Source organism: Theropithecus gelada, chromosome X, assembly GCF_003255815.1.
Source record: "Theropithecus gelada isolate Dixy chromosome X, Tgel_1.0, whole genome shotgun sequence".
NCBI lineage: Eukaryota > Metazoa > Chordata > Mammalia > Primates > Cercopithecidae > Theropithecus > Theropithecus gelada.
The window spans coordinates 44,170,284-44,314,462 of record NC_037689.1 but is presented as its reverse complement, the minus strand read 5'-3'; the positions used below and the strand labels follow the sequence as shown (position 1 = coordinate 44,314,462).

General features: G+C 37.0%; 1 long non-coding RNA gene and 1 pseudogene across 1 annotated transcript; both read right to left on the bottom strand.

The window, feature by feature from the left end:
- Positions 1–27,977: 27,977 nt before the first annotated feature.
- On the bottom strand, positions 27,978–88,170 carry LOC112616326. The gene is made up of 3 exons (XR_003117612.1): positions 87,940–88,170; positions 32,839–32,895; positions 27,978–28,074 (listed from the first exon to the last, which is right to left on the bottom strand). It is a non-coding gene; the product is annotated as an uncharacterized LOC112616326 (long non-coding RNA).
- LOC112616325 lies at positions 79,560–80,777 on the bottom strand (annotated as a pseudogene).
- Positions 88,171–144,179: the final 56,009 nt, after the last annotated feature.

Genomic DNA, 144,179 nt, shown 5'->3' with positions numbered 1-144,179 from the left:
TCTAGATCCCAGTAGGTCTATACAGAGAGATAGGTTCAAAAAGGTGGAAAATCTGCTTCACAGAGAGAAGTAACGTGTCGAATTTTCATTTAAAACTCTACCATTTCAAATTCAAAATACAGGTAAAATAGATGTACTAACCATGGTAGGGTGTGTGTATATGCAGGAGTATGTGTGTGTGTATATGCAGAACTCTGCTCATATCCTTTTGGCATTCATAGTTCCAACAACCACAACTCTTTGTCTCAGGGAATTCTTTGCCCAATGCAGTATGCATGCCCAAAGCCCAGGGCTGCTTGGAAGTGTCAGGAAGTTACCATTGGTTAACCCATTAATCAATGACAAAGTAGAAGTGGTAGATGAATACTCAACCCTCCTTGCCCTTCGGGTAGAACAATGATGAGGCATGTTCTACCAAGTTTCCCAGAGGTTCTCAATAGGATTCAGTCCTACTTGCCCACAGTGGTAACCAATCATTAATATACTCCATATTGACTGCTTTTGCTTTTCTTTCTTATTTCTCCACTCCCTGCTGGTAATTAACTTCTAAATGTGGGCTAAAACCTTAGTCTGAAGTTTTGGTTCTGGAGAACCTAGGCAGATATTCTCTTTACAGAAGAAAACTCTGTATAGGCATCGTCATCTAGAGATAGACACTGCTCTTGGAGACAATGTCGTCTCAGTTTTTCATGCTGGTACTTGGCAACTTTGTTTACAACTATGTGTACTATCTTTATAGATGCTTCCTTTTTCCTCCTGTCCCTGTCATCAGCACCCAGATTTTTGTTTTCTTTACTTTTGTTTGTTTTTAATTTTCTCTTATTGTTATATTCTAAACACAGAAACACTCTGCTTAGTGGGGTGAGGCTCTGGGCATGCAATAGTAAGATAGGCATTAATCTTTTTTCTCCTCTGTAATTTACTATTATAATCAACTCAGTCCCAAAATTGATTCTTCTCTCACCCTCATCTCTGTTAATATTGCTACGTTCTATCAATTAGTCCACACAAACATCTCCTAAACTTAGCCCCCTACCCTCATAGACACACTGCCAGCTGCAGACCTTATTGTTCTTGAAAACCTCAGTTTCTACACCAGTCCTTCAGATCTCTACCTACCCTCACCCTCTTTACATTTCAGTCTGTCATCTACCCTACTTCCAAAGTATTTTTCAAGATTATAAATTTTACTGTGTTATACTCTTGTCTTAAAACCCTTCAGAGGTGCCATATTACCTTGATAACTGTTCCAGTTCCTTCACATGGAACACAACATCCTTCATTATCCGGCTCCTGATCACCTCTGCAGACATGTCATTGTTCGCACACTCAACTAAGCACTACTATCCAGCCCCGGTGAGCCATTTTCAGTTTCCTGAACACATCATGACTTTTCAAAGGGCCTTCCAGGTATGCCTGAGTCTAAAGCCTGTTCTCTTTCACCTATACCACGGCACCTCCCATGTGCTATTTTACAAATGCAGCTTTAAGCAGAAATTTCCTGGGAGCGAGAATGAGAAGGAAGGGAATATTGTTTCAAGACTTTTACAAAATACCTGTAGACATTTCACTTGGGAATTTCTAAGTGCAATAGAAATCTGAGTGAGTAGGTAAAATAGCTACATAAATAAAATGCACACCTTTTAGGTCACATGGGGAGATTGCCTTGAGGTTTAAATGGCTGAGATCATTTCCACATTCCTCACAGCTAGCCATCTATAATTAAACAGCGATGCAAGTCGGCACACATTCATCATCTCCAAAGAAAAGGAAAGTCACCTCCATAAATCTCAAAATATGGGATATTAAAAGTTTGTTTTTATAATAGCTGGTACAAAATGATTTGTGCAAACAACAATCAAAAGTAACTTCTACTTTAGCTGAATCCATGTCCCAAGATTCAGAATTTACTCATGTAATAAAATCTGCTACTATTATTTTCCTTGCTAAAAGCAAATTATGAATAGACTCTAGTAATTTAAATGATTTTTAAACAAAAAGGTTTGGGTTTGATTGGCATTAGTAAAGTCACTATTTAATATATTGGGTACCAATCAGCTTCTTACAAACACTTCTAGAATGTTATGCCCTAGTTCACACCTTCACCTCATGCAATTCTTCCTCTCATTACCTTGATTGACTGTGGAAGAACAAAGCTTCTAAATATAACTCCCCTTATGAAATGCTCTTGGAATTTCTTCTATCTACCTCCTATTTTCTTTACCAAAAAACACTCACTCTCCCTCAAATAACAACAGGACCCAAGATGTAAAATTTCTAGAAAGAAGCAGAGGACAACACACTCTGTATTGCTTGTTTCTTAGTCATTTTTCAGGGACTAACTAGATATAATTAATTGTCTAGGCCTATGGTTGGTAAATTTTTTTCTGTAAATGATCAGATAGTAAATATTTTAAGCTTTTCAGGCTGTACATTTCTGTTACAACCACCCAACTCTGCCACTGTAGTGCAAACACAGACCTAGACAATGCATAAATGAGCATGGCTGTGTTCCAATAAAACTTTATTTACAAATATAGGCAGCAAGTAGATTTGGCCCATGGAGCATAGCTTGCTGACTGCTGATCCAGGCCACTTAAATCCTCTCTAACATTCCTTGCACCAACAATGAAAGGTCATTCAAATTATTATTATTATTTTTTTATTATTATTATACTTTAAGTTTGTTGAGCAAAGCTTATGACAATTGCCATCTTTCTTTGAGGACTTCTGATCTCAAGGTAGATATAATAATGATAGGTACATCCACAACATATGAAATGATTAGAAACAAGACAATAGAGAGATTGAAGTATACACTATCAATTGCAGGTCAAAGGGAACATATGATTAGAGACAGAGCAGAGACTGGGAAAATTCATTCTGGCTATTCCCTGACAAGACCGAATGGGGATATGTTAATCCAATCAATCAATTTGTAAGAGTAGAAACGGATGAGATTAGGTTACAAGGCTAGCTGGCTTCCAGTTACCAATAGCCATCAGAATTTGAAAAAGTTGTAGCATCTCTCAGATCTCCATTTTTCCTTCTGTAAAATAGAGATTATACCTGCCTGGATGTCTTTATCAAGGCTGCTGGAAGATTATATATGTGAAAACACTCTTTAAATAGTAATTGTCAACTACAAATGCTAGCTTTACAAAGTCATTCAAGTGTGAAGGAATCTATAAATCTGATGATTCTTTTGAAGACTTTTACTTGATTCCAATACACTGTGGAAGCCCCCTGATCATTTCGGGTGCTACTCTTTTGAACTTTTCCGTCTTTTTTACATCTTCCTCCAGGAACAATGACCAGAACTAAATTACATAATACAAATGGACTTCCTATTCCAAATAGAAAAACCTTTTAGGGGTTATGGTTTTTTTTAAAAAAGTGGTGGTGCCCTAACTCGATTTGTAGTCATTCCTGCTAAATAAGAAAAGAGAAATGGAGTCACCTTAAAGCTAATACCCAGACAGCTCCTTCTACATAAAGGAGAGCAAGAGAAAGGCAAGACTATGAAATTGAACCTATGCTCTTCCTCAGCTCTCATTTTAAACCTTATTGGCCAAACCTTATTAATTAAAACTAATTTATTTATCTATAGAAAGGTCAGTTACTGGCATGTAATAGTTCCTCAGACCGACAAGGAGAAGATATGTGAGTCAACCAAAATACACAAATCATTAGTGGGGATGTTAGGGCTTCAACGAAGCTCAGTTGAAAGTGTGGTTAAGTCAACCATTCCTTGATGCCTCACAACATCTACCTTGGTAAAACCTTAAAAATATTTCAGCAAATTTCTCTGCTACTTCTTTTTAAATCCTGAGTACCTCTTGCTCGATGATTATCTCTGCATATCATTGAAAACATTACATTATTGGTTTTAAGAGGCTCTTGAAGTTATTTTTTTGGGCTTGTCTAATTTCTAATTTGCTCACACCTGCAACCATTTCTGAACTTCCATATTCCTCACTTGAGGAAATCTTTAAAAATAAAAAAGTTAATCTTCAGCTCAAAACAAGGTTCTGATGTTTCACTCTTGTATCTGTTAAATAGGCAATCTCTTTAGTACAAGGCACTCAACTCAAACCAGAGGGGAGGTCTTAGAGAAAACTTCACTAGCGCCCTAGGACCATCTATATCTAGAAAAGGTAGGTTTAGTTAATAGAAATGGAAGACTACCAAAGTCCCTTTAACAAGAGAGTTGATTTTAGGCTTGTAAATTATATTTCCCTCCTATTTTATCATGCACATGAGTATTGTAAGAAAAGCCTAGGCAGTCTCTCTTAAAATATGCTAAATAAATCTAAGATAGATATATTTTAGGTATGCCAGCCTTCATACCTTATAGTAAAAGGCAAGTCCATCTTAAATTCACTCCAGGGGCTTAATTACTGAAGTCCTAAAATGACATGGCTATGAAACAATACCATGTGTGAAACTGTAGCTTGAAATCTGAGGAAAAAGACAAGCTGAATTTCAATTTCTCACTTTCAGTAGGTTTGCATTTTCTCTCTTTGACATTTCACTGTGTAGCCATGTTTTGTCTCACTGAATTAGAGATTCTCCTTACTGCTCTTACTCAAATATTCTTGCTAACCATCTTTTGTTTCTCTTGGGGGCTGAAAGACCAACAATCTAAAAGTGCATCTTCTTCACATCTGTTCATCATTCTGTGACAGCTGCAGCATAACCTGGGTGGCATACGTATATACATCATATCCATGCTGATTGCAATGTGTTTCAGTAGTTTAAAAGCACATTAAAATTGATCTTTGTCAACCCCCAGAAATTGTGCTGCTCACCAAGGAATACTTTACCAGTGACGAAAGACTCTTATTTTGCTCTTCCCCTCGTGATACACTGGGGAGTTTTTTCTTGTAAGCTGAGTGAACGAGCTGCCAGACATAGCTCCTGGAAATGCCTGGAAGAGACATGAGCTAAGAGGAAAACAGCAAACTTTGAAAGAGAGATCTGCCAGCCTACATCACATCAACCACCCCAACCTGGGCTCCTCTCACACTGACTCAGTAAGTTCAGTCTCCTGGCAAATCATACACCATAATTAACTGTCCTTAATTCAAATGAACATTTTATGGGCCCACAGGGTCTAGAGAGAAAATCATTAGCTTCACTCACTAATTTTCAGTTAATCAGCAACAGTTCACTCAACAGAACACTAATAGGGCAGCCTTGATTAGAAGTATAGGGATATGATATTAATTGGCTTCTTCTAACAGGGATGAGGATGCTAAATGGCAAAGACCATCTGTAGCTCTGGAAAGGAAACACTTGAAAAGCACTTTTTGAAGGTAAATGATAAGACAGGAATGCTTTTTAATTTGTAGCTCAGTCTACAAAATATTTTATGTTTCTTTAGTAATTATTTTGATTCTTCCCTTCAGAGGCAAAAACTTCTTTTGAAACCTATGATTTTAAGTGACATGTAAATGCTGAAGCCAGTTGCTATTTGACTAAATATTTTAGATTTTGACTTGGGGGCACATTTTAAGATTATTGAATATATGTATAAAGTTTATGCATATATAAACATATGCATGTATATATACACATACTTACATATATATGTATGTGTGTGTGTATATCCTAGCAGAACACCAGATACACAGAATTTCTTGAACAGAATCACTTGCTAAAAACATGAAGCAAAGGCATTCTTCATAGCTGCTTTTTATTAGATATGTCTTTGAAAAATTAAAAACAGGTGCTAAATAGTATTTATACCAAGCTTTGAATGAAAGCACAAGGAGAAATTTCCTATTCAGTAAAAATCCAGTCAGAATTTTATTTACTGCAGTAAAATCTCAATTATCCAAAGTACTTTGAGAATGGAGGATTTGGTTAATTTAATTTTCCTACTAATTAAAATTTAAATCTAGTCTCCCCTTACTCTAATTTTAATTGTTAGATATTTTCTTAGCTTAGTAAGTTGAGCAAAGGGAATGTAATTGAATCATTGATCATTTAGGATTTTCACTAGGGTCATTAGGAAGATCGATTTTCATACTAGAATACAACAGAGGTAGGTAAAACCAGCAGATTTAAATGAGTTGTAACTTTCTTTTGACCCTAGGACTATTAGGTGAGCACATTCCCTCTGTCTCTCTGTGTCTGTCTCGTGCTGTCTCGGTGCCCCTCTCCCTCTCCTCCTCTCCTAACTAAGTCTCTGAAATAAGCTTGCCGTGTTCTCCTTCCCCTTTGGTTTTTTCTAATGGATTAAAAACATATTATTATTTGAAAATGTCTTTATCGTATTTTAAAATTAATAAAAATAGTAATTTTGTAGTTCCTAAGGAAAATATCTCTTTGTCTCAATATCTTGCGTAAAAATAAGCCAAAGAGCCAAGGTTCGAATCTATTATTCATTTGAGGGGAGCAGTACTTTAACACAGAGAAATTAGAAGATAACTGGAAATTGGAGAATCTATAAGATCCTTTCCAACCGTAACAACGAGAGTCTAGGACCAAGTGTTAACCTCTCTCTTTTTACCTAATAGAATGTGTGATTTCTAAGGATTATTGAGATCTTCATTTCTGTATCTTTTGAAAGGATAAACGATCTTGTTCAGATTTGGTAACATGGCATTAAAAACTAAAAACACAGAAATTCTGAATAGAATGTGAAGCAAAATAAATCTAAAATCATATCAGAATATTTAACATAACTATTAGAAATGAACAGATGAAAAACAAAATGAATAAACATATGGAATATTTAAATAAAAATTTCAAACTTGATCTAACATATATGAATATGTGTATATGTATATGCATATACATGTATACATATATGTACATACATGTGTATGTGTATACATGTGCATGTATATATATGCGTATGTATGTGTATGTGTGTGTATGTACATATGTGTGTACATGTGTATACATGTACATATATGTGTGTGTATATATGTGTGTATATATGTATATATAACCCTGCATCCACTCTAAAGGGCTATAAATTGTTTCTAAAACACATTAAACATCTGAAGACAAATCTTAAGAAGTCCTCCCCCAAATTATATAACACAAACAAAATTCTCTGACTACAAGTCACTTAAATTTAATAAGAAAATGGTAGTTACACAAAAGAGTTACACATTTGGAAACTGAAATAGGCACTTTTAAGTAATATGTGAATTAAGAATGAATCCGAATTTTAAAAAAACTGCAAGTATACACAAAGACAGTGAAAATCCTCCATAGTAACACTTGTGAAAGGCAAACAAAACAATACTCAGAGGTAAATTTATAGCTTTACATGTGGTTATATATTTTTTTATCATACGTTAGGTTGTGGGATACATATGCAGAACGTGCAGGTTTGTTACATAGGTATACACGTGCCATGGTGGTTTGCTGCACCCATCAACCCATCATCTAGGTTTGAAGCCCTGCATGCATTAGGTATTTGTCCTAATGCTTTCCCTCCCCTTGTCCCCCACCCCCCGACAGTCCCCAGTGTGTGATGTTCCCCTCCTTGTGTCCATGTGTTCTCATTGCTCACCTCCCACTTATGAGTGGGAACATGCGGTGTTTGGTTTTTGGTTCCTGTGTTAGTTTGCTGAGAATGATGGTTTCCAGCTTCATCCATGTCCCTGCAAAGGACATGAACTCATTCTTTTTTATGGCTGATTTTTTACATTTTTAAAAATAAGAATTCAAACTTAAGAGAGAAATATGTAGCAAGCTTAAAGGAAGAAATAGGAAGGAAATGATGACAACAAAAGCAAAATATATATTTCAAATAGAATAGGGATAGAAAGAGAAATAATATAACCCAGACTTGGTACTTTTAAAAACTGGATGAAATGAACAAGCCGATAGCAAGCTCATTCAATAAAAAAAAAGACTGAAATTTTTAAAAAGTAAGAAAGAATTTTTACAGATTCTTATAGGGGGATACAACTGTAGTTCGAGTGGGGATTTTAAAAATAAGAGAATCATAAACAATTTTATGCCAATACATTTTTAAACTTAGAACAAAATAATTTTCTTAAAAAGCACATTACAAAATTGGTTAATGAAGACAAAACCTAATCAAATCAACAATTAATTTTTTTAAATTAAGAAATAAAAACTATTCCTCATCCCCACCCAAGGTATCAGTTGCAGTTTCACAGGAAAAGATACCCATCTTATGCAAGCACTTGCAAAAATATAAAATGAGGTAAATATATTCAATTATTTTTATGTAGCTAATAAAATATACTAAACCAGAAAATTTCAGTGCAATTTAAGGATATTATAAGCACATATAACTAAAGATAGATACAAAAATACAGATAATTTATTACAAAATGTAATTCAACTATGTATTAAAATAAATAATGAACAAGTAGTGTGTATTCCCCAAATTCAAGAATAGCTCAGATTTTAAAATCTTGAATATAATGAAATATAATCTTTTAATAAAGGATTAAAGCAGAAAAGACAATCATCCCAATAAATGTAGGGGAAAATAATTCAATAATGTTCAAAATCCTTTGCTGTAAATTTTATCTAAGTCTTATAGTAAATATTACAGTTAACATTAAAATTTTAGCATTATTGTAACTGTTTTTACTCTGATCCTTAACACTTATCATTGTAATGAAGATCCTAGCCAATTCAGTTACTCTAGAAGAGGGATAAACTGAAAATCAAAAGGCAAAATTGTTTATCATAAATTATATTATTGGCTACATGAAAATTTAAGACATTTCTAAACTCTTAATACCAACAGCAAGGCTTCTGTATATAAGATTAACCACAAAATACTATGGCATCCCTACAGTTCATTAAAATAGAAAATATCAGAATAAATATTTCATCCATGATAACAATTACATTTTTAAAAAGACAAGAAGTAGCTCCACCACATTTTGTATAATAATATTTCTAGAGTCTTTAAAATCTAATTCAACAATATAAAGCATGATATGATTGAATGGAAACCCATACCATGTTTTATGGTGGTAAAATTCGATATTGAATAGATGTTTTTTTGCCTCAGAGTAATCTATAAATTCAGTGTAATTTTAACAAAGTCCTGAGAATTTGGCAAGTTAGCTGAAATTCATATGGAAAAGGAAAGGACCCAAAATAAAAATAATTTGGAAAAATAAAAGAGTAAGAATAAGGTCAGATTTCTTCCTCCCTTGCCATGTATCAAGGCTGATTACATAAACATCTATTAATCAAAACTTGATGATAGTGACAAAGTGCTAGACAAAGGTTAACGGAATAGAATAAAAGGCTTACACACACACACACACACACACACACACACACACACAGAGGTTAGTGTTTTACATAGATAGCTTTCAAAGAAATGCTTACATAGAGTATGCTTTCATAAAAATCAAGTCACTGTAACTCCCATCATAAAATGTTTTCCAGTTGGATTCAAGCCCTAAACAAGAAAGGCAAAACGTTATAACATGGTAATGAAGAATTACTTAAGATACAGAATCCTATATTATATATCCTATAAATTTAAAAAAGTGGATAAAGTCCATGTTAAAATTTGTAAAATGACAAAAGTCATAAACAACATTTAAAGCCAGGAGATATTTGCAGCACGTATGACCAATAAATAAATACTTTCAAGAATATCTTTTTAAAATTCCTAACATCATTGCAGAATAAGTTAAAAACCTAGTAGAGAATTGGACAGAAAATTCACAAGTGAGAAGATCTGTATGACCCTTTAATATGTGAAAAGATACGTAGCCTCACTGACCATCAGCGGAATTCCAAATCAAACAAAAATGAGATATAACTCCCTAATTACCAGATGAGCAATTATAAAGAATAATCAAATAATACAGGGCATCTGAAATGTGGAGAATAGAAACTTTCATATACTTGTGGGGAAAGCGTAAGTTGGTATAAACACCTTGGAGGATAATATGGCAGTAGCTAGTGAACTAGAGGAGACTATCGTGTGTTAGCAATTATACATCTGTTTATATACCTTTTGTATATTTAATCTACTTTGGAAAAGGCCAATTTCAACCTACTCCAAAGAATTCACATAAAGTTCCAAAGAAAAAAGAACTCACAGTTAAAATAATTTACAAAATCCGTGAGGAAACAAGGCATAATGGATGAGAACCAACAAAACCCAAGCAATAGAAACAGATCTAAAAAACTTTCACATATCGAAATTATCAATACAGAATATAGAAGAGCAATATTTAATCTTATTAAAGAAAAAAGCACAGAAATATGAGCAATATACAAACTATGAAAAAAAAAATTAAGCAGTCAGGCACAGTGGCTCATGCCTGTAATCCCAGCACTTCGGGAGGCCAAGCCTGGAGGATCACTTGTACTTGGAGTTTGAGACCAGCCTGGGCAACATGGTGAGACCCTACCTCTACTAAAAATGTTTAAAATAAGCCTGGCATGGTGGCATGCACCTGTGGTCCCAGATACTTAGGAGGCTGAGGTGGGAGGATCGCTTGAATCTGGGAGGTCGAGGCTGCAGTGAGCTATGATCATGCCACTGCACTCCAGCCTGGATAACAGAGCAAGACCTTGTTTTTTGTTTTTTGTTTTTTAAGCAAATTTGGCCAAGATTCAAATAGAACATTTTAAGTAAAATAATTAAAAATTGAAGTCAATATTTTGATAAACAACAGATATGAACTAAATGAAAATAAAAGATATCGAATAAAAACTGAAGTATAGCCATTGTGGTAAACAGCATGGAGTTTTGTCAAAAAAACTCAAAATAGAACTACCATATGATCCAGCAATCCCACTGCTGGGTATATATGAAAAGAAAGGAAATCAGTATATCGAGGAAATATCTGTACTCCCATGTTTATTGCAACACTACACAATGGCCAAGATGTGGAATCAACCTAAATGCCCCCATCTACAGATGAGTGGATGAAGAAAATGTGTGTATACATAGTGGAATATTATTGAGCCATAAAAATGAAGTCCTGACATTTGCAGCAACATGGATGGAACAGGAGGGCATTAATTTAAGTGAAACCAGTCACAGAAAGACAAATATCACATGGATATCACATGTTCTCACATGTGGGTGCTAAAAGAGTGAATCTCAAGGAAGTACAGAATAGAATGGTAGTTGCCAAAGGCTTTGAAGGGAAAGGGGGAGAAAAGGATGAAGAGAAGTTAAGGGGTGCAAAAATACAGCTAGATAGAAGAACTAAGTTATAGTATTAAATAGTACAGTAGGAAAATTATGGTTAACAGTAATTTGTTGTATATTTCAAAATATCTAGAAGGTTTATGTTCCCAACACAAAAGACAAATATTTGACGTGATGCATATCCCAATCACCCTGATTTGATCATTAGACAGTGTATACAGCAATCAAAATATCACATGTACCCCCAAAATATATACAACTATTATATATCACTAAAATATAAATAATATATGGATCTAAGCAAATGGCACAAAATGTGGCCTAAAATGATCAAAGTTGGAAAATGTAACAGGTTAAAATACACGAGAGAGTGAAAGTTTGAATAAGAGATCTAATTGGTAATCCAGAAGGCAATAGTAGAAAGTAGAAAAGGCAATATTCAAAAACACAATGGCTGAAAATGTTTAAAATGTGCTTAATAAGAGAACACCAATTCTCTGATCTAGAAAGCCCAGTGAAGCTCTACAGAATATGCAAAATTAAACGTATATCGAGACACATCGTAGTGAAGCTGTAGAACACCATGAAAGGGGGGAAATCTTAAAATCAACCAGACAAGGAAGACAGATAACCTACAAAGCAAGAGTAATTACACAGATATCTACCACCTGAGTAGCAACAATGTAAGCTAGAAGACACTGAAATAAGATTGTCAGTCTGCTAAGTGAAGAAACAACTATACCAAACAAATATATATTTCGGGAGCAACAACCAAATGAAAATATTTTCACACAGGACTGAGAGAGTTTACTTCAAAAAGATCCTATCTAAAATAAAATTCAAAGCATATATTTTAGACAAATGGAAATGGTCCCATATTCAAGGTCCAAGATTGGGGATGGTATAACTGTAACATCCAATTTATGTTTGTGTGAGGAAATAGGTAAAACCAGAACACTTGACAGAAATAATATATACCTTAGGAAGGATAATCACATTAAAGTTTTTTAAGGTCCTTGTCTTGTTTCAAAAGGATAAATATTGATTGCCTCTGTATTTTCTTAAGAAAGAGTGTTAAGGTCAGGTGCAGTGGCTCACGCCTGCCATCCCAGCACTTTGGGAGGCTGAGGCAGATAGATCGCAAGGTTAGGAGTTCGAGACCAGCCTGATCAACATGGTGAAACCCCAGCTCTACTAAAAATGCAAAAAAAAAAAAAAAAAAAAAAATTAGCTCGGCTTTGTCTCAGGCACCTGTAATCCCAGCTACTCAGGAGGCTGAGGCAGGAGAATCGCTTGAACCCAGGAGGCGGAGGTTGCAGTCAGCTGACATCGCGCTGCTGCATTCCAGCCTAGGGGACAGAATGAGACTCAGTCTCAAGAATAAAAAAGAGAATGTTAAAATAATTGGGATAATAATTTTTTTTAAAATTTAGCTTATTGTCTCCAAAAGATAGGGACACTGCAATGAGTAAAAAGGTACAAGAAGGTATGAAATAAAAAAAAAAAGTTAGAACAAAGTAAATAATTTAATTTACTTAATTTACTTAATAAATATAAATATATCAGTAATGATAAATGTTGTTAAATGTTTCAGTTAAGAAACACTGCCAAATGGATTAAAAACACATACGTTTATAAAACTCTGCTCTATACTATTGACAAGAAACACACCGAAAGGAAAAGACGTACCAAGCAAATAGTAAGTAAAAGAAAGCTGATTTCATTGTACTCACAAAAGGTGGGGTGAAAGAACAATAGGCCTTGTGGTAATGACAGAAAGGTCCATTTACTAGAAAATATAACAGTTTGAAACTTGTACATACCTAAGAATGCCGTCTCCAAATGACCGCAGCAAAAATGACCAAGCCTCAAGATAAATTGATAAAACTACCATTGTAGCAGTTTATCTAAACACTTCTCTATCAGCAATTGATAAATGAATGGGAAACAAACAAAAATAGGGCCAACAGAAGCTTTCATTTACTTTTAGTGGAAATGTAAGTTGGTGTAAATATTCTAGAAACCAATTTTCTGCATTATGTGCACATATCCTGTGACTCAGCTATTCTATATTTGGTTATATGTCCTAGAAAAAAATTTGTACATATAACCAGGTGATATATACAAATATGTTTATAGCTACATTGTACACAATAGCAAAAACCTGTGGGAAAACAAATGTGCACAGAAGTAGAATGGACGGATATATGATGATATATTCATGCATTGGGATAACATAGGGCAATGAATTACTGCCACCCATCAGCATCTGTAAATCTCAGAAACATAATGAGAGCAAAGGAAGCAAGTCACAGAAGAATAAAATACTGTACAATCACATTTATATAAGGTTCAATACCAGGTAAACAAAATCATGTGTATTTTAGCTATGTGTATATACAAAAATAGAAAAAGGAAGAGAGTAATCCTCGTAAGCCTCAAATTTAGGATACCTGTTACCCCTGTTGAAAGTGACAGGAGAGGCAAATACAATTGGTGAGAGGCACAGTGGAAGCATTTAAGATACTATAAATTATTTTAACTTTAATAATAAGTACAGTGCTGTCTATTCTTATTCTTTAAATTACATGGATTTTTAATCTAAAATATTTAATTGAAATATGACATACAGAAAAGTATTCAAACCGTAAGTGTACAATATGGTGATTTTTCATACAGTGAACAAATTTATACATGCATATGTACAAAAATGTACAAAAAGACCTGCAAGATACATTTTATGCATTCTTTTCAGGTATAATGTATTTCAAAATGTTTTAAAGGGCAATGTTGTGCAAAGATATGGACACACACATAGGTAATTATAATAAGCATTGACTGAAAAAAATTAATAATGATTAATTTGAGACATGGTTAAAACAAAATGACAGGCTAGCTAGCCTGTAAGTACAATAGTACAAGCAAGCAAAACTAGGAAAAAAACAAACAGTGCATTAAGTTCTGTTTAAAGGTATTAGAGAGCTGCCAAGGCAGAAAGAAATGAGAAATCAATAACCAAGAGAGAAAAGAAGCCAATAAAGAGAGAAGTCTTATAATTGGTGCCACTTTTCTTCTTGAGGTGTTTTCCAATTCTAAACTTGGACAGACTGAGAAGCTATGCATAACTACTGTTATCTCATGAAGATGGGGAGGGAAAAACCGAGTTCGAAGCCCACCAAGGTAAAGATGCCCTGGTAAATACGCAAGAATTTAGTTGAGGTTCTCAAAGGGTATAACCTAGGATTGAGGAAAAATGAAAATTAGAGGAGCTCTAACAACTGTACAAATTCAGCCTTGAATCAGCTCAACTCCTAATTGCAGTAATGTGATCTGTTGCTGCCTAACTTACATGCTGGAGGGAGAAAAAGCGTATCCTTTTTGATAGACAATAGCATCATCCCAAAAGTCAAATTATATCTACAGTTATTCGTATACAATACCTCCATATTTAATCAAAGCCAACTAGCCTGCAGAAGACCAGAATTCACCAAAAATCAAGGGAAAACATGAACAATAAAAACAGACTAATCTGAGACCTGGCTAAGTTACTTAACACAAACTTTACCATTAATTTGATAACTATATTCAAAAAAATTAAATGCAAATAAAATGTGAACAGACAACTAGTAGGTCTTAAAATAATTTAAGATTCTAAAATTTAAAAATACAATAACCAAAATAAAAACTTGCTGGTTAGGCGTATTAGGAGATTAGACACAACTGAAGAGAGCATTTGTTAACTGTATGTAATACAGAGCAAGAGTAAATACCCAGACTGGATCACAAAGAGACAAAGGATGGAAAATAGAAAAATAGCATGATACTGGAATAGTGTAAAGGTGGTACATGCATTCAACTGGAATCCCAGGAGAGGAAAGAGCCAAATATGGAAAAGTCCATGCTTAAAGACACAAAGGCACAGAATTTTCCAAAATTGATTAAAGCTATGAAGTCACATTCAAAACAAGCGTTACAAACTCCAAGCAAGTTATATGCAAAGATAACCATATTATTATTTAGAAATAAAACACCATCTGAGCACATCAGAAAACTGCTAAAAATGAAACTAGAAAAGAAAATCTTAAATCTGAAGCAACCATAGAAGGAAATTAGATGTGCTTCCTTCAAAGAGCAAAAGTAAGACTGAGAGTTGACTGTGTAACAAAATAAAATATTTCCTCAAAGTGCCAAAGAAAAATAATTACCAGCCTAGAAATCAGTATCTAATCAAGATGTTCTTTATTTATTTATTTATTTATTTATTTATTTATTTATTTTTCACCTGTAGCTTATTTATTTGAACGCAGAAAAAATTTACTGGGGAGATTCAAAATGATAAATTTGTCTATATGGAATTCAGTAAGCAAGATGCTGAAATAGAGTCTAAATCTTCCATCATCACTAAAGCTGTTTGATAAGAAATTTATCTCCTCTTGTCTGCTTTAGCTTAATCTAAGTACTAATGAATCAGGACCCATTCTGTATTCATTTGTTCTCACGTTTTACTTGCTGTGGCAAGGATTCAGAAGTGATTGATTAATATCAAATAAGTTTTGCTCTCTATTGGAAGTCTTGACACAGTAACACATGCTTTTTTTGTTTTAAATTCATATACGGCAACTTTCTCTATGGTAGGTACTGTAGAAGACTAGAAGTTTCTATTATAACACATTCATCATTTTGAAAAGTGAAGGTGGCTGGCTGCAGTGTCTCATGCCTGTAATCCCAGCACTTTGGGAGGCTGAGGCGGGTGGATCACCTGAGGTCAGGAGTTCGAGACCAGCCTGGCCAACATGGTGAAATCCCGTCTCTACAAAAAAAACAAAATTAGCCGGGTGTGGTGGTGGGTCCTGTAATCCCAGCTACTCGGGAGGCTGAGGCAAGAGAATTACTTGCACCCAGGAGGCAGAGGTTGCAGTGAGTCGAGATCATACCACTGCACTCTAGCCTGGACAACAGAACGAGTGACTCCATCTCAAAAAAAAAAAAAAAAAAAAAGTGTGAGGCTATCTGAAGATTGACTCAATTGACCTGATGAAATGAGGAAGTCCACTAGAGGATTTCAGCAACAGGCCAAGTTTTCAGTGGAATCTTTTTTTTTTTTTTTTAATGAAAGTATTTTATCAATTGGTCTTTTCAATTTGTTATTTGTACCTCAATCTGTTTAAATTGTGTAACAATTATTAATCACAATAATTATTGTCAACTTAAGGTTTATAAAGCATTATGAGCCTTAGATAAATATACTGGAAAATTATTTGAACTATAGAACTCCAAGTTAAAAGACTTTGAAATGCAAGGGATCACCAATAACACACAGTACCTTTCTGTATTTATTTGTCATTCTACTTGCTATACATTAATTTGGTTATTTTAAACTTTTCCTACCATTAACATTTTCTTTTTTTTTTTTATTATACTTTAAGTTCTAGGGTACATGTGGATAACGTGCAGGTTTGTTACATATGTATACTTGTGCCATGTTGGCGTTCACAGTAAAACTAAATGCAGATATACACTATAGAAACTACAAAAGGAAAATCTTCAAAGAGAAGATAAATAAATCCCACAAAGAGGGATAGAGATGCAATAAGGAATGAAAAACAGTGGAAAGAGTAAGTATATGGGTAAACCTAAATAAATCTGACTGCATAACACAATAGTAATATCTTTGACAGTTTTGAATATAAACAATTAAAATTCAAAAAAGGACAGCATAAAAGCAGGAGAGAAGTAAAAGGAGTTAAAGTTTTATAAGATCCTTCCATTATTCAGGAAGCTATAAAATTACTAAATTATTTTAAAGTTTGAAAAGTTATGGATGCAGGTTATAATTCCTGGAGTAAATTGTGAAGTGATAGTAAAAGAAAGCATACTAATAAACTAGCAGAAGGTAAAAAATGAAATATTTAAAAAAAAGCATGAGAGAAGAGCAAAGGGGACATACAACAATGGCAAATAGAATAAAATAGTAGATTTGATACTAAACATGAGTAATCACATTATGTTACATGTAACAAATACTTCAATTATGTATGAAATACTTCAGTTGAAAGAAAACAATCACTAAGCTACTTACAAGAGATAGAGTTTAAATTGAAAGATACAGATAGATTGAACATAAAAGAGTGTGAGGGAACATTTTAAACACTAACCAAAAGAAAAGTGAAATAATTTTACTAATATAACCAGAGTAAAGGAAGAACAATTCATAGTGATAAAATATTTACCATGAGGATTTAATAATTTCATATTTGTGTGCATCTAACATATTTTTTAAAAAGCACTGAGATAAACACTAGGAACAATATACAAATCTACAATCATGGCAGATAATTTAAACACATATCTGTTAGTAACTGATAAACCAAAAGAAAAATTGGGTAACATGGAAAATTAAAACTTATGATTCACAACTTGACTTAATTGACACATAGAGAATTTAGCACTCAACAATTACAGAATACACATTCTTTTCATGTGCAACACTAACCATATACTTGGGCATAAAGTAAGTCTCAACAAATCTCAAATGGCTGAAATGGTACAGAGTATATTCTCTGAACCTAATATAATTAAGCTAGAAATCTGTAACAGAAAGTATAACCAAAAAAGGACTCATATGTTTGGAAGTTAAGCAATATAATTTTAAATAACACATGGATCATTGAAGGAATTACAATGGATATTATAAAATTGTTTGAACTGAAAGATAATGAAAATACTACATATAAAACTAAAGCCATATATAGAGTAAAATGTATAGCCCATAAAGACATCATTAGAAAAGAAGCAAAACTGCCAATCAACAATATAAGCATTCTTCTCCAGGTATTAGTAAGAATAAACATCAGATTAAATTCAAAGGAAGTAAATAACAAAAAGCAGAAAGTACTGAAATCAAAGTAAATGTTCAGTAATGAAGAAAAAATGTGTAAGGTGGTTCTTTGAAAAGACAAATGACATAGATAAACCCCTGGCAAAGTGAATGAAGAAAAAAGTGTGAAATAATAAATATAACAAATATACAAAGGGACATGACTACAGAAATTTCAGATAATGAGAGGATATTTTGAACAACTTTTTGGCAATAAGTAGAAAATCTAAATAAATATATGTTAACAATTGAATTGCAATTTAAAACCTTCCCAAAAAGAAAATTCCAGGCCGAAGTGATCTGTTCAAAGATTTAAGGAATCAGTGTAATAGCATGTCTTCCAGAGGATAAGGACAGAAAGATATTTCTCAACTAGTTTTATGAGACCAGCATAACCTTGTTACCAAAATCTGCCAAAGAAATTTCAAGAAAGAAAAGTTGCCCTAATTCTGTGTTGTAAATATGTATATAAAAATCTTAAATAAGATATTGACATATCAGATTATGTGATATATCAAGTGAATATCATAACCAAGTAGAGTTTCTTCTTTGAATGCAAGGTTGGCTAACATTAATCAGTCAATTCATTCACTAATGTAGCAGAATAAAGGAGAAGAAAAATTCACGATTATCACAATAGATGCAGAAAAAAATTATCTTTAAATTTTAATTTAAAAAATCATTCGGAAACTAGGAATAAAAAATAATCTCCTTAATCTGATAAAGGGTATCTACAAGAAACCTACAGTAAACCTAATACTTTTTAAGCCTGGGTGTAATGGCCCATGCCTATAACCCCAGCACTTTGGGAGGCCGAGGTGGGAGGATCACTTGAGGCCAGGAGTTTGAGATCAGCCTGGGCAACATAGCGAGATTCCCATTCTACAAAAAATAAAAACTAAAAACTTAGCCAGGTATGGTGGCACATGCCTGTCATCCCAGTTCCTAGGGAGGCTGCGGTGGGAGGATTGCTTGACCTCAGGATTTCAAGGCTGCAAGGAGCCATGAGTGTACCACTGCACTCCAGCCTTGGCAACAGAATGAGACCTCATCTCTGCTTAAATAAATAAATACTGGATAATAAACTAGTGAAAGCTTTCCTTTTGAGATTAGGAAAGATGAGCAGTCTGCTACCACCTCTTCTATTCACCATTTTACTAGAGGCTGTAGCATGTGCAATAAGGCAAAAAATATTTGGAAAGAAAAATAAGGTGTTATTATTTTTAGGTGACATAATTGTGTAAGTAGAAAATACAAAAACAATAATAAGTATCCTATTCACGAATTTAGAAAAGTCACAGGATTAAAAAAATCAATCATATTCCTATGTACTAGCAACAATCAATTAGAAAATGAAACTTAAAAAGGATAGACTACAATAGCACCAACAAACATGAAATATCTAGGAATAAACTTAAGAAATGATATGAAAGAATTCTACACACAAAACTATAAAATATTATTGAAATTGAAGACCTCAATAAATAGAGTATATCATACCATGCTCATGGTTGATGTAAAGATATTAATTGTCCCCTAATTAATGTAATTAAATGCCATCATAATCAAAATCCCAGGAAGAGGTGTGTGTATGTGTAAATTGCCAAGCAAATTCTAAAATGTATAATGGAAAAATCCAATATGTGATATGCAAAATGAATAACCTATCATAACCAAGTAGGGTTTTTTCTATGAATGCAAGGTTGGCTAACATTAGAGAAATCAATTCATTCACTAATTTGGCAGAATAAAGGAGAAGAAAAGTTCATGATTATCACAATAGATGCAGAAAAAATTGAAGACCTGATAAAAGTCAAGAAAATCTTGTATGAGAGAAACAAAATTAGAAGCTTGTCACCAGTAGTAATCAGACTTACTGTAAAACTACGTTAAGACAGTGTAGTATCTCTGCAAGGATAGACAAATAGACCAATAGAAAATAATAGAGTGAGAAATCAACTGACAAATATATGGACATTTGATTTACAATAAAGGTTGTAATATAGCAGTATGAGAAAAAGTCTAGTCCTTTGAATAAATGGAAAAAAAAAATCATCTTAATCACCTTATACCACACACCAATATCAATTCCAGGAGGACTGTAGATCTAATGATGAAAAGCTAAATAAATCATCCAGAAAAAAAATAGAATAGCTTCATGATATTGTAATAGACATGAAATTGTAATGATTTCTTAAACAAGACACAAAAACATTTACCAGAAAGAGAAAAGTGATAGTCATTTTTTTAGAGATGGGATCTCGCTATGTTGCCCAGGCTGGACTGGAACTCCTGGGTTCAAGGATTCCCCCACTTCAGCTTCCTGAGTACCTGGGACTACAGGGGTGTGCCACCACACCAGGAAATATTTTTAAAGTAGTAATTTCATCACAAGAACCATTAAGACAGTAAAAGTGCAAGCCACAGATTGTTAGAAGATACTTGGAATACATATAAGTATCAGAGGGCTTGTTTGTAAAATTCAGAAAGAACTCCTACACATCAATTAGAACAAGGCAGACAACTCAGAAAAAAAATGCAAAAGTCTTGAACAGGCATTTAACTAACAAGAATAGCCAAATAGCCTATAAGCATATATAAAGATGCTTAATTTCATTAGACCTCAGGGAAATGCAAAGTAAAATCACAGTGATTTCAGACCATCCAGAATAAGTAGAATTAAAACCATAGTACCGAATGTCAGTGAGAATGTGGAGTAACTGGAAGCCTCACACACTGTTGGGAGTGTAAATTGATACACTTTGTTTCTTGGAGGACTGCTTGGCAGAATCTACTAAAGCTGAACATCTGCATGTTGTATGGCCCATCAATTCCATTCCTAGCAACAAACCCAACAAAAACGCATACATTTGTGATGCACAAAATATGTACAATGTTCATTACATGATTGTTCACAATAGTAAGAAAAAGCAAGACAAAATGAAAATCCTGGGAACAATCCAAAGATCCATTAATACTAGAACAATTAAACAAGTTGAAGTAAATTCATTCAAGGGAATGAGAATGAAAAAATGAGGGTTACATACAATATCATGTGTTTTATATGAAACTCACAAAGGCAACGTTGAGAAAGGGAAGGCAGACCCAATGAGTACACACAATAAGATTTACAGTTAACTCAGGAACAGGCAAATTAATCTATGGTGTTAGAAATTGGGAGAGTGCTTACCTTTGGGGAACTGAGGTTAGTGATTAGAAGGGAGCATGAAGATTTTATGGGGGTACTGCCAATTTTGTATCTAGTTACATGAATGTGTTTACTTAGAGAAAATTCGTTACACTTACCTGTGCTCTTTTGGGTATGTACACTATTTCCAGAAATGTTAACAGAATGAAAATAAGAGATAATAACAGGGATTATACACCAGAGAATGAACCTTGGGTAGAAATATTGACTATAGCGTTTTCAGGTCAATTATACATGTTTTAACATATATAAAAGCAACAATCAATAATCTCCCTACTTAGGAAGCCTGAAGCAAATATATTTCCTATCTCTTTCTCTCTGTCTCACTTGCTCTTTTACTCTGTTATGGTGCTTGTTTCTACTTTGTTTTTAGAAAGAGTTGAAATCAACACAAAGAGCTTATTCTTGTCATAAAAATAAATACAGCAAATAAGCAGAACCCCTTCCCAAACCCTTCCCTCCACATAGACACACCAAACTTTCCTATAAAGAAACTTTCCACGTGGAACTAATGAAGTTCATAACTATAATGGTTTCAGAAAACCAAATTAATTTTCTTTCAAAACGTACAGATTTTCTTTGTGGCTCTTCAAGTCTATCTAATACCTCCCAGAGAAAATTCTCATAATCCAGACACTAAATTTCTGGTTTGGCAGGATGGCTGATTTGCTTCTCTTTGTAGTGTCTTCTATGCATACACAACACTGTGTCATGTGTCATGATCTCTTTGATTCCTTTGTGAAGGAATCTAGAACAGTAAGCAAATCCTCATGTTGGACTTTAGTTTTGGGAAGTGTTAGAATCACTTTTTCATTTTTCAGACAACTTCAGGGGTAAGAAACTACAAATGTAGGAGGTGTTTCAGACAATGGAAGTCACACTAACCTTTTTTTTTTTTTTCTTTTTGATTTTATATACAGTCGGCCTTCTGCATCTGTGGATTCAACCAACCATGGTTAAAAAATAGTTGGAAAAAAAAGCAATAAAAATAACAATACAGGCCAGGTGTGATGGCTCATGCCTATAATCCCAGCACTTTCGGAGGCCAAGGCGGGTGGATCACCTGAGGTCAGGAATTGCAGAATATCCTGGCCAACATGGTGAAACCCCATCTCTACTAAAAATACAGAAAATTAGCTGGGTGTGGTGGCGCGTGCCTGTCGTCCCAGCTACTTGGAAGGCTGAGGCAGGAGCATTGCTTGAACCTGGGAGGCAGAGGTTGCAGTGAGCCGAGATCGTGCCACTGCACTCCAGACTGGGTGACAGAGTGAGACTCCGTCTCAAATAAATAAGTAATAACAGTACCACAATTTAAAAATACAAATTTAAAAATCAACACAGCATAGCAACTATTCAACTATTTACATGCAATTTACATTGTATTAGGTATTATAAGCAATCTAGAGATGCTTTAAAGTATACCGGAGGATATGTGTAGGTTATATACAAGTATTACACCATTTTATATAAGGGACTTGAGAATCCTTAGATTTTGACATCCACTAGGGTGGGTTGGTGGTAAGGCGGCTGTCCTGGAGCCCACTTCCCACAGATACCAAGGGACAACTGTAGTACATATTTATGGGGCACAGTGTGATGTTTTGTCATATGTCTACACTGTGGAAAACAGTAACCTTTTTAGAGAGTTATTGGAATGAAGAATTCAGGTTGGGGCAGAAAAAAATCCTAAAATATAAGCAATATGTTTGTCTTAGGTTTTAATACAACCAATGTTTTTAAAAAGCAATTAATGACTTATTAACTATCACTGTTTTCCACATTAACCATATTTTATGACATTCCTAAATTATTTAAAACTTTTTCTCACCAACCATGATGCCTACACAATGATGCCTGTTTGAAGGTCAGATGGGTAAGACAGGTTCTCATTGCAAAACAGTTTGACAGTGAGAGGATCTCTTTACAAATAAAAGAAGAAAAGCTCAACAAAGAAGTTTGTGAATTAAGGCAGATAGCAGAGTACACCGTAGTCTTCAGACATTTGCTTCATCCTGATTAGTTACCTTTTCAAAGCAACTTCTTAGTTTACCAGATTATAAATTCACCATTCTTAGCATCACAGTCGAAGTTATTTGCAGACCCCATCTGAATAATTGAGGCTCTGTATTTTAAGTCAAAGTGATTAGCTTTATTTTCTTCTCTAATTAAAACTGATTCTTTTATTAAAGAGAGACATTTCTATTTTCATATTTTTGTTTTCTTAAAAGGGACATTTCCACATGCCCTTCTCCACACACACACACCTCTTGGCTTTTGAATACCCTCTTGCTTTGAATTTGATTCTGCAGTGAACCCGCAGATAATTAAACCATGAATACTTTCTGCACTATTTGAAATGTATGCATATTTTTTTTCAATTAAAAAAAAGAAGGTACTTCTTTTTTAGAGCCCTGAATATTAAGGGCACACACCCAATATTTAAAATCGTTTGTATAATGAATACTGAGTAGAAAAAGGTATATCATTTTGATCTTAGTTAATCATTCTTTGACATTTACCTCCAATCCAGAATGACAAAATCTTGTACCTTAGAATTGAAAGGTAGTAATTATATTAGCAAATCCAGGGAGATCAACATAGTAACTTGTGGTAATTTTTTAGGTTTAATTACTTTAGTGGTTATTATTCCCTCTCCTCTCTCCTCTGTCTCTCTCCTCTCTTTCCTCTTTCTCCTTCTCAGCAGAAGACACTTAATTGTAGTGTATGCTTTAAAGTTAACCCTTGATTTTGTTCTTTTTTTTTTTTTTAATTATTATTATACTTTAAGTTCTAGGGTACATGTGCATAACGTGCAAGTTTGTTACATATGTATACTTGTGCCATGTTGGCGTGCTGCACCCATCAACTCGTCATTTACATCATGTATAACTCCCAATGCAATCCCTCCCCCTCCCCCCTCCCCATGATAGGCCCCGGTGTGTGATGTTCCCCTTCCCGAGTCCAAGTGATCTCATTGTTCAGTTCCCACCTATGAGTGAGAACATGCGGTGTTTGGTTTTCTGTTCTTGTGACAGTTTGCTAAGAATGATGGTTTCCAGCTGCATCCATGTCCCTACAAAGGACACAAACTCATCTTGTTCTTAAAGTGGTCCAGGTCAAATCTTATTTGCGACATCAGTGCCTTCCAGCCAAAGACCATCAGAGACCATAGTTATGGTTGAACAAAGTTGGGCTTACTGGCCCATTGTAATGAGGAAGACAGTGCCTGATAGGAAACCATGAGGCAGCTCAGTAAGAGGGTGTGAGAAGAGTGTTGTTATAGGATATGGGCTTTTTGGTGATTTTGTGGGGGGATTCAAGGCAGCATAGTTTTCCTGAGAGTTGGTTGTTCTCAAAAGGCAAGGAAAAGTCTATGATTATAATCTTAATTTTTATCTACAAGGTGAGAATTCTAAAGAGCAAATTTTAGGCTAGTAGAAAATACATACAATTTATTTTTATGGTTATAAGGTGATACATGAAACTAAGAGTTAGAAGCTCTTAGTGAGTGCAGCAGACATCTCACAGGGGGAAATGAAGATTCAGGGCCGAAAGCATGAGACCTTGTCATTTGGTGAGTGGTTAGAAGGACTTAGTATGGTCCCATCCAGTGCTATTGAAGTGATGTCCTTTCTGCTGAATTTTGAAATATTAATATATCCAGTCCCTAGGCTGTAGCCCAATAACATCTATTTTTGCAGCCAGTAATTGAATGCCTTGTTGCAGGCCATTAATATTTGTAATAGTATCCAAAATATGATCTAATCTATGAACATTTTCCACACAGATGGCCATTGCATTGCAGCAGAAAATCTTATGATGATACCTATTAGTATTTCTCTATTGATCATAGATCTCATGCTCAGAAATACTGTTGACTACAATTATTTTCTTTTCATGATCCAGTGCCACAGTTTGACCCCTGGGAGCCCATTTAGGTTGGTTCCCTTTGATACTACTCCAGAGCTTTTGAAAGCATCCTTGCATTTGTATAACAAAATAATCAAGATGTAGCTTTGTTCTTTCTAGTAGATTGCTAGAGTCTACTAAAGATTTTCATTTGCACTCTAGAAATGGGGCTGCCACATGTGATTCTAACTATATATGTAGTTGGAATTTCACCAGATTCCAGAAAGGGCAATTTGTAATCAGTGAGTTTATCATCAGTGCTGTCTTCATTTGATTGTGGTGTTTAATTACTCTAATCCTTGAATTTTAATTATAAATGCTGCCAATTTCGCTTCATCATTATTAATTTCGCTTGGGAATGGTTGTTTGTTCACCTTACAGTGAGTAGGGATACATATTTGCATCAACAATATTTTTTATATATAATTTTCCAATAACTAGAAGTTAAGATGTATATGCATTGAAGTTCAAATATGAATTCATTGTTCCTTCATTTTTTGGGAAGTTGGATTCCTAAACTTCAAAAATGTACAAGGACTCTCAGAATCTTATTTAAAAACTCATATTTCTGAGAGTTCATAATGAGATTCATATACATTGCCAACAAAAAATTTTTACTACAAGTTGTTTATTTGGCGTCTCTATAATTCTTGCTAATCATAGAATTCTTTTTCATTGTGGACAGTGGGATTTCACAGTAAAGATGGGCCATAGACTGAAAAAGTTGAAAAGACTGCTTTTAGTGAAATCTTTCTCCACTGGAACCTCATAAGTACCAGAGTATGTTGGGTGATTTTATTTTATAAAATATGCATATGACTTCCCACCAGCAATGCTGATACGATAGGCATGTATATTATAAAAACTTTCTCCCTTTATTACTCTTTCCAACCTCATCTTCTTTTCCTACTTACCTAACCTTGAGAGTCACCACTGTTCTTAGTGTCTAGTCCCTAAAGGTTTTGAATAGCTGTTAAGAATAGTGCTCAATAGAAGCAAGGATCAGCAGTATGTGATATCTTTACAAAGGAGGGAGAGCCCACTGGCTGTTTAGGCACCTTCAGGCCATAGGATATTTTGGAATAACATTCCTGGAACCACAGATCAACCTTATGACTGTAAAGTTCTCTCTACCTTCTCCCTCTGACTCAATGTCCTTTTTAACAAGTACTGTGCTACAGATCAGTTACCATGGAGGAAAGAAATATACCTGTGGCTCAGTGTTACTTGAAATTGTGTGACCAGGACACCCTTCCACACCTCTCTTTCTTTAGAGTATACTTCTTGATGGTTGTGCTCCATCTTGAACCAACTCATTTTACATAAAATACTATCATCAAGGTCTTATTAAAGTATTTTTCTTTTGAAGAAAACTTTTCAAAAAAAAATTAAAAATTATTTCCTAGCTTTGACTCTTGGGTCTGAACAATACCTCTAAAATGAAACCAAACATAAAACAGGCCTCTCAGAGCTACTGAAAAAGTCGCTGGGTCTTTGAGCTCAACATAGCTCACATTTTACTATGAAGGAAATACTGATTTTCTGTGTTCCCCACCATGACCTTGCATTTGTGGTAATCATGGCAACTACCCAAATTGTGAGTTCTTTGTAAAGCCAACATGGCAAATTTATATTAAATTAGTTGGAGGAAACAGACAAGGGGGGGATATAGTCAGCATAACCATTTATGTCCTCTGACCATCCAGCACTTAATAATTCAAAGTTTTCCTTTATATCTTCCTCTGGTCCAGATATTCTCAACCTTGGCTGCACATTAGAATCCCCTGGGAAACTTCCCCCCCCGCCCCGGGAAACTTATAAAATACCAATGCCAAAGGCCCATGTATACAGATGCCGCTTTTACTAGGTTTGAGAGGAGACCCAGACATCAGTATTTTTTTTAATCCCTCTTATGGTTCTAATGCACAGCCAAGATTGAGAACTACTGCTCTGACCTAATATATACCACCACCTTATTTGCGATATTCTAGGTAGAGACAGTCTACCCAAAGGTAAATATAACAATCTCCTCAAGTGGCTAATCAGTACAAATGCATCATACAACCTAAGAAAATTTTGAAGTAGACTCCACAGGGAAAGCAAAACTGGTATTGTATAAGGAAGAGTAGGACCAATAGGAAACATGTCTAGATAAAGGTAGGTTGCAGTGTACTGTTCTAGAAGAATTAGAGTAGAATCATACCTTTTACTGTGGCCTTAGCTCAGGAACAAATAACTAACTACATGAGCTTGGGCCAGTCCTGCCCTTCTCTGGACCACATTTGCCTCATCTGCAAAATAGGAGGAGTTGATTCATTGATTTCTAATTCCCCTCCTCTTCTAAAATCCTGTGATGTCTAAAATACAAAAATCTTAAAGCATGCTATTCCAGGGCTCCTCCTCAAACCAAATAAACTAGAATCTCCAAGAGTAGAATGTGGATGTCAGTAGTTTTTAAATGTTCCCAGGTGATTCTAATATGCAACCAGAGTTGCTAACATTTAGACTTTAGGAAACTGCCATGGTATGATTGTACATGGTATGGGAAAGAAGGAAAGAATAAAGAGTAAAGTCTTTCAAGAAAAATGAATGGGATAAAAATCAGTAACATTTTTATAGTTTAATTAAAATCTCATATTTTTCCATCTTTCTTTTGCTGCTTTTGTTTTTACCATATTCTTGGATACTGGTTCAGTATTTGTTTTCCCTCTTCTCTCTTAAACCTGCCTTACTAAGACATTTCACTACCAATGAATATGTCATGTGAAGAACTGAGAAAGTGATCAAAAGCGGTATTGCTTGGGAGATACAGCTTACAAGATCTATTAGAAGAGATGTCACCAATATTGTAATGGAATACATTTTATTTTAATTTTCAGCTGTGAAGATGTGTGCTTTCAGTAAGTGTATATTAAATGTAACTCACTGCAAAAAGGCCAGCATCTATAAAAGAGAGAGAGAGAGAGAGAAACACAGGTCAACAGACTGAATTTAGTCAGAAGGTAAAGGCATCTGTTTTATTACATAAGGTTGTTGAAAGCATGGTAGCTTAGTCCAACAAAATACTGGGCATGTGGCCTGTTGTCTGGTGGGCAAAAAACAACAAAAAATAACTTTTCCAGGTGCACTACATGAACTTCCACCATCTTCCTAATGTCTTCCTCATTTTTCCCGTTCACCCTGTTTCAGGAGACAGTTCTAAGAGTTTGCCCCCAAAAATTACATCTCCCAAAAGTCCTATCTAGAGCTGATACCCCAAACAGTAGCCACTAGCCCCATGTGCCTACATAAATTTAAATTTTAATCAACTGCAATTAGAAATGTTCTTCTGTCACACTGGCGCCATTGCACATTCTCAATAACCACACAGAGTTATTAGCTATTAGCTATCTTTGATGTCACAGACCGTATCCATCATCATAGAAAGTTCTATTGGACAGGGCTTCTCTAGGGTCTCAGCAGTACAAAAGCCAAGCTTACTTGCTAACCAGAGGTAATTCAGTGCTTTTTGGAGAGGTTGAGAATTGAGATTAATTCTCTGTGTCTCAGTTTTCTGCTCCAAAAAATGGATATAAGAATAATGATCAGTTCCAAAGGAAGGGTTATCAAATTATATTTAAGTTTCCTAAGTAGCATAACTCTGAATAAAAACATTTATGCATGGAAAGCAACTATGTTTATAACTCATAATCTGGGAAAAACTAAAGCATAATATATAGAAGGCTTGCCAGTGTTTCTCAAAATATAGTCCATGTGCCACTTCCTTTGGTCTCCCCTGCATTGCTTGTTAAAAATATACATTTCTATGCCTTATCCCAGCGTTGCTGAATCCGAAAATCCAGAGTGGAACCGATGACTGGGCATTTTAACGAATCCACTGACTATGCTTATGCATACTATTGTTTTTAAAAAATGCCGTTTTGGAAAAATAATCATTTCTAGCCCATGCCAGAGCCTTGTACTTTGTGAGTACATCTTAATTTGACTAATTGAATGTATCACTCTTGGTCAGTTGGTGTTTTGCAAACACATTTGGGAAGTAAGCAGTTTCTCCAACAGTGAGATTACAACCATGATCCTGCAGGGAGAGTTAAATTGCAGTGTATTTTACACTCACTTCTGTGACTGGGCAGTACCACTGAATTTCGGTAATATTATTTAGCGTCGCTGTCATAAATTGGTCATTTGGGGCTAGCCAAATGATTACCTAGGAAATAGTTCACACAGTTTCTCAAAGAAGCTTTTGCAATTGGAAACAGCAGGAAAACACAGCCATTAAAAGAGAAAAAATGGCTATGTTTTTACAACAAAATAATTAGAAGCCATTACTGGCGCTGTTTAGATTTCAGTACCCCATCTATCTTACTTTCAATTAGAAACAGTGTGCCCAAATAGGAAAAGTCTGGCTAAACATGAGTGCATTTTGACTGCACTGGTTAATAAAGTGTGACCCCCATTGATAACAAAGTCTGTTGAAATGTTCTTTTAAGTACAACTTTTTTTAGATAGGACTAGTTTTTGAGGTAGAGAGCTAGGTAGCAAATTCACTAATTTATATCCCTTTATCTCTCATGATGATAGAATCTCAAAGATGGAATTTTTGAGTTTGTTAGACCCAGCTTCTACTCAATGTCTGAATCTCTCTCATAGTTTTCCCAGTGAATCGTGGCCCCCATCCCCATTTGAACACTTCCAAAAATGAGACAATCATTTGTCGCAGAGGAAGCCATTTCCACTTTGGGATAGTCTTTGCTAATCCAAAACCAAAATCATTTGGTTTTAGTTCTGCCCTCTTGGATCATATAGCATAAACCAAATGCTTCTTTACATGACCAATTTTCCAGTAGTGGAAAATTACTAAGGTATTCCCCCTTGTCAACTCCATTGTGTGTTCAGGAATATTTTCTTTTAACTAACATATTCCAGCTTTCAGCTAATGGTGATGAAAATAGAACAAATCATTATACGTTTCTTCTACTTCAGAACACTTTCATATATTACACGTCTTAATTTAGACAAGACTTGACAATTCATAGCTGCTAATTCAAAAAGACTTAACCAAGGGCAGAGATTGTCTTGACTAATGGATAGTCTTAAGAAAAAACATCCATCTCATCTAAACTCTAGTAGTCTATTGAATCTGGCAAAATCTCAATTTTTATTTATTAATTTAGCATATTTATCAAATGCCCAACTGCTACATGTAGGGACTCAACCATGAACCAGGAGCTTAAAATTTAGGGAAACAAACATTTAGATGCCTGGATAATATAAGACTTAAGAATTTTCTCTTTCGTTTATTAGCACTTACTTGGAAGGAGTGGAAGGAAGGCAGTCAAAACAGCAGAAAGGGTGCTAGACCAGTTGTCAGGGAAATCTAATTTTGTCACACTACCTCTGCCTTATAAATATACCAAGTAGTCTTCAGCAAGTCACATAGCCTGACTTGTCTGCATTTTCTGTATTTTGCTTACCTCGTGAATTTGTGTACATTTTGTTTTGTTTTAATTAGTTGAGACGGTTCTTGTCAAATGGCTTTCTTATTAAAGAGGATGAAGCATAGTACGCTTATATATATATATATATATATATATATATATATATATATGCTGTCAGTTTACAAAGTTCTTCTCAAACATTAGTCCTTAAATATTTTAAAAGATTTGTGAATTAATATGCCATTCATGAGGTAAACTGCAACTAAGATGAGATAGGCATTCAATTTAAAAATTACAATGAATTTTATCATTATCTTTTATGTAATCATTTCCAGGTTGTTAATGTCTGAAAAAAAATCTTTCTGGCTCAAAGTCCATTGTCTACTTTGTAGATACTAAAGCTAATTTGATTATAATATCGAAGAGGAAACTCTTTAACACCTTTAATTTTTTTTACAATAGTAAGCTGTTGTCAATTTCCATGGCCTTTGCCAAAGTGATCAGGTAAGTAATTTTATGGGTCGTCTCATGAAACTTGTTTCCAATTTGACATTTTGCCTCCTACCATTTTAAAAATAGCTGCTGAAATACAAATATCAGAAAGAAAGAAAAAAAAAAAAAACCTCTTGAATTAGCAGTTTGATCCCCTTCTTTGCTAGTTCCCTTTTCCTAGAGATATACTTTGTAATGTTTTAGTTGAGTTTTAAGTGTCTCAAATGGTGGTAGATCTGGCACTTCCTTGGTAGCATAGTTCACAGTCTAATAATCTTAATAGCTTTAATACCTTGAAATGTGTTAAATCCAGTGTTATTTGTTTGTGTAGTTTAAAATTTTCCATAGGCATCTCATCACCCCAGCAAAAACAACTTTGTAATGGTCTCAACACTTTTTAATTGCTCAAATGTTACCTTTTGTTTTTAGTGTTTAAAAAGTTTGAAATGGGCATTTTAGTTTGTCCCACAAAGACCTTCAGTGGTTATATCCAGTATCACTGTCAGCATGTTTGGCTCAACTTAATTTTACAGCTTTCTTCTCTTGTCTCTTCTGAGAAAAATTAAGTTGATTCTATGTATTCTTATTGAAGTTAAATAATGAAACTAATACTCTTGTTTACTACATACCAGGTAACGGCTATGCACTTCACAAGGGTTCTCCCAACCTTGATAAGGGGCTGTCCTATGCATTGTAGAATGCTTAGTATAATATTATAGCATCCCTGGCCTCTACTCACTAGATACCAGTAGTACTTACACCACAACCCCACCCCATTGCAGCAACAACAACAAAAATGTCTTCAGACATTGCCAAATGTCCCCTAGGGGAAAAAAAATCACCCATTTGAGAACCACTGACTTACATTAGCTCATTTAACCCTTACAACATCCTGTGAAACAAATGTTATTATCTCAGTTTCATACGTAAAGAAAAGGCTAAAATAATATATATCATTAATCTACAATTATGCAACTAGAAAATGGAGGAACCGAGATTTGAATCCCTCTTCTGACTTTAAAGTTAGTGATTTTTCTACTATCTAAACAACCCTCATTCAATAATAATATGTTCACAAAGTTTCACTTTAATATATTTTAACACATTCAAGTTGAATAACATTATAGAATTTTTTGCACATTTATTTTTTATTCTATCTCAGTTTTTAAAATCCCTTTACATAGAGGAAAACAGTTTTACTTTCTTCAGCTTTATCAATTTCTCTATGAGGAGTCTTTGTATTATTTATTATTCAGTATTTTATCATTGTCTTCTTTGAAGCCAGAATGGCTTGTCTGATTTATCAGGACTTCATTTTGTCTCAATTCTGACTTCTAAAATATTTGGGATCTCTCTTAGCTTTGCCTAACATACAAATTTCATTAGTCTTTTCTCTGTTACATCAATAAAATATTTAGTATTCCAAATGGCATACTCTTATTGCATGTCTCTTTCCAAAATATCTTTCTATTTGGATTCTTGCTGGTATATAACACATTCATTCCATCTAATTCGTAGAATCCCAATTTTCCAGGAAGGTAGGAGCAGGTGCTGAGGAGAATCAGAGGAAAAGGATAAAGAACAGGTACACAGTGTGACAGTATCAGCAGTGGTCATAGAAAGAGCCTGGGTTCCCTTATTTCCTAGAAGCACAAGCCTTAGAAGAAGTCAGAATACCACAAAATGCAATTTGAATTCAATTTTAGTCAACATAAATGAAGAATATGAAAGCCATGGTTTATACCAAGGCTTGAGGTACTTGTTTATACTTACTTACCTATTAGCTGCAGTGATTATCTGATTTAGATTTCAGAAGTCCGGCAATGGTCATATGCTTTCAGGAGAAAAGAAGGGCAAAATTTGTTCTCTTTCTCGTTTTTCTTTTCTTAGTCCATCTTTTTAAAAAAAATTATTATTATACTTTAAGTTCTGGGATACATGTGCAGAACATGCAGGTTTGTTACATAGGTATACATGTGCCATGGTGGTTTGCTGCACCCATCAACCCTTTGTCTACATTAGGTATTTCTCCTAATGCTATCCCTCCCCTAGCCCCCCACCCCCTAACAGGCCCCAGTGTGTGATGTTCCCCTCCCTCTGTCCATGTGTTCTCTTTGTTCAACTCCCACTTATGAGTGAGAACATGTGGTGTTTGGTTTTCTGTTCTTGTGTTAGTTTGCTGAGAATGATGGTTTCCAGCTTCATCCATGTCCCTGCAAAGGCCATGAACTCATCCTTTTTTATGGCTGCATAGTATTCCATGGTGTATATGTGCCACATTTTCTTTATTCAGTCTAGCATTGATGGGCATTTGGGTTGTTTCCAAGTCTTTGCTATTGTGAACAGTGCCGCAATAAACATATGTGTGCATGTGTCTTTATAGTAGAATGATTTATAACCCTTTGAGTATATACCCAGTAATGGGATTGCTGGGTCAAATGATATTTCTGGTTCTAGATCCTTGAGGAATGGCCACACTGTCTTCCACAATGGTTGAACTAATTTACACTCCCACCAACAGTGTAAAAGCGTTCCTATTTCTTCATATCCTCTCCAGCATCTGTTGCTTCCTGACTTTTTAATGATCACCATTCTAACTGGTGTGAGATGGTACTTAGTCCATCTTTTAAAATCTGGTATTCTAAGCAACCCAGAAAAAGCCAAACAGACAACAAAATAATTGGACTCACTCTCAGCTTTCCCCGTGGTAGCCATAGTCAATCTTTCTGAGGTAAACACTCAAATTTGTAGCAGAATGACAGTCAAAGGGTTTTGGAGAACGTTAAAAAAAGCAAGAGAACAAAACTACAACTGTGGACCACAAACTACTGAGGGACATCTACTAAATTACTTCAGGATTATAAGGGTTTTCTTAAGGGTGATGAAAATAATGCACTTGTGTTTGGCTAAATTGTGAAATCTGCAACTATAATACGGAACAAAATTCATTGAAATATTGGGAGGCTGTCTGTGGCATAAGTTTCATCAGCCCTTTTCTCTGACCAGCTGCAACTATTTAACAACTGGGTTAATATTTTGTAAATAACCTGTGAGTTTATTGAATTCGGTTTGTTTTCTTTATCTGGTTTGCATGTGTAGTCACATTCAAAGTAACCTCAACAATTGAATGGTTTGGGCTAAAAGGGTACATGTCCTTGTAGTGTCCAGATAATCAGGACAAATTTGGGGAATGAGAGAGAGAGCTTGATTTGTGCTGTTAAAAGCTTCTGTTTTCTACTTAATTATGCTTGTCAATAGAATATATGTGTGTTTAAAAGACTCAGGAGGGTTGAGGAAAGAGCCTTGTAGGCATTGTTTAATAACAATACAAAGCCCAATATTGGAAAAGGCATGGCAAACACCTAGTTGAAAGCAGAAAAAAAAGTGGTAATTCCTCTAAATAGTTAAATATAGAGTATGCATTATTTGAAGTGAATATTCTAAATGTTTTACATTCAGATTTTCCATTTTCAACTGAAATATGTCATGGAGAGGAGACAATGACTTATTCTCTGTTTAGTATTCAATGAACTAATCATGTTTCCAGTTTATAGGTGTCTAACCTAAATTCCTAGATATCCTTGTGACTGTATGACAATATCACAAGTGATATGAAATGCTTGGAAGTAAGTTCTTTTAAAATTTGATTTGTTTGCCAAAATCCCATGAACATTTATTAATGTTTTGGTGTCAGATATGTGATAATCCTGTGTATTGTTTAGGTGTTGCCAAGCTTTGCATATTTTACTGGGGCTCCTTTTTCTGTGTTGTAATTAAGGAAGTTAAGGAGATAAATAAAATGAGAAGTGATTTATTTGGATCCGTACAAACTAGAGTATCTCTATAGCTCTATCTTAGCAATAGCACTTGTCTTGAGTTGCATTCTTGCAAAGGAGATCCTGAATCAAGGATTTGAGCACACGTAGCTTGTTTGGTAGGTGATCCCAGCAATTACTGAAAGGAAAATGAGGAAAAAGGACATGAAAGGGAAGGAAGCCAGTAGAAGTTGCATAATAGGTGGTTACCACCTGAGGGTTACTGGAGTACAGTCCCACTGGGAACTTCTGTGAGACAGTGGAGGGAACATCTCAGACCCGTTCTACCTATGAACCAAGGAGGCTTGTGGTATTCCTGTTGCCATTTACGGATGGCTGCTCCAGGAAGCCTAATTCCCCAGAATGGGCCTGCCCTATGCACAACTTGAGCAATGGCTGGAGACTGACCTCTGGTAGAGAGTGCTTTGTAGTAAGATGCCCTTGGTTCATGAATGGGATAGTGACAGTAGCTGTGATGGCACTAATATTCCCCAAAACACCAGAAGCCCCCTTTATGAAAAATTTAAATGGCAGCTCAGAACTTTGGTCCACAAATGTGAAATCCAACTTCCATTAACTGCCCTTAAAATATATATATACATATTTTCCCACTGTTCCTCAAAACAGGTTATCCTACAAGCAAATCTAAAGAGCTCTTGTAAACAGATTCCCTCACCATTTTATTTTCCAGCTGAGGCTGCTGTATGTTAACTCAGTTAAAAAAAAAAAAAAAAAAAAAAAAAAAGCCTCAGGGGTTGTGACTTGCTTTTCTGAATTTGCAGATGCCTGGGGTGCTTCATTTACACATGCACTTTATAACTGAAAGAGTAGTCCTTGGAGAGGAGTCATAGCAATCATTTTAATTAGCATCAACTTGAAGACTGTCCTTTCTTTCTCCCCGCCATTAACCCAAATGAACCAAGAGATAAGCTTATAAAGTTTTGCCACAGAGGTTTCTCAGCTGGCAGCTGATCAAAATGTGCAGAGGCAGTAATACTGGACAACTATTTCCTACTCAGGAAAAATGTTAAAATGTTAATTATACACTAGCTAAGAGGTGAAGGAGGTGCCATGGTTACTAGAATCATTACTAAGTTGTTGTCAACGCTGTTTGGTCTACCCTAAAACCACAGACTTCAGAATAAAAATATTAATGTGCTTTCAGAAGATAAAGTTTAAAATGAGTTCTTTAGTCTCGGAAGAGCTTATCTCTTCAAAACTATCCTTAATTTGTCTTGTCACAGAGTTGAAGAAATCCTTAAATATGCAGCTCTTTTGGAATTAAAGAGAAACAGAACCGACACTGAAATCATGCAGCACAAGAAAATAAGATAAAATATTAAAAACACATTTACTCCCATAGGTACACTTTTGAGATCAGATTTTCATTTTAGGTGAAGTTATTAGGCCCATTCCATTTGGCCTAATTATGTTTATTTTGTTTCTTTTAGGATGGTGTTTTTTGTTTTGTTTGTTTGTTTGAGACGGAATCTTGCTTTTGTTGCCTAGGCTGGAGTGCAGTGGTGCAATCTCAGCTCACTGCAACCTCCGCCTCCTGAGTTCAAGCGATTCTCCTGCCTCAGCCTCCCCAGTAGCTGGGACTACCGGCTCGTGACACCACACCTGGCTAATTTTTGTATTTTTCGTAGAGACGGGGTTTCTCCACATTGGGCAGGCTGGTCTCAAACTCGTGACCTCAGGTTATCCACCTGCCTCGGCCTCCCAAAATGCAGGGATTACAGGCCTGAGCCACCATGCCCGGCCGCTTTCCTCTTAACTTCTTTGGATCAGTCTTAGACTAACTCTTAGAATGGATTTACATGCTCCAAGAAAATGCCCATTGCATGTTGGTACATTCTCATTCTTCTTTAAAATGGCCTAAGCACCTGTAACGTGGATCAGGCAGTACCAGGAGGAAGTGGTAAGGGGAAGGACTGATATAAGGAGCAGAACTCTTAACGACTGAGCCCTTTCTTGCAGGATAAGGCTTTCAGATGAGCTTTTTGTGATGGATTTTTGTAATCATCCTTTTGTTTCCCAGGAACAAGTTGTCTGCTGCTATATTTTCACAGTAACTAGTATAGTTTTGGGGATGCTCTTTTTACTTGCAAGTCAGATGGCACATTTTAAATCTTCTCTCTTGTAAAATGCCATAATAGAGAGCATTATATAAATTCAAGGCATGTACAATACTATGCATAATTTTTTAAAATTTTTTTATCTCACTCTGTCACCCAGGCTGGAGTGCAGTGGTGTGATCTCAGCTCACTGCATCCTCCTCCTCCTGGGTTCAAGTGATTCTCCTGCCTCAGCCTCCCAAGTAGCTGGGACTATAAGAGCCCACCACCACAACCAACTAATTTTTATATTTTTGGTAGAGATGGGGCTTCACCATGTTGGCCAGGCTGGTCTCAAACTCCTGGCCTCTAGTGATCCACCTGCCTCGGCCTTTCAAAGTGCTGGGATTATGGGTGTGAGCCTCTGCGCCCGGCCGCACAATTTTTGTTTAATAAAAATAGATCATAGAATCTTCTCGTTAGTGTCTACACAATCCCATAAAAACCCATGAAATGTGAAACACTCAGGCAGTTAGGCAAGTTGTCCCAGCTTTATTAAACCAAGCATCCAGCATTCAGATAAGTCATTTAAATGCTTGATTACATTGTTTTGAAATTTAGTCTTGTGACTTGGCTTGGTGGCAGTAAAGCCCTGGAATCCCATGGATTCTTTCAAATTGTTGCATTTATTTCTGAGGAGGAATGCTCTCTTTAAGTTACTTTTCCACCATTTCCAGATTAATTGGCATAGATCTTGACTGTTACATGTCTACATTTATTGATCATTAGGGAAATAATGCTAGGCTCATTTAAAGATGAAGAAATGTTAAAAACAAGGCTTTATGACTGTTCTGAAATGATATTAAACACTGCAATACCATGCTGAACTTGAGTTTTCTGGAAATATAAAGTCTGTATTATTTTTAGAAAATAATTTGAAAATTATTTTGGACCATTAAATGAGATGCATCACCAGATACTACATTTTGTAAACTTGAAGAACTTGGATGATCTTTCTTTTTCTTGTCCACTCCAGTTCTTTTTAAGTGTTTCAAGCCTACATAGATTTTCTTGGCATCTCCATGGGGATGTGTCTATTTCAGGACAGTCTGATGGTACGGTTGTAAAATGTGATTAGGGAATTTGAAAGAGAAAGAAGTTTGCTGAAGGTTGTTATCAATTAGATTAAAATTCAGATGAAAACTAAAGGCTACTGAGCTACTCAAATCGAGTAATGAATAATTGTCCATACTTTTTGAAAGACATTTAGAATGTAATTTCATTGTGAATTTTCATTAAATTGCAAAATGGCAGAAGGATCAAGTCTACCCAGACAGCCAAATACACATACCTCCAGGGCAATGCAATTTTCTAATCTAAGGAGGAGTGGGGAATCAGTTGAGGCAGGTGTAGGGTTAAAATATAGTTTAAGCCATCATCATTGGATAACTCAGTGGGCCATAGAAACTCTTACCAAATTATGGCCCTTTATCTACCAATCCTAGTGACCTCACAGGCCTGAGAATGATGGAGGGAAGTTCCCCCCTATTTTCTTATTTACTAGAGAAAATAATGGAATAACCATCCCCTGAGACCAGCATTTGTCTCAACCTAACGGAGGGCGATTAGGTTCTTTGCTTATTTTTCTAATGGGCTGATATAAAATACTAATTTTCCCCAGTTTAAAATTTTATTGCAAATATTCCCTGTGAGCATATAAGTGTATAACAACAATTTAATTGTTTTGAAAGGTAAAATGCAGAATAAACAGCTATCCACAAAATTGGATCATTTTCTCTTGTATTACTTTAATTACAGTCATTTTAACAGCTTCACCAATTGCATCTCTTATTTTTAAAAGCAAAATAATTGCATATAAATAATTCAAGCAAAGATGTGACCATGCAGGCCCAGAACCTTCTGATGGGTTCTAGTGATCCCAGAATGAATGAAGCTTAATATCTATTATTAAACTCCGTAAGCAGAGGTGAATGTATAGTAATATAAGTTTTCAGCATTGCCAATCCCACCAGAAGAAATTATTTCACCTGGTAATGGACCACAAACAGAGGGAAAATAGAAGAGTCAAACAATTATAATAGAATCCCCCTTTAGAAACTGGGAATCTGAAATTCAGACAGTTTTCAGTGATTTTGCCCAAATTGCACGCAAGAATCTATGATGAAAGTGTATTTTATATATCTGTTTGTATCCCTGTGTCTGAGTTATAGAATACTTTGTAATTAGACTGTATTGTGTATCATTCAGAAGTGCATTGAAGTATCCAACCACATCTGAGCTGGAACTTCTAAAGAAGATAAAGCAGTCAAATGCATTCATAGAAAAGAGAAAAACTAAATTACAGATTCATCCTGTAAAAGGAACTCTTTAGCAGCTATGAGTCATAAACTGAAAATGCATTCTGTGTTTAATTGCAAGAAAACTAAAGCCAAATTAAACTAATTTGGCATTATTATTTTTAGACATTAAGCAAATAAGGAAATAATCAACAGAGTGAAAAAACAACCTACAGAAGAGAAAAAAAAATGTGCAAACCACATATCTGATAAGTAGGTAATATCTTACTGATAAGGATGTCCTACAACTCAATAGCAGAAAAACCAAATAATCCAATTTTAAAATGGGTCAAGAACCTGAGTAGCCATTTCTCCAAAGAAGACATAGAAATGGTCTACTAGCATATGAAAAGATGCTCAGCGTCACTTATCAGGAAAATACAAATGAAAACCTCAATGAACTGTCACCTCACACTTGGTAGGATGGCCATTACTTTTCTTTGTTAAAATTATTTTATTCTAGATTCAGGGGTACATATGCATATTTGTTACATGGGTATACTGTGTGATACCAAGGTTTGGACTTCTAATGATCCTGTTGCCCAACTAGTAAACATAGTACTTCATAGGGAGTTTTCAATCCTTGTCTCCTTACTTCCTTCCCACCTTTTGGAATCCCCGGTGTTTATTGTTTCCATCTTTATGTCCATATGTACCCAATGATTAGCTTTCACATATAAGTGAGAACTTGCATATTTGGTTTTCTGTTTCTTCATTAATTCACTTTGAATAATGGCTTCCAGCTGCTTCCATGTTGCTGAAAAGGACATAATTTCATTCTTTTATGTAACTGCATAGTCTTCCATGGCGTATATGTACCACGTTTTCTTTCTTTGTTTTTTTAATAGAGTCTCGCTTTGTTGCCCAGGCTGGAGTGCAACGGCATGATCTCGGGTCACTGCAACCTCCGCCTCCCAAGTTCAAGTAGTTTTCCTGTCTCAGGCTCCTGAGTAGCTGGGATTACAGGCGCATGCCACCACGCCAGGCTAATTTTTGTATTTTAGTAGAGACAAGGTTTTACCATGTTGCCCTGGCTGGTCTTGAATTCATGAGCTCAGGCAACCACATTTCCTTTATTCAGTCCACTGTTGATGGGTACCTGGGTTGATTCCATATCTTTGTTATTGTGAATAGTGCTATGATGAGCATACAAGTGCAGTTGTCTTTTTGGTAGAACTTTTATTTTCCTTTGGGTATGTACTCTGAAACTAGAAAAACTTTTCCTAATCAACATGGAGTGGAGAATTTATTCACTGTCTTATTTGCAGAAATTTGCTGTCAACAAATAACACAGCTGCAGTAGAAAGTGTATAGCGTTTTGTAATAAATTGTCTGATGTTAATGTATAAATGGAAAAATAAAAACGGTAATGGGATTGCTGAGTTGAATAGTAGTTCTATTTTTGGTTCTTTGAAAAATCTCCAAACTATTTTCACTAGGGATGAACTACTTTGCATTTCCACCAGCAGTAGATAAGCATTCCCCTTTCTCCACAGCTTGGCAACATCTGTTATTTTTTGACATTTAAAAATAGACAATGAACATTATTTTTAAAAATAATAGTAACAAGTGTTGGAGAGGATGTGGATAAATTGGAACCCTTGTGCACTGTTGGTGGGAATATCAAACGGTGCAGCCATTATGGAAAACAGTATCAAGATTTCTCAAAAAAATTTAAGTGGAACTACCATATGATCCAGCAATCCAACTACTGAATATTTATCCGAAAGAATTGAAATCAGGATTTCAGAGAAATATTTGAACTCCCATGTTCATTGCAGCATTACACACAATAGTCAAGCTGTGGAAGCAACATAAATGTCCCTCAATGGGTGAGTTGATAAACTGTGTTATTTACATACATGCATATGAAGTCCAGTGTATCCATTTGTTCTTTCATGGATCATACTTTTATTGTCAGTGTAAGAAGTCTTTGCCTAACCCAGGGTCACAAAGCTTTTCTCCTATGTGTTCTTTTAGAAGTTTTATAGTTTTAGGTTTGACATTTAGGTCTATGATTTATGTTGAGTTAATATTTATATATAAGGTAAGATATGTATAAAATTTTATATTTTTGCATATGGATATTCATTTGCTCCGACATCTTTTATTGAAAAAACAATCTTTTCTACAATGAATTGCCCTTGCAACTTTGTCAAAAATTAGTTTGTGTATGGGGGTCTGTTTCTGGACTTTATTCCACTTACTTGTTTGTCTGTCTTTGTGGTAATGTTACATGGTCTGACATAATTATACTGTGACTAAGACTTTATCATAAGTCTTGAAATCAGTTAGTTTTAGCTCTTCAGCTTTGTTCTTCTTTTTGAAAATTGTTTTGCTCATTCAGGGTCTTTTGCATTTCTCTATGGCTTTTAGAATCAGCTTGTCAATTTGTACCAAAGAGCATGCTACAGTTTTGGATGGGGTTTTGTTAAATCTGTAGATCAATTGGAGAGAATTAGTATCATAACAATAATAAGTCTTATGACCCATAAAGGTAGTATAATGTCTCCATTTTTTTAGATCTTGTTTAATTTCTCTCAACAGTGTTTTGTAGTTTTCAGTATACGGCTCTTTCACATATTTCATCACATTAATCCTAAAATATTTCATATTTTCATATTATTTTAAATGGTATTGTTTTTATTTTAATTTCTGGCTTTTTATTATAAACACATAAACATTTTGCATATTGATCTTTTATCAGCAAACTTGCTAAATTTACTTTTTAGTTCTAATAACTTTTTTTGTAAATTTCATCAGCTTTTCCACATTATCAATGACTTCTATGAATAAAGACAGTTTTACTTGTTACTATTTCGCTTTTATAATCTGGAGGCTGTTTATTTAATTTTCTTGCCTGATTGCATTGTCTGGAAACTCCAGTATAATATCGAATGCAGAATGGACATCCTTGTTTTGTTCCTGAACTTAGAATACAATGTTCAGGGTTTTGCATTTAACTATGATGGTAGCTGTAGGGTTTTTTAAATAGATGCCTTGTATAAGGTTGAGGAAGTTTTCCTCTGTTTCTATTTTGCTGTGAGGTTTTTTTTTTAAAAAAAAAAATCAATAATGAATGGTGAATTTATTAAATTCTTTCTCTATATCTACTAAGATCATCATACAGTTTTTATTTTAAAGTTTAGTTTGGTTTCTTAGTTTGGATAGTACAGAACAGTTTCATTGCCCTAAAAATTCCCCGTGTTTCACTTATTTGTCCCTTCCTCCCTCTACCCAAATTCCTGGCAACCATTGATATTTTTACTATCTCTATAGTTATGAGTTTTCCAAGATGTCACGAGTTGGAATCATACAGTATGTAGCCTTTCCAGACGGGCTTCTGTCACTTAGCAGCATGCATTTAAGATTCCTCTGTATCTTTTCATGGCTCATTTCATTTTAGTGCTGAATAACATTCCATCCTAAGGATGCACCACAGTTTCTTTATCCACACACCTATCGAAGGACATCTTGGGCTTCCAAATCTTGGCAATGATGAATAAAGCTGCTATAAACATTCATTGCAGATTTGTATATAGACATGAGTTTTCATTTCATTTGGATTAATACTAGGGAGCATGATCACTGGATTGTCTGATAATACTACGTTTGGTGTTTAAGAAACTGTCAGACTGTCTTCCAAAGTGGGTGTATCATTTTGCTTTCTCATCAGTAACGAATGAAGTTCTTTTTGCTTCACATCCTCACCAACATTTGATGTTGTTAGTGTTTTGAATTTTAGTCATTCTAATAAGTCTATAGTGGAGCACTAGCAGGGATTAAGATGGCAGATAGGAGGCAGGATTAGCTTGCAGCTCCCATTTGGATGGATAAGAGCAGCATGTGCAGACTCACATCATGAACTTATGCTCCAAGAAATACTACAGGAACATACCAGGAAAGCTGAGAGCATCCACAGATGCTTTGAAGGAACTGGATCACTGCAGCAGGCTTCTGTCTCATGGCCTGGGGCAAGATCTCAGCCCTGGTGACTGGCTGTCTAAAAATAGACTTAGTACTGTTGCAGGGCCATGGTGGGAGTGAGACTGGGCTTTAGGACTGCAGGCTGTGTGAGACCTGTGACTGCCAGCTTTCCCCCACTTCCCTGGAAACCTGTATGACTCAGCAGAGACAGCCATAATCCCCCTGGGAATATAACTCCATTGGACTGGGAACCACACCCCCATCCCCACAGCAGCTGCAGCAAGCCCTACTCTAGGAGAGGCTGAGCTCAGACCCACCTATCCCTGCCCCACCCTGGTAGTCAAAGACAAAGGTTGTAATCTCTTGGGAGCTCTGTGGCCCTGCCCACCACCTGAGAAACCTGAATACTAGGTTCTTTTGTCCCATGGGGTGCTCCCTTGGGCACTAGGATAACACTAGGGCAAGTTTGCATCCTCCCTATATTATGTGCTCTTGAAAGCACCACCTTCTGGCTGGAGACCAACCATCACAAAACGAGCACACTAAACAAAAACACAACCAAGGACCCTCACAGAATCCACTTCACTTCCCTTCACTCCCCTGCTACCTCCACCAGAGCAGGTGCAGGTACTAAGGACACAAGAACAATTCAAACCCAAACCTAGCAGAAGAAAGGAAATAACGAAGATCAGAGCAGAACTAAATGAAACTGAAACAACAACAACAAAAATAAATAAAAGATAAAAAAGATAAACAAAAATCTGGTTCTTTGAAAAGATAAATAAAATTGATAGACCATTAGCGAGATTAGCTAAGAAATACATACGCATACATACCATGGAATACTTCTCAGCCATAAAAATGAATGTAAAGCAGTGTACACCGCTTGGGTGATGGGTGCATCAAAATCTCAGAAATCACCACTAAAGAATTTATTCTTGTAACCAATCACCACCTGTTTCCCAAAAAGCCTATTGAAATTTAAAAAAAATCTTTTAAAATAAGTCTATAGTGATATATCATTTTTCTTTTAAGGCCTTGCTAGAGATCTAGACATCTAGATTTTTGGCTACCCACTCTGGTAGCCAAAGACAAAGGTTTACTTTTGTTAACTGATGCACTATAAAGTGTTTAGGTATTGTTTTCTTGCTATGTATTCAGCTTATGAAGTGATGTCTCTCATCACTTTTTGGAAATTTTAGGTCATTATCTTTGTAACAATCTCTGACCATTCTTCCTCCCCTTTCTTTCTGGGAATTCTTTTTATTGTGTCCCTAAAGTCTCTAATGCTTTTTTCTGTATAATCCCACATTTTATTTTTCCCTGATTCAATCTGGATATTTTTATTCTGATCCAAGCTCCAGTTAAGTAATTATCTATCCTTTGCATCCAATTTTCAGTTAAAACAATCCATTGAGCTTTTAATCTTAATTATTTCCGTTTCTGTAATTCCCATTTGACTTTTTAAGCTTTAATTATCTACCAAAATTACCCATATTTTCTTTAAATTCTTTGAATATATTAACAATTGTATATTTGAAATTCTTGAACAATATGCCCATTATGTGGACCTCTGGTGAGTCTGTTTTTATTGTCTGATTTCTCCATTGGTTTTTGATCAAACCTTGCCTTCTTATATGTCTGGTTGTTTTTAAATTGAGTGTTCAACATTTTATATGAAAAAAATATGAGATAATTCATGGATCTGAATGATGTATTCTTCCTCCAGAGTGCATTTATTTTTATTTTGCCTCCATCAGGCAGGTACTTTAGGGGAACTAGGAATCCCAGAGTAACTTAATCCAGTCAGAGAATCTTATCCAAAACTAGCCTTTAGTGTCTCTGAGAGCTGGAACCTTCCATTTCCCAATTAGAGCGTAGTCCTTTAGATTTCTAACAGAAATACTGGAGTATATTATATGGCAGGAACCATCCTTATTAGTGGTCTTGAGCTCAACCGTGTGTGTATGTGTGTGTGTATGTGTGTATGTGTGTGTGTATGTGTGTGTGTGTGTGTGAGAGAGAGAGAGATAGAGAGAGAGAGAGAGAGAGAGAGAGACAGGGTCTTACTCTGTTGCCCAGGCTGGAGTGCAGTAGCACTATCATGGCTCACTGCAGCCTTGACTTCCCAGGCTTAAGTAATCCTCCCACCCCAGCCTCCCGAGTAGAACTCAAACTTTTGACTGAGGATCACTCTGAGTCTATTGAAAGCTCGGTGCTATCTCTCAGTCTCTCAACCACTGCTTTTGGAATTGTCAAAGGCCTTGAGGTAAAAAGCAGCACCAAACACCATGCTCACTTCTCTGGCTTTTCCTCTCTATAGACTCTTAGTGCCACTAATCCTTGCATCTTCATGGTTCTCCTATGCCTTCAAATAGAGCCTTGTAATATTTTTTCAGATTTTCTAATTGTTTGCAGTGAGACTGTCGTTACTTTGCCAGAAATTGAACTCCCTTTCAGCCTATGAGTGATAAACATAGTTTTAAACAATATTTATTGAGTGTTTATCATGTGTTAGATGCTAAATAAAAGGCTCATACCTGTCTGGCTTCATATAATCCCCAAAGTAATTCTGGGTACAGGAATTCTCATTTTGCAGACAAAGGTAAATACATTGCCTAAGAATGTATATCTAGCAAGCTGTAGATGTGAAATTTCATGCGTTTCATTCTATATTTGTTCCCTCAACTTATGCTGGATATCACCAATTATTTTCATGATAAATAAAACAAGTTTACATGCTAGAAAATACAGGACTGGTCAGTTACTGAAGCTGAAACTTTCCCCAACGTCTAGCATTCTAGTCGGGTAGTATAATAGTAGATCTGCTTCATTGTTTACTGCAACCTGTTTCTTATTTTTTCCAGTTTTTATTGGTAAAATTTCCAAATGCACTCAAGAATAGAGTACAATGAAATGAACTCTAAGGGACATGTCATGTAGTTTCAGTCTCCTTTTTTTTTAATGCTGGATTCAGGGGATACATGTGCAGGTTCGTTATATGTGTATATTGTGTGATACTGAGGTTTGGGGTATGGATGGCCCCTTTACCCAGGTAGTGGGCATAGTACCCAATAGGTAGTCTTTCAGCCCACATCCCTCTCCCTCCCTGAGCTCTCAAGTAGTCCCCAGTGTCTATTGTTCCCATCTTTATGTCCAGTGTTTAGCTTCCAGTTATAAGTGAAAACTTGTGGTATTTGCTTTTCTGTTTCTGCTTTAATTTGCTTAGAATATTGGCCTCCAGCTGCATCCATGTTGCTGCAAAGGACATGATCTCATTTTTGTATGGCTGTGTAGTATTCCATGGTGTGTATGTACCACATTTTCTTTATCCAATCCAACACTGATTGACACCTGGGTTGCCCAGTGATTCTATGTCTTTGCTTTTATGAATGGCTCATAGATGAACATACAAGTGCATGTGTCTTTTTGGTAGAACAATTTATTTTCCTTTGAGTATACACTCAGTAATGGGATTGCTAGGTGAAATGGTAGCTGTGTTTTAAGTTCTTTGAGAAATCTCCAAACTGTTTTCCACAGTGGCTGAACTAGTTTGCAGTCCCACCAACAGTGTATAAGCACTCCCTTTTCTTTGCAGCCTTGCCAGGATTTCTTGTTTTTTGACTTTTTACTAATCATCGTTTCAACTGATGTTGAAATGATGTTGAAATCATATCTCATTGTAGTTTTGATTTGCATTTCTCTGATGAGTAGTGATGTTGAGCATTTTTTCTTGTTCATTGGCCACTTGTGCATCATCTTTTAAGAAGTATATGTTCATGTCCTTGGCTCATTTTTTAAATTGGGTTATCTTTTGCTTATTTATTTGTTTGTTTCTTATAGATTCCAGACAATTGCCATCACCTTTTAAATGACCCTCTACAAGTTATCCCCTAAGTATTTTAGTATGCGTCTTCAAAAATGTTTTTGCTTTATATTTTTTAAAGGTTCTATGAATGTACCTTGCTTGTAGCAAATTGTAGTTCTCTTTCTTTAAAAAAGGATCAGCATCCTCGGAGCATCATTCTAGGAATATGCTTAAGAGAACTGAGTATTTATAGTCACTAAAATACATATACAAAAATGTTCATAGAAGCTGTATTCATAATAGCCCAAAATTGAAAACTACCCAATATCCAACAAGAGTAGAATATATAGTACATTCATACACTAGAACAAACTACTGCCACATACAACAACATGAATTTCATACACATAATGTTGAATAAAATAAGCCAAACCCAAAATACATTACTCCATTGATTTAAAATACTACATTACTCCATTGATTTGCATTTCAAAAACAAGTAGAATCAATTCATGAGTGACAGATCTTAGAAAAATGGATAACTTCAGCTGAGGGGAACCCTTTTGGGATGCTGGAAATGTTCTTTATTTTGATTTTGGTGGGGGTTACACAGGTAAATACTCATGTAAAAATTCATAGAGTTTGTACCCTTTGCCCTTTATTGAAGTATCACATTATACTTCAACAAAAAAGCAATTTTTAAAAAGGAGCAATAAGTATGCTTTAGCTCAGGAGTCGGCAAATTTTTTCTGTAAAGGGCCAGAGAGTAAATATTTTTGGCTTTGACAGATAGGATCTCAATCACAGCTATTCATTTTTAGCACAAAAGCAGCCATGAATGATACATAAACTCATGAGCCTGACTGTGTTCCAGTAAAACATTATGTATGGACATTGGCATTTAAATTTCATGTAATTTTTACTTGTCATAATGTATTATTCTTTTTTGTACTTTTCAAAATCCATTTTAAAATATAGAAACCACTCTTAGCTCATGGGACATACAAAAACAGGCAGTGCACCAGATTTGACCAAGGACTGTAGTTTGCCAACCTCTGCTCTAAATATGTGTGTATAAACATATCAGCAATGTATATAGGAATATGGGCATGAGAATTTGAGCAGTTCTAGAAAACCTGGAGGCCAAAAGTAGAACTGAGATTCATATGAGAAAGATTTATTTTAGGCTTTCTGTAATTATAGGAAGAGAATAAAAAGAGCTAGTGTTCCATGGTGATTAGTGACAGTGGTCAGTAACGGGAATGTATACTGTTTTTTTCACACTATGATTTACCATGAAAGTAAATAATGCTCTGGGATTGTTATCATTAGTCCACTGTAAAAGCATTTAATATTTTCTTCCCGTTGTGCTCTTTATTTACCTGAAAGTTTTACTACACACAGTGGTGACAGTAGTAATTTGGGATTTCAGGGAGATGGCACTAAATGCAGGCAGCTTGTGCGTGGAATATCTCAAATGAACTTCTCTCAGCAGCCTATCTCCAAAGCAGACTCCTTTTATGAACGTTTTCCCGTGTCTTGGAGGTATTCACAGAAGTGGTGATAATAATAAGATTTGGCCCTTACATGGTGTTTTCTCCTTTCAAAGTGCTTCTCTCTAAGAAGAACCTAAAGGGTACATTTTAAGTCCATCTTCTTTTCACGGCAGTAGGAACCACAAATTTTAGTAACTCCAGAGAATAGCAGTAGCCTTTTTAAAAGCATATACTGAGTTTGCTACCAGAAAACTCTGGCTATGATCAGCGTTTTTCCTTCAAAAATGACGCATTGTACCTTTTAAATTCTATATTTTCTGTTCTTCCATTACACAAAATGCAGCTAATTATATAAATGAAACTTTACTCACATAACGTAATAATCTCTTTGTATAACTTGACTTATGTGAATAGTGATATTAGCAGAAATACTGCATATCTGCTCAATCTAGACAATTATTTTTTCATGCTACCAAAATTTACTTAGTTCCTATATGATATGTACTAGAGGCATCACGAGGAATTAAATAAGAGCTTCCTTAGGGGTCTCACAGCCTTGTGGGAGAGACAGACTTGGGGGATAGGCCCTATCTCTGACCTTTGTAGCTGGCTCTTTTTGATAATACTCTCCTTTGGACACATAGGTGCCAGCTTCTGACAACCATGCCTGTTCCAAGAATTGCCTGGGATAACACCTTGCTTTCTTGAAGTGGGTTTCTCTTCTCCCTGTCACTAAACCACCACCATTACCTGCTCTGGCCTTTTGGCTTTAACCATCTGCTTTAATTTGACCTCTCTGGCTTACCAGACTCAGCTTCTTATTCAACTCAGCTATGCATCTTCCCTTGATTTCAGCCCTGAGGCTTCAGGAGAAAGGATTACTTCATTAGTTCTAGACCCAAAGGACCATGATAGCCTGGCTGACCCCTGACCTGGTGAGAAGATTCTAGACATGTATTACAAGCAGCGATAATATAATTGAGTTGAATAATTGCAACAAGGGCACAGAGGAAGGAGCCAAACTTCCTTGTGTGGCTATTGGTAATTGTCTGGGCCAATTTAATGCCTTCATCAGAGAATAAATATCCTCACCCAAAATAGAGAAAATATAGGCAATAATGACGTTTTGGCCTCTGTTGCCAGACTCAAACATATAGGAAGCAAGTTTTCCTGCATATATATAAGCAAGCAGAGTTTTAAATCTTACAATCTATAGTTCACTGTTCCACTGATAATTTTGTTGATTGCTATATCAAATTTTTGAAATCTGGCTTTCTTAGTTTTTGAGTAGATGCCTCTGCTCATGCTTCAAGCTCAGGAAGTCTCTTACATCTGAAAAGCTGTTTTTCTTCCATCAACACAGTCTATTTTTCATTAAGCTGAGCAGGGTGGCTGAGCGGCTGAGCCAGCGAATAGAGCATCCAAAAGCATAATAACAGTGAGGTGTTCTCTTTGTGGGACTACATCAATTCAAGCAGGAAAATCAATGCACCTGGGGGAAGAGTACAATACTATTTCAACATCATTAATGCTCAGAAGGTGGCAAAAATCAGAAGGAAAAAACCTCACTGAACTTTGTTCATGCAGAGAAACAACAGGTGAAATGGCTAAGCCTCAGTCACTTAGAAGAGAAGGTCCATCTGAGAGGCATTCCCAGGTTTACTTTTAGCAACTCTAGCTACTGAAATTAAAGTCACATAGTTAAAGTACTCTGGGCTTTTAAAAGACATTTCCATCTTTGTTTTTCATCACACTTACTTTGGAAGGAAAGCTAGATAGTGATATTTTATTTGCTTTCCTGGTAACAGCCTACAAGATGGGGAGTTCAAGAAGGAGAAAGTTGTGTCTTTGAAGCCAGAAATAGACCTTGTTAGAGAGAAGGGTTCCACTCAGTTGCCTTGCTCACTGAGCTGTGCAATTTCTGTTACACAAATCCTTAGACTTTGAAGGTCTCCCTCTTCTTACCACTACTGAAAAAACTGCTTTGGAAGCAAATAATCCCTGTGTCAACTTCCCCACATTGAATGGAATAACCACAGAGAGCTCAGAAGAATTATGGGTGCTAAGTCAGCCTCTTCTTGAAATGTGTAAAGTCCTCCTAGAAAGGAGAAATCCTTCTGATATTGCCTGTTGTATTAGTTAGCTGTGCTACTGCAATGCTGAGTAACAAATTGAGCCAAAATTCTATGGCTTAAAGTCTGCAGATTGGCTATACCTCAGCTAGGCTAGATGGACTCCACGCTCTAGGTATCAGTCTCCAGGTTTAATTCAGGTATATTCCCATGTTGCCACATTTTCCTTGGACCAGAGGCTACCTGAGATAGGCTGTTCTACAAGAGGCTAAACACAGACATGTAAGCACATTTAAAGCCCGTGTGCCTGTCACAGCTGTTAACACTCCATTGGCCAAAACAAAGTCAGGAGCTAAGGAAATACACTCAGCCGACCTTGAAGACAGGGAAACTATGTGGATATATAAGGAAGGAAATGAAGTATTATGAGCAGTGTCCCAATCTACTTCACCTTCCAAATAGAAGGAATATTCTCTGATTGGGACTAGATGATTGCCATAGTAATAGAGAGTATTTCTTTTTGGCCAGTCATGAAAATGTATCTGGTTACTCACCTGATTAGCCTAATTCCATGTATTAAAGCTGATGGGTATTGGCTGTTTTCCTGGGTAATAGTGCGATTCAGCTAAGTTAAAAAGAGGGGAAATATTTTCTTGTGTGGCTTCAGAAAGCCTAAAGCTAGACTGTCCATTATGGTAACCACTTGTGGCTATCTGAATTTAAATCTAAATTAATTAAAATGAAATAAAATTAAAAATTCAGTTCCTCAGTCACACTAGCTCCATTTAAAGAACCCAATAGCCTAGCCAGAGCAAATTAGGCAAGAGAAAGAAAGAAAAGCCTTCTAAATTGGAAAGGAAGAAATTAAATTGTCCTTGTTTGCCGATAACATGATCTTATATATAGAAAACTCTAACAACTCCAGAAAAAAACTCTTAAAATTAATCAATGAGTTTAGTAAAATTGTAAGATATAAAGTTAACATACAAAAATCAGTAGTGTATCTATACTAACAGCAACCTATCTGAAAAAGAAATCAAGAAAACAATCTCATTTACAATTGCTAAAATAAAATAAGGAATAAATTTAATCAAGGAGGTGAAAGATCTCTACACTGAAAACTATAAACCTTTGATGAAAGAAACTGAAGAAGACACAGATAAATGGAAAGATATCTGTTTTCATGAATTTGAAGAATTAATATTGTTAAAACGTCCATACTACCCAAAGCAATCTACATATTCAGTGTAATCTCTATCAAAATACTAAAAACATCTTTCACCGAAATAGAAAAAATCATTTTAAAACTTATGTGGTATCATAAAAGACCCCAAAGAGCCAAAGCAATCTTGAGCAAAAAGAACAAGATGCCAAATGTACCCATTGAGGAAAGGATAGTCCCTCAATAAACGCGGTTGGGAAGACTGCATACTCATATGCAGAAGAATGAAAATGACCCTATATCGTACCATATAGAAAAACAACTCAAAATATATTAAAGACTTAAATGTAAGATTCCAGACTATGAAAATTCTAGAAGAAAACATAGGGAAAAGCTTTATTATATTGGTCTGGGGAAACATTTTTTGGATACGACACCAAAAGCACAGGCAAAATATAGACAAATGAAATTACATCAAACCAAAAAGCTCTGCACAGCAAAAGAAACAATCAACGGAGTGAAGAGACAACCTACAGAATGAGAGAAAATATTTACAAACTATACATCTGATAAGGGATTAATATCCAAAATATATAAGGAACTCAAGTCAATAGCAAGTAAACAACCCAGTTTAAAGATGGGGAAATGACCTGATAGACATTTCTTAAAAGAAGACATGCAAATTGCCAACTGGTGTATGAAAAAAATGCTCAACATCACGAATCATCAGGGAAATGCAAATTAAAACCACAGTGAGATGTCACTTCCTGTTAGAATGGCTATTATCAAAAAGACAAAAGATAGCAGATTTTGGCTAGGATGTAGAGAAAAGGGAACCCATGCACACTGTTGGTGGGAATGTAAATTTGTACAGCCATTATGGAAAACAATATGGAGTTTCGTCAAAAACAGAACCGCCACGTGATCCACCAATTCCACTACTGGATATATATCCAAATAAGTATGCCAAAGAGATATCTGCACTCCATTGTTTATTACAGCACTATTCTCAATAGACAAGATAGGGAATCAAGCTAAGTATCCATCAACAGAAGAATGGATAAAGAAAATGTGTGTGTGTGTATACACACACACACACACACACACACACACACACACACAAGAATATTATTCAGCCTTTACAAAGGAGGAAACCTGTCACTCGCAACAACATAGACAAACCTGGAGGACATTATGTTTAGTGAAATAAACCAAGCACAGAAGACAAATGCCACATGATCTCCTTCATATGCAGAATCTTAAAAAGTTGATTTCATAGAGCTAGAGAGTAGAATGGGCTGGGGAGTGATACTGAGGAGATGTTGGTCAAAGGATACAAATTTTCAGTTAAACAGGAAGAATAAGTTCAAAAGATCTATTGTATAACAATGTGACTATAGTTAAAAACAACGTATTGTATTCTTGACAAATGATAAGAGTAAGTGTTCTCACTACAAAAGTGCTGACTGTGTGAGGTAATACATATGTTAATTAGCTGGATTCAGTCATTCCACAATGTATATATACTTCAAAACATCACATTGCACTTTGGGAGGCTGAGGCAGGTGGATCACTTGAGGTCAGGAGTTTGAGACCAGCCTGACCAACATGGTGAAAACCCATCTCTACTAAAAATACAAAATTAGCTGGGTGTGGTGGCACACTCCTGTAATCCCAGCTACTTGGGAGGCTGAGGCAGGAGAATTGCTTGAACCCAGGAGGCCGAGTTTGCAGTGAGCTGAGATCATGCCATTGCACTCCAGCCTGGGCAAAAAAAAAAAAAAACAAAAAGCGAAACTCCGTCTCAAAAAAAAAAAAAAAAATGTTGTACATGTTAAATACATACAATTTTCTCTGTCAGTTTCTTAAAAATAAAAGTCATGCATAAATCTGCCAAATATGCTCCACAGCACTCTTTACATGCTTATCTTTAGCATATTTTTTTTAACAACTTCTCATTTTCCTTGATGGAACCTTCCTTGGAAGTAGAAGCTGTGTGTTTTCGCAATTACCCCCAGCATATGGGAAGTGACCAAAGATTGTTTGTTTAATAAAACAAAATAATTAAGCAAAGAGATGGCTAGAATATTGAAGATGCTTACAAACTTTTATATTTTACTCAAAACATCAAGGAAATCTATAAATTTCACTAAACAATTAAGTGCCCAATAGCCACATGTTGCTTGCAGCTACCACACTGGGTGGTGCAGGTCTTATTTATTGCCCTCATAGCACAAATCACACTCTAAGATCTTATCTGTTTGTATGCCGATTTACTTTCTCTCTTTCCCTGGGGTGGACTAAATAATGTCCCCTAAAATATGTGCCTCCTAATCCCCAGAACTTGTGACTATTACCTTATTTGAAAAAAAGGGACTTCGCACATGTGATTAAGTTAAGCATCTTGATCTGGGAAGATGATCCTAGATTATCTGAGTGCACCCAGTGTAGTCACAAAGTTTCCTATAAGGGAGGCAGGGGGAGGTCACAGACAGAGGGTGATGTGATGGTGGAAGCAGAGGAACAGAGAGAAAGAGATTTGAAGATGCTACATTCCTGGCTTTGAAGATAGAGGAAGAGGCCATCAGTCAGGGAATTCAGGCAGTCCCTAGAAGCTGTAAAGGGCAAGGGAACAGATTCTTCCCTAGAGCCTCCCAAATGAACACAGCCCTGTGGATCTGTTTTAGACTTCTCATCTCCAGAACTAAAAGATAATAAATTTGTGCCATTTTAAGCCATTAATTTTATTGTACTTTGTTGCAGCAGCCATAGAAAACTAATAATACTCCCCATTGGAGCTTAAGATCTATGAGAGAGGAACTTTGTATGTCTCATTCACTACTGTATCTACAGCACCAAATATAGCGCCTCTCTAAGAGCAGGTACTTATAATTATTAGAGAATGAATGCACATATGGATTCAAGGCTAACATAAGCCCCCAAAGGTCCTACTAACATAAGATACCTTCCATAATCATGCGCCACAGATCCCAAATCTCTACCATGTTGAGTTAGGTGGGTAGAGAGGTGGAAGAAAGGAAAGAAGGAGGGAAGGCTGGAGGGAGGGAGGAAGGAAAGAAGGAGAGGACAGAAGGAGGGAGGGCGGGCGGGCCAGGGAGACCAAATCCTTTGTAACAGACACATCAGTAACAATTAGCAAGTGTCATACACTTTGAAGTTGCAATTCACCTTTATATTTTTTGATCTCATTTGAATTTCAACCACCCATGTTAAGTGAGCAGGCAGTTATTAATCCCGTCAGCTTACAGAAGTTGAGGCTCAGACATATTATCTGTCATGCAACTAGAAAGTGCCTTATGCTCAAATCTTGTGATTTGAAACCTAGGTTTCTTTCCCGTATGCTAGAAATGACATCGTGTGCAAAATAATTGGGAAGGCACTGGAAAAATTCACCCTGTTTCAAATTCAATTTAGCATTTTTCTGCTCAGTTTGAGTCAAGGTATCTGGCAATTTTCAAGTCAAAGAAGACGACTGCAAAGAGAAGCAGGCCTCATACAGACTGGCTAAAATCAGATCACACAGTCCTTGTATACACAATCAAATATACTCCCATTTCAGAACTTAGAAACACGGTGTTTGCTGAAGAGCAAACTGCTTTCAGTGAGATATTTGAAAGCAAGGAAGTATGATTTTAAAAAAAAATACAAATTCCAGTATATATATTTGTCCAATACAAAGAAATGGTTATATTTTAAATGGTATATAAGTTCCTACATTATAGTCTTGATTTGCCTTCTTATCCTTTGAAGCCTAAAAATATTTACTATCTTGCCCTTGAAGTAAAAGTTTGCTGAACCCTTTTCTAGGTAAAAAGTTAGGGACAAGAACTTCCTATTTTTTCCTCATCCCTACCAGAGAAGTAAAGAGTGAAGGCCATAGCAGCACTTTGTTCTAATGATTTTCTATCCACTTGTCTGTGATTCAGCTCCTCCCTCATTCATACAGAGAAAATTTTTAATCTCCTCTCTGTGGAACAACAAGAAGCTAAAGAAGTGTTCAGTTTTTATGGCTGTGTAATGAACCACTACAAAGCTTCATAGTTTTAGTTTCATGAAACAATCATTTTATCATCATCATCATCACCATCATTATCATCATCATCAATGTCTTATAGTTAGGATAGTTGATTGGGTTAAACTAGGTGATTCCAACTTGGGGTATCTCAGTCTGATGGCAGCTGGGGCTACAGCCATATCAAAAGCTTCCTCTGAGACGTCTGGTACCTAAACTAGAAATGCAAACAGCTTAGGGATAAAACAGCTGGGGTATCTCTATCTCTATGTGATCCTTCCACGTGATTTCTCCAGTATGGTGGTTTCGGATTAGCCATACTTATATGGTTACTTAGGGCTCCAAAGGTATGAGAGAGAGAGAGAGAGAGGAGAGAGGAGAGAGACACTCCAGGTGGAAACTCTACTGCCTTTTATGTCCTAGTCTTGGAAGTCATATTGTGTTACTGTAATCATTTTCTATTGAGACCTTATCTAATTACCACAAGCTTAGTGACTTAAACAATACAAACTTGTTATTTCACAGTTCCGTAGGTCAGAAGTCCAGATGGGTATGGCTGGTTCCTCTACTCCTTGTCCATAAAGCTGACATCAGGGTGCCAGCCAGCCTGAAGGCTGGAAATTCTGGGGGAAATCTACTTACAAGATCATGCAGGTTGTTGGCCAACTTGAGGTCCTTGCAGTTGTAGGGCTGAGGTTTCTGTTTCCTTGCTGCCTGTCAGCTAGAGGTTATTCTCAGCCTCTAAAGGCCTCACACATACCCTCACTCATGGTCCTCTTCATCTTCCAACCCAATCATGGCAGGCCAAGTCCTTGTCATGCTTTGAATATCTCTGACCTCTCTCTCTCTCTCTCTGCCTTTTCTGTCCTACTCTAGCTGGAGAAAGTTCTCTGTTTTGAGGGCTCCTGTGGTTAGATTGGCCTACTCAGATAATCAGGGTAATCTCTCTATTTCAAAGTATGTGACCTTAATTACGTTTGCAAAGACCTCTTTAAGATGCAACCTAAGATGTCCACAGGTCACAGAGATTCGGGGTGGGGATCTTCCAAGACATTATACCTACCGCAGTTAATTCTATTGCATTCTATTTATTAGAAGTGAGACAGTAAGATCAGTCTGTATTCAAAGGGAAGACAGGCTGTACTTGAGGAAAGCATCAAAGAATTTATGAACATATTTTAAATATCATATGGAGTAATATTTCAAGCACATTATTTATACCAGGACTTTAGTTTTTGGCAGCACAAAAGTCAGAAATTAACATCCATTGTTTGTTTATTTTTAGGTCCTAGTATTTAGCCACATTTTAAATTAAAATATTTCTGAGGTCATTGTAGATTCACATGTAGTTGTAAGAAATAATACCAAGAGGTCTCATGTGCCCTTCATTCAGTTTTTCCCAGTGTCAACATCTTGGCAAAACTATAATATAACACTTGAAATATAATTTCAAGAAGATATTGAAATTAATACGGTCCACAATCTTACTCAGAATTTTTCCCACCTTGCATCTATTTTTCCTTTACTGAAGTGATCTTCTTTCCTTAGAACACAGAGGTAAAGATTGGTTTGAAGGCTGGGGAATTGTAGTAAAACAAATAAAGGAATTGCAGGCACACAAAAAATAATAACATGTTGATGAACATTTTACACATTCTACCATATCTGTGCTTTATGTGGCAGATGAATGAGACTCTCAGGATGAATGAGGTATGGCTCCTACTTTCAAGGGTTCCATCTTTAATGGAAGAAATAGACTGACAGGACTGGCTAACTTTCCACCAAAATTCATACTCCTCCTTCCATGGTAGAGAATTGTCCAACTCCCTTATATCAAGGTGAGACCATGTGAAAAATTTTTGCCAATGCAATGTAAGCAGAAGTGACCTGTATCACTTCTGGGCCCAGGCAGTTAAATAAAGGCTATGTCTCCTTCTAACTCTCTTCCCTCTTAGCCAAACTGAATATTGACATCCTAGCAGATCTTTGCTTCAGAGATGACAGAGCATCCATTAACCATAGCATCCTTGAATGATTGCTCGGAGCAGATGTCTCCAAACCCCATTACTAGACCTTCATTGAACTGTTATATGAACAAATAATAAGTTTCATTTGCTGAAATGTTTAGGATTCTCTATTATAGTTGCAATACCCAAATTAATACACAGACCTAGAAACAAATAACAACAATACAATGTAAAGAGTACTGTGATGGGTGTAGGGCATGATGGGAACACAGAACTCACACTGGGTAGGAAGATGGCAGAGAAGTCACCAAAAGCATACTAGAGAAGTGTAACTTTAAAGGATAAGAAGAAATTGATTTTCTGGAGAGTGCGTAGGTGATAGGTGCCATTTTAAGCAGAGGGAACTAAATGTGCACAAACACGGATATTCAGTAACACATTAGGGAGTATCATATGGTTTAGTAGAGCTGAAATAGGGTGCATTGAGAGGTAATAGGGAGGGTGGGTAATTACAGAAAGAGTGATCTTGTGTGTCAGTCTGAAGTATATGTATTTCATCAGAGTGAATGTGAGCTTCTTAACAGTGTTTAAGCAGGGGCTGATATGATTAAGCAATTTGAATATGTGAGACTCATAGGAGGAAAAATTTTTATCTTATGCAACCTAAGATGATGCAAACTCCAGAAGGGCAGTTATTTGTATAACATTTTAAATTGCATCTAAGTAGTAGTACTACAGTATTTCGTCTACAACCATTCTAAGAATAATTTGGGGGAAGCACCTTGCTTCTGGATGACATTCAATTTAGGCTTTTAACAAAATCATCTTTAGTTCAACTTCACTATAATGGATCTGAAACAAATGCTATGAAGACACAGAGTGCATTAACATCTTTATATAATGGTCCTTTGCAAATGGGTATGCCATATTCACTAAATCCACTATGCATTATTCAAACCCAACTATTATGTCAAAACACTTTGCAAAAGGGAGATTAGTATTGCAAATATGGAAATGTTTAGATGCCCAGAATAAAACAATAACACGAAAAAGTCTTTTTAATTGAGGTGTAATTCAAACATCATAAAATTCGGCATTTTAAGGTGTACAATCATTTGTTTTTAGTGTATTCGCAAAGTTACGCAGCTTTTACCAGTATGTAATTCCAGAGCACTTTTATTACCCCAAAAAGAAACCCATGCTCGTTAGTAGTCACTTCCCGTTCTCCTCCTCCTCTTCCTCCTCTTCCTCATTCTCCTCCAGCCTATGGAAATCACTAAAGTATTTTCTGTTTCTATGGATTTGCCTATTCTGAACATTTTATAGAATTAAATTATACAATATCTGGACTTTTGTGTCTGGATTCTTCCACTTAGTGTAATGTTTTAAAGGCACACTCATGTTGTAGCATCTATCAGTACTTTATACCTTTTTATGGCCAAATGATATTTCATTGTATTGATCTACATTTTTATTGATATATAATAGTTGTACATACTTATGGAGTACATGGCATATTTTGATACATGCATACAATGTATAATGATCAAATCAGGGTAATTGGGTATCTATTACCTCAAACATTTATTGCTTCCTTGTATTAGGAACATCCCAAATCTTCTCATCTAACTATTTTGGAATATGCTATAAATTCTTAACTATGGTTGCCCTCCTGTGTTATGAGTCATTAGAACTTATTCCTTCTACCTAACTGTGTTTTTGTAGCCATTAATCATACTGCATTTTGCTTATCCACTCAGTTAATCACATTTAAGTTGTTTCCACCTTTTGGCTGTTATGATTAGCAATGCTACAAATATTCACATACAAGTTTTTGCATATACAATCATGTACCAGATAACAATGTTTCAGTTAATGACAGATCACATATATGGCGGTAGTCTCATAGGATTATGATACCATATTTTTACTGTACCTTTCCTATGTTTAGATATATTTAGGTACAAAAATAATTGCCATTGTGTTAAAATTGTCCATGGTAGTCAGTACAGTAACATGCTTTACAGGTTTGCAGCCTGGAAGTAATAGGGAGTTTGATTCCATCCTTTCTCATTTTAGGCTTTTACTAAAAGATAATGTGCTCTTCGAATGTATGGTATGGTAATGGACACCCATGAAGTGATTCAAGGTTTGTGGTTGAAAGTTCTACTACTGAGACTTCTTTTTTAATTTTTTTTTTTTTTTTTTTGAGATGGAGTCTCACTCTGTCACCCAGGCTGGAGTGCAGTGGTGTAATCTTGGCTCACTGCAACCTACACCTCCTAGGTTCAAACAATTCTCATGCGTCAGCCTCCCTAGTAGCTATGATTAAAGATGGGTGCCATGACGCCTGGCTAATTTTTGTGTTTTTAGTAGAGATGGGGTTCCGCCATGTTGGCTAGGCTGGTCTCAAACTTGTGACCTTAGGTGATCCGCCTGCCTCAGCCTCCCAAAGTGCTGGGATTACAGGCATGAGCCACCGAGCCCAGCCCACTACTGAGACTTCTTGTTTTGAAGCACAGGCTTCTCAGATCATGAAAGTCATTAACATTACTGCTATTACATAGCAGCCTAGGTATGTAGTAGACTATATCACCTAGGTTTGTGTATGTACACTCCATAATGTTCACACAACAACAATATCTAATGACACATTTCTCAGAATGTCTCTCAGCATTAAGCGATGCATCACTGTATGTTTGAGATTCTTTTGGATATATAACTAGCAGTAGAACTTCTGGGTCATATGGTAACTCTGTATTTAACCTTCAGAGGTATTGCCAAACTGTTTTTCACAGAAGCTTCACCATTCTACGTTCCCACTAGCATATATGAAGGTTCACACTTCTTTACATTTTCACCAACAAGTGTATTTTCTGTTTTCTTTCTTTAATTATAACTATTCTTGTGGGTGTGAAGTGGTATCACATTGTAGTTTTGATTTGCATTTCCCTAATGACTAATGATGTTGAGCAGGTACCTATTTTCCATCTGTATATCTTTGGAGAAATGTCCATTCAAGTCCTTTGCCCATTTTCAAGTTGGTTATTTGTCCTTTTGTTGATGAGTCATAAGAGCTCTTTATTCTGGTTACTAGACCTTTATCAGATATATGATTTCCAAATATTTCCTCCCATTTTATAGGATGTCGTTTCACTTCACTCATGGTGTCCTTTGAAGCACAAAAGGTTACAAAAGCTTAATTTTGATGAAGTTCAATTTGTCTACTTTTCCTTTGGTTGCTTGGGTTTTGGTGTCATATCTAAGAAACAATGCCTAATAAAAAGTCAGAAAGATTTACCCCTATGTTTTCTTCTGAGAGTTTCATAGTTTTAGCTCTTACATGTACGTTTTTGTTACTTTTTTTTTTTTTAATGACTGTGGATATCCAGTTTTCCCAACACTATTTGTTAAGACAACTTTTCTTTCTCTATTGAGTGGTCTTGGGATTCTTGTCAAAAATCAATTCAGTATAGATGTACAGGTTTATTTCTATGTTCTTAATTCTGTTCCATTGATCTGTGTCTGTCCTTGTGCCAGTATTATACTGTCTTTACTGTAGGTTTGTAGTAAGATTTGAAATTTGGAAGTGTGACTCCTCCAATCTTGTTCTTCTCTTTCAAGATTGTTTTTGGCTCTACTGGGTCTCTTGCATTCCCATATGAATTTCAGAATTACCTTGTCAATTTCTGCCCCCAAATAGGCAGTTTAAATTTTGATGGATGTTTAATGTATAGGTTAATTTGAGGAGTATTGCCATTTTAACAGTGTTAACTCTTCCAGTCCATGAAATTATTTTAAGAAGTGATGCTTAACTCTCTAGGCCTCCAGAATCTTGGCTACCATCACAAGCTGGCGTCCATGTTTTCCATCGCTACCTCCATATCTTCTTCATTACTGTGAATCTGGAAGGAGTTTATACTGTAGTGACTCCTTAATGAGTGAAGTAACAAAATTAAAACTAACTCTAATATAGTGGTGGTGAAAATGCAAAATAAAACAACTGCTAAGGAGAGGAATTTGGCGTCACCTATTAAAATTACATATGCATGTATCCTTTCATCCAGCAATCCCCTTCTAAGAATTCATTTTTCCCATTTCATGTATCCATAGATATATGTCTACTATGTACCCACAAAAATTTAAAAATTTTTTTTTAAATGTGAAAAAAATAAATGAATTTGTAGCCCAAACAAGAAAACAAGAAAAAAGAAAGGAAAACTTCTTAAACCTGAAAATGGGAAAGCAGAGGATGTCAGTCAGGAAGCAGAGCCATGAATAAAGACATTGCTAGATATTCACCAATGTTGGCTCCTCTTTGCATTTGAGCCAAAGTTATCTTCAAAATAGGAGACAAAGCTGTAAAGTTATCCAGTAGACAAATGAAAATGCAATAAGTATTTGATCCAATATTCCAGTTTTATTCCAGATCATCAGTTGTAGCTTTCTACATTGGAGTCTTATATACTGCGTCAGTGAATCAATATTATCAGTTGAATGAAGAAGGTGAGATAGAATTGATAGACTGATGATAGACACCAGAAATTTATTTTTTTGTATTCAAGTGTTCCCACCCTATTATCTCACTGCCTATTGCTATCAAGAGTTTCTGGTCAAAGATTACTTGTAGCCCAAGATATTTACACAGCTTCACTAAGAAAAAAAACAAAATTAAACAAAAAACCCCACCGTATATGTTCAATAATAAAAGAGATTTCTAAATAAATTATGGTACACTTGTAAGGTGAAAGATTATGCGGCCATTAAAATTACGTATGTGAAGAGTGAGAAAATGTGTTTTATAATTTTATGAAAATGCAGACAATGAAATTAGATCTATGGGATGATCTCAATTAGGGAAAATATGCCTTAAAAAAGTGTGGTAGGAAATATAACAACATGTTAATAAGGTTGCTTTGGGATGGTAAGATTATGGATACTTTTCTTTTTGTACTCATATGTTTATTATTTTGTGGATAATTTTTTTGTAATCAGAAAATAGTAAACTATTTTTTAAGCCAAAGGCATCCACACCTTTCTTTTTCTTGTGTACTATGGGAATATGCATTTTGATCTGACCATTGACTGTGGCTCTTTTGACAAAGTGCAGTGTTATTATGACATATGGTTAGTTCAAAGAGGCTGTCCAATTGGTTTAGGAGCTCTTCAACAATCATTTGTTCTTCTAGCAAATGTCACCACTGGACAGAACAGTGAGATCCCCTTGACTATCCTAATTTGAAAGCAATGGACAAAAAATACAAAGGCTGTTTTATTAATGAAAAGTGATGATTGATATACTGCAAAAGATAAAATGTTAAGATCCAAAATCTTAACAGTGTTATTCACTGAGAATTCCCTAATGTCACTATTATTCCTAGAGAAAGTCTGGTCTGAGGTGGAGCCCTGTGAACCCTGAGTTGGATAGTAGCTTCTTTATAGAAGTCTTGCACCTCACCTTACCAGGTGTGCACAGAAGTAGTGTGTTTCATGCTCTTTGATGTCATGAGCTCCTTATGAAAAATCTAGAACAATATATTACAGTGATAATTATTATATGAATTCTGAAAAAAAGTTTTTCAGAATATTTTAAATAAGCCTTTCTACTTGAACCCTATGAAAGTTGAGAGATATTTTTGAAGACAATATGTCTTCATTATTTTCTTTGCTTTTCTCAAGATGACAGAATGTTCTACTCATCCTTACATTTTTAAAAGGTTTCAAATTTCAAGCTGGTTAACATTTTCAGCAATGTTACAAAAACATTTGGGGGTGGGGCTTTCATTGAATGTGCAAATTGTGGTTTTGCTTTAGGTAGGGTATTCAGACTCAACAGTGGGCATCAGGATGCTACTTAGGGTTGGAAATGTGTTTGTATTATTTTGCTTTACTTTTGGCTCAGGCAGTTATGAATTGGTGGAGTCAGGTGGCATGGCCATGAATAGGACAGTTTCATTATTTTTTGAGATTCTTAAATCTCTTTGGAACATAATCTTGAAGCAACCAAATCTCCTGGGAAATCCTACCAAAAATGAATTCATTTTGCATCCAAACTTCAAGGACATAAATTTATAAAAGTGCAAACTGAGCATTGCTTTTGGCCCATTAGGCCACCTCAGTAAGAAATGTGAAAGGGAACAATGAACCTTCACCATCCCTAAACTATCTAATAAGCTTTTTTCCTTTGGATGGTTTGAATCAGAGAAGTGGTACATTGCAGATGATTGGATCACTTTATAATCCCAAAATTTGATTTCCATTGAATTTACATACACTGAATAAACTTGTAGTGAAAGATTGTCCATCTGTGATGATTTTTCATAACTGAAGTATGCTTGCATTACGATGTCTTATTCACCATTGTGTCAGCTGCGGCTAGCACAGGACCTGGCATAAAGAAGTCCTTCAATAAATACTTGTGAAATAAAGGAACTTTAGTTGCCTTGGATTTTATTTATTTATTTATTTATTTATTTATTTATTATACTTTTAAGTTCTAGGGTACACGTGCATAACGTGCAGGTTTGTTACATATGTATACTTGTGCCATGTTGGTGTGCTGCACCCATCAACTCCTCAGCACCCATCAACTCGTCATTTACATCAGGTATAACTCCCAATGCAATCCCTCCCCCCTCCCCACTCCCCGTGATAGGCCCCACACCTTGGATTTTAAAAGGTAGCCTGAAGACTCCACAACGGAGATAATTAGGACTGTGTTGACATAAAGCTTGAGAGAGAATCACAGAAGAAAACAATTGTAACATTTTATGGGAAAGTCATCATCTGAAATTGGAGAAATCCCACGAATGATACCAGCTGCGGTATTATCAAGGACATTGTTCCTGGTAAGCCCTTTAACTCCTCTTAGTTCACTCACTTGAAAAATGAAGATGTTCTAGGTCTAAAATGCTGTGATTCTTTCTGAGTCTCCTTCTATAAACCTTGCAGCCTTCTCTACAGGCCACAACTTACTTGAAACAACTGAAGTGGTTTCTCTCGTCAGTTTCCTCTCCTAGGCTCAAGCTACACTGGATTTTTTTAAAGATCACCTCTGTGTTCTATTTTCACTGTCCCTTCATATGCAGAAAATATAAGACTCTCTGGAGCCATCCTAATTAGGTTATAATGCAAACCGTAAATTGGCTGCATACTTCTGGTTTTTGCCCTTCACACTTTATTTTAGTCTCTTTTCCATTCCATACTTGCAAAGCAGTTTCCCAGGATTGAATCTGGAGTGATGTTTAGAATACAGCCTCAGTAAATTTGAATTCACATCATTGGCCTTACCAACATAGCTTTTAAAAAACAACTCACAGACCTTAAACAATCTCAGTAAGTAGCTTAAACAAATCAGTTCTACTATAGCTTTTAAGATGATTGCATCTTCTCAAACTCCAAGATCCAAATAGATGAGATTTTAGAAATCTCACAAAACAGACTAGTGGCCTCTCAAGCTAAACCTGGAGTACTTATCACCTTATTTGTGGCTAATCTAGTGCGTGATATATACAAGTATATTGAATACATTTATTACCTTCCAGAGAGAAATTCTCAGTAGCATTCATCTGCTGTTTCTGCTTCCTTATCTGTGAGGAGTTTTTCTCCCTCTCATTTGCTTTCATAACTCTTTTCCTCACACACTCACATAAATTTAGATACTGCATGAAAGAACTAATTCTGATTACAACCATAAAAAAAATAGAAGCAGAGAATACACCCTATAGAGATAGGAACTTTGTAGAATAAGAAATTATGTATGATTGCGAAAGTAATTGTTAAATTTGTTCAGAGATATGATGACACTGGAAGACCTTAACAGCAGGAACAAGATGAGTGGAATCAAATACCAATTAACCAGAATGACTCTGGAATGACATCTACCAAATAATTTACTTTACTGGTTAATTAGCAGCTAGAATTTGTAGATGTTTTTCGAGTCCATGTATTATGTATTTGGTCCTCACAACTACCTAGGAAGGCAAGCCAAGCATTACTATTACCCAGTTTCACAAATGACAAAGCTGGGGTCTGAAGGCTCAGTGTTTGCCTAAGATTGTACCACTAGAAACTGATGAAAACTCAGATCTTCTAACTGAAAATCATCTTTCCAATACAGTACATTGAATCTGATTTGCCAAAAATTAAGCCAAACCATTTTTTTAAAAAATCCTGCTAAAAATTCTTCTAAAGTATATTCATATACTTGCTTCAGAAAAGTAGATATGCTAACCATATGTAAGTCCTTTTATAATATAGATATTAAAAAGTCAGAATCCTACTATGATAAAAAGACCCCAGTTCGTTATTATTATTATTATATATGAGTTTCATTTTAGTAAAGATATTATTTGAAAGGAACGTTGGGGTGGAGAAAGAGTGGTGAGTTTCAGTGCAGGTACAGCTCAAGTATGCCACTGACACAGCCTGTACCTCAGTCAGGTAAATTTATTGCATCCAGTTCTGTGACTATGTCCTTTTATTCCTTGTAACTGTGCCTCCATACATAATGGAGTGAACTCTATTTCTTTTTATGTCAAATTCCTACTTACTCTTAATTTTCGACCCAAATGCTGCTTCCATCTACATTCCCATAATTTTTATCTGTAACATCTTTTTGAACTTAACACACTGACTTTGGAGTTATTTGGTGCACATATTGTAACTCCCTGATCAGAGGACAGATTTATTTCTTCTTTTTAATACCCTTGGGGGCTTTACACATAATGGTATTCCTTAGATTCTTGGAATCTACATTTAGGTAGATGTGGGATTTAACTAGGATGTGGTTTTACGTGACACATAAAGCAATGAATAAATGGAATCCATAGAAGTGTATTTGAGGCTGAAAATTAAGAAAAATAATTAAATGTGTATTCACTTGAAAATAATCCTCAGAAGTTACATGTAGGAAATGGGGAAAAGTTGGTAATAATGTTAAGCTGGTACAAAGTAACTGCAGTTTTTGCCATTTGTTCTGTTGTAAGATTGCTGGGGTTCGAATGCTATCTCTAGCATTTACTAGTGGGGTTGTATCAGGCAAGTTGCTTAACAACTCTGAACCTCGGTTTCTTCATCTGTAAGTTGGACATAATATCTCTCTCATTGGATTATTGAGAGGGTTATATAAATAACATATGTGAAGCAGTTGACACTTTACCTGACATATAGTAAGCATTCATTACACATTTGTTAGTTAGCAGTATTAAGAGTACTAATAATAGTAGTAAATAGTGCCTGGTGCCTTTTTAAAATCTTGAAAGTTGTAAATAAAATGAAAGAATAAACCAATGTTAAAGGAAATAGGGAAATTTGGAAGGGGAAGTAGATGATGATTTCTAATAATCACAAACACAGGATTTGATTGCAATCTAGACCTTAAGCTGCATTTTTATTGAAATATAGGTACATTTTATAGGGTTTATATGGTATTTTGTTACATGCATAGGATGTGCAGTGATTAAGTCAGGGTATTTAGGGTATCTATCACCTTGAATATTTATTATTTATATGTGTTGGAACATTTCAAGTCCTCTCTTCTAGCTGTTTTGAAACATACAATACATTGATGTTAACTGCAGTCACCCTACTCTGCTGTCAAACATTAGCACTTATTCCTTCTATCTAACTGAATGTTGGTACCCGTTAGCCCACTTTTCTTCATTCTCTGTGCATACACACCCTTCCCAGCCTCAGATACCTATCATTCCACTCTTTATCTTGATACCAACTTCTATACTTCCCACACATGAGTGAGAACATATGAGAACATATGTTCTGGCTGACTTATTTCACTAAACACAATGATCTCCAGTTCTATCCATGTTGCTGCAAAAGACAAGATTTCATTTTTTATGGCCAAGTAGTATTCCATTGTGTATATATACCACATTTTCTTTATCCCCATTAATCTGTTGATTGTCACTCAGGTTGATTCCACAGCTTTGCTATTGTAAATAGTGCTGCAGTAAACATGGGGGTGCAGGTATCCCTCTGACATACTGATCTCCTTTCCTTTGGATACATACCTAGTAGTAGGATTGCCGGATCATATGGTAGTTCTGTTTTTAGTTTTTTATGAAATCTTCATATTGTTTTCCATAATGGCTGTACTAATTTACATTCCCACCAATAATGTATAATAAGAGTTCCTTTTTCCCTGAATCCTTGCCAGCATCTATTATTTTTTGTCTTTTTAATAATAGCCACTCTAACTGGCATGAAATGATACCTCATTATGATTTTGATTTGCATTTTCCTGATGATTAGTGATATTGAGAATTTTTCACATACCTGTTGGCCATTTACATGTCATCTTTTAAGAAATGTCTATATCATTTTCCCATGTTTTAATGGGATTATTACTTTTTTTGCTGTTGAGTTGTTTGAGCTCCTTGTATATTCTGGATATTACTCCTTTTTCAGATGAATAGTTTGAAAATATTTTCTCCCATTCCACAGGTTGTCTTTTTACTCTGTTTCCTTTGCTGTGCAGAAGCTTTTTAGTGTAATATCCCATTTGTCCATTTTTGTTTTTGTTGCCTATGCTTTTGAGATTTAGCCATAAAATCTTTGCCTAGACCAATGTCCTGTAGTGTTTTCCTTACATTTTCTTCCAGTAGTTTTATAGTTTCAGGTCTTATATTAAGCTTTTTAATCAATTTTGATGGGTTTTCTTGTGTGTGTATGATGAGAGATAGGAGTCTAGTTTCATTCTTCTGTGTATAGATACCCAGTTTTCCCAGCGCCATTTATTGAAGAGGGTGTCCATTCCCCATGTATGTTCTTGGTGCCTTTGTCAAAAATCAGTTGGCTGCAAATATGTGGATTTATTTCAGGGTTCTCTATTCTGTTCCATTGGTCCATATGTGTCTATTTTATACTAGTACCATGCTGTTTTGGTTACAGTAGCCTTGTAATACATTTTGAAGTCAAGCAGTGTGATGCCTCCAGCATCGTTCCTTTTGCTCAAGAGTGCTTTGGTATTCAGGCACTTTTTGGGTTCCACATAAATTTTAGGATTGTTTTTTATTTTCTGTGAAAAATGATGTTGGTATTTTGATGGTGATTACATTGACTCTATAGATTGCTTTGGGTAGTATAGTCATTTTAACAATATTAATTCATCTAATGTGTGAGCATGGGATGTCTTTCCATTTGTTTGTGTCCTCTTCAATATCTTTCATCAGTGTTTTGTCATTTTCCTTGTAGAGGTCTTTTGCCCATTTGGTTAAATTTATTCCTAGGCATTTTTTTTAGCTGTTGTAAATGAGATTGTCTTCTTGTTTTTTTCAGCTATTTCATTATTGGTGTATAGAAATTGTTGGGAGCAAGCCCCCCAAAATCAGGCCATAAACAGGCCCCAGGACTGGCCATAAACAAAATCTCTGCAGCGCTGTAACATGTTCATAATGGCCCTAACACCCACGCTGGAAGGTTGTGGGTTTATGGGAATGAGGGCAAGGAACACCTGGCCCACCCAGGGAGGAAAACCCCTTAAAGGCATTCTTAAGCCACAAACAATAGCATGAGCGATCTGTGCCTTAGGGACATGCTTCTGCTGCAGTTAACTAGCCCAACCTATTCCTTTAATTCAGCCATCCCTTCATTTCTCATAAGGGATACTTTTAGTTAATTTAATATCTATAGAAACAATGCTAATGACTGGTTTGCTGTTAATAAATATGTGGGCAAATCTCTGGTTGGGGCTCTCGGCTCTGAAGGCTGTGAGACCCCTGATTTCCCACTTCACACCTCTATATTTCTGTGTGTGTGTCTTTAGTTCCTCTAGTGCCGCTGGGTTAGGGTCTCCCCGACCGAGCTGGTCTCCACAGAAATGCTACTAATTTTTGCATGTTGATTTTGTATCCTGCAACTTTACTGAATTTGCTTATAAGATCTAAGAGTTTTTTGGTGGGGTCATTATGTTCTTCTAAATGTAAGATCACGTCATTTGCAAAGAAGAACAATTGGACTTCCTCTTTTCCAATTTGGATGTAGTTTTCTTTTTATTTCTTTCTCTTGCCTGATTGCTCTGGCTACAACTCCCAGTACTATGTTGAATATGAATGGTGAGAGTGGGCATCCTTGTCTTATTCCAGTTCTTAGAGGAAAGGCTTTTAGCTTTCCCTCATTCAGAGTGATGTTAGCTGTGAGACTGTCATATATGACCTTTATTATGTTGAAATATTTTCCTTCTATGCATAGTTTGTTGAGCATTTTTATCATGAGGCAGTGTTGATTTTATCAAATGCTTTTTCTGAATCTATGAGATGATTCAGCTTTTGGCTTCATTCTCTTGATGTGATGTATTATGTTTCTTGGTTTATGCATATTGAACTACCCTTGTATGGGATGCAATCTCACTTGATCCTGTTATATTATCTTTTAGTTAATTTTATTTTAATTTTTTTAGAGACAGGATCTTGCTCTTTTGCCAAGGTTAGAGTGCAGTGGCATGATCATAGCTCACTGTAACCTTGAAATCCTGGACTCAAGCAATCCTCCCACCTCAGCCTCCTGAGTAGCTAGGACTATAGGTGTGTACCAAAATTTTTTTAATTTTTATTTTGTAGAGACATAGTCTCACTATGTTGCCCAGGCTGGTCTTGAACTCTTGGCCTCAAGTGATCCTCTCACCTTGGCTTCCCAAAGTGCTGGGATTACAGGCATGAGCCACCATGGCCAGCTTGTATTGTCTTTTTGATGCGCTATTGAATTCAATTTGCTAGTAGTTTGTATTTTTGCATCTGTTTTCATCAGGAATATTGGCCTGTGGTTTTCTTTTTCTGTCATGTTCTTATTTGGTTTTGGTATTGGGTTAATGCTGCCATGAACAATGAGTTAGGGAGAATTCTCTTCAACTTTTTGGAATAGTTGGAGAAGAATTGGTGTTGGTTCTTCTCTATAAGCTTGGTAGAATTCAGCAGTGAAGCCATCTGGTCATGGGCATTATTTTGTTAGGAGACTGTTTATTACTGATTCAATCTTGTTACTGATTACTATTGATTATTGATCTGTTCAGGTTTTCAAGTTCTTCCTGATTCAGTCTTTATAGGTTGTATGTGTCCAGGAATTTATCCTTTTCCCCTAGGTTTTCCAGTTTGTTAGTGTATAGTCATTCCTAATATTCTCTGATGATCTTTTGTATTTCTGTGGTATCATTTATATTTCCTTTTTTTTTCTTTTTGTTTCTGACTTTGTTAAACTGAACTTTAAAAATCCTAGTCTCCTCTCCTTTGTCCCACTTTTTATTTACCAAATAAATCAATCATTCCCCCATATCCTACTTCACAACTCTTGGGGTGTGCCCTATTGTAGAGTATCAAATCCACAGTCATGTTTCCAGTAAAAAAAAAAAAAACAAAAAAAAACAAAAAAAAAAACAAACAAAAAAACAAACAAAAACATTTGAAGTCAGTTTGTTTGAAACCTTTTCTAAGCCTGAAGCATTCACTTGTCTATGGCACAGATGGCCCCAAATCACATCAGCCTCTACATATTTATTTACTGTCCCCCTCCCCCAAGTGCCAGATAGATAAACCTTGAAGGGCATGGGACTACTGACCTTCTAAACGGATAACATTTTAAAAGGATTCTGAGTTATCCACTTATTCTACATCAAATAAATATGCTGCCTTCATCCTAACTCCTGATGGATAGAAATGAGTAAAAGAAAAAATCTTTGCCCACAACCAAGAAAGAAGAGAAAATGTCCAGGTTCTTTTATTTAAAGGGAGTGAATCTGACTTTTTGATTCACTTTGGAGATTGCTAAAAAATACTAAAGGAAGAAATTAACAACTAATTGTCCCTCAACAGAAAGGTGAAAAAGCACGAAAGAAATTAAAGCAAATCTTTGTAAACACGTATAGGAGAAATTGCGCATTTTCGATAAATAGCTTGAGATTTTACTTCTACTGTGAGCTTTCACACTTTTCACATGAATAATTCCCTTCTTGGTAGGGCATCAAATCTATCACTAGAATATATAATCTTGACAAGTAGCAATGTTTGATTGTATTAAAAACTGTTTCCTTGGAAGCATCAACCAACTGACTTTTCAAAGGCATGGCCAATTGTACACAAGTTCAAACTTGAACTCAGAATGTCCTGAGTGCGTGCACTAAGCCCAGCCTTGCTCTTGGCTTATTAGACTTTTTTCTTCCGGAGGAGTCAACTACTACATTGTTACTTCTTCTTCATTGTGTTCCTGTCCCCACCCTGGAGCCCCAGGAGTTATTCAATCTATTGATCATATTTTGTTGATTATGTGCTTTCATATCTGTCTATTTCCAAAATAAAATTGATAACAAAATACATAATGGAGTTTATATGTTGTAGGTACCTTGATCAGTGAAATGGATTAAGGCCTGATTTTTGGATCAGGTACTTTGATCAGTGAAATGGATTAAGGTCTACATTTCCATAAATTATGAGGACATTCTTGGATCCTCTGAAATATCTACAAAATAGTCTGGTAGCTTCTTTTGAGCACCACACTCTCCAGCATTTCCAGTAGTTACCATGGTCACAGGTGGAAAGAAGTTAAAACATCTTATATCATTCCGATGTGCTACTTTCTAGCATATAAACTCTTTCCCCATAGAGACGTCATCAGCATTTATTTGGTCTAAGAACACAGAACGGAAATTCTGAGGCTAGTTTAAGAAAATCATTTGAAAAGATAACTGCTCTACAGCAACGAGAATAAAAAATTATAGTCCCTCCACAATAACATATGTGAATCTCAAAACATAATGTGAAAGAAGCCAAACCCCAGACAACATATACAATATGATTCCACTTATTTAAAGTTTAGATACAGGTGAAACAAATATATAGTGTTAGATGTCTGCAGAGTGGTCACCCTTGAGGATGGGGAGGTGAGTTAATGGAATGGGGCATGAAGGGGGATTCTGGGAAGCTTGTTAAATTGTTTCTTGATCTGGGTTATGATTAAGTGAGATTTACTTGGTGACAATTCAACCTTATGCTTATTACTACTTTTCTGCATACATGTTACACTTCAACAAAAATTCACTAGCATAATATAACTAAAGAAGGAAATTTTAAAATTTTCCACCAATACTAAAAAATATTTTGAATGTTATATACAAAAAGTGATACACTAATAAATCATAGATAAAAATGTTTTAACAAGTTAAACGGGAAGATATCATACCCAAAAACAAAGACAATTAGAATAATAGGAAAAGACTGGGAAAGAATACAGTGAGGACTACAGTTTGGAAATGCCAACTATTTTATAAGCGGGGAAAATAAATTCCATGCAGAAATTTAAGAGAAATAATAATTTCAAACTTTAGAATTTTATCAAACATCAAACCACTTCATTTTACAGACTGAGAGACAGAGAAAAGCTGTTTGTTCAAGCTCGCACAGCTGGTCAGTGGAAACTATAACCCAAGCCTTCTCAGGCCTCTCTCCCCCTTTGTAAAAGATGAGGACAACAGTTAAACTCCACATCACCATATGACTTTTCAACACAATGACAGATCTGATAACATGGAAGGGTAGAGTGCAGGTGAATGGCTGCTGCTGTGTACCTTTTCAGATTCCAGGGCTCCAGACTTTGGGGATGTTCCAGCAGTGACTTTCCCAAGATTGTAATGAATTATGAGAAGACATGGGAAAGCAATGTCAACTCCTGCTGAAACTTCAGTGGAAGAGGCTGAAACTGAAGAATAGCAACACTTGATCATCTGGAAACACCAGATCCCGAGAATGAGTTAGCCTCATTTTAAGTGACCTGAGAAATTTCCAGAGTTGACTAGAGTTGACTACGAAGAATAATTTTAAAGATTAAATGTCAGGGGGCAGACTTCGTACATGTCTGTGAATACTGTATACTTCTGAATAGGCCAAAGCTCCTGCTCAGAAGTCTCCCACGGGGAAAAAAAAAAAAAATGAGATAAATATAAGAAGCCATTCCATTTCCTTTGTTCCCCGAGCAATAACTGACACTAGGGAATTCAAACAGATGAGGTTATGTAAGAGAGGAGTTAGCAGTAGGAGACTAAGTCATATAGGCAGAAGAATTAATTTAGAAGGCAGAATCAACAGAGATGAGGTGACAAATGGGAACAAAGTAAAATCAGAAGTCCAACTCAATGGAAAGGATGCCTCTAGTCAATCAGAGTAAAGGCACTGCTTTCATAATTGTGTCTTGGTTTTCACCAAGTATCAGGGAATCACTTGACCAAATGTGTGAGCTTAGAACAACCATGAGATGGTAATGGCAGAGAAGAGAACCATAGCAACAGTGGTGATACAACTCAGAAAAGTTAAGGCCTCCATTCGCATCTGTTTTTGTTTTTGTTTTTGTTTTTGTTTTTGTTTTTGTTTTGAGATTCTTTTTTAAGAAAGGAATTTAAGACCCATGCATTGTTCATTTCACAGATTCTATTTTGCATTACAACACAGGCAGTCATCCCAGGCTCTGTGTGGAATAATGTCTTCCTAGTGTTCCCCTTGAGAACCTACATTTGCTGCTAATGTGGGGCTGCATGTGATGGCAGCCTGCTAGTTTCCTGCTGGTGGACTAATGGCTGCAACTAAGCACTCCTTTCAAACTGTGCTGAAACCCTCGATGTGGAGATCTCTTCCTTTGAAAGCTTGTTACAATTCAAAGACTATGGAAATTAAGAGCCCATTTAAAGATTCAGCCACAAAAGCTGAAAATTATGCACTTTTAAGGACATCAGACATCTGGCAATGAATGTACAAAATGGTTTTAGGTTGGTGTTTGGGCAGAATCTCTTGAGGCTGGGAGACCAGGACCTGAGGATGTGTGGGTCTCTCTCACAGCCCAAACTCCTTGAGGGAGTGGGCCAAGGGCTTGGGTAGATCACAGCTTGGAAGTGTCGATAGTCTTTATATAAATCATGGGAATTCCTAGAAGTTCTGCCTGCTAGTAGGTACATGATTCATTACATAGAATCATACATCCTTGATAAGCTGCAAGGTAGGTGCCCTCTAAAAATGCCCTAGTCAAATAATTGCCCAATTTTGTGGTCATTCTCCAGGTCATCTGACATGGTTACCCTCTCCTAATGTAGCCCCTGGAGTCCTGGGCTACAGTGATGTGTTTTTGCTTTGTCATCAGCAGCTTCCCAAAGACTGGAAGAGTGCTAGTATTTTGTTAAGGATTTTACCATCTCTGTTCATCAAGGATATCGGTCTGTAGTTTTCTTTTTTGGTTATGTCCTTTCCTAGTTTTGGTACTAGGGTGATGCTAGCTGCATAGAATGAATTAGGGAGGGTTCCTTCTTTATCTTGTGGAATAGTGTCAAAAGGATTGGTACCAATTTTTCTTTGAAGTCTGGTAGAATTCTGCTGTGAATCCATCTGTTCCTGGGCTTTTTTTTGTTGGTGGTAATTTTTAAATTACCATTTCAATCTTGCTGCTTGTTATTGGTCTGTTCAGGCTATCTAATTCTTCCTGATTTAAGTTAGGAGGGTTGTATTTTTCCAGGAATTTATCCACCTCTTCTAGAGTTTCTAGTTTATGTGAGTGAAGGTGTTCATAGTAGCTTTGAATGATCTTTTGTATTTCAGTGGTGTCAGTTGTAATATCTCCTGTTTCGTTTCTTAGTGAGGTTATTTGGATTTTCTCCCATCTTCTCTTGGTTAATCTTGCTAATGGTCTATCAATTTTATTTATCTTTTCAAATAACCAGCTTTTTGTTTCATGTATCTTTTGTATTTTTTGTTTGTTTGTTTGTTTCAATTTCATTCAGTTCTCCTCTGATCTTTGTTATTTCCTTTCTTCTGCTGGGGTTGGCTTTGGTTTGTTCTTGTTTCTCTAGTTCCTTAAGGTGTGACCTTAGGTTGTCTCCTGTTTAGTTTCTTAGTGAGGTTATATGGATTTTCTCTCTTCTTTTCTTGATTAATCTTGCTAATGGTCTATTAATTTTATTTATCTTTTCAAATAACCAGCCTTTTGTTTCATGTATCTTTTGTATTGTTTGTTTGTTTGTTTGTTTCAATTTCATTCAGTTCTGTTCTGATCTTGGTTATTTCCTTTCTCCTGCTGGGTTTGGGTTTTTTTCTTGTTTCTCTAGTTCCTTAAGTTCTCTAGTTCCCTAGCCTTAGATTGTCTGTTTGTGCTCTTCCAGACTTTTTGATGTAGGCATTTCGGGCTATGAACTTTCCTTTCAGCACCACCTTTTCCGTATCCCAGAGGTTTTGATAGGTTATGTCATTTTTGTCATTCAGTTCGAAGAATTTTTAAATTTCCATCTTGATTTCGTTTTTGACCCAATGCTCATTCAGGAGCAGGTTATTTAATTTCCATGTATTTGCATGGTTTTGAAGGTTCCTTTTGAAGTTGATTTCCAGTTTTATTCCACTGTGGTCTGAGAGAGTTCTTGTTACGATTTCAATTTTCTTAAATTTATTGAGGCTCTTTTTGTGGTCCAATATATGCTCTGTCTTGGAGAAAGTTCCATGCACTGTTGAATAGAATGTGTATTCTGCAGTTGTTGGGTGAAATGTTCTATATATATCTGTTAAGTCCATTTCTTCCAAGGTATAGTTTAAATCCATTGTTTCTTTGTTGACTGTCTGTCTTGATGACCTGTCTTGTGCTGTCAGTGGAGTATTAAAGCCCACCGCTACTATTGTGTTGCTGTCTATCTCATTTCTTAGGTTTATTAGTAATTGTTTTATAATTTTGGGAGCTCTGGTGTTCGGTGCATGTATGTTTAGGATTATGCTATTTTCCTGTTGGGCAAGGCCTTTTACCATTATATACTGTCCCTCTTTGTCTCTTTTAACCACTGTTGCTTTAAAGTTTTGTGTGTGTGTGTGTGTGTGTGTGTGTTTTTGAGATTCAGAAATATTTTATTAGAAAAGTAATGCACATTCATTGTAACATCAGCTTTTATTTCTGTGTACCGTATGAACTTCTCAAAACCGTTCTCCAAAGTTAACCATTTAAAGCTCATTCATGTATCTTATTATGCATCCTACGACAAAGACTAGGAAGCAGGCAAGAATGACTATAAAACACAGCCTAGTTACAGAAAAGTTAATCTATTTTTACATGAAAACATTTTGAAACCAATTTTGTGTTTATTGAAGGATTTTTCTCACGCATATTATTAAAGATTTTTTTTTTCTGTCAGAGTATTAGTTTCCTAGGATTGCTATAACAAATTACCACAAACTGGGTACCTTAAAAGAGCAGAAATATATTCTGTCACCATTCTGGAGGCTAGAAGTGCAAAATCATGTTAGCAGGGTTGGCAACTCCTGGAACTCTGAGGGAGAATCTATTCCATGCATTTTTTCTATCTTCTGATGGTTGCCATGATGTATCACTCCAATCTGTGCTCTAGCTTCATGTGGCATTCTCTCTCCTGTGTCTCTATCTTCTCTTCTTTTTATTTTCCTTTTTTTTTTTTTATTTTTGAGACAGAGTCTCGTTCTCTTGCTCAGACTGGAGTGCAGTGGCGCAATCTCAGGTCACTGCAACCTCCACCTCCCGGATTCTAGTGATTCTTGTGCCTCAGCCTCCTGGGTAGCTGACATTACAGGCACACATCACCATGCCTGGCTAATAAAAATTAACTGATATTTTTAGTAGAGATGAGTTTTTGTCATATTGGCCAGGCTGGTCTTGAACTCCTGTACCTCAAGCTATTCACCCAGCTTGGCCTCCCAGAGTGCTGGGATTACAGGCGTGAGCCATCACACTGGCCATATCTTCTCTTATAAGGAACACCAGTCATGTTGGATTAAGGGCCTGCCCTGCTCCAGTATGACCTCATCTTAGCTACTTACAACCCCAATGACAGTATTTCCAAATAAGGTCACATTCTGAGGCTCTAGGAAGTACGTGAATTTTGGGGGGACACTGTTCAACCCAGTGCATTCAGTATCTGTTTAACATAAAAAATCCCACACTATACAGGATGAAAAAATGACTTATGAAATAGATGAATGATTGTTGAATATACAGATGTGATCTTTTATTTTCCAGTCACATACAGGGATAAGAATTTTGGGGGAATATGTCTCATTCACAAATATGTGTTACATGCAAAGAGAAATTTATACATTGTTCAAGTAGGATTCAGGGAATTAACCTAATTGCATTCTCTTGTTTCTATTTGAAGCATATTGTTCTCCAGATTTTTTTTTTTTTTCTAATTCTGATTTCCCTGTAGGATTGTTCAGATTTAAATAAAGCCTGTAAAGCAGAAGTAGTAAACAAGCCTGGGTACTAAAGTTAAATATTACAGAGGTAGTAAAATAAGTCTGAGGTAAATTCATGTATTTAATTCTTATCTATTTTGCCCATACAGTTATGCTGACATTTCATTCCCACCAACTTAAAATTTGTAACCATAATGGAGAATCTTTTTTCTGTATTTGAAAGAAGTTTACTGAGCAAATTGGTATAAATATGATTTCAAGGATAACTATTTAAGAGAATATTTATTTATATGTACCGTTAATCAACATGTCCCCTTCCATACCCCATGTGCCCTTTGACTAATTATCTCCAACTCATCCTTCGGGTCACAACTCAAGTATTATGTTCTCATACCTGGTTTCTGACAACAGATAAAATCCTTACTAGATGCTCTTATAGTACCATGTACGACTCGTTTGTAGTGTTTGCCACTGTGTCCAATTTATAGTGATTTTTGTGATTATATCTAACATAATTTTCCTCTACTAAACTCTATAGGATGTGGACTGTGGGCCATGTATGTTGTACTTACCTTTGCTTTTCTAATGACAAGTTCAGTACTTGCTTGATTTTGCATTTTTACTTTGCTTTCAGTTATTGCTGAATAACTGAATAAATTAGAAGTATATATTACATATAAAAAGTTGACATGTGAATTATGAATCAGTCTCATCAATTTGTTAAAGAATCTTCTACCAAGTACTCTTTTTTGAATAAACTTTTACCCTTGTTAAAGTTAGCATATCTTTGTAACACCATTAAGGAAGCATTGATTTTACTATGGTAAATAGTTTTCTATTTCAAGTAGACTTGGCTGAGTTATTTTGATTAGCTTAATTAAAAAATACAAGATTCTAATAAGAGACTTTATTACTTGCTAAAGGCATTGTGAGCTATTATTAAAATAAATACAATTGACATGAAAGATAAGTTTTGTGAAATAATTCTTTGTAAGAATTTTACATTTTTACTTGGCTATATATGAACAAAATGGCCCATATCATACTGAAAAATCCCTTGAAAATAATAGACTATAATTTGAAAAATGAAATTTTGTCAGAACACATATTTAAACTAATATTTTAAAATTTAAAATTTGTAAAAAGCCTACATTTGAGAAAACTATAGTAATTATTCACAAGTAGGGACATTAAAATTCATCCATAATCATCATTATTTGAGCCAGACAAAGGCTGTTGCAAATTGGAATATCTAAGTTCAAAATTTAGGACATGCAGGTATGATTTGACAGGTTGAGTTTACATATTTAGATAAATACAACATAGTATTATTTAAACAAAATTCCCTGGCCAGAGGAAGGATTGCATTTCAAGAGTCCAATATGATGCAGAGATTAAAGCATTTTTCCAGTCTTGAGATGCTTCTGCTCCCTGAGTGGAACTTTCTCTGTCATGGTAATATTTCCTACAGTTTCTTTTTGAGGGAAAAAAAATGCTAAATGCTATCAATTTTCAGACTGTCCCACACTTAAACCTGTATCAAGACATTCAGGAACATAACACGAGTAAAGATGAGAGAAACTGTGAGAAAAAAAATTTTGAAGAATAAGATGATGGTGACTTATAATTTGATAGTTCCTCTAAGCTTGGCTGAGCACCCTCTGGGGTTATCTTGTACATCCTGATCTTGTGGACTGAGTACCTTCTTGTGTATCAATTCCCACATTAAAGGAGCTCTTCTCATAGAGAATTCTTCCATGTTTTCATGATCTGAACCCAGTTACAATGTTTTCATCACTTGCTGTCTAACACTTAGGTTAAACTTTTCTGTCATGCTTATTCCAAGCAAAAATCTTTTGACGATGCGATCCTCTAGTGAATGGAAGGAGAGGGCAACAAGGCGACCACCAGGTCTCCGAAACTTCTGAACTGTCTTCAGTCCTGTGTAGAGTTCATTGAGCTCATTGTTCACAAATATGCGAAGAGCCTGGAAAGTCTTGGTGGCAATATGAGTAGATCGCTGTAGCAAGTCTTTTCCTGCATAAATAGCAGAGGGAGGAATTGCTCCTGCAATGATGCTGGCAAGCTGCTCAGTTCTGGTGATGGGGTAGATGCTGCGTGCTGGAGCGATTTTCTTGGCATGCTTCTCCTCCCCATATTTTCTTAGGATAGATGCAAGTGCCTGATGATCTAAAGCATTCCCAACATTAGCAGCAGTGGGCATGTCAAGGTACCTGCCAGCATCCATCCTCATGTCTAAGGGGCCGTCTTTCTGAAGGGAAAAACCTCTTTTGGGAGTATCAAGTTGCATGGAGGAACACCCAAGATCCATAAGAACTCCATCAAAAGTCCCTGGCTGCACTTCAGTTTTCATTAATAAGGCTTCATCCTGGCTGAACTGGCCCAGCATATCTCAGATTTGTTTAGGATACAACTCTGAAAGATGTTCAGCTAATGCATAAGCTGTTGTGTCTCTGTCCAAGGCATACAGAACAATATCAATATCTGACTCCTTCTGTAGAATGGCTTTTATGTGCCCTCCTGAACCAAATGTCATATCTAGAAAAGCCTGTCCTTTTTGTGGTGACCAACAATGAACAACTTCATCCACCATTACTGGAATATGTAATTTAGCCATAGTTTCAAAATCTCTATCTTGAGATCTGTTTAAATCCCGAGCTTGAGTTTGATCTGTTTGCTCCTGGGCTTCATATTCTTTATATTATTCTGCTGCAGTGTGTATGCTTTCTGGCCAGACACCTAAATTAGGTATGCCAGGTTCCAACCAACATGAAAGATATTCTTTATACATTCCACAAAAATATGGATATTGAAGCATTCTGTAGGTCAACAAATCTGAGGCACGAAGACTTCTCAGTTGGCCTCTAACTTGGGCCAGCGACTACCACTACAGTGCCGGAGAGCCTGAATTTGCCCACTTTAAAGTTTGTTTTGTATGATATAAGAATAGCTACCCCTGGTTGCTTTTGGTGTCCATTTGCATGAAATCCCTTTTTCTACCCCTTTACTTTAAGTTTATGTGAGTCCTTATGTGTTAGGTGAGTCTCCCGAGGCAGCAGATGATTGGTGAGTTCTTATCCATTCTGCAGTTCTGTGTCTTTTAAGTGGAGCATTTAGGCCATTTACATTCAATGATAGTATTGAAATGTGAAGTACCATTGCTTCCATTGTGCTCTTTGTTGCCTGTGTACTTTGGTTTTTTGTTTTTTGCTTTTATATTTTCATTTTATAGGCCCTGTGTTATTTATGCTTTAAAGAGGTTCTGTCTTGATGTGTTTACAGGATTTGTTTCAAGATATAGAACTGCTTTTAGCAGTTCTTGTAGTGGTGGTTTGGTAATGGTGAATTCTCTCAGCATTTGTTTGTCTGAAAACGACTGTATCTTTCCTCCATGTACGTTACTCAGTTTCACTGGATACAAAATTTTTGGCTGATACTTGTTTTGTTTGAGGAAGCTGAAGATAGGTCCCCAATCCCTTCTTGCTTATTAAGTTTCTGCTGAGAAATCTGCTGTTAATCTGATAGGATTTCCTTTACAGGTTACCTGGTGCTTCTGTCTCACAGCTCTAGATTCTTTCCTTCGTCTTAAATTTGGATAACCTGATGACAGTGTGCCCAGGTGAAGATATCTTTGTGCTTCTTGTATTTGGATGTCTAGGTCTCTTGCAAGGCCAGGGAAGTTTTCCTTGATTATTCCCCCAAATATGTTTTTCAGGCTTTCAGAATTCTCTTCTTTCTCAGGTACATCGATTGTTCTTAGGTTTGGTCATTTAACATAATCCCAGACTTCTTGGAGGCTTTGTTCATATTTTCTTACTCTTTTTTCTTTGTTGGATTGGGTTAATTCGAAGATCTTGTCTTCAAGCTCTGAATTTATTTGTTCTACTTGTTCAATTCTATTACTGAGACTTTCCAGAGCATTTTGCATTTCTAAAAGTGTGTCAACAGTTTTCTGATTTTTTATTTTTTATTTTTCCTTAAGCTGTCTATTTCCATGAATATTTCTCCCTTTACTTCTTGTATCATTTTTTGGATTTCCTTGCTTTGGGCTTCACCTTTCTCTGGTCCCTCCCTAATTAGCTTAATAACTAACCTCCTGAATTCTTTCTGGAATTCAGGAACGTGTTTTCTGGTTCCTTCTCATTTGGGTAGGCTCTGTCAGAGGGAAGGTCTAGGGCTGAAGGCTGTTGTTCAGATTCTTTTGTCCCATGGGGTGTTCCCTTGATGTAGTACTCTCTCTCTTTTCCTATAGATGTGGCTTCCTGTGAACTGAACTGCAGTGATTGTTGTCTCTCTTCTGGGTCTAGCCAGCCAGCAAGTCTACCTGACTCCGGGCTGGTACCAGGGTTTGTCTGCACAGAATCCTGTGATGCGAACCGTCTGTGGATCTCTCAGCCAGCACCTGTTCCAGTGGAGGTGGTGGAGGGTGTAATGGACTCCGTGAGGTTCCTTAGCTTTAGTGGTTTAATGCTCTATTTTTGTGCTGGTTGGCCTCCTGCCAGGAGGTGGCGCTTTCCAGAAAGCATCAGCTGTAGTAGTGTGGAGAGGAACCAGCAGTAGTTGGGGCCCTAGAACTCCCAAGATTATGTGCCCTTTGCTTTCCACTACCAGGGTGGATAGGGAAGAATCATCATGTAGAGGCAGGGCTAGGCATGTCTGAGCTCAGACTCTCCTTGGGTGGGTCTTGCTGCAGCTGCTGTGGGGGAAGGGGGTTAGATCCCCAGGCCACTGGAGTTGTGTACCTAGGAGGACTATGGCTGCCTCTGCTGAGTCATGCAGGTTATCAGGGATGTGGGGGAAAGCCAACAGTCACAGGCCTCATGCAGCTCCCAAGCAAACTGAAGGGCCAGTCTCACTCCCACTGTACCCCCCACCAACAGCCCCAAGTCTATTTCCAGGTGGAGGGCAAGATGGGTTTGAAAACTTGCCCCAGGCTATCTGCCTCCCAGCTGTGAGAGAAAAGGGCTTTAGTTCTTCCTCTGCCTGTGAAGTCTGCATACCCAATTTGTGCCCTGCCCCGAATTCTGGCCAGGAGGCTTCTCGTCTCGTTCAAATTGTTACAAAGTTCAGCTAGAGAATTCTTTCCCCCTGTGGAGTTTTACCCCCTGTTCCTCTGGCCACCCTCCCAATGGATCCCTGTGGTGCCAGGCAGGAATGGGCTGCTTGGGGACCCAGTGAGCTCCCAGGGCCTGTCTGCTGCTTCCTCTACCCTTGTATTTCACTCCTCTCTCTAACTTGACTCAGCTCCAGGTAAAGTCAGAAACTTCTCCTGCAAACAGATCTTCAGCTTCTCCAGTGGGGGTGTGTATTTGGGAGAGGCAGTCTCCCTTTCCCATCTCCACAACTGGGGCACTCACAGTATTTGGGGTGTCTCTCGGGCCCTGCAGGAGCAGTCCATTTTCCTTCAGAGGGTCTATGGGTCTTCTTGGGATTGCTGGTTTCTTCTTGCAGTGGATCTGGAGCTAAAATTCACAATGCAAGCCTCCGCATGCTGGTCTGTCTGGAGCTGCAATCTAGTCCTGCCTCCCGTCTGCCATGATCCCCTGAATCACCAAGAAAGAATTTAGTATCAATTATTGGCCTACAGTATAAACTCCTTGAGATCAGAGACAACCTTTTTGTTCTCAATGTCTAGCACCTAATGTTAATCCTCTCAATTATTCTTAAACTATTGAATGGGATATGATGCCTCTCCTAAGGATCTTTGCAATTAAAACCTTATCTCTAAATAGAATGAAAGATTTAATCTCCTAATAAAGACATTACAAGGGAAGTGGGGCATAGAAGGTATTTTTTGCAGAACATCCTTCCAGTATTCCTGAAAAAAATATCACATTGGTTGACTTTCTTGTCTGAACATGAAGCAGGTTAGAGTGCTGGAAGCAGATCTGGTGAGAGGAACCCATCAGTCCTCCTCCCCTGAGAGGTGAGCATTGGCAGTAAAGAGATGGGCACATTCAAATGGTATGAGTTTAACGAAGGACTATTAAAAGGAACCCAACAATAGATAATCAAGTATTCTGGGAATAGCATATAAAGGAGCTGTTACGACTCTCATGCCTGAAAAGACAAGGGCACAGGCAATCTAACAGGAGTTGTAGCCTTCAGTAGAGGCAGCCAACCCACAATGACTGGGCAGGGAGGGAGATGAGGGAATAAAAACCCTGATCTCATTCTCCTCTCCTCCTACCTACCTAGCTCTTCCTGGGGCTTCACTGACCAAAATCAACTAGGAGCTAAAAAGTAAGGGAACCCATAGGAGCAGACCAATAAGAATCAACCTGCTAGGACAGAGCAGGATGGAAAAAAGCAGAAGGTGGACCTGGAGTGGCAGATGGAAAGGATCCAGCCTTCTACTGAAATAGCTCGCTGACAAGCATGACAACTTCCATGCAAGCTTTGGCAGGACAAGCCCAGTTCTGACCCCTGATTCCAAAATCTGTTCACCTCTGGTCTCCACAGGTCTGCCCTCATGAGAGTAAGAGCAAGAGTCACCATACCTAGGAGAAAATTATCAGAGTTTAATGTTTATTTCAAAGCCACAAAAAAGCACCTCTACTTTATCCAAGCTTTGCCTGAGGTGGGAAATGTTGTATTTTAAAGCCTTGATTTAAGTAAGAAAGTCTGTCCACTCCCAAAACTGAATGATGTGGATGGCTGATTCCACGGTCCTGCCCACAGCCCAGTCACATCTCAACCCACCTGAAAGTTTCCAAGCTCTTTAAAATGACCACGTCTGCTGGGTTCCAGGTCTATAGGCTCCTTTCTGTGAAGACAAAAGAACTTAGCTGTCTTGTAAGATTGGAATAATCTTTTGAAGCAGCAGCATTCTGGTGGAGAACAATAACTTCCCATAGCTTCTTGCAAGTGCAGCTTGCTGGAAAGAAATAGTGTTCCCCACCCGCCTGCACCCCCCGCCCCCTGCCCAGAGGGCTTTATGAGAAAACAAACTGGAAAGATCTGTTGGAGCCACAAAAGCAGATTCTCTTTCTCCTTCTTTTCTCCTTTATATCTTATTTTACTTTAGCCATAAAACACGCATCGGATTGTAGAAATTCAAGCCCATCTCAGCTTGAATGAGGCCAATTTCCGTGCTGATGAAATAGTTGACAGCAATGCAGGCTTGTTCATTCTTCACTGAAATGGGTTCCCCACCAAAATTCACAAGAATATACCAAGAATCTAATGAAATAAAAGTTTTTAGAAATCCCTTTGAAAAATATACCAGAATAATCAAAGATTCTATATTAGTAAAAGGCCTTAATAGTACCCTTTTGTATATAAATGTAGTCCTCCTTGCTTGGGAACCAACTGTCAAAAGACCATAAGTTTCAAAAGAATGGGTTTAAGATAAGCCAATATGATGTCAAATTTTGTGGAGTCCAGATGGTTCTGTCAAGCTTGTCTTTGGCTGCTTGGCTTGTGGGGATTTTTCTTCTGAGAACTAAATAAACGTGGGTGGTAGAAACATAGCTAGCAACCTAAGAAATACACATGAATCACTGTAGTAAATGTTTCAGAGTATGTGCCCATTCTGAGCTCCACTTCATCAATCCTCCTCCCCCTGAGAAGTGAGACCCTGAAGCCACGTCATTGCCATGTCTCCACCACTTGTTGACCACAGCTAATTGGACCAAAAGTAGATACTTAACTCAGAAAAACCAATTCAGAATCTATACTGTCAGAAAAAAAAAAAAAAAAAAAAAGTCTTTCATCATTTGGTATTGGGACACAGAAAGGTCAGTAAAACTACCTATAGGCAGTCATCCTATAAACTGATAGAAACTTGACTAAAGGCCACCATTTAGAGGCAGCTATGACATTCCATACATAAACATGGCAGAAGAATCAGCCTTGAGGAATAAAAAAAAAAATGAAGCCACTAATAGAGATTAGAAGATATAAAAGACCATATACTCCAAAGAGAGATATGAATACGGATAGGAGAGGTCTGTCTTGAATTATGTTGACTTTCCAGGTCCTGTTTCCAGTCCCTACTGAGGCCTGATTGTAGGTATTGCCCTTAAGATCTTGGAGATATCCTTGTATCTGTTCAAGAAATACCTCCTTTTGCTTAACCCACTTTGGATTTTACCATCAAAATTATTTGTGGACATAATTAACTCTGGAAAATGCAAATCAGTCATCTCAGGGCTTTAGCTTCCAGAAGCAATATCATGTAGGCACAGGGATTCCCAAAAAAGTGTTGAGCCTGGTTCTCTAACATCAGGATGGAGTATGTTAAAGGGAATTTTTCTACAGGATTGAAGGAGACAGGATGATTGGCAGTCCATCCACAGAAGATGGAGTTACATGAGGCAGCTATTAATTCCCTGGCACTGGTAGGTGGGTAGGGTATGTTAGGGGCAGGGATTCTTCAAGGGACTTGCTTCCTTACTCTGTTTTTTTTCAATGCTTTACACTCAGCAGAACCCCAAGACGTGTGTTTACATTTTGCTGTCACCCGTAGCATTGCCTGTTTTATGCATCAACCTGATCTTCATGTTAACCATACCAAGCTTATGATGTTGTACTGACCCTACCGAATCACACTTGTTTAATTCGGCAAAGATAAAAACATTAAAGTTAACTTTAAAGCAATGCCTTATAAAATATGTAACATTTCCTTAAAAATGACACAATGTACTTTTATTTTTCAAAGCTCTTGTTTGTTGTTGATGTAACATCTCCAGGTAGTGATAAATTTTGGGTTATGTGCCCTATTTCAAAAGGCTTCTTACGTATTCTATGTTCTCCCTATAGAAATCCCATGAGTCTGGAAGCGCAGGCATTAATAAACTTATTTAAATGGAAAAAGTGAGGCCCAGTAAGTCAAATGCAGCTACCCAATGTTTTTCAGCTAATATGTGAATGAGTAGGGACACAAATTCAGAAGTTGTAACTCGGAAACCTATATTCTTTCCACTATAGAAGAAGTGTAGAATTCTGAAAAATGTCTAAAATGCAGTCTTTATTGTGGGAACCTATTTAACATGGGTTCTCACTACAGTGTTTCTAGTTAATAAAACATGAGAGTAAGACTATATCTGACTCGTTCATACATTCCTAGCACCTAGAAGAATATGGAATATGTGAAAGGTGTGTGACTTGGGGTGGGCCTGCCAGAAGCAAACTCTGAAATAAGGATTCATGTGAAAATGAATTATTAGGAGGTGTTCTCAGGAAACCAATAGGGATCTAAGGAAATGAGACTAGGAAGGGAAGGAAATCAAGCAAGGATAGTACATTAATTCCCAAGGATAGTAACTTTGAGTCAATGCCATAGGCAAGTTCTGGAGAGAGTCTAGGTCACACCTCAGAGTGGTCCCCATAAGGGGAAACTGACTGCAGCATTTATTTCTTCCTACCTATCAATCATTTTTTAAGGGATGCGCACAGAGGAATGTAAATTTCCAGGCACTTTTAGTTATTCAGGTGAAATGGGCCTTTGTCAGCTTGAGGGCAAATCTTTGACAATGCAACATAGACGCTGGCTTTCGAGAGTAACAGCACACCAGGATTCATGTGCACAAAAATGAAAAAGGGGTCCAAGGAAATATGAACAGCAACAGCACAATGATGGCATCTGGCACAGTGTTCAATAAATAGTTGTTGAATGAAAGAAATTGAGGAAGGAAGGATGAAAAAAGGCAGGAAGGAAGGGAGAAAAGATGTAGTATTATCTAAATATCCTGGCAACATTTGGAGATAGATACATTTTTCTCCATTTTTCTGATGAAGTAACTGAAGCTCAGAATGGTTACAAACTTTGCTGAGGTAACACAGCTTGTAATAGTAGAGGCAAAATGCAAGCATGTCTACCTAGCTCCAAAGCCTCTGTACTTTCACTGCTCTATCACGTCGAACTGTCATTCACATGCTGCCTGACCTCCATAGAAACTGCCTGACCACCTTTTTTAACCCACCAAGAGTCCACTGTCTTGGGTGAAAATCTGGATCATTTTGTAGCATCCACATACCTTTGTCCCAAGCACACATCTTCTCTTGTGCCCTAAGATCTTGTCCATTTGAAACAGGATTAGAAAAAAGTTGGACATACAGATGTTCAGATAAAAAGTGTTGACACCATTCCCTATGCAAAAACAATGAAAGATGCCAAGGCCTAATGAAGAGTCCAGTCTCCTGAAATCTCCTGGCATTTTCAGCAGACTGCAGTTTTCTGAGAATGTCTGTGTTTTCCAGAGCATGTCTGCTCAGAATGTATGAGCCAAAACCTCCTAGGGATTTTCCATCAGTTGTTTATATTGTGCCTGGATCTACTCAAATGAGTTTATTATAAATAAGATAGAGCGATGGTATTTTTTCATGAATTGAGACTGAAAATTGGTTTTAAATATTGTTTTCAGCTCTAGACTAACTATAAATGGCATTTAGACTGATTGCACTATTAGCAGGTAAAGGGTGCTGAGTTTTAAGGGATTACAACCTGATTTAATATAATTATGAAACCAAATTATAATTAGAGGGGTTTGGTAGGAGGTTATAAGAAGCAGCTATTTCCTTTTTTGTATAATACTAAAACATATCCTATTAAACAGACAATTTTCTTTCAAAAGAAGAGAAAGGAAATTGAATTTTAAATGTTCCCAGGCTTAGTGCTCTACTTGTGGCATTAACCAGCCTCTGCTTTCCTCTAGGATTCTTCTATCTTTCTCCACCAGTCTCCATCACATCCATCCAATCTGTCTCATTAAACATCCTAACCACCCTCTTAACTTTAATTTCAAAACAGGACTAAACTAAGGCTGATAAGAGGTCATTGGGTCTATTAAGGGTATTCTTTAGGGCAAAACTGTGAAATCAGATTGAATTTCATCTTTACCTTCCTGTCTTGTGCCTTCTTAACCTTTCAGTGCCCCCCTCATCCCCCACCAAGTTTCCAGAGTGGTCATACCGTGAAGAATTGATGATTGATAATCACTTAAGTTGTGGAGCTGTTTCAAAGCCACTGCCTTTTACAGTAGACCAAAATTAATAAATAAATAATGTTTAACCTAAAAGGGGCTTCCTGAAGCTTCACAAAGCAGTCCACATAAAGTATGATCTAGTTCACTTGATGGGCTATGTAAACTAAGATAATGCCTGCCTTGACAACTCTTTTTAATAAGAAATTTAACCTCCCCATAATAGAGAAAATACAACCTTAGCACAGATGATTACTCCACAGAACTATATCTCTGTTAATCTCCCCTCTGGACATCAAGGTAACCTCAGCTTTGTCCTAGATGACACACAGCTGACCACAGAAATATAAATCCCAGACAGCCCAGCATAGTTCAGAAAAAACATTCAACCTGTAAACTCATGAGGAGTCTACCTGAGTCTCCTCATGGCTCAACAAATGGAGGTTGTTTTAAGCAACTTAGCTTTAGAGTGGTTTGTTATGCGGCAGTAGCTAACTGATTCAGGACTAGTACCTCATCATGTATAAGCTAACATTATACAGAGCATATACAAAAAAAGAAGTACCCTGGAAGAAAGACAGATGATCTTAGACTATAACTATGTGAATAAACACACACACACACACACACACACACACACACACACACACACACCCCATGATACACTGTATTCCTTTACTATTTGATCCAACAAACATGAAAAGGATAGGTTTAGACACTGCTCATAATTTATGAAAATTAATGCCATGGTTTGGATACTTTGGCCCTGCCAAGTCTCATGTTGAAATCTGATCACCAGTGTTGCTGGTAGGGCCTGATGGGAGGTATTTGGATCCTGGGAGCAGATCCCTCATGAATGACTTGGTGCCATTCTCTCAGAGGAGTGAGTTCTCACTCTAAGTTCCTGTGAGAACCAGTTGTTGAAAAGAGCCTGACACCTCTCTCTCTGTGTGTCTCTCTCTCTCCCTGCTATGTGATCTCTACATGCCAGCTCCCCTTTGCCTTCCATCATGAGTGGAAGCACCATCATGAATGGAAGCAACTTAAGCCCCTCACCAGATGCGGATTCTGGTGCCATGCTTCTTGTACAACCTTCAGAACTGTGAGCCAAATAAACCTCTTTTACTTATAAATTGCCCAGCCTCAGGCATTTCCTTATAGCAACACAGACTAAGACAGAACTAAGACAAAGTTTTAAATCATTATTCACCATTATCTGGAGATTGCAAAACAGCCCACTTTAGCTCCCCCATCTTTGTATTTTTTTATTAAGACATTCTCTTCACTATGACATCCTTGACTCATGTGGCCCAGGGACATATTTCTGCACTCTTTTTCCTATCAATTATCCTGAGTGATAAAAAAAGAAGGTAAAATGGTAGATCTGAGTTTATCCTGAAAAATGTATATTTTGTGAGTTAGATCCCAAGCACCGCCCTTCCCCAGTAGCTGATGCCCAAGGCTATTTGTAAGGCATACCCTTAACTACTCTATGCTAGTGTGGATTTCCATCCCTGATTGGTAGGCAGTTTTCCTAGGAATTACCTGAGTCTTGCTTAGAGGCCTATCTGTATGTTATGGAAAACTGATAACTACCCATATCAACTGCACTAAAGACTATGGACTTTTCAAACAATAGCATCAAAGCCTGTTTTGTTTTGTTTTGTTTCCAGAAATAGTGCATGCATCCTGTTTTTTTAATGGACCAGGCCTCATCTCTTATCCTTAGGATCCGTAGTTCTTGAAACTACTTCTTATAATGTCATCTGCAAGTTTTCAAAGTGCTTTCAAATCTCATTTCATCTTCATAACAGTCTTGAGACAGACAGGGAACTAAGTATCAGAAAATTAAATTGGTTTTTCCCAGGGTCATGCCAGATTGTTAAATGGCAAAGACCATTTCAGCACAAACTCCTATTTATTTTTCAAGTTCAATCTCAAATGCTGCCCCCTCTGTGAAGCCTCCCAGACTCCACAGGCAGAATTAAAGGGTCCGTCCTCATAGCGCTTTATGATATGACCAGGTGTTTTAGTTTACTCCCTACTGGAAGGTGGTTTCTCCAAACCTCAGGAAAACCATGTCTTCTTCTTCTTATCCACAGTGCTCAGCATTATACAAAGAGCTCTTTGACACCTTTTTAGTAGATGCATTGATTAATTCACAGATGATGACTTTTTTAGTACAAACCATATAAATATCCTCTGGCAGTAGTGTAGGAAAGAAGAAACATCACAAGTCTAGAATGTAGAACTCAGGTAGAATCCTGGCTCTGACACTTATTAACTGAGTCACCTTGGATTCACCTCACTGAGTCTCCATTTCCTTACCTGCCAAAGATTTTCTTCTACAACCACATGGTTAAGGCTAGTTTCCAACAGTGTGATTACACTATAGTTAGTGAATACAAAAAAAAAAAAAGAGTGGGGAAAAAGAAGAGAGGCAATAAAAAGAAATGGTAGAAATAGACCATGGCAAGTTTAATCATGTAACAAGAACGACAATTCGGAGGCCCCATCATTACCTTTGTAACTTTATTTAATTGTTCAGAGTATAACTTTCAAACTCCTACAATGTATAAAATGCTTAGCTCTGTGCATGTAGTTGAGTGAAAGCATCATCTCTCTAGTCTTCAATATAGCATAGCAGCTTTTTGTGGAGAGGGGGATAATCCTGAATGTCTCATATTTTGTTACTGCTAGGACTTCAGTGGAGAAAACCATGTTTTCTAGTAGCAATACTTGCTCAGACTTGACTAGTATTTTACAACTTCAGTGGTGGTAGTCATGATTTTGCAAAATATACAGCATTCTCCATATCAGAGACTGTAATATACAAGCAAACCCCCATCCAATCACCATTCCACCTTATGTACATATGTCACTTGGTAACCACAGATTTAGACAGATTCGTTTTTGCTCCAACCTAAGGACGCTCCTATTCTTGTGCTCTGCATCTCAGAGAGGATGAATGCTGACCATGCCCTGGGAAGAGTAGGAACCTGGGTAAATCATCAACCCACTCCTACACGTCAAGCAGGATATTAGAGTTTCAGTATGACTGTCATTTCCTCTACTGGCAGGGAGTGATAAAGGAAACATACATTCCTATTGTCTGTCCACCCTTCAGAGTGATGGATTACCTGAATGGGAAGGGATATTGCTCCTGGACTCTAGAAAATTATAGATATCTCTTCATGAATGTTAATATCAGATGATGGGGCAAAACTGTCACAGCAGAGGCAAGAACTCTCTGGTAATCCATTCTTCCTTTAGTTTGTGCTCCAAAAATAAATAAGCAATGTCTTTTACCTCCTCCCATTTTCCACATATTATTTCCTTTAGAAAGTAAGTAATAACATCATCCTTCCTTCACTAATGGCCTGTTGGCCATAATTTGAGGCTTAAAAGCAGGATAATGTGTTTCAAATAGAGGTTCTAGGAGGCTGAACATCAACACTCTGTTATAAGAGAATATTGGTAATAGTCTGCCAACCAGAAGGTTGACCCCATTTGTTATAGTGGAAAGTTTTAGCAAGTAGAATATCATAAATAAAGCCTATGATATTAATACTAACAGCAAGGCTCTAATTAATCAAAATTCTCTGGAAATGGGGTGTTTCCAGAAAATAATTAAGGATTTACCTGAAAACCCACTTTATTTCACCATTTGCAGTAAAAAGTTTTAAAATTCATTTCCCCCTTCTTAACCTTCATAAATGTGAGTTACTTTTTATCAACTGAAGGCTGTATAGTCCCCCAAAGTCCTCATTGTAAAGGTGACTATACTTCAGATGGAGATGGAAAGGCATAAAACATGTGAACAATCAGCCTTAATGGATCTGACCCAGGACCATACCCTGGAAGTTGTTTTACTAGCAAAATCCCTGATGTCAATTGGTTTTCTGGCCATTGGCCTCTATATCTTATAAGTCTAGGCCAAAGCAATTCCCAACATTTGGCTTCACTAAGCTAGGGTTTACAGTAGGAGAAGGCAATTATACTGTTTTGTGATGAATGTTAGCATTATATTAGAGCTCAACCTTTAAAAAAAAAAACTTTTAAAAGAGATTTTTGAAGGGTAACATAGAGTGATTTTAAGATAAGGATACATATCTCATTACCTTCTGTTCACCTCTCCCTACCCTAGCAGTCTTTGCTTGAGGACAAGCACGCATGGCTGTGAATTGTCAGTCATCAAGGCTGGCTGCTTTTTTGGTGGACAAAATATTGGTATAGATGTCAGACTCTGCAGGAATCATTAAGACTATAGACCAAAAGTCCACAAAAACATATTTCCTCAGAAAATAATCCTAAACCATTTTGGTCCAACTTGATTTATAAGAAAAATGAAAATATTCTAACAAGCAAATATGAAAATTTGTCTTTCCTCTAAAGGAGTGCTATTTACTTGCTATGAACTAAAATTCCCAAGATTTGTTGCACATGATTCAGTCAGAGCCCAGTCTGCTGTGGAGTCATTTAAAATTCCTGCTCAGGGAGCATCAGAGGTGCCCACGACAGCTGAGCTGGGTATATGCTCAGGAAGGGGAAAATAAAAACAATAGGACTGCATTCCCTACTGCATTATCAACTTTAGACGCCTTCATGTGAAAGATCACTTGTGCCTCTGTAAATGTTTTACTTTTCGGATTTCACCTCTGAGACTGTGAGGGAAAATATATACTTTTGTCATTTGAAACAGTGACTTTTTCAACTTTCTAGACACAAAGTGCCAAGCCAGTGTGACAGTGTTGAGCCTTATAGGTGTCCTCATGAGAAGCCAGAGGTGGAAAAGAGAAAGTTCTACTTTCAACCATATTACCAATAGAGAGATGAAAGAAAAAAAATATATATAGATATAGATATATACACACACATATGTATATCTATATATACACATAAAATATTCGTATGTGTGTATATACATAAAAATCCATATGTATGTCCATAACCATATATATATCTCTCCAGGGTGTCCACATCTGTGGATTCAAGCAACCATAAATCAAAAATTTCCACAAGGTTCCAAAAGCAAAATTTTGAATTTGCCATGCACCAAGTACTATATTGAATTCACACAAACATGTAGGCGTTGTGTTAGGTATTATAAGTTACCTAGAGATGATTCAAAGTATAAAGGAGGATATGTGTAAGTTATATGCAAATACTACACCATTTTATGTAAGGAACTTGGCATCCATGGATTTAGGTATCCACATGGGGTACTGGAACAAATCCCCCATGGATACCAAGGTATGACTGTATGGTGTGTTGGGGGGTGTGTGTGTGTGTATGTGCGCACGCAACCTGTATACCCTGAATCCAGTTTATATTGACAGATGAGCTACTACTTAAATAACCATTCACCACTGACTGTCTTCAAGAATTGGAAGCTGCTCTTTCCGTGATGAAAGATCGATCTAATTCATAATAGTACACTACATTAAAAATGAAAAATACCAGTCTAGTGCATCAACCTAAATTAAGCTTTAGTAAATTTTCAGACTTAGATAAATCATTTCTGTTAGACCTGAAGAAAAATGGCGTGAACCCGGGAGGCGGAGCTTGCAGTGAGCTGAGATCCTGCCACTGCACTCCAGCCTGGGCGACAGAGCGAGACTCCGTCTCAAAAAAAAAAAAAAAAAGAAAAATTCTTTAATATCTGATGAAGACCCAAATTTGAGTTGGCTATTTTATTGCATATGCAAAGTGAACTAATACTCATTTCCTTAAAGAGTTTATCATCATTTCACGTAATGTATTAGATCAGGCCCTCTTTCCTCTGTGTGTTGGCCCTAACCTCTCCTCCTGCAGATCTCTTCTGTGATGTTCAACAGCATGTCCAAGCTTATCTCAGTTTAGCAACTTCAGTGAAAAGAGGAGAAGGAGCTTTTTCCCAATATTTACATATCGATTCTATGGGAAGGACACTGAGGGCCCCCGATTGTTTCACATGCTCACCTCTTGGACCAATCATAGTTGTTAGGGGGCTGACATTCTAGGACTGGCCTGGTCTGATCAGTTGTCGACCACAGTAGTCAAGGGGACAAAAATCTATCATTTAAAGAAGGGAGCTGAGAAAGCTTCCTTAAGCATAATCATGTAAATGTGAGTGCGCATGCGCACACCCCCGAGAGCCACTATGCAGGGATCAGCAAACTTTTTTCTGTAAAGGACCAGAAAGGAAATAGTTGAGGTTTTGCAGGCCACATAAGGTGTCAGTTGCATATTCTTCTTTGTTTTTTCGTTTGTTTTGCTTTGACAACCCTATACAAGTGTAAACAGTGTTCTTAGATTGTTGGCTGTACAAAAAGAGGCCACATAAGGTTTGTACAGTGGCATGGATTAGAAATTTCGAAACTACCTTCTGTATATTTTCAGCTTCAACAAATGAGTAAATGTATTGAGGATATTGGAAGCTAAATGTCTCACTATTGGGGGACTTACAAATATAGAAACAGAGAATACAAAAATATACCCTGTGGAGCTGGGTTGGAATTGAGAGTATAAGTATGAACTAATATGAGCTGGATTGAGAGATTATATATAATCTGTGGGGGTGGCTGAGTGTATATGTGTTTGCGTATACAGTCGTCCCTCAGTACCCACAGAGGATGGGTTCCAGGGACCTCCTACATATACCAAAATCTGCCAATGCTCAAGTCACTTATATAAAATGGCATAATATTTGTATATAACCTATGCACATCCTCCTATATACTTTAAATAATCTCTATTACTTATAATACCTAATACAACATAAATGCTGTGGAAAAAGTTGTTATACCATATTTTGGGGGGAAGAATGAGAAGGAAAAACTCTGTACATGTTCAGTACAGATGCAGCCATCCATTCTTTTTTTCTGAATATTTTTGAATATTTTGAATTCCTTGAATATTTTTTGAATATATTTTATCCACAGTTGGTTGAATGCAGAAATGGTGAACCCTTGGATATGAAGGCCCAACTCTGTGTGTGTGTGTGTGTGTATGTGTGTGTGTGTGGAGAGAGAGAGAGAGGCACAATATAAACAATTGGTGAATCTGGGAAAAGAATATGTGGGAGTTCCTTGTACTATGCTTACAAGTTTTCTTTTTCATGAATTTCATTTATTTATTTATTTTTTGTTTATAAATATTTTTAAAAAAGAAAAACAGGCCACATGCCAGTTTTGCCAACCCCTGCACTATAATGCAACCCCACTATAACCCACGCACATAATGCAGGCAAAACGACTATGAAAGTTTGTTCATCGTGGAATTGATGGTATGTTGAATACAGGTATAAATATTTAGACTTTTAGAACTCTACTTTAGTAAGAAGGTATGAGGAGGAGCAGGGAATTAAGGAAACTATTTCTGTCTAGCAGTCAACGAACAAATATTTTTGAGCATCAATCTGCCTTTGAAATTCGAAAATTAACAGCATATTCATAAATTGGGCATTGTGTTTTAAAGACTCCAAGTAATGTATATTTTGTATATCAGTGTGTAATTAGAGGGAAAGAGGAATATAATAGGTATTCTAGAACTTTTTTTTTTTTTTTTTTTTTTTTGGAGATGGAGTCTCTCTCTGTCGCCCAGGCTGGAGTGCAGTGGCGTGATCTTGGCTCACTACAATCTCTGCCTCCCAGGTTCAAGTGATTCTCCTGCCTTAGTCTCCTGAGTAGCTGGGATTACAGGTGCATGCCATCATGCCCAGCCAATTTTTGTATTTTTAGTAGAGACAGGATTTCCCCATGTTGGTCAGGCTGGTCTTGAACTCCCAACCTCGTGATCTACCTGCCTCGGCCTCTCAAAGTGCAGGCATTGCAGGCATGAGCCACCGTCCCTGGCCAATATTCTAGAACTTTCAAGGAGGCAACAGACAGAACAACAGAACAAAGGGAGAACCTTTATAGGATTGTCTATCCTTCCCTATAAAGTATTCTGAATATCAAACAACGGGAGTAGAGACAGATTTAAATGTTTTCTGCCCTAATGAATTCATTTCCAAATCTGTTTTAATATTAGACATCTTTATGAATATTAATGTTCTTGAATAGAAGTAACTGCAGAAAAGAATATTCAGCATTCCCCTCCCCACTCCACCCACACCCCGTCATAGCTCCTATGCCCTTTTAATGTCATTGTCTAACAGTAAGAGGTAGAACATTGACAAACCTAAGGTTATTGCTCAAGATTAAGCAAGTATAGCAAAATAAGCCACCATTTAGGAGAATCCATATCACTGAGTCCCATTTCTAAAGATTTACCTCTTAATATTAAACCAGTGGTTTTGAAATCAGAGAGTCTGAACTTGCATAGGAAAAATGTATCTCTGTTTTCACTAATCACTAACTGAAAGTTAGCATTTCCTTGAGTTTTAAACATAGTCAACAAATCACAGAGGCTTTGTCAGAAATCATATGTATTTTCATATTATATTATACATATCACTTTTTCATATTACATCATATATATTATATTGAAGATGTTGCAGATATCTCATGTCTCAAAATGTCATTTCTGCTCATCACTACTTAGAGAGTTCAATAGTTCAGACCTGCTGCTAGGTCTAGTTATAAAATATATTAATAAAAAGCACAAATACATCAAATTTGTGTGTTAATATTTTGACGTTTGTACTGCAACATAATTAGTTTCCTGTATAATCCCATGTATTTTATTTTATTCATTTAAAAGCATTTTTTGATAAGTGGCCCATAGGATTCCACTGCCTATGGAAGATGCTACTGTACAAAAATGTTCAAAAACGTGTGCTTTCGATAAAGTTAACTGTGCCCTCCTACTTCAAATCTTTTCTCTCTTGGTTATCTCAGGATTACACTCTCCCAATTGTCCCTTGTATTAGTCTGTTCTGTACTGCCGTAGAGGAATTCTTGAAGCTGGGTATCTTATAAAGAAAGGAGGTTTGTTTGGCTGTTGGTTCTGCAGACTATACAAAATGCATGCACAAGCATCTGCTTCTGGTGAGGACTTCATTGAGCTTCCAATCATGGCAGAAGGGGAAGGAAAAAGGGGGATGGCATCACATGGAAAGAGAGGGAGCAAAAGAGAGGAGTGGGTACCAGGCTTTTTTTAACAACAAAATCTTGTGGGAACTAAGAATGAGAACTCACTTTCTCATAAGAATGACACCAAGCCCTTCATGAGGGATCTGCGCCCAGGATCCAATCATCTCTCACCAGACCCCACCTCCAACCTTGGGGATCAAGTTTCAACATGAGATTTGGAGGGGACAAATATCTAAAGTGTATCATCTCTCTATCTCACTGACCAGTCTCCTCTGCTGGTTTTTCCTCTTCTCTTTGACTTCCATATTGGAGCATTCTGTGACTCTCCCTTGGGCTCCTTTCCCTTCTCTATCTGTCCTCTCACTAGGTGATCCCATCCCACCCATGGTCTTAAAGACCATGGATAAGCTGATGACTGCAGAGCTTCATTTCCAGCCGATTTTTCTAACTCTTCCAGCCGATTTTTCTAACTCTTCCAGCCGATTTTTCTAACTCTTCACTTGAAGATCTGATAGGCATCTCATGTTTAAGATGGCCAAAAGAGCACTTTTCACCACCCTACCACTACAAAAACCTGCCCCACCTCCCAAGATTTTCCCATTTCAGGAAATGACACCATTTTTTCAACCAATTTCTTAAAGTGTATCTTTGATTCCTATTTTTCTCTCATGCTCTCTATTCAACCGCCAACAAGTTTCATCAACGCAACCTTCAAAACGCAACCTGAGTCTGTCTGCTTCTCTCTTTCTCACCTACTGTCACACTACTTCTAACCACCTTTATCCATCACCTCATATACAATGGCCTCCTGTCTCATTCCTTTATCTCCATTCTTGCCCTCGAACAATTAATTTTGGATGCAGTAATAAGAATTGTCTTTAAAACTTTGAAGTATTTCAGAACTGCAAACAGAAAAACAGCTTAATATAAACATATATGTTTATCACCCAGTAATAACTCTTTGTAATAATGAATGAGATCATTGTCATTCATCTACTTAAAACCATTTCATTGCTCTCTTTGGTATTTAGAATAAAGTACCAACTCTTTACCATGGCTTACAAGGCCCTACATGATCTGGTTCTTGCCCATATCTATAACCTCCTGCTCCATCATAGTTATGGTGACCTCACTGCTGTCCCTTAAACTCACAAAGCTTATTCCCACCTTGGAAGCTTTGCATTAACTATTTTCTCTGCCTGCAATTCTCCACCAGATCAGCATGGCTGAGTCTTTCTTGTCCTAGCTTAAAATCTCATGAAAAGACCTTTGCCGTTCACTCAACCCATGGAATTTACTCACTAATCTCTATCATATCACCCTATTTTCTCTTTATTATATTACTTAAAATTGGATATTTTTGTTTATTACTTTATTTTCCTCATTATTTCTATAAATACCCCCTACATATTTTATAAGCTCCATAAGATATGGCATATTGCAAGCCTTGTGTAACTCTTTAACCCCAGCACCTGGTAGGTGTTCATTAAGTATCTGGAGAAGGAAAGAAAGGCAGAGGGAGGAAGTCAAGAAGGAAAGAAATGGGAAAAAAGGAAGAAGGGAGGAAATAAGGAGGAAAAGGAGTAAAGAGGAAAAGGAAAAAGGAATTTAATATTTTTCAGCACTCCATTTAAAATTTTGTCATAAAATGATTTCAAGCAGGAGCTCAATAGACATTTCCAGAGGATAAAAGTATTCCACAACACCCAGTAATGTAAAAAATAATGTCATCCTCATATCTTAAAGGGCAGAGATAATTGTGAAAGATTATGATGACTGACAACCAGTGTTCCAGCTTAAGAGGCCTAATTGCAAAGTGTGCTGTCCACCCATCTTTCCACCACTCTTGTTTCCATTCGCATTACCAAGCTAATCATGAAGAGCTCAGTGTGGTCACTCACTCAGAGAACAGTGCACTAGATGAGCAGATCATCTTCTGGAGAAAAATGAGCATTAACAAGAAAATGTTTAACTGGATACTGAGAACAGAAATTTCTCCTATAGGTGGAAATTGTTTTTTTTCCCTTCTGACTTTTATTTTAGGTTCGGGGGTACATGTGCAGGTTTGTTACATTGGTAAATTGCATGTCATGGGGGTTTGGTGTACAGATTATTTTGTTACCCAGGTAATAAGCATAGTACCAGATATATAGTTTTTGAATCCTTATCCTCCTCCCACCCTCCGCCCTCAAGTAGGCCCTGGTGTTTACTGTTCCCATCTTTATGTCCATGAATACTCAAATAGCTCCCACTTGTAAGTGAGAACATGCAGCATTTGGTTTTCTGCTCCTGCATTAATTCATTTAGGATAATGGCCTCTAGCTACATCCATGTTGCTGCAAAGGACATAGTTTTGTTCTTTTCTATGGCAGCGTAGTATTCCATGGTGTCTATGTGCACATTTTATTTATCCAATCCACCGTTGATGGACATCTAGGTTAATTCTGTGTCTTTGCAAATAGTGAATAGTGCCCTACAGGTGAAAGTTCTAAGGCCATTCTCTCATGTTTTCCAAATGTTAAGTATCAGTGGAATAGTAGGTCACTGGACCTCAAAGCAAGGAGCTTCATGCTGCCTAACCAGAGTTAGGCTTCCTATTCTAATCCCCCAAACAAAGAAACTTGCTTTAGAAGACCCTGGTGGATTCAGAAATGCTCAAGTTAGGACATTCCCCCTAGTTGGTCCCAGCCTGGGCTTTACACAGTGACTTAAGAGGCACCTTTGGAGACCTACCTAGTGCTAGTTACTGCACTACCTGCTGGGGATACAGAGATCCTGGTTCTACCAATTATTAACAGTGAGACTTGAAACTTAGCTTTTTCAACCTCAAATTCCCATCTGTAAAATGAGAAGGATAGGACCTACCTCGTGGGTGTGTTGTAAAGAGAAGATGAAATGATAAAAATAAAGCACCTAGTACTATGCCTGAGGAAAAGGCAATGCTCAAGGAATGTTTGTTTGCATAATTATTAAAAAAAAAAAAAGTCAAGACCCTGCTCTCTTGGAGTTTCCAGTTTAATAGAAGAAAATGACATATACATAATATGTATGATGTGAAAATTCATGATAGAGATGTGTCCACAGGAAATTGGAATCACTAGAAGATTAGCAAATCTGAAGATAGAAAGGGTCATGGACAAGCAGTATTGGTCTCCAAAATATGCTTTATTTTTTATCTCCTCATCCCAAACTTCCACATCCCCGTTCGTTACCCAGGTAGTAAGCATAGTACCGGATAAAGGCATCCAATACTGTTAGGCATCCAGTACTTTTAGGATGTCACTTAAGAATTACAGACTTAACCCTCACCGTACCAGTGTGGCTGATCAGCATATTTTGCTGAAGTTATTTCTCCATCTGTTTTCACCTAAAGAAAGGTATTCTATTCTCTATCCTATATCCTATTCTAAGATATCTTCCTTTGATATTTGAGGTACTAGGGAGTGAAGGGAGAGGGCAAATGAAGTTAAAAATTGAAATTACAATTGTCCTAGATCATAGGATAACATGTCCAGAAGCCCCAGAAGCTGTGTGGCTGGCAAAAAGAAAAATCAAGTGAGCCCTAAAGTAATGAGAAGTGTCTAATGCCAAAGCACAGAGGCAAACCCACCCAGAAGAGACTCCTACTCTCTAATGCAAAATACAGACTTTATTCTGACACACAAAACTTATTTTATATATTTCTGTTTCTTAAAACAGGGTCTTGCTCACACAGGCTGGAGTGCAGTGGCATGATCATAGCTCATCGCAGCCTCCATTTCCCAGAGTCAAGCGATCCTCCCACCACAGCCTCCATTTCCCAAAGTCAAGCGATTCTCCCTCCTCGGCCTCCTGAGTAGCTGGGACTACTACATGTGGGCCAACATGCCTGGCTAATTTTTTGTATTTTTAGTAGAGATGAGGTCTTACCATGTTTCCCAGGCTGGTCTCAAACTCCTGAGCTCAAGCAATCCTCCTGCCTCAGTCTCCCAAAGTGCTATGATTACAGGTGTGAGCCACTGTGCCCAGCCCAAAAATTATTGTTAACATATATTTATATATTAAATTTTTATAATATATTCAACAGATATTTACCTACAATGTACCAGTCACTGTGCTAGGCCTTGGGGGTCATGATCTCAAAAAACCCAGATATTTTCCCTATTAATGACTTTGTTCATTAGTTGGTGTGTAAGTTTTCTATTCTGCATAAAAAATTACCACAAACTCAGTGGCTTAAGACAAGATTCATTTGCTATCTCACAGTTTCTGTGGGTCAGGAGTCCAGGCACAATTTAACTTGGTCTTTTCCTTAATGTCTCACAAAGCTGCAATCAAGCTGTCAGCCAGAGCTGAATTCTCACCTGTAGGCTCAACTGAGTCAACATCCAAGCTCACTCAGGCCATTGGCAGAATTCATTTTCTTGCAGCTTTAGGAGTCATGGCATCTGGGTTCTTCAAAACTAGCAAGGAGAGTCCCTAGAGTGAGTCTAGTAGTAAGACAGTGTTTTACATTATGCAACCCAATCATTGGAGTGACATCCCATCATGTTTATCGTATTCCATCAGTAGGAAGCAAGACACAGATCCCAAGATCAAGAAGAAAAAAATATATAGGAGTGTCAGCACCGGGAGATGGGGATCGGGGGGCTGCATTAAAATCTGTCTGACACAGCTGGGGATAAAGACAAGTAAAAAGGCACTTACCAAAAAGTACGGTAAATGCTATGATGGTCTAGTACAGAATGCTATGTACGTAACCTTTACTGGGTGGGTGGGTGATAGTGGTTAAAGATTTCCTGGAGGACGAACGATAAGACGAGATGTGTATAAGTTTGCCATGTGTGCACTGGGGTGTGGTGAGTGTTCCAGGCAGAGAGCCTAAGAAAATGAAAAACACTCCATAAGTTAAAAAAAAAAAAAAAATGCATATGGCCAAACCACGTTTCACTTTGTTTTGTATTCTGTGAATTGTTGATATCTCACCAAGAGAAAATTCTCCATCATGAGCACAGGGTCAGACTCAATAAATTTAAGTACTTTTTCAAATTAATATTTAAAGGGAAAATATTTTAATATTATGTTCCTCAGTTTTAGCAAAAAATGCCTACAATGTGTCTTGAAGAGAAAATACTTTCATTTTATAAACTCCCATCATTATTTAAAATAGTGATATGCTAAGATTGTGGTACATTCTTGGCCCTTAATGATCCCAGCTCAGATCTCAGTTCTTTGTCAATCTCTGAAATAATTATCTTCTGAAAAGAAAGGCCCCATGGGTGAGCGAGCACCAGCTGTTGAATGCTCACTACTACATGCCAAGAGAACAGCCAATTGCCCAAATAAAATAGGTATCTAAGCCAGGTGGAATTGTTTATTCTAATTTGCTTATTCAAATTGGAATGTGGCCAGTTAGTTTTGTGAAATGTGATTGCAAGACAACATCCTCTTCTATGGTACTCTTACTGAACCTCCACTTTAAGAAGGCCCCTGTAACATGAGGACTATAGCTAATGATAGTGTATTATAATCAGAATTTTTGCAGAGTAGATTGTAGCAGTGTTGCCTCACATGGACAAAAAAAAGAAAAAAAAAAGAAATGGGTAACTGTGAGATGATGGGTACGTTAATTTGCTTTACTAGAGTAATCATTTGACTATCTATATTTATCTCGTAACATCATGCTGCATACATTAAAAATGCACAATAACACTTATTTGTTGTAAAAAGGAAGACCCCTGGATTTTATCCTCTGCTAAATTCCTAATGGTGCCCAGAATTCTCAGCCATACTTAACATCAACTCTTGACAAATCCATAAAATGGAACCTGAGAGCACAGCGTCTTGAGCTAGATTACAGTTAAAGCAAAATTTATATTAAATAATTTTAAAGAATAAATTCTAGTATTCACATTCCTATAATATCTAAATGGACCCATAAGGGTGCCTTCTGGTAGGAGAAATAAATTCTCACCTAAACAGGCTAAAACACTAAGGAGAATTTGGTGGCTTGTGTAACTGAGAAGACCATAGATAGTGTCAGTTTCAGTTACAGTTTGATCATGCCTGTGGCTCTACTTCTCTCCTAAATTTAAGGCAAATTTTTCAGGTCTGCCTATCTTCTTTTTCAGGCTGATTCAAAAGGTGATTTCAAGTAATAATCAGAATCACATGTTTATTTGTTTACATCTGACAGAAAGCTACCTTCAGCCATTCCACAAAAACTTTGACCACTGAGCTAAAAAGATCACATGTAAACGAATCCATGTGGCCAGGGGAGTTACCATTTGTTAGTTGATTTCATCCTAGGTTTTGCAAAGGAATATAGTTGTATACTTCCATCTGTGGTGTGAGGCCCCAAGTCCTTTAGCTCGTGTCTGGGTCTAACAGACTAAGCATCTGCATCTCAACATGCTTGTCTTTTCTTTATTCAACATTGTATTCATATTTATGAACGCTAGGGGTGCCTGAAAGTGTGCTGAGGTGCATAGGGAATGTCAAGGGCTCACTCTTTGGGTTTGATAATGCATCACTATTGGACAACTCAGTCCCCAAGCACCCCAAATCAAAATTGCCGGTCATTTGCCAAACCCCAGAACTCCGGTGACTCAACTCCACAGATAAAGCCCCCAAATTTCCCTGAAAATTAAACTCCTACTTATAGTAATTCCAGGGCAGTAGAAATGCTCTCACTTAGACCAACAGACTATAACTGACCAGCTTATAGAATAATCTTGGAATTTTATTTAATCATGGCATTTCAAGATTCCTTTACAAAACATTCTTTTTGCCCCTCAAATTTTTCAGGCCTTCACATCTCTCAAGACATCAAACATGATACTTTTAGGAGCCAACTGAGTTATACATAATGCATTTTTATGTTCCTAAATTAACAAAGTGACTTTAGATCTGTGAAGGGTGTTAAAAATTATATAAGCTATGTAAGTATTTTTATTTGTTCAAACATTTCCAGTTTCCTTCAGGGTTTAAAAGTTTCAGAGAACTTTATATTTCTAAGTAGGCCCAGATTGTTATGTATGGAAAAAAGGTACCCTAAAAACATGTCCGTTTTTTTCTAAGGAGGCTCACAGCTAGCTTATTTTTTGCATCTTCCAGAATACTAAAGAATAATTTGGGTATGTCTATCCCCAAATCAGAGAGTACCTAGATCTTTTGCTTAGTTCTAATCATCATTCACTGAAGTCAAGCAGACCCTGAGATGAGGATTTGAGTGCATGTAGTTTACTTGAGAGGTGATCCCAGGAAACACCAGTAGAGGAGAAGGGCAGTGAAACTAAAAGAAGCAGCTGCCTATTCAAGGCATGTTATCAGGAAGCGAGTGTCTGCCATGAGCTCTTGAAGCTTGATCCTGCTGGGGACTTCTGAAAGAGTGCATAGAATCATCCTCACTGTTGTACCATATGAGGGACAAGAAGACAGGGTGTTTATTCTTCAAATCCCTTCCATCATTGGTTGGGGGGACTGTCCCAAAGGGAGCATCAACTCCTGAATATTTCTGCCTTGCACACACAAAGCTCCCCCTCCAAAAAAAAAAAAAAAACCATGAGCAGAAAGTCACAAGTGCCCATAGAAGGATGCTGATAGCAAGCACTGATCTAGTGAGCAGTGAAATATAGGGGCACCAATATATGTGCAACAATGCCTAAGGCCAAAGAATCAATATATACTTCTTGATACTAGTCATAAGTATCACTGATTATTTTTGGTTTTTACCCTAAAAAATACTGCATTCAATGAAATTCCAATTCCTTGGGATTTACTGAAATTTTTTATTTCCATAGCAAAGCATCATGACAGAGTAAAAAGCCCTGAGTTTGGAATGAGCACAGCTGACTTCTGGCCCACACTCTGTGGCCTTACATACAGTCATTCATAAGTCTCAGATTCTTCAATGTAAACTGAGGTCTTGAGTTAATGATAATAGAAAAGACATATATGGCCTTATTACACATAAGGCACCATTCTGAGTGCTTTACAGATATTAACTCATATAACCTTCATGACACTCAATGAGATGAGGACCGTTATTCCTCTTACCATTTTACAGAGAAGAAAACTTAGGCACAAGGTGGTTAAGTAATTTGAATGAGGTCACACAGGTAGTAAGTGGTGGAACCAGGATAGGAACTGAAGTAGTCTTGTTCCAAAGCTGGGAGTCTTAACTACTACCAGGCTTCCTCGTAATGCAATCATCTCTAGGTCCCTTTCATTACTAGTGATCTGTAATCTTTGACCGCTAATAAAGTCAGGCAAGATAATGATATATTGATCTGTCATATGTTTTGACTTCTGCTGCTTGACACAAGCCCAGCTTGTGTCATTCATCTTGTAAAATAATTTACAAGATGTGTTTATACAAGCTAGGAATAAGCAGAAAACATCATGTACCCAATAGGTCCTAATATATCCCCTCCTGAAGTGGCAATCTGTGTCTGCACCAAGGAAAGATGTGACTTAAATTCTTTCCTTAAGAAAATTAATTGTCATATCTTTCCAGTACCCTTGCAAATATTTCACCAACTGTGGAAGCTTTAGACCATCAAAAGCTGATCTTCTGACAGTTTTATTACTAGAGTGTATCCTTTCCAAATTTCACCTACGTTTGTTCAAGTAAGATGCCAATGAACTAGTCATCACAGTATCAAGCTGGAATCTTCAGTTTCTCCTGAAGAGTAGCGTAGATCAGCTGAGGTAATCATTAAAGGCCAATTTTTATCATTTCCAGAAGTCTGATCCAAAAATAACTCAAAATATCACTTTTAGGTACCTGCAAGTTCCCCTTAGAAATCGTATTATTGTGATGAAAGTTATTTAATTCATTTATAAAACAGATCACATACTCTTTTGAGCCTTTAGAGGAAAATTTGTCATTAGACATGATTTTTCTCTTATATAAGAGAAAAAGAAAAAAAATCATGGGGCGGGAAGGAGGTGAGAGAGGAAAAAAGGGACCAATGTTGCTCTAAAATGCAAGTGATAGTCATTATAAATAGTAAGAGGAATATGAAGTGGAATATGCCTTTGACATTCTTTAAGGCTTCTAGACATTCTGCCCACCCTTTTGAGCAAGAATTCATTTGGTTCTTTGCTAACTTTACACTGAGATTTCTCACTATGAACAGCAACTAAGGATGTGACTCTGGCTGTCATAATGTGTGACTCAAGCACACCCCTTGGCACGTACATTGGTCTCTTATCAGATGACCTGCCTGACTTTGACAGCCTTCTCTGTTTCAGGACAATTTGCAGGATGGGAATTTAAGCGTAACCAGTCCTAATTCCTTTTATCCCTAGAGGCTCCTAAGCCAGCAGTGTTGGAATGGACCATGCCTGGCAATTCTCACATTTCTCTTATCACTGAGACTACTTTTCATGTTCCCTTTGATACTACTTGAAAATATTCTTACCTTGACCTGAAATAGAAATGAAATCCCCATATATATCTTGACCTCTTCTTGTGTCAACTCTTGCAGTACTCCCTCTTAAGACCTTTCTAAATCCCTCTTGAACATAGAATTCTATTTATTGTAGCCACCCAAAACTCTCACTCCTCCTCTCAACAACAGTTATCCTAATCATTTTTTAAAAACCGAGTTGTTGGTTTTTTCCCTAAATTCAATATGTAATTCTCCTTGTAACTCAGAATCAAATGTGGCTAATGAAGAACCTAACTTTGCTTCCCTTCTTTCCCATACCACTAATTGAGCATGTTTGGCACATGACTTTTGCTTGGAAGGTGCCTTGAAAGGAGTCTTTTTTGCGAATTGAAAAAACCATGAATGTTGGGATTGGATAAACTTGGACTCTAATCCCAGCTGTATCACTTTCTTGCTATAAAACTTTGAGCAAGTTACTTATCCTTCCCTGAACTGTATCCTTATTTACAGAATGAGGATAAGTACCTCCTCATAGGATTGTTGTGAGAATTAAATGAGATAACCTACAGAAAGTATCTGTCAATGGAACATATTTAATATAAGGTAGCTTCCTTTCATTACCCTTGACTAAATGATTTGAATAATTCTGTTGAATAGCAAAGGAACTGATTCAACATCCCACTGAGATGCCAAATTGCAAATCCAGCAGGACAACAATAGAAACTTTATGTATTTATCCAATGTCTCCCCTTTTCTGAAACACCATTTCCCCACTAATCAAGTCAAGTGCAAATAGGTGGGCCTCAAAACAGTTGTCAACAAGTATTTACTGATGGTTCACTATGTACTCAACATTGTACTGATGCTACAGGGAAAACCAAATCAATATAAAACATGGCCTACTTGTAGCAGAAGGAGTTAATAATCTAGGCAGATTAAATGTCATTCAGACATGCCTTTTAGATAGCATTTCTCGAATCTGGAAGATCTTCAGACTGATCTGGTTTGCATATTAAATATATATTTCAGAAGGATGGGTTCCAGAAATCTATATTTATGACAAGCATCTAGGTAATTCTAATATTCGCCCAGGTTTGAGAGCCTCACTTCTTTTAAAGATGCCTCATTACTGCACAAATTAATTCATGTCAAGTCACATCACAACTATGTTAAAAAGTCCAGAGAGATGTACTTGTCTGAACATTAATAAATATGTTCATTTCTCAGCATCACTGTTTTCTGAGGGTTCCACTGTATCTGAATTAACTTTTGAATTTTTTTTTGTTTTAAATTTCAAAGTAATTTTGCAGGTTCTGGACAATTGATTGGAAGCAAATTATTTTAAATAAAGTAAAATTAAACATAATAGAATCTTTGCAGAAGTCTCTCAATGACAGAACTAAATTTATAAATGAAAGAATAATTTATAACTGACATAAACAATGATGCATCACAAAACATATTAATGCAACCTGTGCCAAAATCTTCATACAGTTCCCCATCCAATGCAACTTGCCCAAATTCCTCAAACCTCTTCCTGTAGGTTAGATGGATCCCATTTTTCAAGCACGTCCTTGTGAAGAGACCACCAACATGCTTTGTGTGAGCAACAAGGCTGTTTATTTCACTTGGGCGCAAGTGGGCTGAGTCTGAAAAGAGAGTCAGCAAAGGGAGATGGGGAGAGGTTGCTTTATAGGAGTTGGGTAGGTAATGGAAAATTACAGTAAAAGGTGGTTATCTATTGTTGGCAGAGGAGGAGGTCACAAGGTACATGGTGGGGAGATCATAAGACTCATTGTCCAGAAGAACGTCACAAAGTCGATTGAACAGCTATGGTATGGCAGGGACAAGTCACAATGGTGGAATGGTGTAATGCTGGTTAATTAGTTAAGGCAGGAACTGGCCATTTTACTTCTTTGTGGTTTTTGGCTGCCCCAGACTTCTTGGCTCCTGCAGGCCATCTGGACACATACATGCAGGTCACAGGGGTTACAGTGGCTGAGCTTCAGCTCAGAGGCCTGACGCCATTTTATACACAGTATGTTCAAAAGCAAAGCATTGCAATCAGATACTGCATAACGTTCTGGTAATGTTGCATGGGATATTTTTACCAGGAACGATGAAAGTATTCAGAAGAGGACAATAATAAAAGAATATTAAATATATTAGTAGATATCACAAATTCTTTTTTTTTTTTTTTTTTTATACCTTGAGACAGAGTTTCACTCTGTCACCCAGGCTGGAGTGTGTGATCTCAGCTCACTGCAACCTCTGCCTCCTGGGTTCAAACAATTCTTGTGCCTCAGCCTCCTGAGTAGCTGGGATTACAGGCATGTGTGCCACCACAGCTGGCTATTTTTGTTGTTGTTGTTTTGTATTTTTGGTAGAGATGAGGTGTCACCATGTTGACCAGGCTGGTCTCGAACTCCTGGCTTCAAGTGATCCACCCACCTTGGCCTCCCAAAGTGCTAGGATTACAGGCATGAGCCAGCACACCTGGCCTAGATATCATAAATTCTGATTTGTAAAGATATGCATTCTAATGAATTTTTTTTAATTTCAAGAAAAAGGCATTTCAATTTTGTATTATTTGTGCCTTATCCACAAATACAAAAACAAACCAAAAAATCTACATGCTTCACTCATTCATTGATGTCATTAAACCAACATTTATTGATTAAATATTGTCAGGGCATGGTGGCTTATGTCTGTAATCCAGGCATTTTGGGTTGCAGAGATGTGCAGATCACTTGAGCTCAGGAGTTCAAGACCAGCCTAGGTAACATGGTGAAACTCCATCTCCACCAAAAATACAAATGTAAGCTGGGTGTGGTGGCGTGCATCTGTGATCCCAGCTACTTGGAAGGCTGAGGTGGGAGGATCGTTTGAGCCTCAGAGGCAGAGGTTGCAGTTAGCCGAGATCGTGCCACAGCACTCCAGCCTGGATGACAGAGTAAGACTCCATCTCAAAAAAAAAAAAAAAGAGTTGTGGACACTGGTTGTTACAGATGCTTTAAGTGTCCCCATCCGCCCCCTCCTTTGTTCTTGTCACATCCTTCCTTACACAATATTGGCTTTCTTCGGAAACCTCTTGACTTCCACCTTAGAGTTTTTTTTCAGGCTAAGCTGGAGTACAGGGCAGGCCTAAATGCCAGGAACTAATGCTCCAGGGAGCAGCCCTCGATCCCTTCAATCAGTGAAGGATGGGAGTTGGTAGGTAAACATTCCAGCTTCCTCACCTTTGGGTAGAACAAGTCTGAGAAAAGTTCTGGTTTCCCAGAAGTATAGTTTCCCACAGGTCCCCAGGAGAAGTGAACCCCAATTGCCCACAGCAGTAACATGCTTATTAACACATTTTGCATTGTCTTCCTTCCCTTCCTTGTCTCAGTTCCCACTTCCTCATAGAGCTTCTTGGAACCGCCTTCTAAATAACAGACTTGCATTCAAAGCCTTGTCTCTGTGTTTGCTATGGGGGGAACCCAGACTAAGACACTGAATATAGGACAATGAAAAAGTCAGTCATGCCTTTGAGATGCTCAGATAAAGTTTAAGAGAAAGACTCAAACAATATAGAGACTGATAAGTGCTGTATGCTAATATAAAATATATCCAGACAAGTAGAAGGAATGAGTCTTTGTGGAAGTTAAGGAAGGCCTCATGAATGAGGTAAACATTGTAGCTGTCTGATATGGCTTGGCTGTGTTCCCACTCAAATCTCATCTTGAATTCTACATGTTGTGGAAGGGACCCGGTGAGAGGTAATTGAATCATGGGGGCAGGTCTTTCCCGTGCTGTTCTTGTGATAGTGAATAAGTCTTACAAGATCTGATGGTTCTATAAGAGGGAGTTTCCCTGCACAAGCTCTCTTTTTGCCTGCTGCTATCCATGTAAGACGTGACTTGCTCCTCCTTCTGCCATGATTGTGAGGCTTTCCCAGCCACATGGACTGTAAGTCCATTAAACCTCTTTGTTTTATAAATTGCCCAGTCTCAGGTATGTCTTTATCAGCAGCATGAAAATGGACTAATGCACTGTCAAAAAGTATGAGGAGAAGATTTATATCTATATAAGAAGAGAATTAGCATTTCAGACAATGGGATGTGCAAAGCATGGTACCCCTACAACTTATCCCTCCCACCCCACCTCATAACACACACACACACACACACACACACACACACACATACACACACAAAATCCTTGGTTTTGTATACTTGGAGTGAAGAATACACTGAAAAGAAGTGTGGAAGATGAAAGTATAAAAGGAATTTGTCACTTGGTAACTGGTCTCCCAGGATGGCCTCCAGTCAGTCCTGCCTCCCCATAACCCATCTTTTGTGTAGTCCTCTCCCACAGTGAATCTAGGCTAGCTTAATTATTCCTTTGTAGCCAGTAAAATGCCATGGAAGTGACCTGTGCAGCTCAGGGTTTCAGCTTTAAGAAGACCTAGATTCTTGTGTTTTACACTTTTGGCAGCCCTAAAATACTACGTAAGAAGTTTTGTTAACCTGCTAAAGATACCACATAGGGAGGTTGAGTAAGGAGAGACCCTAAAGTCCTAGGGTCTCTGCTGAGCATAGCCATCCAAGCCAAGATGCCAAATACATGAGCTCAATCATATTGTTTATTCCAGCCCCAGTTGCCATATGACTTGAAAGATTCCAAGAGAAACCAGCAGAATCATCCAACCCATAGAATTGTGAGAAATAATTAAAAGGTTGTTATTTAAAGCCACTAAGTTTTGGATTTGCTTATTATACCACAATAGAGAACCAAAACAGTTGCCCAAATGTAAAGGATCTTGAAAGCCATAATGAGAAGTCAGCGCTTAATTACGAACAAAAGAAATTAACAAAGCAGCAATCCTGATAAGAGTTTAATGAAATAGCCTTGGAGAGAGATTGAGGATCTGAAGAGGGAAACCAACATTTATCAAGGATTCATTATGTTCTAAATACTTTGACACTCTTAACTCATTCATCACAAAGCACTATGAGGTAGACACTATTTATAGATCCCCAATTTATAGATACAGAAATTGAGAATCAATTTCACCCCAGGCCAAGCTCACCCCAGGTCACAGTGTTAGACCCAAGACTAAACCCAAGGCTAACTGGTCCCAAAAGCCTTATTATTTTCATTACTACACCATGATACCTCCAACAAAAGTAGGAAGGATTGTATTTGAGAGATACTTAGGAAGTATGATTCACAAATGTGATGAATGACTGGGATGTGTCCAGGTCATGGAGATCATTCAGCAATGATACTGGCTTCTACTCTAGAGGATGGATTATTATAAAAAGGTACATGGTTGTGTGGTATAGAATTAAAAGTAAAGAATCAGGTAGAAAGTAATTGATTGTTCATATAAAGGAGTAAAATGAATATGGTGACATATTTGAGTTTTGCATTTGAATAGTTTTTGCAAAACTGATGATAATATAAAGACATGCAAATAAGAAATTCCAAAACATCACCCGTGGGAAAGACTCAAAATATTCTCAACTCAGCCCTCCAGATTTCAGGTGAGAGGCTGCCTTATTACAAGCCCTCTGAAGTTTTATCCTAGGGCTAGGAGAACTTACTTACCTCAAGAACCGTTGAAAGAAAATATTTATCGCCTTCACTTTCCAAAGGGCAGGTTTTTTAGTCTATCAGAATTAGAAAGGAAGAGTTCAACGTATTTTTAGGAAATGCAACACCACCATAAAATAGTATATTAATACCATTTTTCAAGGGCTGAAAAATAAAGTTATAAAAAATGAAAACTATATTCACCAGGAAAACATTATCTACAGATTCATCCATTCTGAAGCACCAAAGGTAGGATGGAGAATATTCTTGTGAGGGCCATGGAAACTCAGAAGGCAAAAAAATAAAAGCTTTCATTAGAAACGTAACTTTATTTTTATTGTGTTTTAGAATGAAATGCAGATTATATATTCCACTCCTGTGCTTTAAAAATTAACAAAAGGGAGCACAAAATACTATCCAAATATAAAATTCTATCTCTCTTCTATATTAAAGCAGGATAAGAAATAAAAGACAAGAAATTATAAGAGAAATTTAAGAACTAAAGAAGGGCAGGAAAAGGAAGTAAAAAATGATCACAGACATAGATGGAAAAGAGTTACAAAATAAAACACAGGGATCGAGATAGAGAAAGGCATACAGAGAGAATCAGAAAATGTATGTTATCTCTTTCTGCACAACAAATCGTGCCAAAATGTAGTGGTACAAATCAACCGTAATCATTTATTTTACTCATGGATTTGCAGTTTGGGAAGGGCTCAGCAAGGACAACTCATCTCTCCTCTATTCACTGTTGCTTGGGAAAGCCCAAAGTATGATGACAACTCAGTAGCTGGGGGCTGGAATCATCTGAAGGCTTGTTCACTCGCATGTCTGGTTGTTGATCCTGACTATCAGCTGTAACACTTAACACGTGACCTCTCCATGTGAGCTGGGATTCTTTACAGCATTGTGACTGGTTTCCAAGAGCAAATGCCCCAAGAAGGCCAGATGGGCATATCACCTTTAATAACGTAGCTTAAAAAGTCATATAATATCACTTTTACCACATTAACAAGTCCATTAAGATTTGAAAAAAAAGGGACCATAAACCTCATCTCTCCATGGAAGAAAAGCAAACATTGCATTATAGCTGAGTGTGTAGGGTGGGAGATATTTTTTGGTCATCTTAGAAAATTCAATCTGCCACAGAGAGTATGAGGGACACACCCACAAAATGACTCACAGAAATACATAGAAACCTATGTAAAGACTCAGAAACACAACCATTTACATATAACTGACATAAAAAGATGTGAAGAAACACACACCAAGAGAAAAGTAAGAGGAACACACCAAGTAAGGTGAATACCTAAAGAGGCCCAGGCTTGCCTAGATCACTATCATCAACTTTGGGCTTTTTACTCCATTGTTACCAAAGATTTTCAAAACAATTTTACCTTTTTTGTAACTATAGACACAAATGTAGCTCTCTCCACTAGGTGTTTTTACTAAAGGATGATGGGCTCCAGTCAAGCCAGGGATTGACTGCAGCCCATAAGCTGGTTGTTACCCTCTGCATAAAAGTATGGTAAAAACAATATTTGAGGGAACAATAAAAAGTTGTGCAATGAATACAGAAAATAAACTAAGTTAACCCAGGGTTTTTTTAAAATTCCACAGCCCATGGACTCTCTAATATACCAGGTTGCCTATTATAGAATCAAAGGAATGTCGTTCCCTAGAATATAGCCCCTGGAAAAGTAAAAGTAAAATAAAGTTTTTCAGGGTGACATTATGCTCCAGTCACAATTAACTTTCTGTTACCCAAACACACCACACTCTGTTAATATGATGTGATGGGCTGAATTTTCCAAAGATGGCTACAACATCTTCCATCCTACACATTCTTCTGATATATGACCTTGCCACTACCCCATTGAGGGATGGAATCTAATTCCCACCTTGAATATGGGCTGTCTTTAGTGACTTTCTTGCAATAATAGAAGTAGATGAAGTAATTCTATGTGACTTCCAAGGGTAGATCAGAGAAAGCCTTGCAATTTCTTCCTTAAATTCGTGAAATGATCACTCTCTGAATGCTCTTTCTTGGGACGCTCTGTCTTGGATGTTCTCTCTTGGAACCCCAGTCACTTTTCTGTGGGAAGTACCAGCCACACGAGGAAGCCACAATTGTAAGCTCTCTGTTCAACAACAGTCTTGCTGAGCTCAGCCATTGCATCATCACAGATATGTAAGGCAAGAATCTACCAGATGATTCCAGCCACCAGTTCTTAAGCCAGTTGAGTCTTCCCTGATGAAAACTCAGACATTTTAGAAAAACAAAACATCTTCCCTGTAATGCCCTGCCCCAATTCCTGACACATTGAATCCATAACTGTAAATAGAAGAGTATTGTTTTATACCACGGAGTACTGGGGAGGTGAAGTTTGTTATATGGTAATAGATAAAACATGTACTTAGCAAATATCCTTCCCCCTTCCCTGCCTAGCTGCCTCCTATTCATATTTTATGTCTCATTTTACCCACTATTTTATCCAGCTGCAATACAAGTAAAAACCAATGGGCTTGCAATGCTAATAGAATTTAAAAATAAATCTCTACCCATCCTCTTCTGATCAGATTACCCCCTGTATAGCGACTCTGGAGCCACTGCTGTTCCCACACCTACCCATAAAGAAAATCAAGGGTCTAATAACTATGATTAACATGAAAGGACTCCAATGGAAAAAGTAGACAACATTCAAGAACTCTTGGGTAATATAAACAGAGATGGACATTCTAAGAAAAAATTTTTAAATGCTAGAAATCAAAAACACTGTAGCATAAATAAATAATGCCTTTGTTGGGCTCATAAGTAGACTGGACACAGCCAAGAAAAAAATCAGTGAGTTTGATGATATGTCAATAGAAACTTCTAAAACTGAAATACAAACAGAAAAAAGACTAAAAAAAGAGAACATAATACCAAGAACTATGGAACAATTACATTACACTTTGGATATAATTGCATTCTCACCCATTATCCATATTTGTCAATAAGTTAATTACAGATGACTAATCTAATGCTTATATGCATATTCATCCATGTAGGAGGAGGCCTACATTATGAATCACACAGCAACCTGAAATGTTGACAAAAATCTCAATATTTTGAGTAATAGAAGTTGTATTTATAGTATATATACTTCCATGAGAAAGAAAATCTTTCTAAGGATATTTTTGTGATGTACGATTACAATTTTTTTCAGCTATCCCTAAACTGGTGCAACTTTAGCAACATGAATTTGAGATTTATGCTCAAAGAATTCTCAATAAATTCTCAATAGATCACACTACCTTCATATATTCTGTATTTAAAAGTACCAGAGGAGTGTCTAGAGCCACATTGTCCAATAAAAATATAATGTGAGCCACATATGTAATTTTAGATTTTCTAGTAGCTTCAATTAAAAATGTAAAAAGCAGGATAAAATTAAATGTGATACCATATTTTATTTAACCCAATCTATTCAAAATATTGTCCATGCAACATATAATCAATATTTAAACTTATTAATTTGCTATTTTATATTCTTTCTTCCACACTCAGTCTTTGAAATCCCATGTGTCGTGTGCTCAGTCCCTCCATGTGGCTAGGGCTACCATATCAGGCAGCATAGTTTCTAAAATCTAAAGGTGTCAGCACCATTCAGAATCACCAGAATAACCTGGGAACTTATTAAAATACAGAATTTTGGGTCTCATCCAGACCTACTGAATCAGAATCTTCATTTTAACAGGATTCCCCCCAGATAATTCATGCACATTAAAGTTTAAGAGGCACTGGTTTAATATGATGGGCCTTCAGGAGAAATGGGAGAATTGTGGAAGAGAGAACAGTACAAATTCTGATGTGCTTTAACAAGCTTACAAGTAATGCTGATGCTGCTGGACTTTTGGTCACACTTTGAATGGCACAGTCCTACAAGATGTAGTCCAGAAGTGCTCACTGAGTACCTTTTATTTTCTCAGCACTACGGACAGATAAAAGTGAGCTAGATTTCAATCTAGCACCAGAACAACTTACATCTTCTTCGGAAGACAGGACCACTGCAGATGAAAACACCAGAAAGCAGTAGAAGGCAGTATTACTAACATAGCAGAATATTTGGATCAGACAGGGAGTGCTATAAGCTGTCAGGGATATGAAAAATCTGAGGATGAATCAGTGTTATCAGAGAAGGTAGTTTCTCTGGTTACGAGAGAGGAATCTAAGCTAGGCTATGAAAGAGATGCCCTAATGAAAATGTGAGAGTGGGGACTGGAGAGTTTGGGCTCTGCTTACTCTGTGCAGTGATCCCTGGTTATCCTTTGCTTACTTTAAGCAAGTGATCTCCAGACTTGATTGTGCACACCTATCATTAAAAATATTGACATATCCCCAGATGATGTAGATTTTATTTACAAATTGTCTACACATACTATGCCGATTCATAAATATTAGTAAAGATTAATTATCTTTTAGATTAAAAATAAATGTACATACATATTCCAGTATCATCTTGCTCTCTAATAGATTTGGAAGCCACTGCTCTAAATCAGCACTTTTATTTTCAGGAAGACATCATGGTATTTTCCCAGCAGCAAGCAGCACAGTGTGATTCAATAAATAGAGGCATCAAGTAGTAAAAAATATGTATATGCTAGGAGACTCAGTTGTCACAACTTGACCTTGCAGTGGAAGATCTCACCAATAGAAAGAGTTTAGCCGTTCACGAAAGGGTAGCTGTGGTAGAGTTGAGCAAGCCTCAGCACAGCTTTGACAGGCACTCTTTCCCTGGCAAATTTTTCCATTTTCCTTCAGGTTTCAGTTTAAATGTTCCTGAAAGAGGCCTTCCCAGACCTTGTAATCTGACTTATGACCTCTTGTTGATCCCACTCATCACATCGTGCTCTTTTCCTATATTAAGGTCATCACAATTTGTAATTCTTAGTATGTTTGGGGGACCATGCTTTAACAGCTGTCTCCCTACTGGACTGTACTCCCCGTGAGAATAGTAATTTGTTAACACTGTGTATTCAGCAATGAGCCCTCGATGTAACACACAGTAGGTACTAAACATTTTGTAGAATGAATGGACAAAGGAAATTAAATATGGCCATCATAGTCCTTTTAGTTCATACATTACTACCTTTTTCTATCATGTAATGATATGCTGCATGAACTAACACTTCCTTCTCTAAGTGAGTCAGAGAGAAGTAACTGGACCTTAAACACTGGAGCTCAAGTGGTGACTAATACGGACTGCTATATAGATTGGAGGGAAAATAGGACACACAGTGTGAGGGCTGTTCAAAGTTTTGTTTTAATTTTAGTTCTTAATCATGATTCTCCCTTTATAAATGCTTTTCTTTCTTTCTTTCTTTCTTTCTTTCTTTCTTTCTTTCTTTCTTTCTTTCTTTCTTTCTATATATGTATTTTTTTTGGCAGAGGGGACAGGTAGTGTTTGGTCACATGAATAAGGTCTGTAGTGGTGATTTCTGAGATTTTGGTGTACCCATCACCTGAGCAGTACACGCTATACCCAATGTGTAGTCTTTTATGCCTCACTCTCCTCCCACACTTTCCTCCAAGTCCTCAAAGTTCATTGTATCATTCTATGCCTTTGCACCCTCATAGCTTAGCTCCTGCTTGAGTGAGAACATATCTCCCACACTTTCCCCCCAAGTCCTCGAAGTTCATTGTATCATTCTATGACTTTGCATCCTCATAGCTTAGCTCCTGCTTGAGTGAGAACATATGACATTTGGTTTTGCATTCCTGAGTGACTTCACTTAGAATGACAGTCTCCAATTCCATTCACGTTGCTGCAAATGCCATTATTTCCTTCCTTCTTATAGCTGAGTAGTATCCCATGGTATATATATACCACAATTTCTTTATCCACTCGTTGATTGATAGGCATTTGGGCTGGTTCCATATTTTTGCAGTTGCAAATTGTGCTGTTATAAACATGCATGTGCAAGTATCTCTTTTGTATAATGACTTATTTTCCTCTGAGTAGATACCCATTAGTGGGATTGCTGGATCAAATGGTAGTTCTACTTTTAGTTCTTTAAGGAATGTCCACACTGTTTTCCACAGTGGTTATACTAGTTTACATTCCCACCACCGGTGTAAAAGTGTTCCCTTTTCACCATATCCCTGCCAACATCTATCACTTTTTGATTTTTTGATCATGGCCATTCTTGTAGGAGTAAGGTGGTATCATATTGTGGTTTTGATTTGCATTTCCCTGATCATTAGTGATGTTGAACTTTTTTTTTTTTCAATATGTTTGTTGGCTATTTGTATATGTTGTTTTGAGAATTGTCTATTCTTGTTCTTAGCCCACATTTTGATGGGATTGTTTTTTTCTTGCTGCTTTGTTTGAGTTCCTTGTAGAGTCTAGATACTAGTCCTTTGTTGGATATATAGATTGAGAAGATTTTCTCCCACTCTATGGGTTGTTTACTCTGTTGATTTTTTGTTTGTTTGAGACACAGTATTGCTCTGTGACCCAGGCTGCATTGCAATGGTGCAATCTTGGCTCACTGCAACCTCTACCTCCCTGGTTCAAGCAATTCTCCTGCCTCAGCTTCCTGAGTAGCTGGGATTACAGGTGCTCACCATCGTGCCTGGCTAATTTTTGTATTTTTAGTAGAGAGGGTTTTTTGCCATGTTGGCCAGGCTGGTCTCAAACTCCTGACTTGAGGTGATCTGCCTGCCTTTGCCTCCCAAAGTGCTGGGATTACAGGTGTGAGCCACTGCGCCCACCCTGCTGATTGTTTCTTTTGCTGTGCAGCTTTTTACTTTAATTAAGTCCCATCTGTTTATCTTTGTTTTTGTTGCGTTTGCTTTTGGGTTCTTGGTCATGAAGTCTTTGCCTAAGCCAGTGTCTAGAAGGGGTTTTCCAGTGTTATCTTCTAGAATCTTAATGGTTTCAGGTCTTAGATGTAAGTCTTTGATCCATCTTGAGTTGATTTTTGTATAAGGTGAGAGATGAGGATCCAGTTTCATTCTTCTACATGTGTCTTGCCAATTATCCCAGCACCATTTGTTGACTAGAGTGTCCTTTACCCACATTATGTTTTTGTTTGCTTTGTGGAAGATCAGTTGGCTGTAGGTATTTGGGTTTATTTCTGGGTTGTCTATTCTGTCCCATTGTTCTATGTGCCTATTTTTCTGATATGCCATGCAAATATATATTGTTCAGGCCTATTATGCACATTAGGCTTAATGGGAAATGTCAGTGACTGTCAAAATCACAACTTTCTGCTGATGTTAAAGGAATCTAATCAAGCAACAGATGGTCAGCAGCAGAAAATGTGCTCTCTACTTTCTCTGGGTTTTTATTCTGTTACTTAAAAAACTGCTGGTCACAGGTCGTCGGATTCAGTGAAAGCAGCCTATATGAGCTGAGATATCTATTTCATTTACTATGTCCGTGTAAGAAGAAAACATGTCCCAACCTTAAATATTGATTATGCCTGACATGCAAAACATGCCAATGTCCCAGATGCCCATTTACCATTAGACTGAACATTTTGTTATATCCTTTTCCATTCACTTTGTATGAACTTGCCCGTGATGTCATCATTAAAGCACTTTCATATTATACTATAGTCAGGTTGCTTTTCTGGGTTGACTTTAGGAAGCATTATCTAATTTTAGCTCAGGGCAAGTCTGTATCATGCTGTTGTGTGAGTGTGTTTTAAATGCACTTTGTATAGCCATATTTTGAGGGACAAGTTTCATAAATATGCAATAATTGATCCTTGTATAGCTGCCTTTAATCAGTTTCGGTATTTTCTTCAGTGGATTCTATGCATGTATCATTTTGTCATTTCTCAGTTGAGGGAATACTCAGAACTTGCCAGAAGCAGCAAAAATTCACGTTTATAGAATACCTTTTTACTGTATTGAGATTTTTCATCTTTCATAATCTTTCTGGAAGACATTTCTGAGGAATTTCTCAGAAGACAGATGCATTGGTTTCTGTGACTGATGACAGTCTGACTTCACAAGTGGCCTTCTTGAGGGGTTACTAAGACTTGACACATTAACATCCCATAAATCTCCCATGTTCCAAGTCTTAAACATTCCTTTCCCCAAGCCAGAGCACAGAGAAATGCTTGTGCTCCTTTGACAGTCATGCCTAAGAAAGGAAAACAGGGAGCCCCTTTTGCACAGACATAAACCTGCTCACTGTCTCAGATATTTTATGTACATACCCCACTTCTCTCTTGAAGTCTCCAAGAAAACACATGTGACCTTTGATAGTTCCGAAAAATCTTGTAAACCTCTCTGTGATGTTTAATAATTTCACTCTTCTTACTGGAATGATGTACCAGCCGGTACAGACAGCTTGTGGAACTCGGCTCATGGGTAAATGTTCAGTCTCACGCTGTTTTAACAACATTGGCTCCATCATCAGTGCAAATAGAAACAGTGGAAAGAATCTGAGGAGTGAGATATTTATTTGGAATTTCAGCTGTGATGATGTTTTTCCAGGCACTGCAATGAAGGTGCACTTTCTGAGAGATGAAGAACCAGCACAGTGCCACAGAGTCCCCTGTGAGGGCTTACTCAATATTTGCTGGTAATTATGATGTCATTCCTTGAGGCAGGCGTCAGTTCACAAACTCTTTGAATCTAAATCAGCCCTGATTGAATTTGCCCTTCAGTAAAGGTTAAAACAGAGAGAAATTCAAAGTATACGTTTTGCAGAAGAAATAGACTGCAGTTTTTAAATGAATGCATAAGCCATATGTAGCCTTTTAAAGGAGAATGTTCAATTTTTCCACTCTTTCTTTCCAATTGAATGTCTCCTCTCACCCTAAGCAAAAAAAGTCAGTATAATTATGCCCAAATAAGAAGATTAAGTCCAGGAAGTAACACAATTTTCTTTATCATCACAAAATGTGTCTTGTATTATGTGCATGTGTTTTTAATTTGCATAATTGCTATTTTCTTGGGTGCTTTTTTTTTTTTTGAGACAGAGTCTCGCTTTGTCACCTAAGCTGGAGTGCAGTGGTGCAAACATGGCTCACTGCAGCCTTAACATCTTTTCTTACTATATATTTTATTCAGTTTATTTCTTTTTATTCTTAGTACTGTGGAATATTTCTTGCATCGGGCTCACCAACTTTTAACATGTTTACAATGGGCCCCTGTTTCTAAAGACTTGTTTGTCCCTTTTTTCTTCCTTTTTTTTCTTTTCCTTTTTCTTTTTTTTTTTTTTTTTTTTTTTTTTTCAGATGGAGTCTTACCCTGTTGCGCCCAGGCTGAAGTGCAGAGGTGCAGTGTTAGCTCACTGCAACCTCTGCCTCTGCCTCCCAGGCTCAAGTGATTCTCCTGCCTCAACTTCCGGAGTAACTGGGACTACAGGCATGTGCCACCATGTCCAACTAATTTTTGTATTTTAATAGTGATGGGATTTCTCCATGTTGGCCAGGCTGGTCTCGAACTCCTGGCCTCAAGTGATCTGCCTGCCTTGGCCTCCCAAAGTGCTGGGATTACAGGCGTGAACCACCGCACCTGGCCTCTTCCTTCATTTTGTATTGATTGTTGACTCACTAGGAAAGACTTCTCATATCTTTTAGGGTGAGACTTACAATTGTCTATTCTAGTAGTTCTCAATTCTGGCTGCACAACAGAATCTCTTGATGCTTTTGAAAAAGCATCATACCCAGACTGTATCCCAAACCAATGAAATCATGACTTGGAAGCAATGGGACCCAGTGGCAATACCTTTAGAGTTCCTCAAGTGACGCCACTGTGTAGCTGAGGATGAGAACCGCTAGTCTACACAAAGGGTTCAAACAGTTAATAGGCAGTTCTGAGTTTTAAAAAGTTAAAAATCCCACACATTTTTAATTAAAAAACCTAAAAGTCCCACAAAGCCATTAGACAATGGACAATTATCTGGAAAGATTTCATAAAGCCAAACCCTGTGAGGATTTAAAGAAATAGGACAGACATGGTAATGTGGCAGGTTTGGTAATTACTGCTTTCTCTGAGTAACTCTCCGAGGCAGTATGTTATAGACCTGCTGGCTTCTGACTCAGTCTCTGCACCTCATACTAGCTGTAAGACTTTGGGCATGTTATTTATCATCTCAGTGTGTCTATTTCCTCCTCTGTAAACTGGCATTGATATTACCAAAGCCTATTTCATATTATGAAGATTAAGGGTCAGAAAATATTTTCTGAAAAGGGCTTATAATTTTGGCTTTATAGGTCATATGATCTCTCTGTGACTACTCAGCTCTGCCATTGCAGCACAAAGGCAGCCATAGACATTAGGTAAATGAATGGATGTGACTGTGTTCCAATAAAACTTTATTTACACAAACAGGTAGTAGCCCAAATTTGGCCCACAGGGTATAATTCACCAATGCCTGTACTAATACATGCTACATGGTTAGCACAGAGGGTTGTTATGTTTGTTGTCATTGTTATGAAGCCTAAAAAGTAGGCCATCTCCCTAAGATACGTGCATTTACCCTTATCTCTCGGCTCCACCCTTGGCCTCCTTTCAAGCGGACCAGCCTCCAGCACGTAGCACAAAGCTACAATAGCTGCAGTTCTTAGGACAGGAGAAAACATCAGGTTTCCCCTGTTCATGAATGCGCTCTCTCCTTCCAGTCAACACAGTCACAGAGCAAGGAGAAAAGAAAACTGAGGCCAGAGTGCAGGGCCAGGGGTACACATCTCCCAGTGGTGCAACACTTTACAGGAGCAAACACCACAGACACTAAAGCCATCAGGGAAACCTGTGAATTAAACCATGAGTGGTAAGGAGCTGCCAGAATCCCAGAGATGTAATAAATCATTACTGTCAACTGCTCAGCACGAGTAATAAAAAATCAATCCACTAAGCTAGAAATGAATTTGAAAATTGTGATTTAAACAATAGGAATGTGTGAGCAAAATAAACATAGAAGCAGTTCTGCTATTTCTTCTTTCATATAAGGACAGAGGAGAGTGTTACCAGTGGTTTGTTTTCTTTTACATCAACGGAGCTGTAATCAATGAGGAATGGCTATGTGAGTCAGCAGTTAGAAACAAAACTGAATGTGATGGTGCCTCTTTCCTGAGGATATTAAACCCATTATTTTGTTTTGCAGGTCACATTTCAAAGGCCAGATCTTTCCCAGGGCTTAAGCTGTTCCTTGGATACTTTTGGTAAGTCATTTACCCACTAATCATTTAGTAATTGTCTCCGACATGCCAAACACTGTGCTCAGGGCTGGAAATGCAGAACCCGGGAAGCCACTGGCCTTGTCATCAAGATCTCTGTCTGGCTCCCTTCGAATTTGCTAATTCAGACTCTCACATTTCCCCCAGGAAAAATCATAAGGACCAAATCCTATCCATTTTCTCAAATGGCTTCAAAGACCCATGTCATAGTTTGGCATCATGTAATTCTTTACCGATGTACTTTGAGGGTCAAGTTTTACTTTTCTTCATGCAGCTGTCAAGGACAGACACAAAGAGTGGGGGTGTCTTCCTCATTAAAGACTTTCCCACAACACTCCAGAGTATATTCATCATTTAAGTAAACACTAACAGCTATCTGACTTGGAAAGACTTGTGAGGAGAGGGAAAGCAAGGTATCATAATAACTGGTAGGAATTTATCACAGTTCCTATCTGCAAACTCATACAAAAGTCAGGTAGGGAGAGCCAAAAGGCTATATGGTATTCAAGGTCTTATTCAGGAGCATGTCTGTGGTAGGCACAATAATGCACCCCTCCAAGAATGTCCATGTCTTAATCCCCTGAAGCTGTGAACATGTTACATTACAAAAGGGACTTTGCAAGTGTGATAAAGTTAAGCATCTTGAACTGGAAACATTATCCTGGATTATCTGCTTGGGCCAATGTAATCACAAGGGTCCTTACAAAGGAAAGAAGGAGGCAGAAAGAAAGAGTCAGAGAAAGAGAGAGAGAGAGAGAGATTTGAAGATGCTGTGCTGCTGGCTTTGATGACAGAGGAAGGAAGTCATGGGGCAAGGAATGAAGGAGGCTTCTAGAAGTTAGAAAAGGCAAGGAAACAGATTCTCCTCAAAAGCCTCCAAAAAGAAACACAGCCCTATGGCCTCCAGAACTGGAATATAATAAATTTGTGTTGTTTTTAAGCCCCTAAGATTGTGGTGATTTGTTGTAACAGCTAGAGAAGACTAAGACATCACACTTGTACAGGTATAGTGCTAACAGTGAAGGAAGGGAGAGATACCCTTTAATTCATGTGTGTCAGTTTGCCATCCCAGTTGATTTGTTTATAGTCGTGATGTAAGCAAGGCTGTTTATTTGCAGCCCCTGCTTCTCTGTTTGAAATAACATAAGACTATCATAATGGTTTGTTGGGGATTTGAGGATATTTTATTGGCACAGCATGTTTTTCACATCAGATTATTTGTTGAACTAATGATTGGAAAACACAGGAAAATACAAAATAGTACATGGGGAGCTAGAGAAAATGTTCTCTAAGAGATAGGAACAATTATATGTTTGTGGGTATATGTGTGCATGAATGAAACTATATTCTAGCCCATGAGATCTTCAAGACTCTTAGAAACACACTGACCAATAACTTTTAAATAAATTTATCTTGACAATCCAATGGCAAAATTTTAAAAAGTATAGAATATATTGTATTTACATATTCCTACTTTAATATACAGTCCCTTTTATATATCCATTTAAAAGACCCTTATATTGATCAAATTAGTGTTCCAAAATAGGGATATTTTAGAATAAAATGTATTAATTATGCTTAAGCAATCAAGGTCACAGTGGGATGTGACCATAGAACAGAATTCCAGCTTCAATAATTCTGAGATCTCAGAATTTTGGTGGTATTTCTTATTCTAACCCTTCGTATGGCCCTTCCTACCACCAAGGCACTGCTCTAAGTGCTTCACAAATAGGAACTTATTTAATCCTCACAGCAACCCCTTGAGGTGGTTGCTTTCATTATCTCCATTATACAAACTAAGAAACTGAGGCACACAGAGGCTAAGTAACTTGCCCAAGGTCCTAGAGAATTTTAGCCCCCTAGTCATGAAGAGGATTTGAGAACTAGCGGCCTGTTCCAGGAATATCATGGTGAGGACCTCTCCAGCAGGAATGTAGGAAACTGGCCCTGGTACAGGAAGAGCAGAGAACATGTATCCTGCCATACTTGGGTTACGGTGTGATGGGGTTCTGACACACCGATAAAAATGGCAACCCAGTCCCAGAGGAAGTGGTATAAGGCCCTTGACTGAGGAAAACTACCAAACTGAAAGAGCAAGGCTAATGTTTGTGATCAAAAAGAAGAGTGATCATTATGCAGACTATGCAACTTTGACTGAAGAAGCTTCCCACTGGAAGGGCAAATCTCCTTCCTCTCAAGTTATCTCTGAGCTGAGCAGAAGCTCAGTCTATGATGGGAGCAGAAGACCTCACTAAGCAGACCTGATCATAGTGGGGAAGTGGAGCAGTCGCCTAAGAAGAGGGAAGGAGGAGAGGAGGAAAAGTGATGCTGGTCCAGTTTGAGTCCCATAATCATAAACATAACTTCATCACGTGGACCCAGGAGAAAAATAAACTATTGTAAATAGCAAAATCAGTAGTGTTCCAACTGTTAATTAGTTTATTCTAGAATAGTAATAACACTAAAACATTTAATTGACTCTTTTAAAAAATTGAAGCTTAATTATTTCCATGTAATATTGGAAGCCAGATTGGCTAATAAAAGCCTGTAACAAATTGCCATAGCAAAATGCTTTTTTCACTTGCATCTTAGTTACAGGTAAGGAGGTGTTTTTATTTTAACATCTCATGCTCACCCCCACCATGACCAAAAAAAAAAAAAAAAAAAAAAAACTAGTCTATAATAAACTCACAAAATTTAATAGTAGAGACTACTTTAGCCCTTGAGTCTTTGGGCAACATATAAGTAAGGCAGTTTTTGTTTAAACAGTCAGAAGGTTCTTTGCTAAGGCATTAAACAAAAGCTTTGTTTCCCACCCCTCCCATAAAAAAACAGTGATTTATCAGAACTCTCAATTAGATTTCCATAAACTGTATAGAAAAACTAAGCATGTTAAAAGTTGAAACAAGGAAGCATTTGGTTTAGTTAAGAACATGTACCCAAACATATGTATCTAGATTTCTTGAGTTTTCAAATCTTGGCCCAAAATATCTTGGGAAAACAGATACACCAAAGGGGATTCTTGGCATACATCTTTCTGAGTTGTAAATACTGGGAGAATAATGTTCCTCTAAATAATTTGGGCACATTTAGTGTCAAGATCAACAATACTTAGAAGAGAATCTGATTCCCTCAAAGTTAGTGTTGAACTCTAATTTTAATCAAATTGTATAAACTACTAATTTCTGACAGCTGATTTATTTGCATTTCTTCTGCCACAAAGTGGAAAAGGTCCTGCTCACTGGAGCAGAGCTGAAAAGAGGGCCTCTTTGTTTTGTGACTTCTTCCCCCACTGCCAATGTTCATAAACATATAAACTCACAGAGTTTAATAGCTGAAGCCACTTTAGTCCTTGAGTCTTTGGGCAACATAAAGCAGTAGAAAAAGCATGAATTTTGTGGGTGGCATGAAACCCAGCTCAACCCATGTGGTGGGGAAAAAGTATTTACTTTGAAGAGATAATTGCACAAGTAAGAAAATATATCTGCAGAAGGCTATTTGCTGAGGCAGGCACTGTTTATAATAATAAATAAAAATAAATGTAAGCAAAATGCCCATAAATGGAATTATGTAAGTGTGGTACAACCATACAACAGAGTACTGAGCGATCTTTAAAAGGCATGTTGTGGATCTATATTTGTTGCATGAGGTGTTATCCACGAAATAGTGATGAATGAGAGGGGCCAGTCAAAAACTAACATGTGCACGGCAATCCTATGTAAGTAAAATTGAATATGCATAATGCATTTATATATATGTGCAAAGAGGTATCTTACAGGAGGTTCACCAAAATCACAACTATGGTTCTCTCATGATACAATTTCTAGTGATCATTATTTTCTAGTTTTCACTTTTTGGTACTTAGTGGTTCTACAATGAATATGTAATATTTCTGTAGAAATAATAAAACTGAAGTACTATGCAGTAGTTTGAACCAACGACGTATACACAGAGCAGTATAGATGTATTTTAAAAGCACAGTGCTAGGAATAAAATATAAATAACTTGAATGAAATATATAATAAGAAAAGAGGTCAAGGCTGCAGTGAGTCATGTTTGCACCACTACACTCCAGCCTGGGTGACAAAGCGAGACCCTGTCTTACAAAAAAAAAAAGAAAAAGAAAGAAAAAGAATGAAAGAAAAGAAAATGTCAGTTATGCACATTAAAGACACATGCACATAATACAAGACACATTTTGCAAGAGCCTATTTCGGTAAAAAATAAACATTAACCAGTAGGTTCATCAGTTGTAACAAATGTACCACTGTGGTGGGGGATGTTGATAATTTGGGACGCTATGTATGCATGTGTGGGAATGTGGGGGATAGATGGAAATTCTCTGTACCTTCCTCTCAATTTTGCTATGAACCTAAAACTGCTCTAAAAATAAAATCTTTAAAATGAAGTGAAATAAAATAAGATACTTATTGAAGATTTTCCAATGATTGTCCCTGGTGGAGGCTAGGAAAGGGGAATGGGAGAGCAGAGTGGAGGAAAAAGGAATACACTGATAAATTAATTGCCTGAACTAATGATAATAACTTGCACTGTACTATTACTCAACCTCACCACCCCCTGCCGCCTCTGAGGGTCTCAAAATGTAGGCACAAACTTGAAAGCAAGAAATATTTCAATGTATAAACATCTGTACACATAAAAATATTGATAGTATTTTCAGCTATTTTTAAAGAAACTAAGGTGCATAGGATTTAGAACCATTTAGACTTACAGACAAATGGTCTTGGACACACAATTTCACTAAAGCCCCACTGGTTTATGTGTAAAATAAAGAGAATAATAACTACCTTTCTGAGGTGTTATAAAAAGTTGTGGTAATCTTAGCTTCAAAAATCATTATGATTCCCAGTTACAGCTCAGACATGTAAAGAGCTTAGAAATTGTCACTCCCATTCTTATAGCAAGCAAAAGCTGGACAAGCTAAAACTCAACAAGTTGTTTTGGGCTTATCAGAGAACTAAATTTACAAGTCAAATAACCATGCTGAAATCTGGTAACAGGCAAATCCGGGGTCACAGACACAATCTGCTTACCTAAAATAGAAGCCACCGGAGCCATAAACTGGTAGGAACACTTAGTAATTTTGACAAGTTTCTGGAGGCCAAGTGTAGACTGACTTGAGACTGAGAAACTCCTTGGGGCCACCATACTTTCATTGACTTTATCTCCAGGATCCCCACTAGGTTCTAATGGCGAGAAGTCAACAAAGGTACCCTTGTGGCTTAGGCAGCGAGAGTAGACAGGTAATCTTGGTAAAATATGTCCAGAACCTTCTCCATAATGAAGGCCTTGTCTTCAGAGGAAAGGATTTTACCAGAGCCTTGTCCCAGAGATCTCACCATAGCCCCTTCTAGTGTTCCTCACCTAATTGGGAGGGGGAAAACTACACAAGAAGAAACACTTTACTTTTGATTCTTGGTGATCACAAGTCAGAGATGCAAGTCGGGTAAAAGGCTGAGACTTAATTGGAAGATTGTAGAATGCTTCACCGCCTCCACACTTTCTCATCATACCAATGGAGCTCCAGTATAACAAGAGTAAATTACAGCTGAAAGAGCTGAAAGACAAGGATCTTCTCTTAGAAGAAGTACTTTGGGAATTTGAAGCCTCTGGTACCTATAGCTACAGCAAACACAAAACAAAGCCCAACTCCTAGCCAGATTAACATAAACCTCACACCATAGGCATATTTACCTCAGTTCCTATTACCCAGTACATGTCTAACTTTCAATTAAAAAATATAAGCCATGCCAGATGGCCAAAAAAAAAAAAAAAGTCTGAAGGGACAAAGCAAGCATCAGAACCAGATCCAGATGTGACACATGTTGGACTTACCAGACAGGGCATATAAAATTACAATAAATAATACAATAAGGGCTCTAATGGAAAAAATACACAACATACAAGAACACATGAGTAAAGTAAGCAGAGATATGGAAACTCTAAGAAAGAATCAAAAGGAAATACTAGAAATCAAAAGCACTTTAACAGTAATGAAGAATGCCTTCAGGGTACTCATCAGTAGACTCAATACAGTTAAGGAAAGAATCAATGAGCTTAAAGATAAGTTCATTAAAAAATAAAAATTAAAAAAAAAACCTAAAATGTAAAGAGGAAAAAGGGAATGAAAAAAAAAAAAAAACTGAACATAACATTTTAAGAACTGGGGGGACAGTTTCACAAGATAGAACATGTGTGCAATTGGAATACCAAAAAGAAAAAAAAGAGAACAGAGCAGGAGAAATTTTTGAAGTAATAATGACTGAGAACTTTCAAAAATGAATGATAGACTGCAAATCATATCCAGGAAACCCAGAGAATGCCAAGCACGATAAATTCCAAAAAAATACCTAGGCATATCATATTCAAACTGCAGAAAATCGCAAAGAGAAAATCTTAAAAGAAACCAGAGAATAAAAACACCTTACCTGTGTAATATGAATTACATCTGACTTTTAATCAGAAACCATGCAAGAGAGTAGAGTGAAATATGTAAAGTGATGAAAGACAAAAGTCACCAACCTGGTATTCTATATATTCTAATTATTCGTGAATGTTCCTCAGACAAAAAAAAAAAAAAAAAAAAAAAAACGAGAGAGAGTAGAGAAAAAGAGTAGAGTGAAATATTTAAAGTGCTGAAAGACAAAAATCACCAACTTGGTATTCTATATAAAAATGATTTGTCAAATGTCTGTTTCTCAGACAAACAAGTGAGATAACTCATTGCTAGCAGAACTGCCCTGAAAGAAATGTTAAAAGATTTTCTTCAGGCAGAAGGACAACTGTAAAAGTCAGAAGCTTGGATCTACATAAAGAAAGGATCTACATCAGAGAAGGAATGAATGAATGTAAAATAAAATATTTTATTTTTCTTATTCTTAATTGTTTTATACAGTTATATACTTGGTATATGTAACAAGTAACAATAGTAACAATGTGTTATATGATTATAGCATAGGGATAAACAATGTCCCAATGGAAGGGAGGAAGAAGTTGGGAATACACTGTTATGAGGTACCTGCACTATACATGAAATGCAATAATATTGTCTGAAGGTGGACTTACATTAGTTTAAAGTATATTTTATAAACTTTAGGCCAACCACTAAAAAGCTTTTTTACATAAGCATAAGTTTTGTGCTAAAAGAAGAGCTAAAAGCTGAATGAAATAAAATGCTCAACTCAAACCAGAAAGACAGAAAAGGAAGCTTCCGGTATATATAAGAAAAAAGTTACAAGCATGGTTGATATTAACCCAAATATATTAATTATTACTGTAAATGTGAGTGGTCTAAATACAGCAATTAAAAGACAGTGATTGTCATAGTGGCTGCAAAACAATAACTAATTATATATTGTCTACAAGAGCATCACTTTAAATGTGAAGACTGATAAGTTAAAAATAAAGTGATAGAGAAAATATACCATGCTACCACTAATCAAAAGAAAGTTGAAGTAGCTTTATTAATTTCAGACAAAGCAGATTTCAGAGCAAGGAAATTTATCGGGGATAAAGGAGACATTACATAATAATAAAAGGGTCAGTTCTCTAAGAAGACATAGCATCCCTAAACATGAATGCCTCTAAGGATACATGAAACAAAAACAGATAGGACTAAAAGGATAAAATGAGGAATAAAATTATAGTTGGAGACTTCATCCCCTGTCACCCCTATCAGTAATTGTTAGATCAAGCAGGCAGAAAATCAATTAAGGCTGCAGTTAACCTGAATGGCACTATCAATCAACTTAATTGAGGTTTATGAAGGACTCCAACAGCAGCAGAATACACATTCTTCTCCAGTTTACATGGAACATGCACCAAGGCAAACTACCTTCTGTACCATAAAACATACCTTAAGAAATTTAAAAGAGTAAAAAATACATAAAATATGTTCTCAGACAGCAGTGAAATTGAACTAGAAACCAGTAACACAAAGATGGCTGGAAAATTCCCAAATATTTGTAAATTAACACACTTGCAAAGACGACATGACTTAAGTATCAAAAAAGTTTAAAATATTTTCAACTAAAAGAAAATGAAACCAAAACTTGTCAAAATGTGTCAAAGGCAACAAAAGCAATGCTTAGAGGGAAATTTATAGCACTAAATGCATGTATTAGAAAAAATAATCAGTTACCTAAGTTTCCACCTTGGGAAAGTAGAGAAATAAGAGGAATTTAAGCCTAAATCAAACAGAAGGAAAGAAATCAAAATTAGATCCTAAATCAATGAAATTGAAAACAGGAAAACAATAGAGAAAATTAACAAACCAAAAGCAATTTATTTAAAAAAAAAAAAAATCAGTAAAATTAACAAAAACCTAACCAAGCTAATAGAGAGAGAGAGAGAAAGCATCAATACCAAAAATGAAAGAAGGGTCATCTCTACTGTTCCATGAATAATAAAAGATAATATAGGAATATGGTATTCTGAACAACTCTATGTCCACAAATTTGATGATGTAGATGAAATGGACTAATTTCTTGAAATATACAAACTACTAAAACACAAAAAGAAATAGATATAGTACTCTTAAGGTTATCAATTTAAAAAAACAAATCAATAAAATAGCCTTACAAAAAAAGGAAATTATCAAGCCCAGATAGTTTCACTGGTAAGTTCTATCAAACATTTAAGGAAAAAATGATACCAATACTCCACAATCTCTCCCAGAAAGCAGAAGAGCAGAAGGAACACTTCCTAACTCATTCTATCAGGGTACCTTTACCCTGATACTAAAACAAGATGACACTGCCAGAAAGGAAAACTACAGACCAGTATGTCTCATCAACATACATGCAAACTTGTAGTTAAGATAAATAAGTTCTGGAGACCTAATGTACAGACTGGACTGTAAGTAATAATCATGTATTCTATACTTGAACTGTTAAGAGAGTAAATCAAGGATTTTTATCACAAAAAAAGTAACTATGTGAGGTAATGGACATGTTAATTAGCCTGATTGTGATAATGTTTTCACAACGTATATGTATGTGAAAACATCACATTGTACACCTTGAATATATGAAATTTTATTTGTTGACTATACCTCAAAGCTGAAAAAAAATCTTAAATTAATTAGAATAAAATTAGGCAGCTGGGTGCAGTGGCTGGCGCCTGTAATCCCAGCACTTTGGGAGGCTGAGGCTGAGGGTGAATCACATGAGGTCAGGAGTTTGCGACCAGCCTGGCCAACATGCTGAAATCCCATTAACCAGACGTGGTGGCACCCACCTGTAATCTCAGCTACTTGGGAGGCTGAGGCAGGAGAATTACTTGAACCCAGGAGGCAGAGGTTGCAGTGATCTGAGATTGCACCCCTGCATTCCAGCCTGGGCAACAGAGCAATACTCTGTCTGATAAAATAAATAAAATAAAATAAAATTAGTTAACTACTAACACACATACAAAAATCTTCAACAAGATATTAGCAAATCCAATAATGTTAAATAAGAACTATATACTATAATTAAGTGGGATTTATTCCAGGTATGCAAGGGTGGTTCAGTATAAAAAATCAACCAGTGTAATCCACCACATTAAGATGAGCCTGGAGCATCTCATCGTTCCAGAACGTAAAAAATGCAAAAGAAAACAACAGATAATGATGGAGGTATGACACGGGGGTACAGGAGCCAACTAAAAGAGCTGAAACAATTTGAGAAATAAAGTAGTATTGGATTATAACCCAACCCAAGTTATAATGTAAATATCCATGAATCCAAACTCATATAAGTGATTAAATAATTAAATAAATGAGGCATAATAAACACATCTTCCAAGTAGAAGAGTTCCAAATAATTTACAGAGATACTCTGCCCTTAAGGAGGTGGAGCACAACTCCTCCCTCCTTTAGTGCGTGTTACTTACACGTAATAACTTTCTTCCAAAGAGTATATAATATGGAAAGGGGGGGAAAAAAGAGTAACTTGACAGTGGAGAAACTTGGCAAACATACCAGTCAGGTGATCATCAATATTGACAGTGGAATGTCATATTGATAGCCTGTATTTATGAGATAATGTGTGGAGAATAACATTTTACTTCCGTGATCTTCCTTCCACAAACCCATAACCCCAGTTCCATCATGAGACAACACCAGACAAATCCCAACTGGGGGACATTCTGCAAAATACCTGACCAGTAATCCTCAAAACTGTCAAGATAGTCAATTTCACAACCTAGCGGTGCCTAAGGAGACACGTCCATTAAATGTAATGTGGCATCCTGGAAGGGATCCTGGAACAGAAAGCGGACATTAGGAAAGATTTGAGGAAATCTGAATAATGTATGAACTTCAGTTAATAATCATGTATCAGTATTCGTTTACTAATGATGACAAATTTGCCATACTAAAGATGTTAATAATAGGTGAAACTGGATATGGGGCATATGGGAACTCTCTGTACTATGTTTGCAATAATCCTGTAAATCTAACACTGCTCTAAAGTTGAAAAAGTTTACTTTTTAAATGATGATTATTATTTTAAAATTAACATAGCATGCCAAAAGTTTTTTTAGGGTAAGTGACATGGGCAGAATGATTCATCCTAGTCCTTCATCGTAATGTCCACATCTACAAATACATTTGTCCAACTGAGCAATTTGTGTATCAGCCCACACTGATAGGTTCTGCTTCACCAGCTGTCCCTATTTCTGAGAAAATAGGTCAATTTAAGTTTTGCAGACTTCTCAGACTAGCTCCATGCCCACACCTGCACACCCAAGTGCTGCAGTTGTATTCTAGATTGACAAATCATTAAATGATCATTATCTCATTTTGAAAAAAAAAATGAAATAGAAAGGTAAAGAGTAAAACTTGACTATTTGCTCTACCTTTGAATTGCATTGCTTTGGGGGAACCACTGTTGCAAGACAGACTTAATTAGTATAGTTCCCCCTTTCCTTTCCCCAGGCTCATTGAAATGGGCTGTTTAATGGTTAAAAGGCAGGCCAAAAAGGAAGAGAGAAAAGCTTCAGGAGAGGGAAAATCTAGAAGCTGAACTCAAGCCCCTAAATAATTAACTTGGCTATAGAGGCTCCATTGTCTTTCTCTTATCTTCTTTTGACTTTTAAGTGACAATCCTATTCTTAAATTTCCTTCTGTCTTGGCTTCTGGCTTTACAGATGACTGGCACTTTTAAATTGTGAGAATGGTTTACCTTTCTGGCTGAGCAGTCTCTCAAAAATCATTTTATTATGGGGGAGAAAACAAGGCTAGCAGCTCAATGAGTTGTCTCTTGGCAGCATATCTTTTTATTTCTGAATTTCATTGTGACCTGTTTGCCTTGTCCCACTGCCACTGTCTAATCTAACATCCTAATAACAACCCGTACCTTGTAATTTGGATGTTCAAAGCTGTATTTTTCAACTATGTTCTTTCTGTCCAGATCAAAGGCACTGTTTCAATGTCAGTAGGACAGACAATAAGAGAAAACATATTGAGGCACACGCACGTACACATGCACACGCACGCGCACTCAAACAACTTCAAGTCAGGGATTTGTCTGAATTTTAGCTCAAATATTTTCTGTTTCTCTTTCCTCTGTTTCTGAGCATCTAGTTCCCTGAACTGTAAAGGAAGTTTGGGGTTTGAGTTATTTTTATTTTTCAGTGACCTAAATAGTAAGTATCCCAGCCATTATATTTTCAGATCAATATTAAACATTTTCCTACTTAAGATATGGAGATCTTTGTAAATAAAAGTATTCAGACCTTCAAGAACATGTAATTTAAGTACACAAACATCTTGTATTGTTGCCCAAGTCTTTATATTTTGAACTTTATTCATCTGTTCCATGGTCCATGCCAGTAGTGATTGAATTAGTAAAACTTTCTGTGGTCAGAGGGTCTTTGAATATGAGGAATATTTTTTTCCATCTCTCCACCCAGTTACTTCTTCCCACAAATGTACTAACCTTTTAGATAGAAATGCTGTTTGCAAACACCTCCAGGGGAAATTTAGTCTATCTTTTTAGCCGTTGAGAATTTTAGGACTATAAGTGTCTGAAAATAATTAGTTTAACACTTCATTTTACATACAAATAATAATTTGTAAAAACAATGAACTAATATTATTAGCACACAAATGCCATAGTATAAATTAGCTGATTTATCCCCTTAAGTCTGTGAGTCTGCAAAAATTTAGATAATTAGAGGAGGCAAAATAATTGATAAGCTCCCTGCTAGGCATCAAGGTATATACTCTTTAATGTATGAAGATTATGTACCAAGAAACTACAATTAGCAAATTAAACAATTGTGCTGTTGTAATAATTAAATTCTCTAATTTAGCTGTTCTCCTATAAAGTTTTACTTTTATTTTCTACTGTTGTTACTGTAGAGAAAGTAAAATTACTTGGCTATCGCAAATATGCTTACATTCACATCCCCCAAATTTCACACTCCAAGAACTCTATGAATATATGTGAATATGTGCACACATTTTTATCTTACCTTGATTCGTAAAGAACTTCAATCCATTTACAAAATCCCTGTAACATAGCAAAATAAAAGCCCATTAAAATATGAGAAGTATGAGTCAAAGGGCAAATAATGTCAGGAAACTAATAGGGAACCAGAAGTAAGGTTGGAACACAATATAGTGTTCATGCCAGAGGTGGATCAACGCTTTAGGCTCTCAGGTTTCCAAATGCCCAAAGGAAAATGGACACTTTCAAACTATGCAGAATCTATATGGGGAAAAGTGAACTAGTTACTCAGGAAAAGCACCACTGCTACTGAGACCAGGGGACAAAATAGCTCCCAATTCTGTCTCAGAAAGGTCAGTTTAATTGTGCTGACAAAAGTATCTTTATGGTAAACATAGTGAAAAGTTTCTTAGAGTTATGACTGAGAAAGTGTATTTATTTATTTATTATTATCATTTGTTTGTTTGGTGGACGAGGTCTTTAATTCTTCACTGCACTTGAAAAAAAAATCGAAACGACATCCAGATAAACAAGGGATAAAGGTAACCACTTCCAACTTCAGGCCCTGAGCAGATAGCGGTGCTCAAGCTGTATTTCAGGGATGTTGAAAAGGCCTGAGCTGGGCGTGGTGGCTCATGCCTGTAATCCCAGCACTGTGGGAGACCGAGGTGGGTGGACCACTTGAGGTCAGGAATTCAAGACTAGCCTAACGAACATGGCAAAAGACTGTCTTCACTAAAAATACAAAAAATTAGCCAAGTGTAGTGGCACGTGCCTTTAATCTCAGTTACTCAGGAGGCTGCGGCAGGAGAATCACTTGAACCCAGGAGGCGAAGGTTCCAGTGAGCCGAGATCGCACCACTGCACTCCAGTCTGGGTGACAAAGTGAGACTCCATCTCCCAAAAAAAAAAAAAAAAAAAAATGTCAGGCGCAGTGACTCATGCCTGTAATCTCAGCACTTTGGGAGGCCGAGGTAGGTGGATCACCTGAGGTCAGGAGCTTGCGACCAGCCTGGCCAACATGGTGAAACTCTGTCTCTACTTAAAATACAAAAAAAATAGCTGGGCATGGTGGCCTGTGTCTGTGATCACAGCTACCTGGGAGGCTGAAGCAGAAGAACCCGCTTTGCTTGAACCCGGGAGGCTGAGGTTGCAGTGAGCTGAGATCCTGCCATTGCACTCCAGCCTGGGAAACAAGAGTGAAACTCCATCTCTCTCTCTTTCGTTCTCTCTCTCTCACTCACACACACACACACACACACACACACAAAGGCCTTCTGCTCTCAAATATAACTCTCTTCCCTAGTCGCATCCCCACACTATTTACTCAGGATGGAAACTCTCTTAAGGAGGGTAAGCCATTCATTCCTCAATTACAGAAAAATTCAAAATTGGTAGTTAAAGTTATTTAAATGCTCATAGAAAGTTTCATGAACTGAAGAAGGCCAAGGTGATGGCATCAAAGAGAGCAAGGGCACAAGCAAGACTACCAGGACCACCTATCACTGTCTGTAGTTTGGTACATTTATTATTATTATTATTATTATTATTTTGAGACTACTCCGTAGTCTTGCTCTGTCACCGACCTGGAGTGCAGTGGCGTAGTCTCGGCTCACTGCAACCTCTGCCTCCAGAATTCAAGCGATTCTCCTGCCTCAGCCTCCAGAGTAACTGGGACCACAGGTGTGCGCCACCATGCCCGACTAATTTTTGTATTTTTAGTACAGTTGGGGTTTCACCATGTTGGCCAAGATGGTCTCGATCTCTTGACCTCATGATCTACCATCTCGGCCTCCCAAAGTGCTGGGATTACAGGCATGAGCCACCACACCCGGCCACAACTCAGAAAGTTTAATACCAGCTGGGAGTCTATTGGGTTGCCTATATAATTGATTCAAGTACTCAGTTCTCTGGTTTGTCAATTAATATATTTTATGTTGTCTAGCGGTAGTACCTAAGTAGGAGTGCTTTGGCTTTGGAACTGTAGGAGGGAAATTGTTACTCATCACAGTGATGCGAGGTGAGCATCGCTGGTGTTTAGCAGGAAAGTTCTGGGAATTTTAAAGATATTAAAATGCATAGGATAGTCCAACACAATAAAGATTTCCTTTTTTTTTGGTCTTTTTGGGTTGTTTTTTTCATTTTTTTTTTTTTTTTAATACTTTGAGTTCTGGGATACATGTGCAGAACGTGTAGGTTTGTTAAATAGGTATACATGTGCCATAGTGGTTTGCTGCACCCATCAACCCGTCATCTACATTAGGTATTTCTCCTAATATTGTCCTTCCCCTTGCCCCCAACCCCCTGACAGGCCCTGGTGTGTGATGTTCCCTTCCCTGTGCCCATATGCAGAAAACTGAAACTAGACTCCTTCCTTATACCTTACACAATCAAGATTTCTAATATCCCAGATGACCATCACAGCTTCATTGAGAATTTCTGAGAGAAATGAATGGATTCCATGTCCTTTAGATAATGCTTCTGCAGATATTGTTTCTCTCAGACAAACTATTGACAAGAATTCCCTGGCATAGACTCATAAGTTTAGTCCTCGGCAAATTACTCACAACATTTCTTAGGCTAATAGCTCTGTTCATTGCAGGGCTTTACTTAAATAACAAATATCCTGCGGAAGGAAATTTATCCACAAAGAGACAAGACAGTAAAATAGATTTGTTTCTCTTTCGTCCTACTGTAGCCACTAGCTAATGTCTGTGAAAAGCCATTATATTGTCTACCTATTGTATATACATATTATGAATACAATTGTATACATACACATAGTTGATACATTGGTAATCATTCTTTCCAATTCTTGAGTAAACACGGAACTGTTTTTTTCATGTGTGGCCTTCCTTATTAGTTTGACACCCAAACCTGCCATGATGACACTGGCCTTACCCTTCAACCCATCCAAGGTTTTGTTCATGAAATGACTCTTCATTTCAAATTCCTCCACAACAGGGCACACTCTTTTGTTTCTGTAGTTCTGTTAACGTTATTATTATTACTGGATTTTAAAAACATTATTTACTGCATTTTCAAAACATTTCTTTTGTCCTAAATATTGGGCCCCTATCACAACAATAGGGTAATATTTTGAGAAATTAACCAATATGTTATTTAGAGACTCCTTTTTTGTTCAAGTAATTGCCATTCCTCACTCACCCCCAATGAAAATACACCATGGCCACTTGAAGTCCAAGATGTTTGATAAGCAAGAGTTAGGAATTTTGGAATCCAAAAGGCCAAACCTTGAAGGAACAAGACATAAAGTTTATGCCTTAATCAAAGCAGAATGGAGGAAAGACCAGACTATTAATCACAGGTCCAGACAAGGGCTTCCCAAGCAGAGGAGGGGTAAATAAAGAGAAACATTACCCACAAGAGAGGCTGTTGGGAGAAGAGATGAGAGGACTAAATGAAGTAACCACAAAGAGAGGAGCTGAGTCAGCACTCAAGAGACATCATGGTCTCTGCTCAAGTGAGAGCCAGCAATTGCCAGAACCAGGGAGCCATAAGAAAGCTAAACCACTTCCCAAAACTATCCAACCAGGTGCTGGTGAGTCCTACACTTCATCCCTGCATCAAGGAGCTATAATAATTAGCCTGCTTGTCACCAAGCAGCAAGGACCTCCTGTTGACAGCAGCCTCTACATCACTCATGGATGTCTAGTAAGAATGGCATGGTGCCTATATCCCAATAACTTTTTCTGGACCCAACCATGGACAGCTCTCCTGTCAAGAGCTTAGTTTAATTATCAGGCCCTTCCAGCAGAGATCAGAGCTTTAGACAACGAGAAGGAAAATATTGATGTGGAAATGAGGGCCCACAAACCTTTTGTTTGCACAGAATTAAAACAAATCCAGCTTGAGATCTCTCCCTATGTCAGGCCCTGCTTTACAATATCCTACAGCTTTTCTGCTACCATATGTCCTCCACACAACATGTCTGGGTGCATATTACATTAATGCTACTAAGTACAAGACCAGAATATTTCAACATGAAATAAAAACATTAAAACAGATAAAAATGAATTTACTTTGTGAAGTAGGGCCAGAGCTTCAAAGCCCTGTCTGTTTGGCCTCCGTCTTACCAGTGCCATCTCCATTGCCAACTCAGGTGACCCCATCATCCTTCTATGGAAACACAATTTGCAAACTATTCTAGAATTCTCTTTTACCGATTTGGTTTTGTCTCTTAACATACAGAGATGGTTTCTGAATATAAGCTTGCTCCCTGTGCTTGCATCAGAATCACCTGCAAAGTATTTGTTTATTTTTTTATTGGCCCTCCTCTCAAGATTGTTACTTACAGGTCTGAGATAAGGCCCAGAAATCTCTGTTTTTAGTAAGCTTCCCAGGTAACACAGATGCACAGGCAGGTCTCCAATCCACTGAAATAAAGCTTACAGGGTGGTGCTGTTCAAACCCCTCATAGACTCTCAAACAGCACCAATACTTCACTGACCCTCTGTATGATACATTACCTTATCTGATAAATTCCCAAGTGGCTCTTCAGCCTTCTCGTTGTGATTTACTTGGATGCCAAGTTACACACTCTGTAAGAAGCAGACATGATTCCCGGTTATCCTCCACCGATATTTTCAAAATGGCTCTGCAATGTGTTTTTCGTATCTTATTTTTCATTTTACTCTGTAGGCAATGCATATATATTTCGTACTGAAATAAAAGGCTTTTACCTACATAAACCACTATAGAATTAGTATCCATTGGCATTTGTGTTAGAGTGAAGATTAGCCCAAGAAAGTTTGGTAAAAGAAACAATGCTGATGAGCTTTTCTGAAGCATCTTTTCAATATTTATTTTCAAAGACATTAAAGTTTCAAGCAGGCTTTGGAGTAAATAAACCCATTAATCAGACACTGAAATGCTGCTACAGCATTTTAAAACTATATCAATGAAAGCGTACTCTGGAAACCTTTTGCCAAAAATGTCCAACTTGATTGATTATTTTGTATATACATATATCTTTTGTTCCCATGGTGCTGTTGTGTTTCTGAATATAGCCAATATTTAATATTTATATAGCAGAAGAGGGAAAAATAGCACACAAACATCCAGTCTTTATATGAATGATCATATGTAAACCAAACATACCACAATGAAAATAAATACATTTAGGCTGGGCAACCCTCAACCACAATAGCAAAGCTAATGAATATTGTCTTTGGCCACTGCTTTTGGTTCTTGTCTCACTCCACCAATATTTTTCTGCCCCATGGCTCACAACTACCCATCCCATCCCAACAAGGGCCATCTCCTGAACTCAGTGTCTTCACCTCCAGAAGATTTGTCTAACCGCCTTATCTAAGAGAGCAGTCCCCTGCCTCAGTACTATAGCACTGTCTATTCTGACACCCGGTTCTATTTTCTTCATAGTGGTTATCACCTTTTATTTGTTGCTGATGTCTTCCACTGGAATGGGAAATAAGCAAACAGGGCCCTGTCTGTCTAGTCCTCATAGTATGATCAGAGCCAAAGATGGCACATTATAGGCACTCAAGAAATATGTGTTGAACTTAATAGAACCAGAACAATGTGTTGAAAATAGATTTGCCAAGTATCTGGCTCTCCAAATGGCCAAATAGAAGTTGATTTCCTACTTGAAACTGTGATGAAAAAATCCTAAAAATGGTAAAAGCAGAGTAAAACAGAAAATGACACTCCAGAAGATCCAAAGGAATTCAGTATAAACTAAAAAAAAAATCCCACATGAACTTCTAAAATACTGTAGAATAGAAAAATACATTTTCTGATTACTAAATGTATTTGTACAAATATTAAACCACCCTACCAATCTTAGTAGTGACAAATTGAATATTCCTTAAAAATGCTGCTATAAAGACAGAATGAAAACTAGTCAAGTAAAACTTCACAGAAATCTTCTAAAGCTATTAGAACCATCCCATTCAGTATTAAATGCAGTGTGTTTTAGATTGAATAATGAGGAAGCAAGTTTTCGATGAATTGATGAATTTCATAAATGAGGCTAATAGGTCACTTGAAAATACTGTTATTCAACAGATCAGCTGTTCAGCCAATTGATATTAGTGATTTAACTAGAATGTGATATTGAACCTAGAAGTTTTTTTCTTATTCCTACTTTATAGTGGATGAACCTGAAGTTGACTAGCTTGCCCAAGGATACCTAGGTAGTAAGTGCAGAGCCACCTTTGATTCAGGTATTTAAATTTAGAGTCTGACCCTTTAATACTGCCCAAAGGACTTTCAGCCACCTAGGATTTAATATCTAAGGTTCTGACGCTGCTAGAATGCTTCTGCAGATCCAGGATACTTCGTAACTTGTAATTTGTATAAGGCAGGAATTTGAATCAAGGCTGCCTAGCGAGCAAGGAAGGCAGGTTGAGGAGGTACCTGAACACTTACAAGGCTATTATTTTCTTTTCAGGATTGCTCAGGCAATAATTATTTTGAGGAATCTGAATTTTATTGAGGAAAGTACATGCTATAGAAGAGTGGTACTGACATATGTGGGATATGAGACAATCTCATCATGTATGTTCAACATCTAGTGAAAGTCAACTTCAAGGTCCTCATAAGTAGGAATAGAATAGTCCTTAACAGTGGTACCCTTGGGTATTCATGAATTCTCTATACTGGCTCATATTGGCCTTTATATTTTTCTGAGCAACATGGTAAGTAGGGCCACTAGCTAAGGTAAAGAAACAGCAAGTGAGTGTTACATAGCTGAGATGAGATGAGACAAATGAGATGAGATTAGACAAATGAGATGAGATTAATCTGAGACAAAGATCATTCCTCCACATTTGTCACCTACTAGACATTTCTTTGCACCAACCAGCTTCTTTTTAAACATTCATATATCTCCTGGGATTCTTAATCCTCATTGTATTAATCCGTTCTCACATGGCTATAAAGAAATACCTGAGTCTGGGTAATTTATAAAGAAAAGAGGTTTAATTGGCTCACAGTTCTGCAGGCTGTACAGGAAGCATGACTGAGGAGGCATCAGGCAACTTACAAACATGGTGGAAAGCAAAGGAGAAGCAGACATGTTTTATAAGGTTGAAGAAGGAAGAGAGTGAAATGGGAAGTGCTACCCACTTAAACAACTAGGTCTCATGAGAACTCACTATCACCAGAACAGCAAGGGGGAAATCCATCCCCATGATCCAGTCACCTCTCACCAGGCCCATCCTCCAACACTGGGGATTACAATTTGACATGAGATTTGGGCAAACCATATTACTCATATAGGTTATTGTTATTTGTTTTCTAAAAAGGATGCTAATACAAGTCTCTCTTGTGTCATAAATTTAAACTGAAACCCAAAATTTTTAAATGATTTATTCAAGGTCACCTAGCTAGTTACTAGCAGATTATGGATGTGAAACAGTCTTCATTTTCCAAGTCCAGAGTTCTCTTCTTTATATTTTCAGTGGTTCTTAAGCATTTATTAACAATGAAACCATTTTGCCCTGAATCCGATCTTATGTAACCTCAATATATATAACTAATAAAGGCTGCATTATTTCTGGAAATTTTTGAAATTGGTGGCTATGGGTGTCAACACATCAGTTTCAACATCCAATTTTTCTTTATTTTTTATTACACAATATTGAGAAAATCCTTATTCACTCAGAAAAATAATTCCAAGTGGTAACACATTTTAAGACCTC